The sequence below is a fragment of the Caloenas nicobarica genome, chromosome 3 (genome assembly GCF_036013445.1).
Source record: "Caloenas nicobarica isolate bCalNic1 chromosome 3, bCalNic1.hap1, whole genome shotgun sequence".
NCBI classification, from domain to species: domain Eukaryota; kingdom Metazoa; phylum Chordata; class Aves; order Columbiformes; family Columbidae; genus Caloenas; species Caloenas nicobarica.
The window spans coordinates 66,941,469-67,085,647 of record NC_088247.1 but is presented as its reverse complement, the minus strand read 5'-3'; the positions used below and the strand labels follow the sequence as shown (position 1 = coordinate 67,085,647).

The 144,179-nt window shown below is 39.5% G+C and overlaps 3 protein-coding genes and 1 pseudogene across 6 annotated transcripts; all 4 read right to left on the bottom strand.

Annotated features, from left to right (window-relative positions):
• Positions 1-38,551: 38,551 nt before the first annotated feature.
• On the bottom strand, positions 38,552-42,704 carry FBXO5 (F-box protein 5). Its single transcript, XM_065631177.1, has 4 exons — positions 41,968-42,704; positions 41,560-41,650; positions 40,197-40,358; positions 38,552-38,803 (listed from the first exon to the last, which is right to left on the bottom strand). Exons 1-4 carry the CDS (start codon positions 42,687-42,689, stop codon positions 38,552-38,554), a joined length of 1,227 nt encoding a protein of 408 aa, XP_065487249.1. The 5' UTR covers positions 42,690-42,704.
• Positions 42,705-45,935: 3,231 nt separating this feature from the next.
• Positions 45,936-59,283, bottom strand: MTRF1L (mitochondrial translation release factor 1 like). The gene is made up of 7 exons (XM_065631176.1): positions 58,891-59,283; positions 56,104-56,183; positions 54,688-54,871; positions 50,457-50,620; positions 49,371-49,488; positions 48,102-48,238; positions 45,936-47,648 (listed from the first exon to the last, which is right to left on the bottom strand). The coding sequence occupies exons 1-7, from the start codon at positions 59,186-59,188 to the stop codon at positions 47,433-47,435; spliced, it is 1,197 nt and encodes a 398-aa protein (XP_065487248.1). The 5' UTR covers positions 59,189-59,283; the 3' UTR covers positions 45,936-47,432.
• Positions 59,284-65,829: 6,546 nt separating this feature from the next.
• On the bottom strand, positions 65,830-137,325 carry RGS17 (regulator of G protein signaling 17). 4 transcript variants are annotated; one of them, XM_065632055.1, is made up of 5 exons: positions 137,249-137,325; positions 95,142-95,285; positions 70,865-70,954; positions 68,714-68,948; positions 65,830-66,018 (listed from the first exon to the last, which is right to left on the bottom strand). In XM_065632055.1, exons 2-5 carry the CDS (start codon positions 95,258-95,260, stop codon positions 65,830-65,832), a joined length of 633 nt encoding a protein of 210 aa, XP_065488127.1. In that variant the 5' UTR covers positions 95,261-95,285; positions 137,249-137,325. The 4 variants fall into 4 exon arrangements, with proteins under 4 accessions (XP_065488127.1, XP_065488125.1, XP_065488128.1 ...); XM_065632053.1 differs by lacking the exon at positions 137,249-137,325 and adding an exon at positions 97,830-97,923; XM_065632056.1 differs by lacking the exon at positions 137,249-137,325 and adding an exon at positions 97,786-97,823 and having other exon boundaries at positions 70,865-70,942; positions 95,142-95,291.
• Positions 137,326-139,731: 2,406 nt separating this feature from the next.
• On the bottom strand, positions 139,732-140,763 carry LOC135986448 (histone-lysine N-methyltransferase SETMAR-like; annotated as a pseudogene).
• Positions 140,764-144,179: the final 3,416 nt, after the last annotated feature.

The following is a 144,179-nucleotide window of genomic DNA, read 5'->3' as shown; positions in this document are numbered from 1 at the left end:
GCTTCAGAAAATTTTAAAAAGTTGAATTTAATTCTCTAGCCAGTTCTTCTCTTATTCTCTGAGTTTTTGTCCCCTTACCAGAGGTCTCAGTCTTACTACACAAAACCACATGGAGGTTATTGTCATGATGTAACCACAACTGGCAACTAAGCACCATGACCTCTGGCCCACTCCCCCTCAGAGGGCTGAAGGAGACAATTGGGAGAAAGTCAGGAAACTCGTGGGTTGAGATAAGACAGCTTAATAGGTAAAGCAAAAGCTGTGCACACAAGCAAAGCAAAACAAGGGGTTCATTCACTCCTTGCCATGGGCAGGCGGGTGTTCAGCCATCTCCAGGAAAACCAGGCTCCGCCACACACAATGGTCACTTGGAAAGACAAATGCCATCACTCTGAATGTCCCCTCCTTTCCCCCTTCTTCCCCAGCTTTATATGCTGAGTACGACATCATAGGGTGTAGAATATCCCTGTGGTCAGCTAGGGTCAGCTGTCCTGGTTGTGTCCCCTTCCAGCTCCTTGTGCATCCCCAGCCCACTCGCTGGTGGGGTGGTGTGAGAAACAGAAAAGGCCTTGACTCTGTGCAAGCCCTGCTCAGCAATAACTAAAATATCCTGGTGTTATTAACACTGTTTTCAGCACAAATCCAAAATATCGCCCCATACCAGCCACTATGAAGAAAATTAACTCTATCCCAGGCAAAACCAGCACAGTTATGCAAAGGAAGATTTTCCATTTTATAATGCCTCATAAGGTCATTGGTCATTATAAAGAAATATGTTTGTATTATATATACCATAAGATTGATTTTAGTTCATCCTGGGAAGATGGCATAAACTCAGTGAAAATTCACACCAAAGTCACTCTATAGTGAGATGTATAAGGTCCACAAAGACTCTTTCTCAACTAAAATACATTTAACTCAGTACATTCTTTTTATAAAAGAACGAGTTTTATCATTGAGGGTAATTATAACATAATACAGTTATGTCTTTACTATTCATGGAATGGTGGTATCTTAACAACCGCAATTAAAAAAATTCTACTCTGATCTCTGACAAATTCTCTATAGCACAGGGTATTGTTTGTAATAATTCTGTGTGTAATAAATATTTGTAAAGTACTCAAATGCAATCTGAAATAGCTGTTTATAGAACATTTTCAAAAAGTTTTCCAGAGGCATCAGACACCATGAGGATATGGGAGTGGTCAGGCACAGGTCTAGGTTGCTGTGTGGGTTCTCTGTCCTTGGAAAAGCTTGGACTGGACTTGGAGATGTTCAGACTGGAGTCAGCTGAATAGAGCCCTGAGCAACCTGCTCTCACTGGACCTGCTTTGAGCTAATCAAAGTCAAATGAGAAATAAAGAACATATTTTAAACAGTGAGATTGATTAGCCAACTTAGATTTGTTTCCATCTCCTGACGTCTGAATACTATTGCGAAGGTGTGATTTTGTAAACAAATGACTGATCTGAACAAACAAAATGGAATAGTATTCAAGGGATTGTGTTGCACTTAAAATCAAGATGAGTTCTTGGTTTATTTTGCAGATTATTTTTTCATTAATCTCAATTTTTTCTCAAAGCAAACTTAGCACTGTATTTTGAAAGAATTGCCCTATACTTTTGATTTCTTATTTTGTCTAATCAGTTGCAAAGATTTTCCTTTTACATTTGTGTTTACTTTTCCATGTGAATTGTTACTTACATAGATTAATATTGAACATTATAATTTCTAGAAATATACAGTTACTTCCCTTTACAAGAAACATTACAGAAATGTTGAATCATATTTCCTGAACATAATGAAAAAAACAAGCTATCATTTAAGTCATATTACATTTGAACAAGACAAGAAATAATACAGGAATAACAGGATATGCTACACTGCTGTTTTTAAATATCTAAGTAATTTCCCGTACCACTTGGAAACTATCTTGTAACAAATGAAGTAACTTTTTATTATTCATTCCTAAAAATTCTAGAGGGCTACTTTTGCTTCTTTTCATGACAGTCTACCTTTTTTTTTTCTTTGCTATCACTATTTGTACTCCTGGGAAAAATAATTTGACACTCCTGTCAAACAATGGATACGAAACAATTTGACAGATGTCTTTGGGAAGATCAGAGAAACTCCATTACATGAAGAAAACAGAGACAGGTGCTAATTACTCTGCAATTTCTTAGACTACACTTCATTTTGTATCTGAAAAGTAAAGCTATGTACTGATCCACATAATTTGTTAAGTGGAGTTTTTTCAAGATTTGATTACTTTAATGAGCATGTAATTTCATTCACAGCTCTATCTACCTAATAAAGGGCAAGAGGATGATTAATTATCTACTCTCTAGAGGAAAAATCATGTTTAGTAACAAAATTCTCTGATTTTTTACCTTTCATGTAGGAGGTACATGTGAGGGATGATTTGCCTGTTCAGGTCACCTCATAGGATTCTCCTTAACTAATTGCTGTTTCAACCTTGTTGCCTGACTAATTTCATTCTTTTATGTGCTTGTGCCCATTAAATTTTGAAAGCAGCTCTTGCCTCACCTTGCACAAGCAGTGTCTTGATTACAGAAAGTTATTCCAAAAAGTCTGGGGAAATCAGTTGGTACCTGTAGTGAGTCACGAAGTTGTCTAGGAAGCAAATGGATTCTTCTTGTGTTAATTTGTCTACATGGTGGAGTTTATAGTGCTTTATGACATCCTGCTCAGCCTACAGGATATAGTGAAGATACTGATCTGAAGGCAGGGTGTGGAGAAACCATCAAAAATAAGTGTCAGAATAGGCACTGCAGACACTCAGTCGCTGGAAAACCTGACTGAAATGAACTATTCAAAAAGGTCATTTTTTCACCTGGCCTCTAAGAGACAGACAGACCCCACACAGGAGAGTTTCCAAGAGAACGGCATGGAGTTATATGAGTAGCAGATGTGACGCAACGTGTCTGTTGCCAGAAAGGTGCTATTTAGCTCTGACTATGAAATCAATTCCTTCTATTAGCAGCCTTACCAGAAAACTGGCTGCCCTATTTTGAAGATCAATGGTCTCACCAGTTCAGCAGTTCCTGCAGGCAGCGTGAAAAAGCCATGTACATGGGAGCTTCAAAGAAAACATCAGCAGAAACGTACTGGCCTGTTTCAGTGTGACCAGTGTTGTCTTGGTTATGGCCAAATAAACACAAGGAAAGAGACAGCTGAGTGTAACAGAGTACAATTTATTTGTGTGTCTTGCCAGAAGTAGCTCTCAAATGCCTATTTGCAAGCAAAGATTCACATAACTTTTACCAATTCTTTCCGAAACACTTCTAACCAAGATGTGTCTCTGTAATGCCAAAAAAAAAAAATCCACCACTTTTCAGTTTTTCTTCTTTCTTCTTCTGTAACTTCTTTAACTTCATAGAAGTTAGAAGGGAAAAAGGACCTTCACTACCATTCCTATTTTTCATCAAATCTCACTTTAAAGATACTCTGCATGTTTATGAACAGAAATTCATCAAAATAAAGAATTCCATATTTTTTTAACAAACAAAGCACAGAACGTAAGTATATGATGTGTATGTCTTACCACATATAGCTAAGAGAATAAATATTTCTATGAACTAAAATATATCAGTGTTATTAATCACAGCATAGTAAAGCCATTCATTTTCAAATGAAACATTACTCAGGTGATATAATATATGATAGATTTTAATGTACAGAACTCAGTTACTTCTTTATAGCTAGAGGTTCACTTTTAGCAGTTAAAGAAATCAACAGATGCTTACTTCACAACTGGCAGTATGAGCAAAACATACCCTCTGAGAGAAGTTTATATAAAACAGTGGACATTTATAACCAGTCAGAAGGTTGGTTCTTTAACTCCTGGAAAGCCAGGTTGTGCTACTGAACATATTCAGGAGATCTTTCAATTTCAGAAAACAGCTCAACTTAGATTTTGAGAAATAAATTATTATTTGAGTTAGTTATTGGATTTAAAAACAAACAAACAAAACCCTAATACTAAAAATCTGTAGTCTTGTCCTTTAGTTGCATGAAAAATAGAAGGGAGATTAACAAGATGGAGGCCTCGAAATCAGGAAACAGGAAAAGGACAATTGTCCATCACTGCTGTACATAGTGTCACAGAAATGAGAGAGAGGGGGGAAAAAAATAAATCGGAAAATAGTCAGGGATATCCTTTGGGCATCTCAGATGACAGGCAGAATATTAGAGTGGGTGTCTTCCCCATGATTTTAGTCACATAAAAGTGAAGTGTTAAGGCAAGTCATTCAGACTAACTATTGTCAATGAAGAGACATAGGCATATTGAAAAGCTTTATCCTACTTAACTTCGATTCCATTATGGGATGAATTTGCTCTGTAAGGAAGCTGACTTTCTTTTTTGTTAAAGGAGGTTGGCTAGATGGATAGCTTAAACTTCAACTAAACAAACAGCTCAAATAAGATGCCAAACTTCTATATAAAGTCAGATTAAATATGCCCCACTCACAACTGAAACAACAGAACAAAATAAATTGAGACGGTTTTCCTAAACAAAAAATTTAAAAATAATCAAAATAAGCAAATAATTAAAAAGTCAAACATAGAGTAGTTATGATATTTTTGTTCTGATCAGTAATATCTGGTTTAAGAGGCAAATATTCCTTTTAGAATATATAAAGAAAAGGAATGCAAATATCTGTTTTTTTAAAATTTAATACTATCTTTCAAAATCAGTCATTAACGGAAGTATTAACTGAATAATCTGGCTCACTAACATATTTAGAGGTTTGTTTAATCTAGATCCATTTCTAGTAAAAAGATTAAAATATAATTGAATTAATACAACTAAATTAGATTTGCAGATTTGGCTCAGAGAATGTGTTCTGTAAAAACATAATAGGCATTTAGTGTTTAGTTACTTTAGACAGACTGTGGCTATACACAGAGGAATCATTTCTATAATACTACACTGGAATTCACTGCTTGCTGAATATTCATCCTCTGTCCAAGACTGACCCAGAACAGACAATTGATAGAGCTGACCGATTTCTCCATTCAAATTAAGTGCTGCAGATTCATGACAGGGCCACTTGGGATCTGTGCATAGAAAGGAAAATCAATTCAAAAAAATTTGCACAAGGATACCACTCTGTTTTATTCCTTTTTGAAATAGAAGCCATTTTAGAGTCCCATGATGCTGAGCAGTTTCAGAGAGAACTGGGTGTCTGTCTGTCTCCAGGAAAAAAAAATATAATCTCAAGGACCTCATATACACAATGGAAGTAAATCTGAAGAGGAAAAAGAAAAATATATAATGCTAGACTTAACTCCGGACCAAAAAAAGAATAGAGTAGTAAGAATTTATCCCATAATAATATCTGCCATCCTTGAAAATACTATGCAGGAAATTTAGAGAGAATTCAGAGGAAGTGATTGGTTGGTCATGTTTACATACTTGGTGAATAAAAGTGTTTTTCTTTTGTGCAAAATACATAACCACTGTCTACCACAATTCTTTTTTCTGCAGGTAGCTATTGGCTTATGCAAAAATTACAGTCCAACAGCTGTGGTTATAGAAAACTTTCCCTTCACATTTACCTTCTAATCAGAAAAGTTTTGTTACTCCAAATCACCCCTGAACTCTGCAGAATGCATCCTCCATTGCTTCAATGGACAGCTCGTGAATTGAAGCTTCCCTAGTCCCCATGACTGCCAGTTGCTTTGTTAGCTGTTAAACCAGCAAATTCCTTGCAAACAATCCATGAAACCTGGTGTGCAACTGGGTTTTTAACTACCTGACAGGTGTGATAACAGAATTGTGGGTTTATTATTTTAGGACATTGGGGTATTTTGGACAGGCATACTGAGATAAGAATGTGTGATAACATGTATATGTATCAGATCTCATAATTATGCAGAAGTAGCCAAAATCCAGTCTGATTTAATCCAATGTTAAGCATATTCATTACATTTCTTTTTACTCAGTAATTAAAATTTCCCAAAAGCCTGAAGAAAACTGGTACCATGGCAAGAACAAATTAAATCAGAACATTTGTAAGTTCTGATCCTTTTATCATTAGAGGGATCACCTTTAATCTGCCTACATTTTAATCTGTTTTTCTTCACAGTTGGACCAGTTAAAACAGTTGGAAAAACTGTAATTTTTGCGAGTAAATGGAATACAGGTGTGTTTTTCGTCTGTCTCTCTGATAGACCACAGTCACACTGCCATAATTTGCTCAATTTTTTTCTAGGAAACCTTGTCCTAGTGTCAGAGATAAGTGTTATCATTTCAGTCTTTCTCCATGCAGATACAAAAAGCATCTACAAAATATTTTTGAACGAGGAGTTAGCAGAGGCTGCTGCTGGCCTTTTCTCTTTCTCTCCCTTTGCAAATCCCTGTTCTCCAGCCAAACCAACATAATCCACTGAAAGGATCCTGGCTCCATCTTCTTTGCACCTTCCCTTCAGGTATTTATCCCCTTCAGACTTCTCCAGGCTGAACACTCCCAGCTCTCTCAGCCTTTCTTTATAAGAGATGCTTCAGTCCCTCTGTTATCTTTGTGGTCCTTCAATGGACTCTCTCCATTATGTCCATGTCTCTCTTACACTGGGAGCCCAGCACTAGACCCAGTACTCCAGGTGTGACTTCTCCAGGACTAAGCAGAGAGAAGCAATCACCTCCCTTGACCTGCTGGAAGCACTGCTAATGCAGCTCAGGAGGCTGTTGGCTTCCTTTACTGCAAGGAAGCAAAGAGGATGGAGCCAAGATCCTTTCAGTGGTGCCCAGTGACAGAACAGGAGGCAATGGGCACAAACTGGAATACAGGATATTCTGTATAAACATGTAAAAAAAAAAAAAATCTACTATGATGGTGGTCAAACAGGTTGCCCAGAGAGGTTGTGGAGTCTCCATCCTTGAAAATATTCAAACCCTGACTGGACACAAGCCTGAGCAACCTGGTGTAGTTGGCCTTGCTTGAGCAGGGGGTTGGACTGGATGACCTCCAGAGGTCCCTTCCCACTTCGGCCGTTCTGTGATTCTATGCAAAAGAAGACAATTAATAAGCATAGCCCATTCAGAAGAAAATGGTTACGGAAACTATTATGATCTCTGGTGATTTAAGCATTTACTTTAATGAGACAACAACATTTGATGAATTTGTGCCAAATTGTCAGAGGAAAGATGAAAGGTTAGTGTGTAGAAGACACAAGGCTCAGTTAATAGCTAAAATCCCTGGTTGCAGCCAGGCTGTAATACCCTAGAGGGCAAACTCAGACGTGTATAAAAAGCATATCACTGCAAACCATACCCAGTGTTTAACACTTTGGTGGGGCAGAATCTGAGCCTACCAGGCTCCTCAGAGACTGGGAGAAAAGAAAAAGGACAATTACCTGATCTCTGCTACAAAGTAGCTTAAAAAGCCATTCATATGCAACCTGCCTGAATATGGAAGACTAAGCTTTTTTCCATTAGCTATTGGTTTAAAATCCATTTTATAGATGATATAAACCATTATGTCTGACACCTCATGTGTTCAAAAACCAGGTCCAAACAGTGGGCATATGCTTCATGTGTTTGTGTTACTAAGACTCTACCTCATGCTTTTGTCTCTGGTATGTCATGGTGACTTTCCGGCATTTTCTTCCAGAGAAGGCAACACCACCACACAGAAGAATCTCAAGTTCAAAAAAGGATCCATTAAGAGGCATTCCCTGCAACATCACCTGGCACCACTATCCTTCCTTCCTCACCTAATGCTCATTCTGCAAATACCCTGTCCTGAGGCATCTAATGCACTGAGGCGTTGAAAAGCAGCAATTACCTGATAGCAATCAAGACTCAGAACAAACCTAGCTCTGCAGTCACCAATCCACCATATTCTCCATTTAACAAACCCAGATCTCCTAACCTGTTCCTTGTCTGAAGAACTATTATACCATTTGCTGATGGCAGTAACTGATGTGCCTGTGTGGGCTGAGAAAATTTCTTCCTGCTAAGAAGTTAATAGTGGGTGGAAGACAAAAGTAAAAACAAGCTACAGCTATTCATAATTCTCAGCACAGGAATTTCAAAAATAGGATTCTATATTCACCAACCTGGTCTTTTACATATGAAATGTATTTTTTTTTAGAAAAAAAATAGACTTGCTTTAATACTTTAATCTTTGCCTGAGACATTGAAATCTTCCATCATCTTCTCTCCTCCCTGCTGTCACTAGTAAAATAGTCACTACCACTGGACATGTGCTAACAGCTCTGCAGTCCAGGAGTAACATTTCCATTAGTTGTGTTGTGTCACAAATATACCTGTTGATTACTCCATTTTCTTTGCTTGGTTAGATAACTTGTCATTTAATTACATCGAAATTCAAACAAAACACAGCTCTGGAGCTGACTCTGGTGCATCCTCAGTTTGGTGTGCTGCCTCTGAAGAACAAACAGGTGTGAAGAGCAGTTAAAGTGATTTCATTCTGTGAAGATGGTAGGTATGACATAACTATGTTACCAAGATGGTGACTCAAAAAACTGGTACAACAGCATTTTGTATTTATACAGCTGTTCTTCCCAGCAGATTTCAAGCAGTTTGAAATTACTGATTTACAGAGACTAAACCAAAACATGTAGAAAGATAGCAGCTTGCTTAAGGACAGTGCAAGGCTGGTGGCAGAGGAAGGATAAGAATCCAGATATAAAGCATCCCATACTTCTATTGGCTCCAAAAATAAACTTTATATTTTTTAGTTCAGAGGTATAAACATAACTATACAACTCCAGAGGAGTAAGTAACAGATCTGTTCCTTAGTAGATTCACATTCAGCTTGATAAAAAGTATGTTTTTGTCTCTCCACAATGAATATATGCCTTTCCTGATTAAAATATCATGTGTCTTCTTAACAAAAAGTTCTGTCTTTCTGCGTCTGGAATAGAACTTATCAACAGACAAGAGCTGATTAAACCCTATGCATGTACAACATAAGCAATGCACAGTAAATCACTGTAAATCCGAATGCTTTGATGGATTGATTTCATGTAGAATGACTGAATGTAGAAAAAGGATGAAATTTAGAGAATAGGATTTGATTGTTATATTACAAAGAGGATTAGGGTCACAGGCCAAACAGAAAAGAGCACTCTTGTCTAGTTAATAAGGTGGGATTTGAGGAGAGACAGAGAGTGGTCTGTAAACCACCAGTTACACATAACAGAGGCTGACTGAGAAAAAAACCTGAAGAAATTCAAAATTTCCTGGAATTTCAGCAATGTAGAGATCATGAACAAATGCTGATGTCTGAAGGTCCTGAGGCAGGATTCCCATGACACAAATGGGCATAAAGTCAGTGAAAAGGGCTGTGCACAGTGAGGACAAATAGGTATCTAGCAAACACATTGAGGCCAAGTATGTCAAGCTGGACTTGGAGGAGTTTTGTACAACTCCCATTGCCTTTCTCCCAACTACAATGGCATCCAACTCAGACTCGAGGGCAGCACAATATCGACGGGTGCATTTTACAGAACCACAGAGGCTGATGAGGAGTGCAGGTCTGATGAGTTCTGGTACCATAAAGAAAGAAAAGTACAAAGGATAGATACTAGGCAAAGCTGTAAGTGAGTGGTGACTGAAAATTTATGCAGATCGTTGCAGTTTATCAGCCCTTTGGAGTTGGAGCCTTAGCGCTAAGAAGAAACAGAGGGGATGGGACAAAGTCTAAGTGTATTTGAATTACTTTAACATAAATGGAAGATTAAAACAGGAGAAGAATTGAACAAATGAGAAAAAAAATCATTTTAATTTAACTAGTTCTTCATATGAAACAGGAGATAAAACAAATATCCATTATTCATAGGGAGCCACATCCATTGGCTTAGATTTTTTTTTTTCAAAAATATTAATGAATATGGCTTTTACACATTTTAAATATTTATTTCATGAAAATGAACCATGTGATGCATTAAGAAATGATTATTTAAAAATAGCAGCACTTTATGATGCAGAAAAAAGGCGGAATCTTAATAGCTGCTTTCATTTATATTTTATGTGCAAAAAAGCTGGCATGAAAAAATTATAACAACCTGACTTTAACTAAATCAAAGTTATAAAAAAAAGGTTGCTTTCTCATTTTTTAAAAACTTACTCTCTTATGCTAAGAAAGTTTATCTACAAGTGAGAGCATGAGATGCAAATTAGAACACATGGCTACTCTGACACATTGTCACAGATTCACTCTTTAGTATAGGGAGAGATTTTCTGACAACTTTACCTCAGCTTCTGTTGACTATTAGCAGAACTGTGTGAGCTGACCCCCTGTGAAAAACCCAACTCGTAACCCGGTATTTGCCTAAATACAGAGTTTCTGCTCCCAGTGTGACTCACAGATGGGCACAGCCCCAGAGCTTTACAGTTCAATCTTTCACAGTGCCCTACATAGAGCACAGCCGGGTGAGTTGAAGCGCGCCATGTCTGCACCTTGCCTTGACAAGGACCTTTAAAAAACCAAACAAGTTATGAAAAAGGTTAGCCCATAACTTCTCCAACCAGATCTGACAGCACTACTGAAACTCTTTCCACTCTTTATGCCACATCCTAGAGAAAGGTGCTCTACCCCATGAAAAATTTTCTATCTTGACTCCAAATGAAACAATAAATAAAAATGAAGGTCAATAAAAGAGGGCCCTTACCTGGTTTTGCCCACCTCTAATGCAATTATTTATTCTATTTTTTTAGTGTAATAAATATACTGGTAATTAAGTATCAGTGAAATACATGTACAAGGCAAGTCCGCTATATGTGCCTGCTCATGGATTTAGACTGCTACGTCCTGATGATACAGGGATTATATTCATTGTAGGTCACATTGTAAATTACTTTGGACACTTGCAGGGTTTAGAACAGAATCACAAACTATGTTACTTTCACTAGTTTATTATTAGGTGACAACATTTTTTTCTACATTAACTAATATTCGCATAAAATATTTCCTCCCTATTTTGTGTGAAGCACATTTAAATGAAGAGATAAAATATAGCACAAAATCAGGGTCAGACATATGCCGTCTAAACTGAAAAGTGACAGGTGTCACCCCTCTACACACACTATATGTAACACAACAGTCACAAGCTCTTTTATTTGTTGGTGCTCATGACAAAGAAGCAGAACTGAACCTATTTCCTGTGCACTCACTGGGCTGCATTATCCATGGATCACATTTAAAGTGGAACTAATAATTTTAAAGTAACTGTCATAGCTGTGTACACATTGAATTCAGTGACATGCACCCAGGGATGTGATTTGCAAGAAGCATCAGACACCGATAGTTCATGGTTCAAAAATAGCTGGTCTTAGACCTCAGTGGCTAAAAAACCTGACGTCACCAAGTGAAAAGAAACAAGGTAAGAATACTGCTACATATAGAATTAACATTTATGCTTGACTAGAGGCAGTAGGGATGTAATAAAACTGGTTTGCTGACGAGAGACCCTACAGGAATTTGTCACAAAACCAGGAAAACAGCATTAAACTGACATTTACTCAGCAAGCCACCAACCAGAAGTGCTTGGGGCACCCCCTATACTGAAGCAAAATGCCAGAGTTGTATAATGATTAGACTTTGATGGATCCCACTGATGTCCCAAAGGCTGTTCTGTTTCTATTTTTTAATTCTTTCATCTGATCTTCATCCATAATTTGACAAACTATTTTTAAGTGTCTGTTTTCCATGTGATTTATATTTTCCAGGCTCACCAAATTAATTCAATACTTCTGCCAATCACATTTATCTGCTGTTTAACTGTTAAATTGACACCACAATCTGAAACCCGGTCCGTTTAGAAGTAGCGACAAAGTCTGGTAATTTAAAAAGCAGTGACAAATATACCCCTGCAGCCAGGATCCCCCCAATTTTTGTGCTCTTAAAGTCACGTTCTACCACTATTTTCTTCTACTCTCTGCATTAAACTCCAGAGACTGAAATAGGAAGAGACATTTAAAAAAAAGTAAATGCGTAAGGTTTGTGTGGAATTCTTCAAAATGGTTTTCTGGGCATCAAGAGACAGGCAGCTGGCTGGTGTGTATGTCCCCCTCAGTCAGGGAAGCTCCTCCTGTTAGTGAGTGTGTGGCCCGTTCTTTGTCTGGATGAAGCTACAGTATGTTGCTGAGACTCATCCATGCCAAAGCTCCTGTGCCTCCAGCAAAGCACAAGTAGAATAATTTTATGTGGGACCTGATAAAATGTGGCAGTCTGACTCCTGAGCTTTGTCGCTGCCTCACATTTCTGTGGATGGTGCATTGGTAGTTGGCCGGCATATTTCTTAATTTGATCAGGTCTTTATTTAATTGAAAGAGTATTTTTACCAAATTCATAACTCATTTGTTGCCTAACAACCATGTGGGCAAGTCAACAACAGTACAGACAAGTCATCTTTTACGTACACTGCAGAAAGTCAGGTTAAACCTAGTAAATTTTTTGTCACCTACTTCGCATTTAGACAGGTCTTGTGTTTCAGTCTCCTGCTCTCTCACTGCATTGTGACTTAGAGCATCTCCAGAACCAACAGTTTGAAATAAAATATCACCCAAACCTACTTAAATCATAGGCAAGGCACAAGCTTAAAAACTCTGACTGCACCATTACTACCTGAGGAAAAGTTGGTCTCTCAGAAAACCCAGGCCCAGCACAGTAGAAATTATTGCTATGAGAAGTTTGAAAGGGACTCAGAAATTAATCTCAGTGAATATTTCTCAAAAGCAAAGGCAGACAAAGAGCTTGTACCTCAAATGTAGATGATCTCTGATTCAATGCTCACCATCACTGTCATAAAGGTCTTTCTTTGGTGAGATAGAGGACTGGAAGAGAAAAGCTTTTGTGCAGTGAATGTTTTTGCTGTATTGAAAGATGTCACCAGCTGAAGAGAATAAAACATGTGGAAGACGTCATTTATGAGGAAAGATTTTCAAATATTTAGACTGTTTAAAAAAGAAAGGAATAAATTGTTGGGGTTTTTTGTTTTTGGTTTTGTTTTTTTGGTTTTTTGGGTTTTTTAAAAATTTGGTCTGAATAGCATAAGTAATGTGTTTAAATACTAGAAAGAGAGATTTAATTTTCTAATAGGATAGTCTGTTGGAACTGCAGCATCTCCACCATTTAAAGGATTACAAGAACATATGTCTATCAGGAGCAGCTTAGGTGCAGGTGAGTCTGCTTTGGGGACATGGAAATAAAGCAGGTGAATTTCTGACAATGTTATTTTTTAATTCCATACTGCAAAAAGCCATTGTCAAAAAACCTCTGAATTCTCAGAAACAAAATTAGTTTATAGGAATCCTAAGCTAACATAGAGGTTTAATTAGTGAGTTACACAAGTTTTTCAACATTAAAGAGCAGACTGAATTAATGAGTAGGTTTTGCCTATCTGCACGTGCACTTAGGCCAAGATCCAGCTGTTCAGACATAACAATTTAGTGCCTTTTCAGCTACTTCGTGATACCCCACTTGCTGCCTAGTCACTGTTACAGAACAGCACATCTCTCCTGTGGATGTGCCAGCCCCACGCACATCTGGAACACTGACAGCGTCCCAGAGGGAACCCGCTGTGCAGGATAAGTTCAAAGCCAGCCCAGGTCCATGCAGGTACCCCCAGAGAGGCAGCTGGTACCCTTTGGGATGGTCTGGCACATCCTCCCATCACTCCAGGTGCCACATGAAAAGGACATGGGTCTCCTCAAGGCCCCGAGTGAGATGTCCACCAGAGGTGGTACTAACACTTAAAGAGTCCAGGCAAATGGATTGAGCTCCTAGTGTTAATGCAAGACTGGAGTTATAAAATCCGGCCAATACCTCTTGCTGTAGATACAGCATATTTTGAAAGCATGCTATTGCAACCTCCTCTGAAACTGTGCAATAAATTATACTTCAAGCAATGACCAGCTCTGTTTTAACAAAATTTGGATATGATTTTCCCAACTCCTGTGCCACTCCCATCATAACTTTTTAGTGGCTTTGGTTTCCTTTCTCATAAACTTCTGTTTGCACTCTATGATCTTAAAGGTCTTTTCCAACCTAAATAATTCTATGAAATACTTGGTTGAAAAACAGTTTTTAAAACAATAAAACCAGTAGTAAATTATTAAAGCTTAATGGGGATATGCTGAACCAAACACATAATGTGTGAAGAAAATAAGAAAAAAATTTAACTGCAATTTCTGTAGGAAACCATATACTTCATGGGCTGCTGTACCTATCAGCATTCAGAATCGTGTCTGCCAGTCAGGGAGAGATGAGGAAAGATGAGAGGGGCATACTCTGAGACAAATATGTGAAAACTTTCTTCTGTTTTTGTTATAATAACATTTGAACTTACAGGTTGCTACCTGCTAAGGTTAACATAGATTTAACCCACTAACATTAAATATTAATGTTTTATCTTTCTCTTGTTCCCAGAAGCTAGCCACAAAGACTTTTTTAATAAAGCCATTTTTATTAATTAACAGGAGAATATTCAACATAATAGCTTTTGGATTCATGTAACTTCCAGCATAATAGCAGAATTAATTCACACTGAGCTCCCATTGGCTTCTTTTGGAACTGTTTATTATGATACTACTGATTAACAATGGGATGAAGAAAACTTTATCAGTGGGATTTTTTCATAATTACCTGATCCTGGCTGACAAAAAAAAAAAATTACTTAAATTGTAGACAAGAGAACAAATCCGAAGGTCTGTATCTGTACATATTTTCCTCTTTTGTCAGTCAGAAGAAGAAAGTTCTACATATTAAGTGGCAGTTTAAAAATAATTCAAAAAATAAATTGCAGTTTCTAGATTTAATTTTTCTTATCTCCTTTTTCAAATGTTTTCCAGTATTATCTGAAACTCTCCTGAAGACTTCAGGAATTTAAAATTTAACAGTGACATGACATATAATAATATATATATAAAATAATAATCCTGAGATTACATAACCAAATTATTCCCCTACTATTCCAGAGATTTATCAGATCTCTGGAAGCTGAACACACAACAAAATCTCCTACAAATGCAGGAGAAAGTTGAGATTATTGGAAACTAGGACATGTGGGTTAGCCATGGAATCATGCAGGTTAGAAGGAACCTTCAGAGCTCATCTACTCCAATTTCTTTCTCAAAGCAGCTCCAATGAAAGCAGGTTTAATCCAACATGTCTGTATAAAGGGCGTCCATTTGAAAATGCTCAAGCCTTGCAGTCATTCTACAAAAATATACCTCTTTATAATAAAGTGTTTATGAATAGCAAGCAAGAACACATTTGAACTAGAAAGTAAAAAGTGATTTATCTTCTTCAAGAGATTAATTTCGTGCTGGAATGATCCAATGTACTCTGTAGAAGGAACATGAAGGCAACAAGCACAGGAAGTAATAATTGAAGATTAAAGCTTTCGTTAACTTGAGCGGGTTAGAATGCACTTGTGCAGGTTCCAGTAATATGATTATAATTACACTGCATAAAGGAGTGAAAGATGAAGTACCATTGTACAGTTCTCACTGTTGTTTGAGATGATGGGTAACAGGCAGTTAGCCTGTTTTAGCATCCTGTTTGAAGATTAAAGCTTGGACAATAAGAACTAACTCTTGTTTTCTTCCTATCAAACACTGGTGAAACACAATAAAATTTTAATAATCAGAGAAATGTTTAGAAACCATGGTGATGAGCTTGGTACAAAAAGATTAATAAACTAGACTATTTGGTAAATTTCAGCTTCCAAACTTCAGCAAAACTTTAGGCATGGAGGGACACAGAGGAATTTTCTATTGGAAGTTCACATTATCATAACATATTTGCTAGTTTGTGAGTAACTTCAAACTGCTGTTAAGGAAGCCATGCATCCATCAGAAAATTGAAGTTACACCTCAGTAAAGCATTATAGGCTTGCATTGCGTTTTGGAGCCAATGATGACTTCTACAACAGAAGGAAAGATGTTCATGTAACTTTGTCCTGCCGTTTTTGCAAGATCCCATTTCTTAGCTGTGCCTGTAAATAACACTCAGATCTGGGGTATGCGTATTCCAATGTAATAGTCTGTTACCCAGGAAGTGTTAGCATAATGGTTTTAAATCAATCACAAAAAGAGAAAATTCTCTCCATTGTGAGCTGTACTTTTAACCATTTTTATTTTTGAATACTTTGACTGTCCTGTAATATTTTTTCTGAGGAAGATAACAGAAAGAGAGAGATTTGTTCTACTAATTGAAGGATACATGTCCAGCTCCCTGAAGCTGTATGCCTGTTTCTCTGAACACTACAATAGGCTTTTGCTCCTTAGAGAGAATAATAATAATAACAATAACAAAAAGGCATAACCCTTACTTGGGAAGTCTTTGGAAAAAATCAGTTCTACCAAGGCTCTGTAGTCTGGAGGAGGTGGAGGTTGTGCTTCCTGAGTCACACAGGTGTGTTTCATAAACACCTTTGAAATTACCACAGACCGAAGACCTTTTGATGCAACAGGGCAAGTGCAAGGTCCTGCACTTGGGAAGAGCTCCCTGCAGTGGTGCTGGTTGGGCTTGACTGGGGGGAGCAGCTTTGCTGAAAAGACACTGGGGTGTCGGCAGACAGGGAGCGAGTATGAGCCAGCAATGTGCCCTGGCAGCAAAGACGGCCAACAACATTCTGGGCTGTGTGACCAGAAGAATAGCCAGAGACAGAGCAGAGTAATCACCTCGCTTTACTCAGCACTCCTTAGTCTGCTTCCGTAGTATCATGTTCTATTTGGGGCTCCCAATACGGTAAAGACATCTGTAAACCAGAGTGAGTTTAGTGGAGGGACACCAAGGTGGTCAGGGACTGGAGCACTCACCCTGTGAGGAGAAACTGATACACCAGGGCTGGTTCAGCCTGGGGTAGAGATCGCTTTTGGGGTACCTATCAGCAGCTCCCCAGCACCTCTGGGAAGATCAGTAAGAAGATGGAGCCAGGCTCTTCACAGCAGGGCACACCAGGAAGATGAGATATAATGGGCAGAGATAAGCCTGAGCAACCTAGTTTGAGCACACAGCTGACCCTGCCCTGAGCAGAAGGTTGGACTAGATACCCACATCTCAATGTCCCCTTCCAGTAGTATTGATCTTGTGATCGTATACATTCCCAGAAAAAAAAAACAAAACCAAAAAGCCACAAACAAACAAACAAAACCCCCACCCCAACAACCAACAACAAACCACAAAAAAACAACAGCAAACCACAAAAAACCAACAACAAAACAAACAAACAAACCCCCCAAAACCCCCCAAAAACCCCAAACCACCACCACAAACCTAAAGAGTAGAAAGGATCACAGCCGACTTGAGTTAACAGTGTTTTGTTGTTGCCAAAGCAGAAAAATAATCCTGGAATGTATAAAGAGCACACTTACAAGACTCTTGCAGAAAATAAGTGAATAGTCTGCCCTTTGCTTCAGGCATGAGTAGGAATAGCCTTAAATTGTAGCAATAGTTTCAACTTTCCTCCTTTTGAATTATATTGATTAGCCATTCCCTGTTCTGGAGTATATATAAAGCCTCATGTATAGCTTTCTGTCTCTTTATTTGTGTTGTCTGTTGGATATTTTCTTTTCTGTTTGTTTCTCCAGACATTTGAGCTAATAATGATAATAGCAAAAGCTTTTATCTTATCTTAAAACACTGGAGGTGTGATAAGGGGTGGGTGAAGAGAAAAGGGAGTCTGAAACAGAAGAGAATTCAAGATTTGATTTTGCTTGGCAAAAAAATTGTGGTGCTGTCATTGGCACTGACAGAATATGCTTTAAACAATTTCAAAAATGTCTATAAAATGAGTTACATCAAGATGGGCACTTCTGTTATATTTAACAAAATATCAAAAAATTAGAAGGAAGAAAATTAGTTGTGAATCATCAGAAGAACTGTTCTTTCTTGCAAAATCAAGTGTAAGTATTGCAGCTCCTAGGCTCAGGATTGCAGTCACTGAATAAAGTCATGCGCTTCAACAGGTATAATCTCAGAAATGTCGATTTTATCACTTACATCTGATATGAAGTCAATCTTTATTGGATTCCACAAGAGCAGAGACATTTAGAAGGTGCTTTTACGGGTCTAATTAACTTTCAAGATCATTCTAAAAACAGTTTTGTATTTCTAGATAACAGAAGAGCTTGCCAGAATGCCTGCAGAGAAAAACCTACTCTTGCTAAATGGGCATTCTATGGCAATAAGGAACATTTGTGTTTATTATTTACTCCTACTTAGCCTTTATTTCATGTAAAAACTTGGTGGACATCACTCTAAGATTTACTTATGTGTTCTTGACAAAATTCTTAAAAATTTTATCAGCTGATTTGCAACCTTTAGTTAAAACTAAAAGGTGAGTGAAGTTCAAGACTATAATTGACCAATGTCTTTTTTCAGTCATCTGAAAGTAAAAAGGCAAAGAGTTGAAGCACTTCTTCAGTAATATAATTTGCTCGATGACATACAAGGAAGTATCTTTACAGAGACCTCTTCAAATCAAGAAGCAATATTTCTTATAATCTTGATTAGTAACAATAGGGAACAGTGTAAATAATCCTATGAATTTCTGATTTTTCTAGGGTTAGATTCTAGAAAGGTTCAGATCTGAATTCAGCAAAAATATACATCAAAACTTGAACATCTAACACAGTGTGCAGAGCTAATGCAATCTTAGTTGTATACAGCCTTATGGTGAAAAAAAAAGAAACAAAATAAACCCACAAACACAAAACAGCAACAAAACCCCACAGAGCCTCTGGAAATATTTATACAGTTGCGTATGAAACTGGGACCAAGAAAGAAAAATTATGAATGCATTTCATAAGATGGAAGGGATACAAAACCAAAAATCCTTTTCAACAATTACTCCTTTTAACCTATCATTATAACATCTTAAAACCAGTTTCTACATGGAGTCCCTATTCTACAAACATCAATGTGTATTTTTATATAAGTTGTGTCTACATACACTGTATATAAATCCAATGACACAGAAAAATAATTATTCATTGAAGGACATACTGTCTAAAACCAGGACTAAACCCTAGATTTTTGTACATCCCAAGTGAGCCTATCCTCTTCTGCATCAGGTCTGCCCAGGATGGAAATCAGGGTTAGGTGGAAACAGATTCATTTCTTTCAGATAGACCCCACCTGAGTGCTACCTAAAGGGAAATTATACACCTGTGCCTTATAAGGCTTTTTTTCTTCATCCAGATCTTCCAATGCCCACCATGCTGCCCACATCAGGAAGGGATTGGGACTCTGCTCAGGACTGAGGAAAACTACTCCCAGATACTTTCTGACTCCTTTGAACTTTCTGAGCTTTACCAGGCAATACCACAGCCCATTACAGCAATTCCCCTGGAAGGGACACTGCCTGCTCTCCTGAGGAAAATCTGAAGGCAGAGGAAAATCATCTCTCAGGTCCCAGCTGGGTGTAAAGTGATAAGCCAAGACTACCACTGAGATATTGAAGAAAAGTAACTTTGTCCTGCAAGCAGGTAGATGCTGTGCTGCAGAGGAATCTCTCCCGACATGGTGAGAGTCTCTTCGCTGTTCATCTGTATTTTCTGCTAGATAGTTAAGCAACCGTTAATCATCATCCAACAAATGCTCACATAGGCAGCTTTAACAGTTAAACTGTGTGTATTTCTGACTTCAGAACTCGCTTTGTAATCACTTGTACATGTAAGATGCCATTGTTTGTGTATTTGCTGGTGTCAACATGAAGAAAGCAAAGATCCTTACCAGGTTTATCTACCTATACTACTACGGCTAAATCTGAGACCCAAAAAAAGTTTGGGTTTTGTTGCTTACCACTGAGCTTTTCTTGAGTTTCTGTCTAGTCTTCTGCCTTGCAAATCAGAATATGTATATTTTTGAAGGACCAAGGAAGAATGTCACCATATATACCATGAACTGTTATTTGAAAAATACCAGTTCAGGTGAAAAAAAAAAAAAACAACCAACAAAACAAACAAAACAAAACCATACTGGTACCTTATAAGTCTTAAATTCCCATTCACTTCTTCATTTGTCTCATAAGGAATGACAGAGGAATATAATTTCTTATTTTTTTCTAATTGATCTAAGTTGTGGTGAATAAAAATTGCACAACTGCATCTGAATGTTTTCTTTAATTCTAATTTGTAATGAATCCATTTATGCTTCCTACATTGTCATCTGTCTCAACAACATTAAATTCCAATTTGTTGACATCTGGTCCAGTCAAAATCAAATCAAAGATGTTTGACATTGTAGATCTGTATTCAACAAGCTTTCAGACAAACAGCAGAGGTTGGACAGAATTTTTCAAACACTGCAACAGAACTCCCTCATCCTCAGTATACACTGAAAAATAGTGTGAGAATCAAGTATCAGAAAAACAATCAAGAACTAGAAAGAGACATCTGGTTCTTTCCACTTTTAGGTAACTGTAAACTAGAATAATTCCACTGCACTCAGCAGAATTATGCTGGGAAAAAAAAATAAACAGAGAAATTACCTTTTCTCACTTTGGTTGATTTAAAATATTTGCATGAGTGTTCTTTATTATTCACAAATACATCATTCACGTTCTCCTGTAAATAGATATAAATAAACTTTCCCTAAACTTGATCTCCCTCCACACAAAACCTATCTACCTGAAATTTCAGCTTATGTAATGAACAAAAGTTTCTCAGGAAATCTGAAGCAGAGTCAGTAAACTCGGAAACAGGAGGTTTCAAAGCAGGAAAGTATCTAATTTCTTGCAGATTGTCTTAGTTTCTATTTTCTTACTAAAAATATGAAATAGATTGGCTGAGTAATTTTAAGCCTTTTAAGTCACCAAAATGACCGAAAGCTTTTCTAGATTTAGTGGGCATGGAGAAGAACTCTTTTCCATAATCAAAAGTTATTTCATTCATTGTGTCTTGATTCAAGCTTTGTACATAAATCTCCTGAGCCTTTATGAAACAGTGATTTAGTCTCTAGAAAGGAGAGTTGAAAATAAAGGGAACTGAGCTGTATCATGAGCATAGGTGAGGGTAGGAGTCAAGCATTCCTGTATTGTAATCCTGGCGCTGAAAACAGTTTGAAGTGAGTTGTCAGCTAGTTATAACTTCCTGCTTCTGATTCATCATTTGTGAAATGTAAATAGATTATTAATTTGTGAGAGTTATAATTATACAGTGCTTTAAAAAACCCTAAAGTTAATATAAACTCAGGATGTATCAATCAAAGAATGTAACACAACAGGTAATTGCACAGGCAAGGTCTAGGAAGTACAGGATTTAGGTAGCATCAGCGATTTCATTCCAGCCAGTGCAGAGCTCCTGAGGAAAAATGTCTATTGTGATTTCAGTAATGTAACTGTCCCCTCCTGATTCTGCAGCCCCTTTTAGGCTATCCATGTCCATATCAACAAGAGCACCACTCAGAATGACTTTTAGTCCCTGCTGTATCCCCTGGCTTAGGTCTTGCAAGAGAATCAAGCACCATAACCTTTCTCCAGACCATTATGGTCTGGAGGCTTAACAGGCAGCATCCAAGGGCTGCAGTGAGAGCCATTTTCGCTGATTGTCTTTATACAATATAATTTCACATGTAGTTTGAGCTCAATTGTCATCATCCCAAACTAGTAACTTCACCACTTCACTCTGAAAGACCCTTTTCAGCATGTGAGTTTACAGTAGTCCACAATACACAAAATATTTGGCTTGGGGTGTTTTGGAGATTTTTTAATTGAAGATTTCTGTACCAAATAATTAGCTCAGTAAAATTAAAGATCTCCCTGAGATGAAACAATGATAATGAAAACATCAGCCTCGTGCTAAATACCATCAACAGAAAGACTTGTGTCCTCACAAACGCCGATGCCATTTATGAACACATTGTAAAAAGTATGCAGATGCACCATCCTCGAGCAGACACGGCTGGGTGATTGAAACCGAACCATCACTCCTTTTAGCAATACAACTGTTTCACCATCAAAAAATAACTCACAAGAGGATGTTTCTCCCAGCACACCAAAATATGCTGAGTACTTTGTAAACAGAAAGTGAACAACACCCGCAGCAGCAGCAAAGCTCAGGGTCAGGCTGGGGAGAGAGGATGAGAACAGAAACAAGATGGCGGGTACCTTACAACCACAAGTTAGCGATGTTAAGTGTAATGTTGAGTTTACACATAACTATTTCTACAAAAAATAAATACAAAGGTTTGAAAACGTGACCAAATAAAAAAGCTTAGGGAAGAAGAGTAGAGAAGAGCGCTGCTCTAGAGCCACTGCCGTTAGGGAGTACCGCACAGGGAAGCCGTGCAGCAGCCCTGTTTAGATCAGGCCTATGAAAGTGCAGCTGCCATCCACGGGCCTCGGTTTCTAAACCAGAAATAAATAAATTAAAAAAACATAACACAGAAAAAACATAACACAGACATACCTAGCAAGAAGAGCTTCATGTGAGGGCCCTAATGGCAGCAAGCCATGTGAGCTGGCTTCGTGGTCTCTGAGCTGCCGCAGACACCCGCTGGCAGAAGGCCTGTGTCAGGACTAGAGCCTCTCCTCACTCTATTTTTCACTATAAAGAAGTGTAGATATGATTCAATGTCACGCACCTCCCCACTCCCTGTTTCTACCTGTTGAAGAAAGGAGCTCATCCTGCACTCCCTCGCCTTCCTCTCCACCTCCAGGTGTTTTGAAAGAGCTGCCTGTCATATTTTAAAGCAGATTCCAGCTTATGGTGAATAACAGCATCCAATGAAATTGTAGGGCACCAAATCTTACTGCTGGCCATGGAGCCCTGAAACTACAGAGACCTCTGTGGTTAGCCTGTGGCAGACGGGTGAGCGACTTGGTCAAGAAATCAGCTGCTGGGTCGTGGGTAAGGGAAGGGCAACCATTTCCTACACGTGCTCCAGGTGACACCCTGGTACTGGAGGTGGCCTCCTATAGAAACCTCCCCAGTGCCTTTGCTCCTTCATCACCGGAGGGAGTTACTGCCATGAAGGGAAAAGAGGAGTGAAATAAGAAGGCAGTCCTGACAGCTTGCTTTTCTTCCCCAGCCTCCAGGCTTCTATTTTGGGCAGAATGGGCAAATCCGATTGCTTCTCCAGCTGCACAGCTTCCCAGAGCAGCGGGGAAGGGGACGGCTGGAAGCACAGCAGCCAGCTGCAGCCTTCTGAGAAGAGTCAGCTCTGAGTCACCACACCATCACACCGCATCATTATGACCACTTAGCACGTGTGATGACCAACACTTTCTACAAACGGCTAATAAATGGCTATTACTTCTATTTTAGCCTTTCCATCTTCTTTTTATTGAAGCAGATTTCTCATTGCGGCACTTCACAAACATCTTAAAAGGCAACATTCAAAGTGTCTTCTCCTAGGCTCTCAGTTATACACATGAAAGGGAATTAATTTTCAGAGAGTAGCCTGAAATTCATCAGCACCAGGGCCACAAGCCAGCTGAGGGATGTCCCTCGGGGCTGGCTTGCTCCAGAAACAAGTATACATAGTGGTGCACATTGGAGGAACAGAACAACATCTGCCCCGCTTCCTACCTGCTCTTCCACAGTGACACAGTGACAGAGGCTTTGCCCTCTTGCCTTGCTGTGCTGGGGCACTGCTGTGTGGATTGCTAGGACTACCTGCATTGCTTGAAGACTCACTCCTTTGAGGAAAGGCTGAAGAGTCAGGCAGGAGTATCCTGTAGCCTAAATTGATTTTACAGGTCACCAGCTGGACTGTGCTGCTCCAGAAAATTTTTTCTTCTTGTAGAGGCAGACACACCAGCTGTTCGTACAATAGTTGCAAAAAACAGGGGAACACCAGTTCTAAATACACTGTTATTAAGAGACTATCTCTAAAAATCTTCAGCAGATCTGATGGCAATTGCTTGCTGAATTATTCAAAGCAGTAACATAGCATATTTTAGGAGTATAAAATATGTTCACCTGCTTTTCTGCTTGAAAAAGGCCTGTTGCTTTCAACAGTATTCTCAATATTTAGCATCATCAATTAAATCAAATAATCAGTGTTTCTCTCTGGAAGACCATTGAAAAGACATAATCAACATAATTTATTGTGATTTAGCCACAAATCTATTGTATGATTAACACTATGATAGACTCAATTTAACATGAATATAGTGGACCTAAATGTATGCCTGCTGAGTTTTAAACTTGACAACAATAGCAAGAAACACAACGTGACCTGGCATTTATATCTTTGCAATGCACTGGTTGGAGCTAATTCACCCTTCACTCAATGATTAAATACTATTATGTTCACTGCAGTTATTCCAAAATAATGCTGGTATAAATCACAAGAAAAACAGATTCTAAAATCCTTCTCATGTAATAGAAATTATCTATACATAATGTGAACTGGATCCTCATATGCTGTGAATCATGTAGATGTTTTGATTTACAACAGCTGAAAAATCTGTCCTACCAAACATAAATTACAGGCTTCATCTGAGAGGTAAATTCCTGGGAAGTTTCAGCTGATGTGGAATCTATCTTCTGTTTTCACATGCAGAGACTGTGTGTTATCAGTCAAAATATTTAGTTGCTGAATATTGCAGGTTATATGGAGGCATAGGTAAAGCATGGAGTTCAGTAAGTAGAGCCATACTTCCAAGCTCTTAGCCCTCTCCTTTCCTTTCCTTTCCAACCCACAACAGGAATTTCAGAAAAGAGGATTTTTTTCTTCTTTGTTGACATTGCTCAGGACTGGAAGCCTTTTCTCCCTGCTTTCCCTCCATGGTACATAACTCTTTTTACATCTCTATTTCCTCCTTCCAAGACAGGACAAAACTCTTTCTTTCTGTGTTCGTGGGACAAAGCAGAACAGAGTCACTTCCACTCAGCTCAGTTATCTGAGGATGTGTATCATTCCATAATAGTAACTAGGAGTGTGGGCCAAACCCTAACCACTTTTAAAATGTTGTAGTTTCAATAAAGGTTATTCTCAACTCTGAAGGCTGAACTGATGGCCTTGTAGCAGCTTAGCTGGTCCACTGTGGCTGCCTCTATACAAGCAAATTACAAGTTACCTGAGAAGGGTTCTGGGCACTAGAACAGTTTGGCTTGTAGTGTTAGAGTTGTGCCTTTAGCCTGTACCAACTAACTTTTTCCCAAATAATTCCTCAGTACTGCTCAAAAGCTATCACATGATGGAGATATCACCAAGGGGTCACGTGCACATAGCCAACCTCTTTTGGAGGCTCAGGCAGTTTATCAGCATAGACGTAGGCTGTTCTGTAATAATCAGCCTCAATTGCTATGAACTTTTCTGAACACTTCTATTTTACCAGCTTAAACATGGTTTATAACTGTGTGTATGCTCTTAGCCTGCTCATTTTTCAAAGCACAAGAATTTATTCTAAACACCACTGGATGGACTTTAAGCTAAGGTGCATTGTTCACATGAAAACCAGGACTAAGACTGATTCTCAGGACTGTTACCATGCTCAGCAGATGTCCAATACTTTCTTAAACATTTGTAACATGCTCATACACTTCATGCCTAAAAATACAGCCTATGTTATGAATATGTTGTAATATAATATATATTGCTGTTATGGTGACCATTATTTCATGACAAATTAAGAACACGCTCTCATTAGAAAGCCTAAGCTAAGAGCAAGCTTTTCTTACATAAAGCTTGAAAAGTGTCTGTTTTCTAAGTAAAAGAATGAGTCTGCACTTGTAATCTGTGTCTGTAATTAATAATATAACAATGGCATCATGGACAACTGCATCAATAGATTAATCGACTCCCAGCCTCATTGTAATTCAACACTGTAGGAGGAGAGGGTCATGGCTATATTCAGGGGTTAAAATTAAGAGGAAGATTCATTAACTTTGAATCCAGCTCATCATGCCTACAAGACTATATACTGGGCTATGGCTTTACATTCTTATTAAGACAGGAAGCACTAGAAACTGAAAGACTGTTGAAAATGACTTTGCTGCAGTAATATTGAAAACTAAACATTATTGGCTATAAAGCAAGGTAGTAATTCAAGACAGATATATTTTTTTTAAAGCACTCATGGATACATCAATAAACAGATAAATTCAATTACATTTTCTCATGTTGAATCTCACGAATCTTTCTCAAATGACTTTTGAAACCAATGATAATCAACAGCATAGGAGCCCTGTGCTGGAATTCAGTGCAAATTAGGAGTTGAAATCTTTACGCATGACAAATATCTAGTGAAAGATAAAAGTCTTTGGTACTTACTCTATTTCAAGACCTTTTATTTGCCTTCCTCCTCTTTAGCAGAGGACCCCTACTTTAGATGCATGCGTGGGTACTGATACAGTTGGCATCACGGAAACTGTCAGAGTTGCTGAGATTAGACTGATTTTATATGCACTTATAGTAGCGCAAAGAAAAGAGCATACATATAAAGCCAAAAGCTGGATTGCTAATTAGTATGACAGCAAATTTGAAATCAAGTTTAGTACCAAGGATATTGGATGGCACCAATGACATGAACTCTAATTCTTTTTACAGCAAACCTTGCACCAGGAAATAAAAAGCTCCAGTATCACTAGAGTTAGTGTAATGGTTTCTGTAAAGTTGTACTAGTGAGAGTTTCCACACGGAAAGCCCACGCAGGCACCAGCTGAAATCACCAAGTTCAAACTCTGCCCTGGCCAAAGTTCAGGAACTGTACATAGGTGTGCTTTCATCCACTTGTTTTAAACCTCTTCGGTCAGCAGGTAAGAAGTTGGCTCTGTCTTCTCTGCTCTGATGGTAAAGTGCTAACTGGGATTTGTGAAGAAAAAGGGGAAAGACTGTATGTATACCAGGTATTTTGAAATAACAAGCCTTTCAAAAGAGTAGTCTCCCACTGCTTCAGAAGGTGAGGTGGACACCATGGTTCCAGAAGTGTGAAGCTGGGTGGCTGTACTTCATTTGCTGGCTGGGAGAAAGTGGCTGGAGTGGGGGAGTGATGCTGCCTGTGGATCTGTCACTACCACACTGCCCATCACAGTGGTGGAAAGCAGCACTGTCCCTGCCAGCCTGCTCCCATCTGCCTCAGGGTGGCCAGAAATGGGGGAGTACAAAGGTACTTAACATTTTATTTTCAAGCTCGGCTCTTGTTTGCTCTGAACATGATCCAATCCAAGAGGGGATCCAAATCTTTTATCACCCTTGCTCTTTGATAAGACTAACAATAAGGGATGTTTGGTGTTTCTGCTGTGAACTTCGTGTGGTAGGGTGCTGTAAGGTGAGAGCAGGAGACTTGTGTATCCAGTGCCTGTATGTGTGAATTACGGGATAGGAGTAAAACAGGGCATGCACATGATATACATGTTCACCTATGTCACTGCAGTCTCACTAGTGTAAAGAGTGACACCAAGGGGCAATCCTGAACTCACCAGCGTGCACTCAGGACTGTGCTAACTCAGTTACATGCTTGATTTTGGATTGGACCTGTCATGCTTCCTCCTAATTCAGGGCATGGGCAGAGAAATCTTGAGTCTGGAAAAAATAAAAAGAGAAAGGCTCTACAAACGTGCCATCATCACATGTTCACACTGAAGGCAGAAGAGCTGCCTGACAACTAGTTTTATAAGCAAAAACAATCTCTTGGACAGTCACTCGCTAATTAAGGAGGGTTCAGACCTTGACTTGAGCCTCTTTCAAGCCATATCATGTTTAACATCACAAGCGTGTGTGACGTGGAAATTGCACTGACAGACGCATGGCAGCAAGTACAAGGCTTCTTGATTGCAACTTTTGTTCTATTTCACCATCTTTTCTACACTCTCTGGGGTGCAGAAAGGTTTCCCAAAACCTTTTTGCGCTGTTGCAAACTAGTCTTTTTCCTTTGTAGCTGTTTCCCTGTGGTCATTGAGTAAGAGGACTTTGTGAGAGATCAAGCTGCTGACTCGGAAAGTCTTAGCTTGAAAGATAGTGAAATATTCTTGGAAGTATTTAAATCTGTCATTAGTATTGCAGGAATAGGGTGACAGAAATCAAGAATTATTAAGCAGAAAACTTTATTAAAATTACACAATGTTTTAAATGAACAAATTTAAAATTACACAGAGCACATAAAGGAGACAAGGAAGTCTCATTAAAAGCATGTTCTCCACTCCCTGAATTAAATTCTGTGATCTCTTAGATGTACCAAATGATATAATCCATGTTCCTTTCATGTTGTTTCAATTTTAGTATAAATAATAAAGCTACATCCTGCTACTACTCTGAATTCAAAATGTACTGATGCTGAGGTTTAACATGAAAATGACGGTTCTGTTTTTTCATCATCCTCAGAATTAACATTTATTATCTGCAAAACACATCCAGACTAGAAGGACATTGAAAATATAATGAGACAAGTGTATTTCTTTATAGCAATTTTGCAGCAGCTGCTACGGCAATACAGCAGCATCTCTAAACCATATTCATACAGAGGATATATAGTGCCATTGAGTGTTCTGAGTTCACCAGCAGATGAAATCCATTTTTCAGTAACACAAATACTGGCTTAATATACAAAGATTTATGGATCAATTTCTTGTCCACAGGCTGTGTATCACAGTCATGTGTTGAGCTTCTTTCATGCCCTTAAGGGCAAGCTTAAAGAGAAGCCTTTTGGATTTAGTTTCCTGCCCTGTTAATTTTTAAAATGATGGACTCTCTTGCTGGCTCAGAACAAGTCTTAAAAGTTGCAACAGAAACAGATGCTGACTTCTTTAAATTTCTAATCCTTCAAACTTTTACCACCACGTATACCAGTTGCTACCAGCAAACTGGTATTTGTGGTGGCCTAAAAAGGAACTCTCTGCTTTCACTCACACAACAGTTTTAAATATGATTTTTTTTAAGCAGCTGCCTTTTATCATGCTTCATTAAACATTTCCCCAGCTATTGTAAGCTGCATATTAAATAATAACTACATATTTCCCCTGTAACAGTAGGAGCTCGACTGCAACCTGAAAGCCAAATCGTGTTTGTATGTTCTTTAGTAGAAACAGACGTGTTTTATCTTTCATTCTTTTACCATTTTCTGGCCACAAGTTTATACAACAGATGTGCTTTCAGCATAGTTCCCACAGAAATTTCTGTTAATTCTAATAAAAGTGGAAGACAGAGCTGTCATAATGTTTCTCCTCTCTCTTTCTCTGAAGGGGTCTGAGATAAGGGGAAAAGCAAAAAAAAAAAACCCTAAAATCAACTTCAAAAGTTAAATTTCTGAAATAAAAATGTATACCTGTAGTTATCACTCATGGTTTTATTATATTTTTAAAGCTAGCAAGACAAATATTTGAAAATAATATTTTAATAAGGTTATATGTTAAAAAGATGTTTTAATAAAATACACTGTAAATTATGGAAAAGGGAGCAAAAATATGAGTTTTAAACTCTGCAAATTAAAAATAAACTCACAGCTAAAAAAAAAAAAAAAAAATCTCCCTGCTTTCAACTAGCTTGTATCACAATGGTTTACAGAGAATAAAAAATTAAAACAAAAAATATTATGTCTAACATACTTTGTTTTAAATTTGACTAAATTATCTGTGGATAAACACTGTAATTTTGTATACAGATAACCGTGGAATAGGAAAATTCTTTAACCTTATTCCTTGAATAAAAATTTAGCTGGTTTATAATAAAGAATTCTAGTGCATATGGTAATGAAAACATTCAGAAATATTTTTGTACTTTATGATTTTATTTAATGATTTCTCCGAAAACAAAATCTACTAATTTAAAACCAAACGGACATAAATAAATAGTAAAATAGATTATTTTTTTTTCTTTTTAGTTTATAATCCTTGTAAATCCATATCAAATTATATACTTAATTTATTCCGGACATATAGAAAAATAAAAGGCATAGTTACCCTTGACCATCCTGTCCATAAGTAACATTTTTTCTTCTTTGGAAGCTTAACCACAAGTCAAGTCACAGGTGTTTCTTCTGTTGATTTTCTTTTTTTCACTTTGAGTGACAACCATTTCAGTTTAATTAGCACTGCTAAAAGTTTATCCTGGTTTTATATAGGAGCATAAACTTCTGTTTTCATCAGCTGCATAAGCAACAAATATGTGATGTACACTTAGAAGGGATACACAAGTATACATAGCTTACCTATAGTAAGAAGTTGCTTCAAAGGGTAAATTATTTTCTCAGAAAGAAAAATAAGGACATTTGTTACTTCTGGTCTTCACTTGGTCTTAACAGTGTTTGAGGCATAAGCTGAGCCTGGTTTTATAATTTCAGGCCGCCTCTTTGGATTTATATATATATTTTTTTTCATCAGTATAAGTTACTCAGTTTCAGATATTACCAAATTAAATCAGTAATCTTTCTTAAGTAGAAAAACCCCCACATTCCTAAAAGTATCATTGCTTGTTTGAACAACAAGTATCATAAAATGCAAAGTGTTTCTTGATTTATTACTTTAATTACTATGAAAAGCAGTATGGGTAGGAGACAACATAGTACCAGAATTTGGAGTCAGAAAGTACAGGCTGTATTGGTAATTGAACCACTGCATGGCCACGGACCAAGTATTTCATATCTCTTTTGCTTTACATTTAAAATAGAATAACATTCATCTCACTTGTGATGTTCTTTGCTACTTACAGACAAGAGAATGACACATGATTTAGGTATTGTTATGTCCTATTCTATGCCTGGTTTATGTTCCAACAAGCCAAGAATATTCTAAAAACTGTTTCTGAAAAATGTTGTGTTGATCATGGATTTGTTTTGCTTAGAGTGAATGCTCAAAAAGAAAATGTTTCATGAAGATCCAGCTATCACCCTCAAGAAAAGATCATAGAGTCCCTGAATACTATTTTTATCACATCATACCTTGGCAAAAAAGTGAGCCTTCAGGTCAAAGAGCTATATATCCTGGAAATCAAGTTGTTCTTAGTGCAAGTTACCATTAGCTGCCCCACAAGTCAGTGTTTTTCAAGAATATGATTATTACTTAGTACCTTGTAACAGTTTCTTTTTCTTTGATTATTTCCAGATGAAGGAGCACATATGCTCTAACTTCTTAAAACATGCGCAACCAGTACCGATGATGTTGGTCATCAGAATTTAAGAAATTGATGTGGAAAATAATAATTACAGGCATTTAATTTGCTTCAGTGTCAATATGCATAGATAGGAAATCTGAAAACATTTTAATCATATTCGAGACTTGCATGTAAACACAAAGCAACACACTGCATTACTCTCCGCTCCAGAAATTTTGTGAAAACCTTGCTGCGGTGAGAATAAAGCTGTTCTGTATTTACAATGAAAGTCTTGCTCTTGATTTAAACTCCAGAGGAAGAGAACCTTTCTTCTGTTGTTATATGCAAAACGCAGCAAAAGAGTTGTCTTCACCTTGTTAAACAAGTGACCCTTCAGGTACAAGAGTGTTGAGAACACTGCAGAATATTATGACTACTGACTAGGAAATAAGTATTGGTTTAACATGTTGAGTGTATAAATATAAATATTAAAAAGTGTGCTTCTTACTCCATGGTTAATTCATAGCAAATTGCTGGGATTGTGGTAGTGATGTAGGACACTAAGACATCTTTATTTATATATTTTACATTCATATATCACATAAAAATACAGAGGATATAACTACTGTTTATTAGAGGTGAAGAGACTAGAAACAAGATGAACTGCATGCTTTTGCAAAACACTTTCAAAAATGCACACAGTGAAACTGGAAGTCCTGTGGTATTCTTAATGATTTACTTTAACATATGACACCTTACATGGCTTTTTACCCTGCTTCAGTGGGCTTTTGCTACTACAGTGTAACTTCATGACTTATTGCACAACTGCGACGTGCCATAGAGGATGACAGGGACATGTGAGTAATTCACAAACTTTGTGGATTTCATACTCAGATTTTTTAATCTAGGGGTACATAGGTAAATGCATTGCAGAGAGTAAATGTGTCATTGTGCTGCCTGTTGTGAGCATCTTTACGGCAACACAGAGGTTTTTAGTTTAAAAACATTATGTGCTTTTTTACAAGCAGCTGGTGTTTAAAGTATGTTTGTAAGCAAATTGCAATTGATGTCTTCTCTACTAATTTGGTATCCAGGGACAATCTCGAAAATTAGATCTACATATGACTAAGGAAAATCTGTTGTGCAACTTAATTTACTGAAGTGAGGTAGACCCTCATAAAATGACAGTAAACATAAGAGGTAAGTCTCAGATGTCTGGTATCATTGTGTTTGCATTATGATTCATGCCTGAGCCAGCTACCAGTGAAGCCCAGGAAGGAGCCTCTCTGCTGAGCAAAGGCGCAGCCCACTCTCTGGTGGCCCTGTAGAAGACATGGGCAGGACACAGGAGTTTCAGGAGCTGGCAACCAGTGGAACGTCACCATAGTTAGCCTCATCCTAAGTCTCTCATGTGAAGCTGTAGCCGCCATGCATTAGCCCTGGAAGAGCTATATCTCCTCCTGAAACACGCAGGAGCATCTTCTAAGCCCAGCCCTGCTGCTCAGCAGCTGAGGATCACCTGAAGTTTACATGCCTACAGAAATACTTTTGGTTAGAGCCAGCTCCAACCTTCACAGTGGTCTTGGTGCGAGTCCTACATGGGCTGAAGAAGCCAGGGTAACTAGGCCACTTAAACCAACACTGATTTTCACCATCACTACCCTAGTTTGGCTACAAGGTAGCATCAAATGTCCAGAGGCCTTTGCTTTTCAGCAAACACACACACACATGCAACATGCTGTGTTAGCTACTGCAAGGCCATATCCTACACAAGGACTTTTCACCACCACAGGCCCTGCGGCCACCCCAGTTGACCTCCCCAACCCTTCCTCCATCTCCCATCATGCCCCAAAGCAGCCACTGGTGCAGCATCAGGCTCCTCACCCCCAATTGCCAGGCAGAGCTGCACCAGCCAAGGGCAGCAGCACTTCTCGTACCTCCCAAAAGCTGGCCCACCACTTAGGAGATGGGAAACAAGGCAGAGGAAGGACAGGGTTCCTTCCTTCTCCCCAGCCAGGCTCCTGCTTGGCCAGAGGACATCCTCAGGGCCTGGGGACACGGACTGGCCCTGACACTGAAGCTAGCTGGGGGCTGTGGAGGGCTCATTGTATCGCCCCAGCACCAAAATGAAACCTACAGAGCAATCAGCAAACACAGGAGATCGCATTTTTTTGCATCTTGATTTCTCAAAATACCTCCCAAGGTCTGGGCTTGTTTGAGCACTGGATTGAAGTACTGTGAGGGCAGGTCTGAACACAAAGAGCAGAGCAACACCAATCCTTAAAGGCCAAAGCCTCAGCTGCTGAACCATCTCAATGGCATTTACAAGAACATCTGTCCTTTTATTTGAACTTCACAGCTATTTCTGTATGTGCCAGCAAGCTGCTTTTATTTTATCCTAGGAATAACAGTACTGTGTTTTTCTTTCTCCTCTTGTGTTCTCCTGGACTCCTTCAGAGAAGAAACCTGTCCAATAGGGCAACATTAAAACTGAGTGGACCTGACACGACAATTTTTTCATCCTCAGGTTAAGACTCGCGTTACAGCGGTTTTCCATCTCTGTAACTTCTCATCCTCCACTCCAAAGTATAAATATATTAGAGGGGGAATCTTTGCTACTATGGCAAGTATATTCCAAAATCAAGCACATACCATGGAAATTGCCCAGTCCATCCTTTTATTCAGATAGTGGCATTTCAGCTCAAGACACCAGCTCCTCCTAGCCACAATAGAGGCACTAAATGAGAAGTTGCCTTACATATTCACACTATGTCTTTTAGATATCTTACAAGTAATCACCATTAGCTTCTGCCAGAAGACACATCCAGGTCATGCCACAGCAGTCGCACAGCTGAGGTGTTCACCAAACCTCAGCCTATTGGGAGCACGATGTCTGATCCCAGACTAAGCTCTGTTCACTACTTGCTCCAGACCTGTGCTGAGGGCTTGACGGGATGGCTTATACCCACTGCTTCTTTGGAGAGGTGGCTTTGCTCTCCACTTGTCACTACAAAGGCATAAGGCAGGCAAAATAAATGTTATGTTTTTAGGGCACCTTATCACTACCTGAAGAAGGCAAATGTAACTATGAGCAGGATAAAGCTTTTATGGAACGCACCTGTTGTTGTGGTTTTTGTTTTTTGGTTTGGTTGGTTTGGTTTGGTTTGTTTGGTTTGGTTTGGTTTGGTTGGTAGTTTTTTCGCTTTGTTTTGTATTTTTTTTTAATTTAGCAAACACAGACATATGCTACACAAATATTTTTGAAACAAACGTTAAAATCAGTAATTGAACTGAAGGTTTGCATTTCGTTCTTTTCATCGCAGATTTAATGCAATTTATCTGTGACAGTGGTAACCAGATAGATAGCTGCAGTCAGCAGAAGGGGAGGAAATAGACTGTCAGGGAACGCAGCGAGGCAGCAGTCAACGGATCCAGCTTCATGCAGTGTTCCAAGAGCACCATCTTGTGGCTTTTTCCTTACAGAACATATTTTATTTTTAAAAATCTTACTCCAGCACAATTTCATCAAAGGGGTCCTTGACTTTAGGAGTAAATGTTTTGGAAGCTGGGAAGGGAATTCTTATCACAATCTTAATCTAGATTCCTTTTCTGTGAGTTAGGGCAAACTTTATATTTTCACTATTAAATATTCTGAGGTTTTTTGAGAGTGCTGCCAGAACTTTGGGTTCTAAATATTTTTGCAAAAAAACTTTCGACACACTAAAATACAGCTAATGCACCTTCTTTGCAGTGGGGCCTTTGGCTAATGACAGCATATCTGACACATGCTGCAGTTTTGCCACATGTTAGAAATCAGCCTCTGAGGTGAACAGCTAGGCTGTGTCCTATGCTAAGGTGCCAACAGCTGCAGAGTTGAAGTAAGGTGGGTTTTTTTTGTTTTGGTTCTTCCATGTCTCACAGTCCTCATAGCACAAAGGCTGCTGCTCAAGTGTAAATTACACTCATAAGTGCACACAGTCTTGCCCCTGTTTTTACAAGTGATTATATCATCAGACTAATCATCATTATCTACACTTCTCTCCAGCTTCTCTGGTTGTTGTAGTGGGACAGCTGAGATCGCTTTCAATGTTTTTCAAAAAGACGTATGTACTTCTTCAAACATCTCAAGTAGGAACTGAGCGCTCCTTGTGTTTTTCAGGACAGCATTATAGGAGCAAGAGATAAGAGCTGCAAAATGTGGATATTCAATATCGATATTCAATATCAATTTCAGAAAGTCTTAAATCCCTGCCTCTGCCTGTCTCCTAGCTAGAGTAGGGATGAAGTTGTGGAAAATTCTGGCTCCAGATCCGTTCAGGCCAAGGGGAATGGCTACCAGCTACAGCAATTTACAGAGCAATGTCGCCCTTCCCCACCATGCAGAGCCATGCCTGGAGATAAGCAAGTAACAGGGAGAAATGCGTACTCTGTGGCACCAGCGAGGCAGGGAACTCTTGTCAGTCTGCAGGTTGTTATCACCCTCAGGAGATCTGAAAGGCCTGTGTAATGTGGGTAAGAAGCTTAACGCTTTCCTGCAATGTCTCTGGGGCTGCCGTTCCTAGGGTCTGAAAGTGGTTTTGACAACATAGCTGTAGTAGCTGAAGACGACTCACCTCCATAAGGTAACTGCTATGCCTTGCTCTCATGCTTGGTCCTCTGGCATTGACTACATATCAAATGCGGGTTCAAGATAGGCTCAGCACAGACATTAACAACAATCTGCATCTACTACTTTGTTTCCACCTGTGGTGTATAAATCACTCCCCTGGGGCACCAGCTAGTGCTAAAGTGCAATTCCCTCACTCTCTGAGGACCTGTCTTCTCACCCAGCAGGAGATGCCAGCAGGCCTGGGTGGGGACTGACTGTCTACTTGGCTTTTTTCTGCCATGCACTGAAGCCCTTTGCAAGGAGATCAACAATCACACAGCTTTCAGGAAGATGCATAGTTTTTAACACAAATCCAATGCTTGGCATTGTCAGGCAAGGTTTCAACGGTTGAGCAAAATTACCATAAAGGAAGAAATAGCTGTGTGTCCACCACAGCTCCCTATGCTTCTCTTTAGAAGTTTTGCATAAGAAAATTGCAAACATTGTTAAGAGGTCAAGGTCCTCAAGGAACTGCCATCCACCTGTTGAAGGCTGCAATCTTGAATGTCTCTTCTGAGACATTCTAAAGCTGATAGGTAAAAATCTGAGGATCAGGATAAAACAAAAATGGCTGGGCAAGAGCAAAGAAACAGCCACGATGGTTTGCAGCAGACCCGTTACAGTTTGTCCAAAGCTTTATTATAATTCAAGTAACCTGATGTTTCCAACAAGGTTTCAGATAGAAGGTAGTTGCCTCCTATCAGTCAGAAATTAATTAGAAATATCCATTTCTTCATATTGTTCATCTCTAGCTGTGACCACTGAAGTAATGTAATTCAATTCTTCCCCCTTAGCTGCAGATAACAAGGAAATTTCCTCAAAATTCTGTGTAAACAGCTCAATTACTACAGGGAAAGAAAAAAAAAATAAACAAACAGCTGTTATTTACTCCATGTACAAATTGTCTGGCCCACTAGAGCAGATAGTTCCTCTTAGTAAACCCAAAACTTGAAAACTTCTCCACATTCAGCTCCAAAACAGACACAACTTTTAATTCAAGATGTATCATATATTGCAACACCAGTCTGGAGTGTGGATGCCTGTGCTACATTTCTCAAAATCAATGTGCAAAAAGAGCAGTTTTGTCCATATCATATTAAGATATCCATGCTCTTCAGGACACAGGAATTTCAGTAGGCAGAGATGAAAATTTTATAACAAACTTTGGCTTATAATATTTCTTAGCCATCTGTGCTCAGCCTACAACTTGCTAACAAACTCATTGTGGCTGTGTATAGATCAAGCCCCTGACTATCTCCTTTTTCACATCTCCCCAGTTCTGGAGACACCAATATCCAGAGGTTTAGGGCTGTTACTTCCTACACAAACACCATCTTCTGGCCTGCACTACAGGACTGGCTGGTAAAGGCAGTATGGTCTAATCACCAGCGTAAGTTTTAATAGGATGGAAGACTTTGAACTTTCCTTCTTAGATATTAGGTATATCAGTAAGCAGACTTAGACAAAAGATTTATGGAATGAAAGTTCTTGATAGAACTCAGCCAGCCTCTTAAGTCTCAGGTTTAGGTTAAGAGATTAAGTTCACCACACAAAAGCATAACATTAGAAGTTCTGCTCAGCTGTTCACAAATGCAGATTTAACAAGTGCAGGAAAAGTTGCCATGCAGTCTATAACAGCTATCCCAGCTCACAGAGCAGGACCTGCAACACTGCCTACCCAGTCTGTTAACTACTTTCTAACTGGGAAAACAAAACAAAAGAAAACCAACACCCAAATGCCAGACATTTCTAAAAAAATGATCAGTCCTTTCTTGAAAGCTTCCTTTTCTTTGCTGTGGAGTCACAAGGACTTGAGTGACAGTGAGCAAGTTCTGCAACAGCAGTATACATTCAGCCAATAAAAATATTTTCCACTGAATGTGTTAGTTCAGAAACTATCAGCAATTACTGCAAAGAGCCTTTAAGTAAGCAGTAGGAACACAGCGTGAGGATGGATTTAGTACATTTTACACAAAACCAGGATATTTGCTCCTTGTTAAATCAACATTTTTAAGAAGAAAATACTAGAAAACATGAGAAATGAGCACAGAAGATAATATTTTAAAATGATAAAAAGGAAGTCCAGATTTGCCAACCAAGTTTTTGAGAACAGTAATTTATTTTCACATTTATAAGACGAACATGAATAATATTTAAAGTAGTATTTACAAATATATACAAATATTAAAAAATTATCTTACGATTTAGAAAAAAATGGCAAAGTATTTTTAGCAGTATAGCCAAGATACAGTACTTTTTTTTTTAAGTTCAAAAGAGTATCACCTCAGTTCAAGGAAAACCTGAAGTTTCTGAATGAAGAAATGAAAGAGCAAAAATGTAAGATTCATGTAAGGTAAATCAGAAAATAGTATTATAAATGTCCACATTTTAAAATTATGGCAAAACCTTGAAACAAAAAAAAAGGCAACAAAACCCATAAAATCTAGACCCCCTCTCAATTTTATGTTAAAAGGGACTTATCTCACTTGACAGTCTCACTATAAATGTTTTTAAAATACTTTTGAATTAGAGTAAACATTTAAATAAAACAGATTACACTTCTCACTTGCATTCAATAATTGCTAGGGTTACATGTAGAAGGCTACTTGCCAAAACTTTGTCTTGTTCAATATCATTGTGAGGTATTTTGAAGACTGGGACACAACAGCCAAATTGTCAGCACAATATTTTAAGTGTTATTAGAATCCATACCCAGAATTTTCTTTTACATTTATAGATCAGGAAGATTTTTTTAAATGGGTATTTGTGATGATTCCTAGGAATCAAATAGACCAAATAGTACAGAGGATTAATAAAATTAACCTTTTTAATATAGAGTAGCACAAAGCATTTTCTTTATGGATAACTTCACATCCTAAAAAAAACTTTCATGGGACATCGGACAGTCTGTATTGGGATGGACAGATCACAGTCGCCGCAGATTCTGTTTGCTTTTCTTAGTCCCAGGAAGTGGCCCCAGCTTGGAGCTGGGTTTCACTGGTTTGCCACTCATACAGTCACTGGAGCTGTGGTAGCTGCACATACACTTTGTGCAAAAGTCAAAGCCGCAACTTTCACGATTGCACGTTGCTCTTTGTAGGTAGGAGTCATACTTTGCAGGTGAGCCACAGCGGTGACAGACTTTAAGGCTTTCAGTGTTTTTCAAGGTCTTGGCAGTCTGTTGGGAAAAGCACATAAATAACATCATGAGTGGAGGATAAATACACACCCCAAACATTCCCTGCCACAAAACATATTCTAACTTCTTCTATTCTAGAGAGATAAATTACAAATTTAGCCTAACTTTGGTTGTATCAAATTCTGCTGAAGATCGAACAGGAATAGTCAGTCTATAACAGCAGCTACTTTAGACTGCAATGGAGGTAGTCAATTTAAAATTCTTTAAATTTTAAATTTAAAGGACAGACACTAAATGCAAAGCAGGAAGAAAAACAGCCCTTCTGAATCCTCCGAAGCTCATCCAAAGATGATGATTTAGTTAACTTTAAGAAAAAAAAAAAAAGAAAATAAATCTGAATTCCATTTAAATCATTAACATTTTTGAAAGGCGAATAATGTGTCCAGAAATCTCAGCTATGGGGTACTTGGCTTGAGATAACAAACGGCAGCGATTTCTACTTCTTTCCAATTAATTATTTTTTTGCACAAAAACAGATTGACCATTCAAATCCATTCAGCATTAGAAAATTATAGACCTCTATAACACCTCATATCGCTCAATTGTTAAAAGTAAAATGTTTTTGTAATCCAAGTGCGTATGTGTAGACATCGCATGTTTGTTTATCAAGGAAAAAACTGTACACTGCTACTTAAGTGTACAGTTGAACTTTCAGATTCCTAAAGCTACTACAAAGTGTTATATAGTAGTGTTAGAGTAGCTTGAACATGCTTTCCAGTGCAATTATATCTTCTTGTCTTATTGCACCAACTTGCAGAATAAGACTTATGACCTTGAGTATAAAAACTTTTTCTTGTTAGGAAAATCCGTTGCTTATTAACAATCACTTTCAGTACACATTTTAAAAAATACTGTAAGAATTTGCAACATAGACTTGCACCTATACATGGAAAAAAAAAAAGCTTAAGAAAAATAACATGGTGAAGGAAAATTCAGGCTGTTGGCAGTTGCTGACACTCCAAATGTGAGAGACACTACAAATACGTAATTAAAAAAGCCATTTTAATGTCAGATAAATAGCTGGGGGAAGAAAAAAAATCATAGAATGAACAGGAGAAATACTCATTTGTTTAATTTTTTTAAAAATAGGAGCTACTTAGTCTTTGGTCTTAAATCACTAAGCCTTTTTGAGGGTACCTAGATACCCAGTGTGGAGAAAAAAAAAATGTAGAACATCCCTGTGTATCAATGCCCCCCACTTAGTTTCTGACATTGTCTTAAAATAGGTTCGATGAGCAAAATCTGGCAGCCATACTAATAAGAGTTATAAGCATTTCAAACTGGAGATACTACTTTCAGAAATACACTTACAAGCTGATCATGTGGCAAACAATAAGTGAGAAATTAAAGATGAACAGAAGTCACCAGTTACCTCAGAAAACATCATGAGCTTGCTGTGATTCTTGGATGCTTTGGATCTGGTGCCTTTTTTATTCAAGTTGCTTGGTGGGGTTACTTTCTGAATGGAAGCTAAAGCTGTTCGGTAGAGAACATACTCCCTTGTTGCAGCATGCTCTGGTGCCTTAGTACCATTCTAATGAAAAGAAAATAACAGAATATAATTTGAGAAGAGACTTATTTGAGTGACTTTTTGTTTAATAGAAGTAATCAACTTATTTTTGATCCTTCCTCCCAGCTAGAATGTTTCCAATAATAAATCATCATACCAAGTAGTATGCTACTAATTTCACCCTGTCTTTCTCAGTCATTACTGTTATAAATGCATAGAACAGACTCTTAGTTTGGACCATCAAGACCAACCATCTCGTATTATGTAATGCAACTTCCATATTAATACATCATAGCTATTTAGGTGCAGCAGGTAACCTAGTCACCACAATGTTTTAAAGCACAAAGCAATATTTCTAATTTTTTTATGGTGAACAGGGATGCTTGAAGTTTTCTTTCCAAGAAGTAAACTCCTCTCAGCAACTTTCTAAGTTTGCTGTTCCCGTTAAAAAAATGCATACAATGGCAGGGAGGAAATCAGACTTTATGGGATAAATGTTCAGTGGTGTCCAGCTGTTCAGCCCAACAGGCTAGCACTGTAAAATACTACATAAAATTCAGACTAGTTGACTACCTTACTCTGTGGCTTATCCTAAGCCTTGTTTCATTGTCTCTTCGTCTCTCAAGGAAGAAACCCCCCCCTGTGTTTAAAGAGAGTACTGCCTTGATAAACTGCAATGCCAGTGTGGCTGGATCTTGTACTTTTCATTTTATTTCTTAGGGCAAATAGGCATTAGGAATAGTTCACAGTGCAAAAAGTTTTTCAGAGACTTCAGAGACTGTTGCTAGAAAGTACAAGCAGAGAACCTGTGTGGCAGAGTCAGCTGAGTGGTTTCTCTCAGTCTCTCTCCCACTGGAACAGCAGGATGCTGAGATAAGAAAACCTCTGCTGAGGAACTCTAGGGCTTGCTCAGCAGGCAGGGCTGGAACCAACCCTCTCCTTCCTGCCTTCCTCGGTAACACAGGACATCTGGAAGCTCTTAAGAACATCTGCATCTCTCCTTGGGTAACCTTCTCAGTCAGCCTTCCTTGGGCTGCAAAGACAGTGCAGTGACTAGCCACACTTGAGACAGGGCATCCTAACAGGACAAAGTCAGACATTCCAGTGACAATGCTTTTAATCTGAGAAATTCTTCTGCCATCTCTTAAGACTGAGGGGAGTCCTGAAATAACAGACAGACACTGCTGGTTTAGGCTTGAAACATCTGAGAAGTGCGGAAACTTACAGCAAGTTTTTTCACAGCTTTACTATACATTTGGAAAATCCATTTATCTTCTTGTAGAATCTTCTGCCATGTTGTGCTGACTTTGGCAAAACTGCAACGACAAAAAAAAATATCTGTTACATCCTAGGAAAGGGAAAAACTTTTTATTTAATAGTGAGAATAACTATGTATTTTATTCTTTCATGTAGAAGATAGGATATGTTCACAGTTGTAGACTTAATTTGCCTGGGAAAAGACCTGTTCTCCATATATATCATAGCTCGCATTGACAGTTCATGTTTTAATATATTGATACAAAATACCAACCATTGAGTAAATGTCACAATCCCCTTATCTAAAAACATTCTTAAGCCATCTTATTAGGCTATTTACTTTCCCAATGAAATACAATAAGATCAATATACTTACTTTATTAAATCCATCTCGCCAAGATGCCTTAAAATGTTTGCTAATATATGCTTCAGGTTCTTTTGGAAGAGTTCGGCAAGAATGTCTAGTTTATCTACTCCCATTTTCTTTCCAATTAGGTTACAAAGTTCAAGCTTTCCCCTAAAAACAATTCTGTCTACCATAGCCCAAGACTTGAGGTTTCTTTTACCACTTTTTTTCAAAGTTGAACAAATCATTTCTTCATAATGGATTACTGGCAACAAAGTCTTTTTTGAAAACTGTGCTTCGATTTGGTTCTTCATGAGACAATGCTTAGGTGTGCCACAGAGATTCCCGGCCAAAGGTATACTATCCTCATGTTCTATTGCATCAGCGTAGTGACTACTTAACATAGAGGAATAACCACTGTCCTCATTAAGTTTACTATTTTCTAGTCCCTCCATTTCATAGATACCTTCATCAAGTTTCTGGGTTACTTGTTTGTTTTCTTTGTTATGTACAGGTCTTCCTTCATCTTCAAGATCTAGATTTCTAGTGGCCGCATGGTATGAGTCACTAAGGAGAATTTTCTGATGCTCTTCAGCACAGCTTTTACAAAAGCCTTCCTCATAATTCAGGGGGCAGGATTCTTTCAGTCTTGTTTTCTCCACAGCAGACTTCAATGGTGCAAACCCAGCACGGGGAGACATGTAAGCAAAATCACACTTCATTTTGAAAGAGCGGTTAAGATTTGATTTCATTATTTTGTTTGTATCCTAGAAGGAACAAAAAGGAAAGTATAATATTACAATACGGCATAAACTGCATCACAAATTCTTTTTCTTATAAAGAACCAATCGGGTCTTTCTTCTGCATTATGAACTTTAAGCTTTTATCTAACTCACCCTCTAGTGTCTGAAACACAACTAGTGGAACTAAGGATTTGATCAGTCATCTGATATATCTACTTGAAATCTTCTCAATATTAGAACTTTATGCTGCATATAGTTGGGGTGAGAAAACTGACAGAATAATTTACTTTATCACCATTCCACCAGTATAGATTAGTTTTAGACACACCAGTGCCCCCATTTGCCTCCCTCAATGCAGTGATGCACTCAAGACACTTGCAGTCCCTGCGGGGACACCAGTGGCAGAGGGTCCTTGAGTGACAGCAGCCCCATGCAGGGGCAGAGGCAATGCTGCAGATGCAGCCATGTATCTGGCATTTTTAAAAAGGGAGGAGGCCAGGTGGCACAGGAAAATTCTGAGTGCTCGCATGCATGTGTAAATTACAACGGAAAGCAGCAACTCCTAAACAATGGTCAAAGTGAAATAAGGTTATTTACAGGCTTGATTTTAAAAGGATGGGAAGTCTAGAGATATTACAGGGAAATAGAGCTTTTCTTGCCCTGTTTCTTTCCCCTCCCCCCAAAGTGTGGTGCTATCTATATTAACAATTGCGGGGGGATGGGCAAGGGTTGAAGTGAAGAAGGAAGCCATCTCTGTCGTGTTAAGTCTAAGGGGAAATATAATTTTCAACATACTTTGAAATCCATATGAAAAATATGCTCCCCTATCAGAGCAGGTATTTTAAGGGATTAAAGCACTTCCAGCAGTTTTGGGAAAAAAACATTAGAGAAATGTGTTTCATGAATGTTTCGGATAAAGAGTTAGTTCTTCTTATCTACATTGGGTGGAAAAAAAGGAGCAAATATGCTTACGGCTTTGTACAGTGAGAGTTGCGGGAGTGATGCAAGCCCTCCCAAAGCCCCCTCCTCCCCTTCCCCCCTCGTTTGCGCGCCATGAGTGAGCAGAGGAGCTTTTCGCCTGAAATTCTGCAGAATCGGGAAATGCCCTCTTGCTCCCGTGTTTCTGGGCCCCACAGCGGGCCCCGACCCCCCAGCAGAGCGGGCTCAGCCGCGGGCCCCTGCGGCGCTGTCATGCTGCTCCCGCCCAGAGCTCAAGATGGCCCGAGTGGGCGGCAGGTAGACCGGGTCCCGACCCTTCCGTGCCCCGCGGCCCCGGGAACCGCACGCTGCGCCTTTGGGGGTCTCTGCTTTCCCCCGCGTTGGACGATTCCCTCTAAACCAGTGGCGGCGGGGCGAGCAGGAGCCAGCCGGGAGGATGCCCAGCTCCGGCGGCGTGGCCCGTCCGGCGGGAGGCAGCGCGGCGCGGCGCCTCCCCGCCCACCACCGCCCGCCGGCGGGAGCTGCGCTCCCCACCCCGGCTGGGACCCGCACTGGAGCGGGGTGCGCCGCACACGATCCTCGGTGGCGGGACCGGGACGCTCCACGGCCGCCCATGCGTTGCCGCCCCGTCCCATCCCATTCCACCCCGCGCCGTCCCGCCGGCGGGAGAGCTGCGGGGCAAGTCTGGGGAGCGCGGCGGAGCCGGGCGGCCGCCGGGGAGCCCCATTCCCAGCCCGCCTGCCGCTCCTCGCAGCGCAGCCAGCATCGCCAGTGACCCCAGTCCCCCGGTTCTGCCACCACGTACGCCGGCAGCCTCCGCCGTACCGGCCACGGAGCCCTCACCGCGGAGCACCGCTGCCACAAACCTCAGCTGCCACGGAGCCCTCACCGCACAGCCCCGTTGCCCCAAACCGGCCCTGCCATAGGGCCCCCGCTGCCCGCCCGCGCTCACCTGCAGGGCTGCTCGGCCGCGGCCAGTGAGTGCGCCGCCTCCCTCCCCGGGTACTTTTAAAAACTTTGAATTTGGTATCCAAAACCGGCCCGACCAATCGAACGCCGACGGCGGGGGCAGTGCGGCCAATGGGCGGCAGGCAGAAGGCGGGGACCAATCCGAGGCGCCGCGGGCGGTGCCGGCCCCGTTCACATTTTCCCTCCTCGGCCGGCAAGGAGAGAGGCGAGTGGTGGGGAGGTGGCGCGCGCGCGCTCCGAGCGGGGAGGGGGCGGGGCAGGGGGAGGAGCGTAGGAGACCGGGCTCGGGGCGGGGCCGCCAGCGCCTCCCACCCGGCGGCGTCTCCCGCCCGGGCGCCCCTTCCTCCGTCCGGCACCCGAGCGGCCCCGGGGCGCGCTCCCAGACCAACCAGCGGCTCCAGCGGAACGGGGGTGACCGCGCCTGAGCGCTGCGTGGCGCCCACGTGCGTCTGCGTTTGCTTCTGTAAATGGATGCGCCTGGGACCCTCCCGTCACCCCTGCGCCCTCCGAGCGTGCAAAGCTCCGGCACCCGGGACGGGTTTGTTAGGCCTGGCGGTGATCTTACACCTGGGTTCCTCCCGTGGAAGAAGTGTATTTCTTTCGAAGTCTAATCAACGTTATCAGTAGTTGGCAGAGGGAGGGAGTGCTACTGGGAGCTGAGCGGGCTGGGCATCAGCGCAGGGATCCCACCGCCCTGAGAACGTGAACCTTCCTGCAGCTCGGGGAGGCTGCAGCCACGCGGAGACAACAGACCTGGCACTAAATGAACATGGAGCAAGAAAGGGACTTCAGGTCTTTACGCAGTAAAGCTTGCCATGACGGGCCAAGGAGGCACCGCTCAAAGACAGTGAAGTCCACCTTGCGTGACACTGTCAGATGCCAGTTTTGGGATACCTCTGTCAGCCTCCTGCTAGAACCACATGATATCTGGCTTTTCTCACGCTGATCAGAGACTGGCCCCTTGCAAGGCAACAACGCATCTAGTATCTGTTCAGAGACACACAAGAACAGGGAGGCTGCAATCCAGGGCAAGATCTGGCCAGGCAGGCCACCAGCTGGAACATCAGGGAAGGTCTAGGGTGACAAAGACCTGAATGCTTTTCTAATTTTCACGCAGTAGTCCAGGGCTTAGACTTGGCTGAAGGCCTCTGTTTGGTGTATGAAGCTGAAGTTAAGAGAGAAGGAACCACACACTCCATCCATCACTTGGTAGAAGAGACACTGGCTTTAAGTCAAGACAACTGTCACAAGTGCTCTGTTATCTTCTGCTTCCGGTACTGATCTGGTAGGAATAAAGACTTCAGTCCTAGTTTCTGTTCTGATCAATATCTGATTATTTTACACACAAAATGCATCCATGTTTATTTTTACTTTCTTACATGCGAGTTATAAATCTGGTAGTAAATCTAGGCCTAGGTCTTGCACGTACCCAAAGGGAGTAGGGCTGCCTCACCTTATGCATACAGGCACTCCTACGCCTGAAGTTAAGGTACACATCTTTCATTAAAAGATTTGGAGCTTAATAATAGTTACAGTTTTTCACAGAAAATAAAGCTGATAAAGGTGTTAAATGATACTATGCAATTTTGACATGCATTGGTTCCAACCGCAGTCTCAAACATAATAAAAGAAGATAAACTGATAATAATCAGTTCATTTTTTATATAAACAATGCATTTCTATAAGCTATTGTAGCAAACTTACTTTGTTCCTATTCTAATTTCTTACACTGATTTTCATTAGATGTCTGAAAGTAAACACTCCTATTTCATGGTAACAGTTTTTCTTAGGTTCCAATTTCTTATTTACTGGTATTTATATTTAAAATAAGTTCTGTGTGTGCACGCGAATAGGTATAATGCGTGATGGGATAATGTGGCATGGAAGCTGCAGGTTTTGTATTGCTATATGTATTTGGCATTGTAGTCTAAAATAAGTCTTCATTACTCAGGGATATAAGAGTGCACATATATCAGTAGATTAGAAAGGCAAAAGTTTTATTTTGCTTTCACGGATCAATTAAGATGCTGGTAGATAAATAGACAAAAAAAAAAAAGATGCTGTTCATACTACATAACCTTTAGAAAGTCAACATACTGGAGAGCCTATTCAAAACATAAAGGAGAAACTGAATTGAAGCCAAATGGAGACTGAAATATCAGGCAAACAATATTGTAATGATTATTTTCACTTTTGACTCAAGAATAGAAACATTCTTTTACAAAACAACTCACATAACTTGTCACCTGGCTTCCACAGCTTTTTTTTTTTTTTGAAAAAGGGATATTCCTGAACATTTTTTGTGTTTAGTAATAAGGGCCAGAAGGACAAAAAACATGAAGGACATAAACCTTGACTCCTCCTCTGACACATGTAATTAACAAATATGCAGATTACTAGTAAGGTCATTTATTTATTACTTTTTTCCAATCACTCAAACAAACTAGGATTTTTTTTTAATTCTCTCAAGTAACCCACTTGACACTGTACTGACATTTAAACTATTGTTTAAATGGAAACTGGAACTAGAAATAGCCCATTTTTTTAATGCATACCTTTCAAAATTGGTGTATTGGTGACTTCTCAGAGGAAAAAGTTAAAAACTGCAGTTATTTCTTGCCCAGTCAAATTCACTTTTTAAGTAGGGTGCTGCAGCAATGGTGTCTCACATAAAGGTAATAAAGTCTTCTACTCAACAAGTGAGAAAACTCTTTATCAGTCATGAGGAAACAAAAGTGTCTTTCATTATCTGAAAAGCAGTTGCATTTTCTGGGTGGTGCTCCAAGAAGCTCCTTTGCAGACAACTGTGTAAATCTGTTGTAATGGTCTGACAAAGAGCAATGTTCAGGATAGATTATTTTTTTCATTTTCTGAAATAATTTCTATTAAAGATTCATAATCGGCATATTCTCTCAGAGTTTGTATCATTTCATCTAGCATTTCTTGTCCTAGCATGAAACACTCAATATGATGCACTGATCTGCTTATCCTGTGGTCAGTAATCCGGTCCTGTGGGAAGTTGTATGTTCTGATCTTCTCTGATCTTCCTTTAGTCCCAATCTATCAAACAAGAAGAATGAGTTTATCAACATCATCTTCGACTTTTTACAAAAAGGATGAAATATTGATTAAGCATCTAAAGCAAAAGCTTTCTCTCCCGTGATTATGCAAAATTTGTTATATAGTGCTCAGACTAGTTCAGTAGTTGCAGGACTTGTTATCAAACGTAAAAGAACAATTTTACTGCATCTTTTTCTAATACTGTTCTGGTTCTTCATGCTTTAATGCAGTTTCTTTCACTAGATCTCTAGAATTTACATACTACTGAAATTTTAAGTGTGGCTAATATACCACCTTTATTGCTCAAATATAATGTATTTTTTTTTTCTCTGTATAAATCCTTCCTGGACTTCTGTTCTTCTATATTTCCATTTACTATTTGCAGTTCAACACAGGAGTCACCCCAAGAACATACGCTCATCCAGAATTGTATCTTTACTAAGTGACACCTACTTGAATCTTTCGAACACTGTTTCTCTTTTTGGTTTCTTCTTCCAGTTTGGCGTCGTACAGTTTAGCAGACAGCATTTGCATAGCCTTCTCTTTGTTTCTAATTTGAGATCTTTCTTGCTGACATTCAGACACAATCCCTGCCAAAAACATGACATTCAACACTGCAGTAACACATAGCAAAAGGGCTTTGCACTTTCTAGAAGATTTTTATTATATTACAATAAGCTGTTTCTTTCTTCAAAACACACTTTGGACTAGGAATGTAAAGTCCAGGCTTATTAATGTGTAATGATACATTTTGGAAGAGACATGCAGGCTGTGTTGTACAGGTGCTTTAAGCCATAAGCCAAGACCGTCTGCTGGTTTTAGTTTGTGGTTTTTTTTTTTTTCCAAACATGCAGGCAATCCAAAACTTTTTGAATCTAGAACACCTTTCTCTCACCATATCTTGAACAGAATTCTATCCTCTCCACTATTTACATTCTGCTTTGCTGAAGTGATGTAACAAGTGCAGAATGGATTAATGTCTTCAATAAACATGAAGAAACGTGTGGCAAAAATCTGGATACGTGAAGATAAAAGAGCCCTTGGGATTACCCTGAGGCTGTAAAGCCTGACTAATGTTTGTGGTAGAGAAGAGGAAAAGTTAAAAAGCAATGAAAGTCAAGGCAGCTGTTGTGGATTGCTCAAAAGGAAGTAAAAAGCTTAGGAATGTCAGTAAAAAACAATACAATAGCTAAAATGAGGTAGCGTTTGAGGGTGTATCTTATCCCTCCTATGTTTCCTAACCTGAGCCCTGGGTATGTGCCTCCTAATTACGTGTGTAATCTATGGGAAAGGAGCCAGCAGATAAATGGAAGCTGGCATCCTGAGTAGACTCTGCAATTAAGACAAACATTTTAATATGGAAGAGGAGTAATCTCTCTGTCTTTCAGAGACTGGTCAAGAGAAGGTAAATAATCAGATTTTAACCCACTCTGTTTTTCAGTTTCTTTTCCATTATTTGAAAGCTTAAATATAAAACTTTTCCATAGAAACTGATGAGGATGCTTTTAGAGTATTGTGCTTAACGGCACAATGGACAGCTTACCTACTGAAATTGGAATGGGCACAAGATGGTGCATTTACAATACTATGAACGCACATGAAAACTACATGAAAACTCTGCTCTACTGTTGTCCACGTTTGAAACGGTGGTTTTATCTTCAAAAGAAATTCTGATAGCAGTTTTGCAATGTAGACCTTGTACTAAGGAAAAAAATGAAGCACCTGTTGGAATATGAACTATCCGTACAGCGCTGTCTGTGGTATTGACATGCTGGCCTCCAGCTCCACTAGCTCGCTTTGTTTCTATCCGCAGATCTTTTGGATTAATTTGCAGCCTCATCTGTCACAGGAGACAGGAGAAAAAAGAAAACAAACCAAAACCAACACATTTATATTGTTTCTTTCTAGACAGATATCAAATATGCATAGTTGGTTTATTTTATACAGCACATTCAGGCAAGATCAAAATTTGTAATGTTTATGAATGGTAGCTCGCATCCACTTACAAACATATTAACAACTCCTTGTAGCCAGATTGGAATACAACATGGTGGAAGCCAGGAAATCAGACAAATAGTAGTTCAAAGCATAACCATCCCTTAGCACTAATCTTTCCCCTCTTCTGAAAGCTCTGCACCCTCTTCCAGCAGAGTTAACCAATATTTGAACTTGACCACATGTTTTTTAGATAAAATGGAACATATTCCCTTGGCTGGCTCTGGAAAGGGGTGATGGTCTCTGGGAGGAAGGAGTGAGACAACTTCAGGAGATAATAGGAAAGAGTAACATCTTTGACAATTTGCTAGGTCAACAAGCAACAAAGATCAAAACAAAGCTTTAACTCTTAGCCAGTTGTTTTTAACCAAGCAAATACTGCAAGAATGAATTATCACCTGTACGCTTTGGAAGGAGAAAGTGAGTACACTACAAAAATGGGGAAGAGGAGGTGTTAAAAGAAATCTCTATGAGCTCTGTAAACTAATTCAGTCTTTTTTCACTTTTAAAAAATTGTGAAGTTTTCTGCAAAACATGCAAGACACAGTGAATTTTCAAGTTATAGTGAAGTAAACTGCCAGTGATTTTCTTGAGATCAGGATTATGAGGAAATCCAGAAATTCTTCATTTCACCCTCCTAGACAAAAATAAAACATAAACAAACAAATACGACTAAGTTTAAAACTAAGATTAAAAAAAAAGTCATTAAGAGAGAATAACAAGAGAGACAGAAAACACTTACATATCCGCAATATGGTATGTAAAAAAACATTGCTCATGTTTAAGTCTGTTACACTAAAAGACAAATATTACCTCTGTGGGTTGGGGTAATATTGCAACAGTCATTGTGCTGGTATGAATGCGTCCTTGTTTTTCTGTCTTTGGCACCCGCTGAACGCGATGCACTCCTCCTTCAAATTTCATGTACTTGTAAGCCTCAAGACCTGCTATACTGGCAACTGCATGTCTTAGGCCACCTTAAACACAGAAGAAAAACAATTTTAAAGCTGTAAGAAAAACTGTTGGTACTGTGCTGTTCTATTTCAAACAGTGTATTTATGCATCATTGCCATTTGTTTCTTAAAATTATGAATTTACCATTTAAAGACTTCATCAGAATTACACCAAAAATGCAAGAAAACTCTTAAAAAAACAAAACCAGACATACATACACACTATCTCAAGTAAAGAATTGTGAAATTCTTTTTTTAAAGTCAATTTTTTTTTATATACATAAAGAGGTTGTCTACAAACCATGTACATACATGTACACATACACTCATAAACCATGGTAGAACTCTAAAACCAGTAGTAAGTCTACACAATGATCAAATTTTGAAAGCTCCCTTCAGAAACTGTATCACTTTTTCATTGTTAGTTCAGAGCCTTATCACTCAATGGGAAAAAACCAACTCTACCTAAAGGATGAATGTTATTCACACAATGATTTCCATTAGTTCTCTACATATCCTACCCATGTTTCATCTTTGCTCTTTCATTTAATTTTCATCTTTTGCTTCCTTGGAGAAAACAGAACTCCAACTCCTGCCCATCTTACCAAGACATCCAGCAAAACACTTGACAGCAATGTACTCAAAACCAGTATTGAACAGCTTGGAACTTGGAAGTAAAGCCCAATGCAATCATGGTTTTGTGACAGAAAGAGTTTGTTGCAATAGTAGTTTATGGCATTCTTGCTCTTCCTTCTTTGCTCATGTGCAAACCCTTCAGTCATGCCAGTACAACTGTTTGAAGGATCAGAGAACTGATGGCACTATAAATGCAGGTAATTTTTCACCCATTTTGGTTTTTAGTCCAGCTCAGCTCCCAGACCCAGTACAGTGGATGGTGTGCCGAGGGAATAATTAGAAAGCACATAGGTGGCCTTGAAATAGTATTGCTATTGAAGTCTTGCAACATGAAACCACAGCTGAGGAAAAGAACTGTCACATACTTATCAAAAATACTGTTTTAGGCTATCTCTAGACAAAGGAAATCAACCATAGGGACAAGATATCAGCTTTTTAGAAGAGGAAAATGAAGACAACATAGAATCAGAAAATGCCCTGCAGACCAGGAAAAAAATCATCATCCAGAACGTAGGCCTGGTTTTTCACCTCCATGGAGAAGGTTTACAAAATGTTTTTATTCTACAGAAATTTAACATTCCCTTATAACTTTACTAAAACATATTTCCTTTTACAGCCATGTTTGTGGTAAATAGCCTAAAGTACTTTTTTTTCTCTTTCATCTCATTTTTGTCCTTCTGCCTTTAAATTTTTTCTCCTACATGTACAAATCTGTACCACTTTGATTCAAATCCACTGTTCAACATACCTAGTGCTTCACTGGTATAACTGATAGCCATTATCGACTCTCAGTTCTGCAAGACAAATTCCTCATGTTTAAAATAAATCTGACCATAAAGCATGTAATTTAACAAATAAGAGTATCTCTCAAAATCTTCAGAACAGTAAGTTTCATTCAAACAGGTACTGTGAAATCTTTCTACAGCTATGCAAACACTATTCCAATGAACAAGAGAGTTCTTCTTTACTCTTAAAGAATGTTATGTAACCTAAAATAATCAATGTAGTTGAGTAATAAAACTTACTCCTTTACATTAAAAGCAAGTAATAAAAAATCTTAAGCAACTTCTGCACATGAAGAAGCAGCCAGGCGATGTCAGGAGTAAAAATAATGTGAATGTCCAGAAGGCTACAGCACTACTGACAAGTATTAATTACGTGATAAGCAGTTCATTGCAAAAGCTAATGTTCTGTCTTTTCTCCTTCACTTCTCCTGGCTTTAATACATATACCATGGGTACAGTCTGTCTACTTGAGCTGCAGCCACATCTGTGACATGTTCAGGAGAGTTTAAGTTTGTAGTGATAACAATACACCTAGACTTTCAAGTTCCCAGTTTGTGATGTCCAACTGTTTTCCTCGATGGAGTCCAATTTTTGAACCATCTTTCAATTCCTCAATATATAACAGTGAATCAAAAACTGTACTTATGCAAAAAGGGTCTTAAAGCACAGAAAGACCTTCATTATTCTAATGAGGGTAAAGTAGCTCAATGACATGAGAAGCTCAATTAGGAGAGTTGTGGATTTTTTTTGTGAATTTCTACATGATTGAAATTGAAAATGTTCAAGACATCTGAAAATATTACTGAGTGCAAAATATGGCGTCAGTAAACTGAAGCAGCATTAGAAGATGTGTCGCATTTCTCAAAGCTTGCTAAAAATCTCTCTGCAATTTTATTGTTGACTGAAAAGAGATCAGAGTTCTTCTGACAGATTTCATATCCTAACATCCTAGCTTTTCCCATTTCCACTTCAAATTTTCACTAAGAAAAACATACTGAAAAAAGTATCAATACGGGTAACGTTTCACAAGCAATCTGAGCTAGGAGCAGTAAACTGCACAAGTGCCAATCTACTGATCTGTAACCACCATAATATATAAATTACCTCTACAGCAAAACATAGGTCAGCAAAATATGCTAGCTTTACTCACAACAGCATGGATAACAGTAAGCCTGCAGACCTGTTGACATCGACAGACTTAGCAAATATAGCCTACAAAGAACCATGGCTAGCGATCTGTCGCTCAAAAACCAAAATCCCTGCCAGTGGTTGGGCATGTCTCCATGTTTTGGATTGCAGTTTCACAGGTGGCTTAAGCAAACTGAACCTCTTGCTCCTGGAAAGAGGTTCTGGTTTTCTCACTGCCACCACTAGTAGCCACACGGTTCTGCCTCCACCCCACCATGAGCATTTCTCTGCTGTTGTGCTGCATTACCTCAAAACTAATCTGAGGGGTTTTCTGTGCTGTTTTTCAGTTGGATTAACTGATGTGACTCTGCAGACACACAATCACGATTGCCAATGCAAAAAATCATCAGCAACAAAGACAGCAGCCTGATCTTTTTGAAACAACTTTACACAGTAATTGGATTAAGCTAAAATTAACTAACACGTTCCACAGCCTCAGTTTGTTGTGTAAACCTACCACTCCCCATCTTTGCAAAGACACTGTTCCCTGAGATGCAGGGAAACAACTTCACAGCTCATCATCACCAGAAGATCCAGTTTATCCACCTCCTTGCATTCAGCCCCCTGTTGCTGCTTATTTTATGCTAGCTCTAAGGCTCAGGAGAATTGACTGAACACACTATCTAGGTAAAAAACTATCCTAGTTGTAAAAAGCAAAGTCTTTGCCAGTTTAAGTGAAAGGTCATCGAAACAGACAAGGAAAAGGGAAAAAAAAAAAAGAAGGACTGCTCAGACAGGCAGAAAGGAAGAGGGGAAAAAGGAAGTAAAAACATCTCCTTTTACTGGCATCAAGCTGTTAAACTGATAATCTGTGATATTTTAGTTGAAGTCCTTAATAAATAATTAGATCTCTTATCTCTCCTCCCAAAGTCTTAAAATTCCTCCACTATGCTCATCCATTAGTTGTTATAGCTATATGCAAACATCCCATTTTCTTATACGAATCCTCAGGTGACAATATTTCAGATAAATTCAAGACATTTTAGATTAAACCTCAAGAATAATCTTAATTATACTGATCCCTCTCTATACCAAGGGTTCCATAATAAACAGACTTTCAAGCTACCACCTAACTGATGGATAAACACTAGAAACATTAAGTAACTAAGTAGAACAGCATATCCAAATAAAATGTATGTGTAATCTGTATTTGTTAAAAAAATAAAGCTAAACCAACATATCTGCATAGCTTTCTGAGTTTTCTTTTGCTAAGCACTTAGTTTCATTTCTACTTTTTGAAACTACTGAAAGACAAATTTATTTTTTATCACTTCAGTATTTTAATAGTACTTCTGAAATGTAATTTCATTCTCAAATACAGAGGCTGAAGAAAATTGTACTCAGACATTCAAACAATCTTCCTCTTCTAAAATTAAGTTAGTGCAAATTAGCTTCCTGTAGTCAGGAAATTCAAGTGTCATATGAATGAGTGTTTCAACTTAAATTAAAAAGTTACAAAGATTAATTATTGTCATTACTGACCTATTTCACTGGGAAAGTATTCTAATACTTCAAATTTCCACTTTTTATAGGCAGCATATCGTTGATACATATCAAATATCTCTGAGGTGAACAGCATGGCTTCCTGCCCTCCAACTCCAGCGGTTACTTCCATGACAAGATCACTCTCGTCTGTTTCTTCTGAAGGAACCAAAAGCAACACTATCTGTGAATACAAAAACACCCAGCTAAGACTTCCCTCTGACACCGCTGTCTGCAACCGAGACAGTAGTAAAATACCAGACCAGTCTGTAATCGATCAAAACTGCATTCTTCTGCACTAAGTCCTTGGTTGCCCAGAGGACAGGCTCCTCGTGCCTCTTGCAGCGAAGGGGCAGCACTGAGGATGAGGTGGGGGGATGCTGCACTGCCAGAAGGCTCCCTGTGTCTGTCCACAGTCACAGGAACTACATCAGTCTCTGTCAAGACCTACGGCCCTTCATGGAAATTTTCACCCATCAGGAGCACCGAGACATTTGCACACCACAGGATACATGCCAGTTCTTGCAAGACAGCTGAGTGTCTCCCTTCCCATCAGATTCCCTTTTAATGTGGTCTCAACTGCAGAGCTAGGAAGGTATGGATGTTCACGAGGACAGTACTTCAACAACAACTCAGCAGTATTATTCAGTTATTTATTTAAAAAGGGAAAGCGAGCCTTACATTGATGTGTAGAAGAAAGATACACTACGACCAAAAAACTATCACAATTTTGCAGGGTGGATCAAAACTCTTGATGATTTGCAGGTGCTTTTCAATCATCTTCCTTTACCAGTGTTAAGTGATGTTTCTTTCCACAGAGGAAAACTTCTTTTGGCAAAATCACAAGTATTTACAAACATATTTATAAAGTGACTATTGTATTGTTGTTGAAGGAATAAAGAATTTGACAACTCCAGCATCTACTTCACCAGTAACATTATGAGTATGTAACAGTTTGTTTACGTAAAGATCATTATTTTGATGTTAAATAAGATGGATACTATGTAGAACCTATATGAGGTAGCAGTCTAGAGTAGTTACAGGGTATTAACCTATTTTTTAAAAAAACACTAGTGTGTGTGATACTATATAAATTCAATGTTTTCAATAGGTAAAAAGCTAGACATCCATAAAGGAACACCCAGACAAGACAAACTATAGCACTGATACTATAGTACTGATTAATATTTATTGATTCAAAGAATTTCAGACACAAGTAGGCACGCACTTACAGGCTGTCTCTACACCATCTGCATTTTTCATTTTCCTTAGATAACAGACACTAGTTGAGTATAATTGGCAGTGCAGGGCAGAGGAGAAGAGTTTATCATATAGATCTTATTTTGATGAGAAGACAACGTAGATTTGTTAATTTAGGAATGGCAAGGAAATAGAGGGTTTCAAAGGGGATCTAACCTGGTGTTTCAGTTCAAGTATCTCTTCTTCACAGGAGGCGATTTCCTTCTCTGCAAGCTTCCGGAAATCTTCGCTCTCATCTAGAATATTTGAGAATGGTTAATCCTCAGGTTTATATCAGTGCCACTCTCAGAAAACCTTCTGAAAAATAACTACATGAAGAACTTACTCTACAAACAAACAAAAACACACAAAAAAAACCCCCAACCATGACCCACCATGCAAAAATCCCCCAACACACTAAACCCAGCAGAAAATTTGATTAATAATATGAACTGTAACAAAGATGAACAGTGTTCAAAGATGAACGTCAAGAGTGTTTTATTATATTATTCAGATACGAGATATGGGAATATCTGAAATACAAGAAGTTCCACTTACATGTTAAAAACAAATACACACCACCAAAAAAACCCCAACCAACCAACCAGAAAAACTCCCTCAAAAACCAACAAAAAAAATCAACACGCCAACCCAACTAAAAAACCCAGCAGTTGCTGTGCTTGTGGTCAAACAGTGGCATAGGTTGCCCAGAGAGGCTGCAGAGTCTGCAAGTCTCTATCCTTGGAGATATTCAAACCCTGACTGGACACAAGCCTTAGGGACCTGGTGACGGTGACCTTGTTTGAAGAGAGGGTTGGATTGGATGATCTCCAGAGGTTCCTTCACACCTCAGCCATTCTGTGATTTTAAGAAATTACCTTCTGTATTTCACTGTGACAGGAACATCAAGGATTTTAAGAGCACAGCAGCCCCACAATTGACGCTCTCCATTAGAGGGACTATTACTCCTATCATTCTATGCAAAAATTTTGAAGACAGTAATAGTAATTTCAAGAATTTTATCTCTGTTAATTTATTCAAGAACAGCTGCAAGACTTCTAACACATCAGTAATGCTTTACAATTAAGACTTGTTTTTCTGTACTACAGTTTCAATATATTAAAATGTTGCCGATTTTTTTTTTAATGGTCAATATCAAACTATACCCACCCCCCAAAAAAACCCTAAATTTAAAATAAATAAATAACTAAACCTCAACATCTTAAGCAGCCTCTGATTTGCACTGATTCAGCTCACTCACCCAGGAAAAAAAAAAAAAAAACAAACATTACCCCCAAAAGGGAAAATGGTACACACAGTAAAAAAGGAGGAACTGGGCTGGGCACAGGGACACATAACAGCAGCAATAGGAGGAAAATAAAGATGCCAGACTTCTTCTTGCTGTGGAAAGCAAGTTTTAAAATTCATTCACCTGAGATGGGAGGTTCACTCTTACAATAAAGCCACATCGTTTCAGCACTGTTAACTGTGTAAGTACCACAATTTTAAATGAAACTTTTGTACTTTACAATTCAGGTTTAATATAGGTAATTTAACCCCCTTCCCTAATCACTTCTGTAAAAAGGAAATTAAAAAGACAATCATGCATAAATTGGTTTAAACAACAAGCATGCTTCACCTACAGCTGGCTAAAAGCATGCACGGTTGACTAGCTGACTAACTCTAAGTCTTTAAACATGTAAACTTCATCATCTCCAACTATCTACTTTTCTTTACAATAACTACTGACTGATCAAGGGCTGATCATTAAGGCCAACAGAAGGAAGGATAAGAATTAATGAATTATAAACAGACTACGATCAAACCACCTATTAATAATTCAATTATTAAACAATTAAGAAATAATCTATTTAATAGTTGAATATGCTAAGGTACAAATGTAACATAAACCCTAAAATCAGTTAAAAATAATATATATAAATATTTTAAAATATGAACTATAGAGGTGTTCAAAGTTACTGACTAAGCCCTTGTAATCACTTCACTTTGCTGAAGTTCTAAGCTTGGTTTTGATGACATTGGCTTCTTCAGCAGGTTCTGAAAGGAAGAGGAAAAAACTCCATTCTACTTCATTCAGTTAGTTTGGATCGCTGATTAATTTGTCCTAAAGGTATCAGATCTCCTTTTTCAATCCAAGGTGTGAGAGAATGAATAGAAGAGGAAGGAAAAAAAAAAATCCTGCTTTCAGACAGTGTTTGTCATCTCCATCAGCTGAAGTAACTGACTACAGTTAACACTTATTTAAGCAGTATTTAGAGAAACAATAACTATAAAACGATCTAGGGAACACTTATTTAATGATCTAGTGAATGTTAACTGATTTTAAAGTACTGCTTTTCTGCATTTTGGTTTCCAACTGCTATGAAAACAAAGTTGGATTCAGAGTAAAAAGTATTTCCTACTTGGCAACACTAGAAGCGTGCGGCTACTAACACCATGCAGAGTTAAATCACAGTGAGGGGGCAGCACAAACAGGCACCAAGGTCTAGGACTGCTGGAACGGATGCACGAAGGCTGGCGCGCTGGTCTGTCTTGACAGCAAGAAAAAAACCCCACAAAAACCCCGAGAGTTTTCTATCCCTGATTAATTATCTTTGATTTATATTAGACAGACGCCATTACGCTGCTCTTCCTTCAGCTGCCAGCGGCTCCCAGACCGGCGAACGGGCCTTTCCCGCTCCCTCCTCCCCTCTGGAGGTTTCTCCGTTTCTGGTGACGGAAGCCATGAGGAAACCGCCCCCAGCTGACGGGTTTGGGTTTGGTTTGTAACCCTCCCGCCTTCCACCGGCACGTGCCGCGCCGCCCGCACGCGCAGCCTCCTCCGCCCGCCCCCTGGGGACGTTGCCCCAATCGCGCCGGCCTATGCGACCGCCGCCCTCGTCCCCGCCCGCCCGCGGCCAGGGGGCATCGCCCCCGCCCCCGCCCTGCCCTGGCGGCCCGCACCTTGCCGCGCCAGCTCCCGCGTGTCGCGCAGCTCCTGCTCCTTGTCGCGCAGCCGCTGGATCCGCGCCGCCAGCTCCGGCCCCGCCTCGCCCCGCGCCCGCGCCTCCAGCAGGCGGCGTAAGGAGGGGGCGGCGAACAGCTCGTCCAGGCAGGGCCGGGCGCTCCGCCCGCGGCGCGGCTGTCGCGGGCACGTCTCCGCCGCGCCGCCCCCGACCGGCGCTGCTCGGGGGCTCCGAGCGGGCAGCGCGGCGGCCCGGCAGCCTTGCGCCGCGCGGAGGGCTCGCGAGAGCAGCCGCATGCCCGGCCGGGCCCGGCGCTCGGGCGCGCTTCCTTCGCCCGCCCTGCCGGGGCCGGAGACACCCGATCGTGCTCGGCCGCCTCCCTTCCTGGTTTCCGGAAGCTGCCGAAGAGGCTCGGCCCTGAGTTCAGAAGCAGTCGGGAATTACCGGGGCTCTTCTGGCGGAAATGGGCGAAGCGGTTCGGCTCCTTTCGTTTCACGGGGCTGCCCCTTTAGGTCGGCGCGCTCTGATTGGCCAGCGCTGGCAGGGCAGGGCAAAGGGGCGGGGCTCGGAGGCAGCCGGGCTCCCCCATGGTGCCGCAGGGAGCGGGGGGCGGATTGCGCGCCGTGGTTGGAGCCCTGCGCCCCCTGGCGGGCCCCAGAGGCGCTGCTGCTGCAGCACGTGGCATGGTATTTGGGTGTGGTTTTTATTTTCACAAAACAAACAAAAAAAAGACCCAAAGCCTCCAAATCTCGCCAGATACCCCACAGCACAAGTTTACGGCGGGGCTGCTGGGGTGGGAGCCCGCGGGGTGCTGAGGTTGTCACCGGGGCGGCTCCGTGTCCTCCGGCCCTGCGGCCAACCTCCGGGGCTGCCGATGCGGGAGGGGACGTGGGAGGTGTCAGTCGGGGATTTGGGTATCCCAGTTACTCTTACGGGTCTTTTCCTCTCACTCCAGAAGAAGATTTCAGAATAAAAATACCCTGAGGAGAAGGAGGAAGCTGCAAACACTTGTGGAAGGTTACCTCCACGGAAACACAGGTGCAAAATTAACCATTTGGAGGAAAAGAAATGCATTGTCAGAAGAAGAAAAAAAGGGCAACTGAAAGAGACTTTAAATCAGAGGCTAGTGGTGAGAGTGAAAGACTACCTGTTTACAAAATACAGATCTGAGTACAGTGTCTTACGTCCAAGTTCTAAACTGGGATGCAGTGAAGATGCAGTCATTTAGGAAATGTGATGTGATGGATGTTGTGGGATGATCTTGACAAATCCCCTCTGACAGGCAGACAGGGTGGCATAGTAACCTTGTTTTAGATAACAACATTAATGAGATTCTTGGCTAAACTCAGAACAGTTTGAAGAAGATACTTTATTATAAAAATGTGCAACTATCCATAAAACTTTATTAGGCAGTATCTTATATTACAGTAATTGGAAGAGTCAAAGTCAGGTCTGCTGTTTTTCTGTCTTTGTTCATGTCTAAACAGAACTAGGTAATCATACTTTGCAACTAAATTACACCGATGGAATAACTGTAACTTCCATATGATACATTAATAAACCATCATTTTCATGCATGTAGTATCAAAAGCAAGAGTAGTGCTTGCAACCTAAGTAGTTTTGCTAATCACAAATGAAAACTTGGAAGTTTCGTTCCATTGTGGAAATCCAAAGGCAATACACTCAATGTGAGAATTTGTTATTCACAATGTTAAACATTAAAATGAATGACTGGATAAAAATGTTTTCCTATGATTGTAAATGCACCACTTTGAATAAGGTTTATTGGCAAAATACAACGTAAAAATAACTTACAAGTGAAATCACACTTGAAGAGTGTTCTGGAGAATGTGCAGTCTGTGTGGCTAGTCTGGCACTGACAAACGGCCCAGGCCATTGGCTTATGAAATCTCACCCACTGCTGCCTGCCCATGAAGCTCGCTGAAGCCTTCCTTCAGAAGGGTAAAGAAAAATGATCAAATGTATGCATTTAATAGACCAAGTATTTTTGGTGTTCCGTAACAATGAAAGAAATTATGAAAGTCTTAACAGCTGTGTAAACTCTGCTTGTGAGAGAAGTATGCAGAACTCAGGAAATTTAGAGTAAGGAGGATTTAATGTAAAGCTTTTGAGAAGAAAAAAATGTAGTGTGAATCAATGAATGATGGGCAGCCTTTGAATCACCTGAATTGTAGCCCTGTTTTAAATCGGAAGGATAAATTTCCACAGAGTGAGTTTAGATAAAGGAAGTGGCAAAATCTGGCTTTTGGTATAAAATTGAAGTAATATCTGGTTTTGCTTGTTTGTTTTTTGTTTGCTTGTTTGTTTTCCCCAGCTGATTTTGGCACCATTATTGCTTTTTTCTTTCATCCCACAAATGTCACTTCTACTGCTGACAGAAGTATTCAGGACCTACATGAATGAGGCTGATGTTTTGTCACTGCAAATGTACTCAGGCTATAGGTGAATAGGACTGGACCTTTGTCACTGAAGCCATGTCCCAGGATGTGCTACAGTGCTGCTCTTGGGTCTCCCCAAAAATAACAGCATTAAGGGCTGAGGAAAATCTTAGTTTGAAGTTGGTAGTTAGACATCGTTCAAATCAACTTGGAGCAAACATTGCAGCTGTCTGTCTACATGGAACCCTGATTTTTTGCTTTGTTGGATTTGATAAGAACTGGGGCTGTTGGCTGGGTTAATACTGCTAGGGTCAGCCTCACAGACATTGCAGAGGTGTGAACTTTACTCCTTGTGGTGTAGAGTCTCGCTGAAGTTAAGACTTTCTTGCATCAGCTTTGATTGCTTTTGAATTGGCTTTGCAGAGTGCTTATGCTAAATGTCTTTCACAAGCACTTACTGCATGCAGAAGCTGCCCATTCTTTCGCAGGCTCAAGCGTGGTCAGTCCAGCAAGCTGCTCTCACTGAAAGAGCCTCCCACCTGTTTTAGATACTGGTTCCACAAGCAGATGCTCCTTGTGATTGAATTTGCTGCTTGGGAGAGCAAGTCTGGCATCAGGTGACAGCCTAAAACCTGGCTGTTTAAAGCAGAATGTAGGTCTTCTCTATTTGCTTGGTTTAGACCACAACCTAGCAGACACTTCAGCATACTTTTAGTTTAAAACAGAGCTATTTCTAGCTTAAGTCTGGTTTGTGTCCACTCTGTGTTGTCCTGTGAATGGATCCCATGGACTCCACAGGTGCTCCAGCAAGCAGTGGGGTGGCTGTGGAGCTGGCTGTGCTACGGCCACACTGCCACAGCTGCCTGGATGTGGCTGGGTAACCTGCAGCACAGCCACCCCTGTCACCGACCTGGCTTTTCTCCACTGTACCTTCAGTCTCCTTCATACCGTACATGCCTTCAGTCTAATTGAAATACTGTTGATTTGTTTTGTCCTGGGTGTCCCAAATTACTTTCAGCTTTCAGTTGACTGTAAACAGTTAAGTTGAGCACATGCGTAATACAATATATATTGGATTTCTTTGAAACCTAGAGGTCTTAGGAGTGTACCCAAGTGCTGTGCTTATTTGTGGCTATTCGGATTTAGGCTCTGTTTGACAGAAAAGATTAAACACTGGGCAAAAGTGACAAAAACATAACTCACTTTCTGTAGTGCACTTACTATATACATTCTCATGAAAAACTGAAATACAAGTTAAATACATACTTATTTTATTCCAGGCTATTGAATAAGTGTATTTAGGCAGTTTTTCAAAGTGTATTGTACACTGCATGCACAATAAATCAGTTTAATAGCTTGACTGTTTTACAGTTTGTGTTCAAAGAATAGTATGATAGGCAATGAGATCATGTTATGGTGTGATTTATTGTCCATTTGGACCGTACCCATTTTTTAATTAAAAAGATTTGGGAAACCCAAATTGATAGATGAAATGTACATTAATCATTTTAATATGAGCATTTGCTCCAAGAAAGAAACTCCATATGTTATGTTCAATTTTTAAATCCCTCCAAATAGAGGATTTAAGAGAAGAAATTTTGAACGTGATTTCATTGCAGTATTACACTGAAGATTTGTGTAATATTTTTCAAAATGACGTAACAGTTTCCAAATACAGATTTTGGAATCTTATGCTAGAAATCAAGATAATATTTTAGGGCCTGTACATTTAGCTTTAAAAGTGTCCTTGAAAGGATGACTTGTCTATGTTGACAAGAACTTCTACCTGTGTGAAATATCTTATAAAGATAGCTTATGACTATCAGGTCACCATCAAATAGTAACATTAAGAATATTCAAGTCTACATTTGTAAAGACTTATGCATGCAGTTTTGTCTCTTACACATTGTTTAGATGTGTGGACTAAATGTATTGTGCCTCAAACACCAACAAACTTGAAATTACGCTATGTAAATATATACATACATGATGCTGTATATGCCTAGTACCTCAGTAAATATAACTGTAATCGAATGATACTAGACGTATGTAGGACCATAGTTAAATTCCAATTAAGAAAAAAAGCCAGAAAAATGCATTTTTCTAACAGTATTTCACAGTAGAAGGAGGCGGTCCTTTCCCACTGAATCTCCCCCCCTCAGGATTTGTAAACATCATAGTTATTTTTCTATCAGTATAACAATTGAATATTTTATTCATAATGGTAAGTAGCTAACCAACATGAATAAAGTTATCATAACACAATAACACTTTCAGACAAAACAGGTATTTATTAAAAGAAACATTTATAAATATTTTGTCTTGCATTTTAAACTACATTTTCATAAATAACAATATTTAAAAGTGCTGAATATGGTAGGATAGTCAGCAACGCCACTGTAAACAGATTTCTTTTCCACTTTGCAGATTTTTTTTTTAGATCCCATTTTGTCAAACACTACAACAGTTAAAATATTTGCATAGGGAATAGAGAATAGCCCTTTTAATCATCTCCTGAATTCTATATAAATTACAAAACCAAATGAGTTTAAGAAACAGTTCATTAAATTGTTCATATATATATCCAAAAAAAGCACACAGGTTTCAAGTAAAAAGAATGATTAAAAAATTCCCCAGACTTGCTATTTGAAGCATGTTCAATAAATTAAAAAAAATGAGAGGTAGTAAAACAAAGGAAAAAAACAAGCCCCAGAAAATGAACCAAGACCTGTGTCCTACCAGTTGCTGTATAGCAGCAGACCCACCTCTGCAGCGGCAGCTCCAGCGGGAGCCGGCACTGGAGTAACTGGGTGGTTGGAGCCAAGTGTGTTGGGGCTGGATTCTGCTCCAGGACATGACTGCCAGACCTTCCAGTCCCATCGAAAGCAACAGCCTTATGCCGTGGTTCGTCCTGTGTGAGAAGAACCTTGCCTCTCAACTCTAAGTATAAGACCAGGGTGGTCAGTATTAAATATATATATATACACATACATACATATATATATATTTAACAAGTATTCAAAGCCGTTTCTTGGTATGTTTTTAGCAGTTTGTGAGGGATGCTAATGCTAATTTTGCTTGTCTATGATAGCTATGAAGATGGGTCTTTTAAAGTTCTGAGTCACTGTCTCTTTACACATCAAAATGCATCCTAAAATTGGACAATTTTTGATAAAAAGGCCAAGCAAACACTTATTAAAAACACCATGGCAGCTAAGTGACGGGAGTACCATGCTGCCTTAGGTCTGATTAAGGGCTCAGTACAGGATTCTTTACCCAGGCAAGACACTCTTGTTTCCGTAGGCATTTTCCTTGGGTAAGGACTGTAGGTTTAGGAGCCCTTGAAGTTTGGTTTAATATTACTCTCCAAACTCCTTGTTTTCAAGGAGTTACTCAAAATCAATGAGGCTAGAAGCTAAGACTTCTTTAACCCGCCACCTTATAAAACATTACTTTGTTTAAAAAACATTTTTTACTGGATTTAGCTTTCAAAAAAAAATCTTACAGGACAGATGCAGTTCATCAAAATGTTCTAAAATGCTCTAAAATGCTACATGTAGGCAATCTTTTATTAAATTTCTTTATTCAAAAAACTAAATTATCAAGCTTTTTGTGTTTTGTTTTTGTTTCTGTTTTTTGTTTTAGTGTTGTTTTTTTTTCTGAAGTACATAACATTATACGACAGTGTTAGAACTGGATAGCCAGTCTTTAATAAATCAATTACATTATCTGACATCTGAAATGTACATTGAAAATCTTTGTTCTTTTAACAATTAAACAATATCAGCGCATAGATTGTGTCACCCAGATATGGATCCCTTTAAGTGATTTGTGCTTTTTATTCTTTTTTTCTTTTTTTTGACATTGCAAACTCTGTAATGAAAATGCCACAGTTTTGGCAGTGAACAACCAGAGGAATCCTCCACTTGATTTATTTTAAATAAACAGTGATAAATAGCTCTTTTTTCTGTACAGAAATATTGGCTTCAAAAAGTCAGTGTATTGTACTCAGTAGAGCATGTCGAGTAATGCTACACCTTAAAAATTGGCTTTTTTCAGTTAGTGATGTTAAAAAATGCAAGCCTCTTTCTGGTTTGCTGCAATTGTTTCTATGTACCATAAGACTGTATTGCACAAAAAAAGTTCTTAAATACAGATATAATTTATGTTATTGGATTAAATATTGCAACAACTAAGTGGTAAGTGAAGCAGTTTTACCTTGCACATGCACTGTGAGGATACACAAGGAGACTGTTCATAAAACTACAAATACATCAATCTTGACTGCAGTAGGGTGAAAGGAGTGTGAAACAAATGTATTTTGGCAAATCCATTGTTCCCCTCCCATGCCACCTCGAGCAAGGAGGACCTCGATAAAAATGGAGACAGAGACCATAATATGTATTTGTTTTCTTCACAGTAGCCTGAGTAATGCTAAACTGTAGTTCTCCAGGAACCCAGCTCCAGATGTTATTAAACTACTTTTCTTCCATCCCACCACCCCCAAAAAATCAAGTTATTTTATTTGAAAATTAAAACTAAGTTTCAGAAGTAGAGCCTGTAATACTTTCAACAAAAGACTTATAAATCTGAGAGTTCAAAAACCTTGGAAAAGAGTCTCTGTGCATTAGGGTGTATATCTGGAGTTGGGCATCTTCGTACATGTGAGGGCTCGGATCCAACAAGTTTCTGTTGATCACTTCTCTCACCCGGGAATCAAGACTAACCTGAAGAAGATGAGAACATACTAATATTAAACAGTAATATCTACAATCTGTTATATGTATCTTTATTTCACGGGGCTCCACAGAACATGCTGAGTTTATCAGTTTATTCAAGAAATGCTCTGTGCTTCTTTTGGAGCCACCAGACAATTACAGACTGAGACCATGCACTATTTCAGTTTTGACTTGATCTTTGCAACCATCTTAAGATCTGTCAGATGAAGCACAGCTGTATAATAGAATAAATAAAATGCAACTAAATAAAGTTCTTCAGTAACCTGGATTTTCCCAAATATGTTGTCTTACCTTAATAATTTTTACTTATTTAAAATTATTTCATCAAATGAATGTTGAACTACTCTCATTCAGAGAGCTGATTTTTTTGTTTGTTTGGTTTTTTGTTTTTCTGGCCATTTGTGGTTAAATCTTTGGGAGATTTCCATTCAGCATTCTCATCTGGCTGCCCTACAGATATTTTCTCAATTTTTTTCAGACACTACACTTGTTACTTGCAAATTACCCAGAGTTTTTTATCAGTTTTATCGTGTTATTCTCCCCATTAATACTAACTATTTCAGATTTGTTCTTCTTTTCAAGACCCTTTAACAGCTAGCAATTTTCAGGATATCATATGTCCATATTGAAGTTGTTAGCAAGTTTCCACTTTTGGCTTCTCATTTACTTTCCATTTGTAATAAAATCCTGTGCCTAGACAGAAAAGGGCATATTATGCTTGGGATGAATTCACAGATTATTTTAGAATATCTTTTAGAAGTCTGAGTGAATGTACAGCTTATCCACAACATGCTCTAAAACCAGGAAAATTAATGCCTTCTGGATTAAATGAAATGGCAATAGCAGGGAAGCCCACTGGGGCCAGCAAGGGTTTACTCAGCTAAGAAGAAAAAGGTCAAAACACTGAATAGAGAAATACCAAGTATAGATCAGTTAAGCTACTGTGATTTACACCAGGTTGCAGCCTGACTCCACAACTCTGCAACCATATAAATAGACAATTGTATTGTCTGAAGGATTGAGTTCAACCCTGGAAAGCTCCACGCACCAAGATAGTTTGCTATGTGGAGCATGCTCACAGATGTGACAACTCAGAACACGTGCAGATGGATGTGTGAGCTTGTGTATTTGTATATGTGGTGAAACAAAGTCTTTGAAATACAGTGGTATAGCATGGCATAGTATGCTGTGGTGTGGTAGTGAGGAGTAAATATACATTTTTATTACATCTTCAGTACCAATTCTAGAATCCGGCATTTTTCGTTCGTTGGCACATTGGAGCGTGTTACTGCCACAGCAGGCAAGCTCTTTCTCCTCCAAGATTCACTGTTACTTGGTTATTTGTCACAAGGCACAGCTATGACGCAGCCCAGCTGTGAGTAAACTGCTGCCTGCTCATGCTAGCAAACTGTACCTACCGTTCAGGTACCCTCTCTGTGCAGAACACCCATAGCGCCTGCTTGATGCACACTCTCCATCTCTGTGCTGATGGTCAGGCCTGCGCCCAGCACCCAGGGTGCAGTGTGCATCCCTCCTGTCCACCTCCCATACGGATGGGCAGCTGTCCTGCTTTGCCTGCCATCAACAGCCTCCCCTGCTCCCCACCCCCGTGCTTCCCCCTCCCGTGGGCTGACAGGGCTGTCGGGGCAGCCCCACGCTAGCCAAGTTAAGGAATCCATCCATCTGAAAGCGGCATCCCTTTTCTGGGCTGTTTTTCAACTCAGGCACTGTTTCTGATTGAATTTGTTGTCCAATGTAGCGGTGTGAGCAGGCCAGACTGCACAGCAGGAACGAACATGCCGGAGAGGCTGCTCGACCAGTGGCCACCAGCTTTTAGATAAAAGAGCGTGCAGGAGTGTAGTGTTGTGGTAGTTTTGAGAAGCAGTGTTGCAGCCATGTGTCTTCAGAATTTATTTGCATAGATTTCAATCTTAGACCATTGCATTTCTGTAGCACAGAAATGATGTGCTAATGATTTAGGCAATTCTCCCCTGACACACATGCACATGCGTAGACACAGGCATGCATCTCTGCAAAACCATTTTATGCAGCTAGCTAATTGTTTCTTCATTATGAAATATAACAGCTGGGTTAAAATATCAAATTTGGTAGGATGGTGAGGTTTTTTTTGGCCGCTGAATATAGTAAAAGTTATTTGCATTTACAGAGTGAAAAAAAAAGGTTCTATTAATTCACATTGTACCTTTCATTAGAGAAAACACGTGATCTCTATTCCTAGACTAGTTGACCTCACAGAGGAATAATCAGTGCAAATTTAGATTCTTCTCCCAGCCAGATCTCGCAGCAGACAAATCTATAATGATTCTGATTTAAATTCTTTAATTTTGGTGCCTTTTCTCCAGACGTACACTTGCATTACTTACTTCCTCTCTGGCAGGCATGTGGTGTTACTAAAGAAGCACACATATTTCTGACCCTTCTGTTTCTGGAGTTTCTCTTTTATTCCCTTTTTATAGAGAACTTTGAGGTGTTGTGGCCAGTGATGCCAAGTGGCTTGGCAGGTGTCTACTTTTTCTGTCCCTACCTTTCCTGATTTAACATCCATACTAAGACTTTCATCTGACAGATCAGGCAGACTTTCAGACCCCCATCTGGCAACCCAGGGTATAACATTTCTGCTTTGGAATAACAGAAAATGCAAATGTGACATTTACAGCTTTACCTCTTTTGGTGATAGTATAGAAATGTAATCTTCATATATAAGTCTTGCTTTTTCTTCAATAACTTTCTTGTTCTGTTCCTTCTTTAGATCTTCACATGCGAGCCAGAAAAGCAGGTTCTCCTCACTATACTCTGTTCGAAGAAACTCTCTGAAAAGGTTCCTCCCAGCTGGTGTTTTCATCATCTTGTCAAAATTCTGAGCCCAAGACAAAATTTCATCTGCAGTAGGGTTTTGGCTGCAAAAGCAAAGTATCATTACAAATATGCTTCTATTTTTGTACCAGTGTTTTCATACATTTATTCAAAAATTATCCTTTCAACTGCACTTTAGTCTAGAGTTAAAACTGGAAGCAAAAAGGCTTCAGCCATGACAGGGGAATATTGTTCACTCTTCACTTGTGCATTCATTATCTCAATAGCCCATCAAACATGTTTGTTATGAGACATGCATTTGGCTTTCTACAAGTTTTCTACCACTGTTTTTAGTCATCAGACTCAAAGACAAAATCCCACAGCAGCATTGAATTCCTGCCTCTGCATTTAACAGAGATGTGATTTCAGGGAGCTGACAATAGACTCTCTTTCACGAGGGGTTTGGATGACACCTCATGTCCCTGCCTGCTTCTTATGGTGTTTGGCCAATCACTGGCCAATCAATTTGGCCACACGATTTGGTTCAGGAAGGACAAGAAAAACAAAAGGCTCTTGGCAGCCAAGAGCATACTAATGAGGCCCAACAAAATAGTAATTCAGAGAGCTTTTAAATTAGCGTATTTCTCTGTGCTTGTACCTAAGGGTTGCTAAGATTCCCTCTGTTTAGTGCTATTGACCTGAATGATGATCTATTGGCATGAGATGTAATGGATGTTGCTGGCAAAACTGGACAGAGAAGGAATGGGAAAATGTCCTTATTCCCATTTTCTAAAGGAAATTATTCGTGGCTTTTAACAGTGGACGCACTGGATAAATGATCAGAAAACTAACTTGCGTCACTAATCCATTAATGTATGAATGAATAGCTTGAGGAGGTAATACTCCAAGCCACTTAACAACAATTAAATATGGTTTCCAACTTAATTGTGAGTGCTCACTCTCCCCCTCCTGATAGTATCCAACACAAGAACTTTACTATCTGTTGTTAATAGCTTCTGTGTAATCATGTGGCACAATAAGTGACATTTATCCACATGATTCCTCTTCAAGTCCGTTTATCAACTCTGTGTGCAAGGCAGACTGGATGATGGGAAGCTATCTGTGATAACTTTTTGGCAGTCCAAAAGGTCTAACAAATGAGGAAGTGTTTGAGATTTAAACCATCCAGCAAAATCATTGTAATCTGAACCAAAAAGCGAGAACACACAGATTTGAAAGAGAAAACTCTTTCTGAGGAGAGTGAAAGGACCCTGCTAAGGGAGATGGAGCTGACAGGCAGCCTGTGCACCCTTACTGTCTTTTGGGAAGCTCTCTTCACTATAGTATTTTGTGGAAATTTCCAGCATTGTCCTCTCATAAATGACCATGAGTAGCAATGAAGACAATGAGTTGTTTGGGTTCTTTTACCATCAATCACATCCTCTAGAGTTAAATTTCAATTTAGTTTTTATGGGATTAGATAATTCAAGGCCACAGATAGGTTAGCATTTTCCCCAACACAGTAAATATGGACCCAAGCTTTAGACAGAAATAGAAGCTCAGACGTTCAGTGTGTGTCAGCCTTCTTCCAAGGTATGTGTTTCCTTGGTTAATTCAGGTAAAACCATAGTCCAAGCTGTTTTATGAAAGGTAACCACATTAAGAATCTGACTGTGAAGTACACTTTTGCCCGTTAGTTTTTCTTCTTGTCTGGGTAAAGATGAAAAAATGATCCCTCAGGTAGAAGAGGCTTCTTATAGAGACCATAGATCTATGGAACAATGCACACACCTCCCATTCCTCCTCACCATTCCGCAAATAAGAAACCAGAGTAAACCTAACTTATGAAAATCTCTGTTGGCTTTTCATTGTCAGGACAGATTTTGCTTCATTTTGCATAGAAATTTTTGGAGGTAATTAAGAAGACATTCCCAAAGAATAAAAGCCAAGGCAAATCAATCTTGATATTAGTTATAAGCAAATTGTAAACATTTACTGGACAACAGTTTGACCAACTTACCATTCTTCTATGACTTGGATACTCTCCATTTTGGTCGTATGTGTTGGCCTTCCCGTATTGTCTCCTCTATCTTCATTCCTAACAGTGAGGCTGCAATGTAGTACAACACTTTATTTTGTCTAGAGGAAGTTAATTTAAAACAATGGCTATAGTAATGCAAACTTTTAAAAGATATAAACCTATGTGTAGTGTCATTTTTTACCCAGACTTTGGAGATAAATGTTTGATGACTTTTACCCTTAATTCTGATGAATGTTAATTAACAGTTGCTATTAGCATGTGTAATTTTTTTACGAGCTCCTAGTTAATCTGCGGAAAGATGGACATAAACTTAGAGGTCACTTTTTGACTTACTTAGTAAATTGAGAATATTAGTAACAATAATGGTAGGCGGGATAAGAATATCTGAAATGGACATTGATGAGGCTTTGGTGCCCCATCAGTTCTGGATGGTTGTTCATTCTTTATGAATGTTCCCTCTTTTCTTTCCAGGATAAGGTGGTAGTAGATAGCTCAGGTACAGAACTTAGCATGTTGCAGCTCCTTATGATTACCTTCTCTGACCCAAATTGGTTTTTCATTCCAAAAAGTAAAGCTTACTGGCCTGTCAACAGAAAGACATCCATTACCCTCATATTACCAGAAGCAAGGAAAAGAAAGACTTACTTTATGTAAGGATGTGTGTTTGGTTGGTTGGTTTGTTTGTTTGTTTTTTCTCTTTTGAGCTGCTAACTAGCATCACATATTTTTTCTGTAAATATCTTTTTAATTGGATTTGCTTTAGTGGTAGCAATTTCCTCTGTGTGTTCTCTCTGTGAATGTTCTAGAACATGGTATAGACACTGACAACACAATTCCTGATAACTACTGAAATAAAACACATTTTGAATGATATAAGTACTCATATAGGAAACCTAGTTCCAATAATTAAGCTTATGAAGTGGAACGTAGTAAGAATATGGAGATTTCCCTTCATCAGGTGTTCCCTGCATGTCCAGTTGAGAGAAAACAAGCAACCAAGCAAAAAAACCCTCCTCCCAATCTCAACAGAGCTCATATTTTGAATATTGAGTATTCACCAATTCACCATTTGAGTATTCACTTCTGCTCAGCTCTAAGAAGAAATCCCAGCTTTGAGACATTTTTAGCACCAATAACCTTTCTTTCCAGACTCTCTGCATTTATGAGTTTCATCAACTCTTTTGCAAGTGTTTGGCAAAGTTAATAGGTGATCTCAAATACTCTTCTGGAAAGTGGAAGTTTAAGCTCCCAGCTAAAGCAGAGCACATATTAAGACTTAAACATTACAAAGACATACACTTTCAAACAAAGCTGTTTGATACTGGTTTCTCCTTCACTTACCTGCCAAGACCTTAGTTCAGGCCCTTGGTCCTGCTTCCCCTGTTACAGCGTAGGAATGCAGCTCCAGTGCTGCTAAGGTGTTAGGCTGTCATCAGCTGCTGCAGGAGAAACAACACATCCTGAACTCTGGGGTTGGCAGGTAAAAAGCTTTTCCATCTCCTCTGACATGCTGCTTATCAGTCTATAGAGGGAGCACCCAGGAAAGTCAATGGGAGCTCCGTATACAGGAGGAGAAAAAAAAAGAGACCATCCACTTTCTGTCTTGTAATCTTTAAGTCTACACATGTAACTGCTTAGGGTCACCTTGCATCTGGCTGGAGCACAAAGTTGGGGTGAAGGAGAAGCAGAGAAGGCACAAAGGTTGCCTCTCTTCCTCCCTCCTTCCTTTGCAGTCCGTAGGTAGAGCAGCATTTGTCTTCTCTGCTGGGTGCAGAGGAGTGTTCCTTGGTTCTGTGGAAGAGTAGCACCATGGAAGGAGGAAACAGCTTGTGCAGGTTGGGAATGTAACAGGGTGTTCACCCGAGTCCATCCAAAAGAGAACGAACCTGCTCATTTTCTTTCCTCCATCACATGGGCAGCAGCTAAGCTGTACTGAGATAATTTATTCATCAGCCAATAGGCTTCTTCCAAGTTTTGGATGCGGTGTCTTACTGGCAGTAGAAGGTGACTCATCTGAGAGCGGTTAATCAACACTGCTAATTTAATTTCATGTCTGGGATCAAATACTGTTGTTTTGCTCACACAAAATCTCTGCTAAACTTAGGAAAACCAACATGGACAGATGAAGGTGGCATACAGGTAATGAGTGGGGAGTTAGAAAGAGAAATAGGAAAACAGACAAGAAAACCATGGGAACTTCATTGCACTTTTTTATCAAAGGAGTAATAGATAGGCCCTATGCATTTTGATTTTCTACATGGCTGTATCTCGGTAAAAAGTTTACATGATGGGCCCAGAATGTAGTTTGCAGTTTTCTGGTATCTGTACCAGACTGACTACGTAAAGTACATACTTTTCCCTAATTCCTTCATCTCACCATTCTTAGCTGGAGTTCACTGGCTGAAATTACTCACCAATGCAGAACAGGGAAGACTCTAAAGAAAGAAGTGTAACACTTGGTTGCAACAATTTCTCCAGTTTGGGTATTGTATTTAAAGCTGTACTAAATCTGTAATACATCTTGGCCTAAATTCTGTGTTATGTTTCCAGTGACAAACACTAGCACTACATTTTAACTTTTATTTATCTATATCTGTCAAGGCTCGAGTTCCATCGGATACATTACTTCTGATATGTTTTTCCTGTGAAAGAAACCATCATTTTTATACAGAAGTACATTCAATTCAAATGTGTTCTGTTTTCACTCAAGGAACTGGTTCATGTTTTCTTAGAAAAAAAATTAAATATTTACACATTTGTGACTGCAAAGCTAGTTTGAAAGCAGCCTCTAAATAACTCTGATCACAATGACGGATTGCTACCTTTTACCTCAAAACGACAACACTGCACTGCTATTTGCTATGTTGCTATCTTCAGTTGAAAATACCCTATCTGTTCATGTTTCTCTGCGGAATTCAAGCAGTCTTTAGCAGCAAGGGCACCCTGCATACCTTGAGCTGGTGTCCTTGATACATTATTCCATCATGGAAGCTAGCTGCTTATGTCAAAAGAATCATGCGGTGTAGTGCAAAACTAAACAGAGTAAAAGCAACAGGATAAAGAGTAGCAAAATTACCTTAATTAAGGGTTTAAGAGGAGGAAATTGCTGACCTGCCTTTTTAAAACATAGTTAAAGAAAAGGGAGGTGTTCTAGCGAGACATCTGATGTTAATTAACATATATGGTGCCATTATTATTTATTAGTTAGAGTACATCTAGCAGATATCTTAAAAATACAGATGTAAATTAGACACAATAAAAGGACAACAAAACTACTAACACCTTAAAAAGAGAGAGTTTGGGGTGTCTAAAGGCAGAACTTAAGTAGAAAGCACAAGCGCTGATTTGTTTTCTGTTCCTATGGAAGGTTTTTTCTGCCCATTTTTATGCTGATTTTTTTGCTCTGGAGAGTATGGTAAAAAGTAAGCCCAAGTGGCCTGACCTCAATTTACCTTTCAAATGTATCTTGGGTTCCTGACTTCTACAAAAACAGCAGTTTCTTTAACTACTGCAACAGTATTATTATGAGTGATTTCTGTTTCGAGTGAGTGCATTTCTATTTTGCAACTTCACAAACTTTATAACTAAAAATGTTAATGACCAGGGACTACTTAAAGAAGTATACAAATTGAACAAATTACCACATATAAGGTTAAACTGCTTCAGGTTTCTAGCTGAAGTGTTTTTGGAGGAACTACTGGGATTCAGAAGACCAATGTTTATTTATTTAGCTACTATTATTCAGCTGTTAATATTCATGTTCAGCAATTAAATAGTAGTTCTGTTGAGTAATTACTTTGCTACATCAGTATTGCAGGCCACTGGTGCATTGTAAGGTAAAAAAGCCAAACTAATTGGATAAAATCATCAAGAGAGTTGGACTAATTTAAGAGCAAAAATCTCACTGACTCTTCCTCCAGGTGTTTCCAGCTGGTGGTTTTAGCCTTTTTAAAAAGTTGCTTAGCATTCCTACTGCTGCTCTTAGCTTCTACTGCCATTAAGAAACTGAAAATAATTTAGAGCTTGGACCTGATCTTTCATTCTCTTTAAATCCAGTACACAAATAGTCTTTAATTGCTTCTCAGGGTCAGATTTTGATGTACCAGTAGTCTAAATCTGGTGAATCAGTGAATTACAGTTACCGTTATGGCAAGAAAACTATGCCATTGTGACAGGTGCCAAGATTAATATTCTGCCTATGCAAAGCTAACACAAGTTACTATTCAGTCAGGTATTTTCTTAGTTATGTGCATCATATGTAGTATACCACCACAGTATTTGTCAATTATGTCTGGCATTGAAGACAACATGACAATTAAAACCTCTTGCCCTAGTGGTGTTTTTTGTGCTGCCGTGAAGATATCAAGCTGGGTTACTGTGAACTAGCTGGTAGGGTGTTGGGTTGCTATTCAGGAGATCTGTCCTCAATTCCTATTTCTTGGCTGAAGTCTATAAATGCTAGGCTCTTTAGAGTAGTTACATTTTATGCTGAGACTGTGTAAGGGACACAGTAGGGCCACGAGCCTTCTAGCCACCACTGTAACACAAAAACTTTCCTTATTCCAGCCCAAAGGCCACATGAAGTCAGTTGCAGAATTTGGTTTTCAGATGAAAATCAATATTCAGTTAAGAGTCTCTGGATAACTGATATTCTGACATGTTTCTTTCACTGATATACCTTTTGAAAGAGTATATATCTCACTGGCACTACTCTTCACCCTATCCTACTCCTAGGAGTTTTTACTATCATCAGATTGAGAGACAAAATATTTTTAGGCCATAGGTCCAAAAGCCAAGAAGGATTGTTTTGATGCTTGAGTCCAGTGAGCTACAGGCAGGACTGCCCGAGCTTAAATAATGGTGATTTAGTAGATGTAGATTAAGTGGAGGCTTTCTTTAAAAACCCCACAACTCCCTCTTCTGAAAAAAAAAAAAAAAAAAAAAAAGCACAAGAGATCAAGATTTAACCATGATTTTAAAATTCCACTGGTAGATGATATAAAATGGCCATTCACCTAAAATGTTGACAAACACAAATTGAATTTACTAAACATATTCATTTAGGAAATATATTTTCAGGGTTGTTTGGAGGAGGAAAAGCTCTCCTTTAAACAAGCAGGTTAGTGCACTCATTCAGGATTTGAAACAACCTTCCTCTGAGACTGCAGTAGGGTAGATGTCTTTCAAGCTGTTCTGCTGAAGCTGTTCCACTTTGGTAAAAATAACAGAGTACTCATTACACAAGACAGAAACAAGAGACTCTGAACTCAATAGCAAGCCATTCTGTAGTGAATCCTTAAGTATATTATTGTCATGGTTTAACCCCAGCTGTCAACTAAGCACCATGAAGCTGGTCACTCATTCCCCCACCAAGTGGGATAGGAGAGAGAATCCAAAGAGTAAAAGTGAGAAAAGTCTTGGGTTGAAATAAAATCAATTTAACTTTTTTGCTTTGCACATGCAAGCAAAGCAAAACAAGGGATTCATTCACTCCTTCCCATGGGCAGGCAGGTGTTCAGCCATGTCCGGGAAAGCCGGGCTCCATCATGCATAATAGTTACTCAGGAAGACAAAATGCCATCACTCGAACATCCCCTCACTTCCTTCTTCTTCCCTCAGCTTTATATTCTGAGTGTGATGCCATATGGTGTGGAATATCCTTTTGGTCAGTTGGGATCAGCTGTCCTGGCTGTGTCCCCTTCCAGCTCCTTGTGCGCCCCCAGTCCACTCACTGGTGGGGTGGTGTGAGAAGCAGAAAAGGCCTTGACTCAGTGCAAGCCCTGCTCAGCAATAACAAAAACATCCCTATGTTATCAACACTGTTTTCAGCACAAATCCAAAACATAGCCCCATGCTAGCTACTATGAAGAAAATTAACTCTAACCCAGCAAAAAGCAGTACATTCATATAAAGTACAATATTGTATACACCACTGAGGGAAGAGCTTGAAAACAAGACCATATGATCAGTTCATTTTCCTGAAGTGAGGGCAAAGAGGTTTTGGAAACTCTGAGATAAAGATGGGCACCAACCCTAGATCATTCACCAGCTGGGTAAATATAACATCTTCCCTCTTCAACACAAAGTGGTGTGCCTCTGCCTGTCTCCAAGCTCTTTGATTCCTTGAGTTATAAGTGTCTGGTATAAAGCATGTATGGAGAACTGGGCGATCACCAACCACATGAAGTTGAACAAGGACCAGATTTTGCACCTGGGACACAGCAACTCTGGCTGTACATACAGGCTGGAGGACGAGATGCTGGAAAGCAGCTCTGCAGAGAGGGATCTCGGGGTTCTGGTTGATGGCAAGTTGAACATGAGCCAACAGCGTGGCCCAGCAGGCAAGAGGGCCACCCATGTTCCGGGTGCATCCAGCACAGCATTGCCAGCCGGGCAGGGAGGTGATTGTCCCGCTCTGCTCTGCACTGGTGCAGCCTCACCTGGAGCACTGCGTGCAGTTCTGGGCACCACAAGATAAAAAAGATATTAAGCTACTGGAAAGTGTCCAGAAGAGGCTATGAAGTTGGTGAAGGGTTTGGAGGGGAAGCCGTATGAGGAGCAGCTAAAGTCACTTGGTTTGCTCAGCCTGGAGGAGACTGAGGGTAGACGTCATCGTGGCTACAGCTTCCTCACAAGGGGAGGAGGAAGGGTAGGAGCCAATCTCTTCTCTTTGGTGACCAATGACAGAACCTGAGGGAATGGCAGGAAGATGTACCAGGGGAGGTTTAGGTTGGACATTAGGAAAAGGCTCTTAACCCAGAGGGTGATGGAGCACTGGAACAGGCTCCCCAGGGACGTGTCATGGCCCCAAGCCTGACAGTGTTCAAGAAGAGACTGGAGAATGCCCTCAGACACATGGTGTGAACTGTGGGGTTGTCATATGCAGGGATGGGAGTTGGAGTCGATGATCCTTGTGAGTCCCTTCCAACTCAGGACATTCCATGACAAGTTTGTGTAAATTAGCACAGAATAAATTTAGGTGAGAAATAAGACGAAGTTTCTAGCTATCACAGAACTGGTAGAAGCCAGACGTGGATGTGGTCTCCCTATGCTGTATGGCAATGCAATGTGCAACAATACTGGCACTCTTGAATTTCTTTTATGAAAATGAAGATAAAAGTTACTTTCTGACATCTTGTTTTTCTGACAGCTGGAAGGCTTAAGCCTGACAGCAGTGAAAACCAGTCAGGGCTGTATTTGTTTATGAACAGAGGAGCATGATGATTTTGCTATCTTGTGTGATAATGTATAGTAATGAAAAATGACTGCAATATTATAATGATCCATTCATAGAGAGCAATACAGCTATGTTAATCTCAAAATCACTTAGAGTCTAGTCAGTAATGCTATATTCTACCCCTCTTTTAATGTCACAAAAATAGGCATCCAAGAGATAGAAATTTTACATGAAAAATATTGTCTTTTTTTTTTTTTAGTAAATGATAAAAAATGCTTCTATCAAAGTAAGGAAAAGAGTTCACTTTTTGTTACAATAAATGAGCAACATCCAGAATAATTATTCTGAGAAAACCTAGAGTAATGATTTTTATGAAGGAGTGATGCCTTGCACTGGATATTTTCGTAGGCTTAGGTAAATATGAATTATGTCCATCATGCCCCCGGCTGTATTAGAAAGAAAGAGGATGTATCAGCCATCAAAGCCATGCATTGTGGTCTCTTATCTCTGACCTCTTAGAAATTATCTCCTTGTAAGAACAGCCAGACAGACTAAAGCACTTAGACTGTTGTAATAATACCAGGATATGCAAAGCATAAAAGTGCAGAGCAAACTTCAGCCAAATTAGTGGCACTAAGTGAATTCTGGAGTGGAGGTTTGCACGGATCCCCGAGGTTTGCAAGGCCACCATAAGTGACATGCAGTTCATCCACAGAAGGATGTATAAAAATTACAAGCTTGGTGTTTCCATAAGTCTGCATTGGTTGTCTGTGAGAAACTTTGGAGGGCAACAGTGGTCAGGAGCCTGTGGCGGCATTTACTTAAATTCATCAGAATCTGGTCTTAACTGAGTCAGCAGAACATGATAAATTTTGTTCCAAAGAAGAAACAGATCAAAAAAATGTGAAGGATTTATTTTTTAATTGGTGTTCATCCTAGTTATTTAAATGAAGTAAGATTTACAGATCTTCACTGAATTCAGTAAAGAGATGTAGGATGTAAAATTTTATACTGAATCCAATTTAGAAGTCTAGTGAAAAATAGCTACATCCTTCTCTGAGGAAATTAACTGTCTTGTGCTTAAAACTAAATGGTGGAGATTGTGTTGAGCAGACTGACACAGGAAAGGAAACTGTTGGGGAAAAGCCAACAAGTACCATAAGGCTATTATCAGCTACTTGGCAGTGTCCACTGAAACTATAAACTCCTTTCAAAAAGTCCAGGTACCTGTGGTGCTAAGCTTCCTGAGTGCCAGAGTTACATTTGCCTCAGGTGAAAAGATGGTGCAAGAGACATTATTATTCAAATTGTATTTAAAACAAACAAACAAACACACACAAACATAGACTCTAACTTGGACTCAGCTGGTTTAGAGTGAAAAAAATGTGTTTGCAAGGAGAATTTATAAACTTGACATCTGATTCTGCAAGCTTTACCTCATGTAAGAAAAAAAAAACCAAACAAATATCTTGTTTTCTTGTTTTTCATTTGTTTCTTTATATATATATATATATTTTTTTTAAATAATGTAAGTACATGAGAGGGTAGCATCCTGGAGATTTTTTATTACAGCTAAAATCTCTCCAATAGTTCAAACTTCAGAGGGTGGAAAGGATGCATAGTCACAAAGCTCTCAGCTCTTTGTTGAGCTTACACTGTGGTCCCATCATTTTGACCTGTAACCATAAAAGCCACAGTGATAACTGGCTTTTTTTTTTTCCCTTGTCGTGGGTCACAAAAGGTAAAATAAAAATGAAACAAATGATAAAAACAGATGTTTCATCTCTTCTAATGGCTAGAAAACATTAGTTTCTTCCTTTCTAATTTTCCTGGGTGGTATTTTTTCCCCTTGGTTCAGTTTGCTGTGTTGTAGTGTGGTGTACTTCAGATTTTTTCTCTTTTTTCCATCTCTTTGTTTGAGGACCACACAACTGAGAAACAGTCTGTAACAGACGGCTGGCCACTTGTGTGTGCCGTGAATGTGCTTTCAACTGAAAAGCTTAGTGTCTGCTCAGGATCCAGTAACAGTAAATACAGGCAGGCTTCTGGCTCCCGTACGCACCTTGCTGCGTAGCATAAATCCTGTGGGCCAAAGGGGAGCTCAAGGTGGAAATTTTCTGGTCTGATTTTTGCTGCCCAGGATGGGTGCAGAAGCTGTGTCACCAGGCCACTGGGGTTTTACAGAGATTGCAGCTGACTGGAACTGAGTTTGTGTTCTACACATATTTGACAGTTAAAGATAATTAACTTTTGAATTGGATTTTCCACAAAATAGTGTTCGTGGAAAAGTTTAATATTAATGAAATGTCATAATTTGTTTTGATGGTTTTAAAAATCATTATAATTACATTTTAAAATTAAATAATCCATTGTCTTGCTTTCATTCATTGTTAGTAACTGTTATTCTAACTAGGCTTTTGTAAGTAATTCTAGTTAATGTAATCAATAATGGATTTAAAGGAAATATTATGCTTAACTTTAAAAACCTCTTTAGAAAAATTATATTCTGGCATAGTACATGTTTTTGCCAGTAAGCTTTCTGATTACAATAAAAGAGATTTTCTAACGAGAAAACAGTTCATCAGAATAACCAGCAGCCATAACTCTTAGCTTCATTATACCTGGAGTTTATTAGAACCTCATCGCTTAAGAGTCCAGCAAACAGTAGCCCCACCTTTCGCTCAGAATCATGTTTATACTAAGAACTGTGGAGAAAAGCTTGAAGAGCAATGCCTTACAGTGTCAAAATCCTAAAGCACAGCAAAACTTGCATTTCTGTTTTGGGTTATTTTGAAGTATCCTCACTTCTCTAAACCAGCTTTGAGATTTATAGAAGAGTGGCATTGACAGTATGGCTGTGGAGTGTGCGGACATAGGAATAAAAAGATGTGGTCAAACCCATCTGTGCCTACGCACAAGCATCTTGGCTTGTTCTCTGCTCTATTTCTGACACTTAATCTGTACCAGCAATCCAGGGGTGACTGAAGAAATTGCTGCCAGTTCTCCTTTGTTCCATAGTGCTGTTCTTGCAGTGCTGTGCAGACTTTTCTGTGTGAAGCTTTTAGCCCTGTGAGATATTTAAGAGTTTAGAAGGAAATACACTTAAAAACACTATGGATGAAGAGGATTCTACTTTTCTTCCTTGTGAAAACCTGGAACCAAGGTCCATGAATGCTTTCGTTCAAAGGCTAATAGTAAAGCCAGCCCATCATTGTTCAGAATTGTGAACTTCCCTGTGAGAAATAAGAAACTTCTCAGTTTATCTGAGTTTGTATTTTTTTTGCCAAATTTTGAAGGTGGAGGGAGAGCAGGCTGAATTTCTTACCGCTTTTCAATAGCAGTGCTTTTTTAATACTGTGCTGGCTTCAGCCTAAGTGGTCTAAATCATTACAGATTAAACTATTAACCATAAAAGAAAAAGGAGGTTGGTGGAAATTAAGGTTTAAGATATCTGGAGCATCTCAAGCTATTAAGGTCTAGTCAGTTAAGACATTTAGCTCTGTCCTGATAGTCTTACTTATGTTGTGCTATGCCTCAGCTTGAGTAAAAGCAGAATTGAACCCAAGTGATCTAGTGCTTAAGAGTATAATCATCTCTTTGTTAATAGGAAGTCTTGGCCAAGATTTTAGAGTTTATATAAGATCATTATATAAGGTTATTAAATTGCATCCCACATGCCACTGTGAAGGTAGATCATCCTTACTGAAATATGAATGCTAAGCTAAAGTAAGTCATAGGGGGATGTGCTCAGTCAAGTAAGTACCTAAAAAGGTTTTAGCAAATCTGCAATGTTCCACTCTATTCCCTTTCCTGTATATTTAACAATTTTAAATAGAATAGATCTAAAATCTGGTAACCTTTTCTGTTCATGAGGGACAGTCAGACTAACAGTCTCTTTTTAAAGCCACGAGTTATATTCTCCTACAGAATTACAGAATGGTTGAGGTTGGAAAAGACAGAACTCTGGAGGTCATCTTGTCCACCCTCCCCACTCGAGCAGTGCCACCTAGAGCAGGCTGCCTAGGATCATGTCGAGATGGGTGTTGAATATCTCCAAGGATGGAGACCCCACAGCCTCTCTGGGCAACTTGTGTCAGTGCTTGGTCACTCTCATAGTAAGAAAGTCTTTCCTAATGTTCAGAGGGAGCCTCCAGTGTTTCAGTTTGTGCCCGTTGCATCTAGTCCTGTCAATGGGCACCACTAAGAGGAGCCTGGCTCTATCTTCTTTGTACCCTCCCTTCAGGTATTTATATGCATTGATAAGATCACCCTGAGCCTTTTCTTCTCCAGGTGGAACAGTCTGAGCCTTTCCTTATAGCAGAGGTGCTCCAGGCTCTTCATCATCTTTGTGGTTCTTTGCTGGTCTCTCCTCAGTATGTCCGTGTCTCTTGCAATGAAGAGTCCAGAACTGGACTCAGTGCTCCAGGTGTGGCCACCAGTGCCACAGTTGACTCATTTACTAGAATCATATTTAAAGAAAGACTATGATTTGAAAAATATTTTTGGAGGCTGCTTAAAAAGATGTAATGACATTCACACTTCAGGATGACTTCAGGGTGAAGAAGGGAAATGGTCTCAAAGTCAATGCAGGCTAAAAGATACATGAAAAGAGACCAGTCCTTTTCATGTACAGCCTTACTGGACTTGCTTTTCTCCTCTGTTGTTGTGTGACTGATTTAAGCTACCTAGCTACAGATACTGCAGCTCAGCAGGTATCCAAAGGCAGATGGAAACTACCAGTGTGCACTGTACTTGAGCTTCTAAGATACAGTATCTCTCTCAAAATTAGACTAGCAGTAAGTAAAAGTTGTAATTGTGCAAGAGAGGAAATAACTAGTGATTTAAAGTAATCTCACTTTCCTAAACCCTCCTTTCTCAGATGTATTTTGTTCTTCTGAAAATCTGTAAGAAAATATGCTTTCTGCTGGATTCTACTTTAAAGAGATTGTATTACTTTTACACAATGAGAGCCACACTAGATGCTATTACAATTTCGGAAACTTTTAGTCACTTCTAGGATAAATTTTTGAGGTTTTAGTTCTAGGATGTGTAATGTACTTTCTGTATAGGTAAAAATCCATGGCTTGCCAAAATTCACTTGCCAATGATTCCTAATGGAGTTACTCTAGCTTTGTTTCATTACTGTGCAGCTAGTTTCCGCTTTAGGCAAGATTCAACCCAAGGGTGTATTTCTCTTGTCAGGTCACAGAACAGATCACTACTCTGGCTGTCGGCTTCATTCCTTCCTTCAGAATAATTTTACCATTCGTATTCCATCTTGTACAATGGGTACATCTAATTACCCAGTGTCTTTACTCCTGGGTACAGCTATTTTGCAAGAAATTCCTTCATATATTTGAGACAATTAAAAGTGGCAGTTGTCTAGTGTTCAAAGAAATAGAAATGGTATTCTTCGAAAAAGTAACTGGATGAATAGAAGCCCTCTAATTCACTAGCTAGCAAACCTAATGGTCTCAACTAATTCTGATAAATGGGACCAGCCTCATTTTCTATAATGCTTTTTAAATTTTTCTTGGTTTGCAAAGATGAAAATCAGTAAAGAATCAAGCCTGATTAGGGTCACTGCTATGCTTCCATGGATCTAGTTGCACTTTCCAAATGGGAAGAGCTGCCTGGTAACACTCATGCTAAATTCACATTTTTTTCTTTTCATAAAGTGTTGTAAAGTTCTTCAGTTAAAGAGGGCTATATGTGTTTGTAAAGTATGATTCCTACCATGGTGTTTATGAACACCGTGTTTTATAAAATTAGCACTGACTAAACTAGTTTACGTTTATTCACATTGCAATCAAATAAGATGGGGCATCTTACACTTAACATCTGTCAAACTGACAAACAGGATTGAGAACTGCCATGCCAGTCTGTCTCTATCACAGGCAGGCTTCTGTTTAGATGGGTGTTAACTGCTGGTTTCCAGATTTTCTGTTAGACAAGGTCCTGAGCTGGGAAGCTCTTTCAACGTGGATGTCAACAGGAACAGAAGATACCTATTGCTGCATAATGGATGCTCAGCATCTGCTGGTATCGGACCCTCATCAGCTACTTCAGAAGAGCCAGCGTTGCCATCTAGACAAATATATGTGCTATGGAATTATTAAGGGTGACCAGACAAGATTCGCATTTCCTTTGCTTTCTGCCTCACATAATGAATGCCTGACCCACTTTTCTAGTGAGAGGATCTCCATCTTATAAGTGTTATCTGCTAGGGGCACAGACTCATTTCCATGATACATTCTCTCATTTTTTCTTTTAAAAGCACTAGACATTTATTCCTGTTTTAATTGACATTTTAAACTGATTTGGAATGATACATGGTTACAAAATAAACCTTTGTAAGATGGAAATTTTGCTGCTAAGAGATTTAAGTAGCCTTTTTTTTTTTTCCTTTTCAGTTTGGAACTACAGGCTGCATTTATTCTTGCAGATAAAACAGACTGGGAGAGTTCTCTGGCCCTGAGGCTGACTGGCACCACATGGCCCCAGTGCATAAAGCCCGTGCCCTAAACAGGGTTTCTGTACCTGTGACAGGTCATTGCCTTAGGCTGTGCACTTCGACACTGGCCAAAACTTTGCCAGGGAGTTAATACTTGTGTACAATTTAACTGTATGGGCTGATTGCTTGAGCCCATGTTAGACCCTGGCTCTGGTTCGTTTACTAGTATAGACACAGTTAGTGTGTTTGATTTGGATAAGATTTTGTTGTTGGTTTGGTTCATGCTTGTTAAATATTTAAGTGTTTATTATAATCCACAATGAATAAAGTTTGGAGGATCTGCAAGGCCACTTTGGCACCTTTAAAATGACACCATTATCAACACACCTTTCTTCAGCTTATATTTTGATCTCAGACCCATTTTAACCTTTCACACGCTTCTCCGTTTCTGTGGTTTTCCTCAGACTTCTGAGTTAATGCATCTTTGTGTAAATACATAATCGTCGAATTTATAATAAGGAAACAAAAAAGCAGCCCAAGCCCTATCAGGGGAGATTTAAAAGACTGCAAACTCCTAACAGCCAAAAATCACAGTGTAAACTGGACTCAGGCATCCTCTGCACTCTTGCTGTTGTTGTTGTTTTGTTTGTTTGTTTGTTGTTGGTTTTGGTTGTTTGTTTTGTTGGTTTGTGAGTTTTTTGTATCTCCTTTTTGTCCACAGCAACAGTCAAGCTGTGTGCCGGTGACAGAAAATCTGTCATGACATTATGAATCTTCCTTCAGCCACTATTCTGCAGACATCAAGCTGAATAGCATTTTGGCACAGGCAGGTGGGAAACAGGCATGAGTGGCAAGGGAGAGCCAAGCTGCTGATGCTCTGAAGCAATCCATCTCTTAAACAGCCCCTGAGGAGACATCAAGCTTCTTCACCACAGTGGAGGTGATTCTGCCATTGCTTTCTCTCCCTCTAGTCTCCTCAAGAGCAGCTGTCCCTGAATACACTCTGTGTGTTGCGCCAGAGCAGAATCAAGATAATTTTCTAAAGTTAACTAGATTTAGTCTGCTATCTCCTTCTAAGGAGCTACTGTCAGCATCTTATGCACAGCTGAATTAGAAATGAGCCTTGTGTAATCCCAAATCCGCTCTGAGCACGTATTTATTCTTCAATTTAGGAGGATTGTGGGTTTTTTGGTTTAGTTTGTTTGGTTTTTGTTGTTTTGTTTTGAGGGTTTTTTGTATGCATTACAATTTTCTTCACAGAATTGTTTGCTTGAAATAGGAGTGTTTTCTGCAGTTACACTAATGAAGGTTTCTTAGTAATATTATACACATTGGAATCTACGCATTTGGTTTGTGAAGCTTCAGTAACATTTATTAAAAAATTGTTAATATATTATGTTTATGTTCTACCCATTCTCTAACCTGCTTGTGTTATCACATATGGGTAAAAATATCAGTAAATACATGAGCCTCCATCTGTTCCTCAAAATGAAGTAAACTTTCAAAGTTTAAAGTATTAAGGATAAAATCCTGATACTAGGAAAGCCTGGCCCAGAGGGCCCAGGGCTGGTTATGATGTTAATGAAGAGACTACCACTGGCTTGTGATCAAAGTTAAAAGACAAGCTACGTAAGAAGCTATTGCTCCACTCTTGCACATTAGACTTCTGTTTTATTGTGGGAAGGAACAAATTTACCTCATACCTTTGAAAATAGATTTATCAGTTTACATGGAGCCAGACTCAGTTTATAATGTTAAAGGTTTTCTTCAAAGTTCTTTGTTGAAAATAAATTTAAAATTATTTACATACACTGAATGTCTGTGTAGTGTCTTGTATATCTTTGTGCTTCCACCATGATTCCATGGTAGGCCAGCAGCACCTTAGCGACTACCCCTTTGTAGACACTTGCCAAAATCAATGCAGTGCGCATCTTACACCTTTCTGCTAGAGAAGTGCATGATTTTGATTTACTTTGCATGTGCCATAAAGCAATTACCTGCACCAAAGCCACTTCTGTATGGCAAATGACCCGTTGCTGCTGTGGGAGCCAGTGGCTCACAGTTTCCACCCGTGTCCAAGGCTGTGCAAGACCTTGTGCTTCCACAGGGATTTGGAGGTAGGGGGCAGGGGGCTGAGAAGAAAGGAGGAAGATAAAAGTGGTAATGTGCTTGGAAATAGGGATTTCTGGGCTGCTTTTTGATGAGGGGAGATAAGTGTTGCTTGATTATTAATATTTTGGCTTCACAGTGACCAAGGCAGGCTCTCATGAGATTTAATAGGTTAATTTAAACTTCCTTTAGCTGATTTTACATTAAATTCTGCTTTTTGTAGACCTTATTTCTGTAGTCCTTTTGGTTTGCTGGTAACATTCTGATTTCTTGCATTCACATGTTACTCTTTAGAAGTACATGCAGGAAAAAATATGGAGGAGGTTTGCTGCAGTTAGTATACTTGAGATCTCATCTATCATATCTTCGCACCTTGTGCAGAAGAAATGTTGTTCTTTCCTCTTTTGAACAGTAGCGTTTCACATCTGCTTCACAGAGAGGTGCAGGAAGTGGTCAAAGCTGCCTTTAGTCAACACTTCTAGAGCTCTGGGATAAGTCCTGTATGTAATCACACCTGAGGTATATTTCTGTTCTGGCTCAAGGAGAGAGCAGACTTCCAGGAATTATTAGGCTAACACGGACAATCTGGCTCAGTGTCACACAAGGGCATAAGCCCAGAGGTTCGTGAGTCAGGCTGTGATACCCTGGGAGAGTTGTATAAACAAGCATGCACAGAGCCACCTGTCCCCATCCTGCCCCAAGGACCTAAACATCCATAAAGCTCCAGCAAAATCACTCGCTCTGTCTGAACTATAAAGCAGAGTTAGCCTATGAAAGATCAAATCTATCAGGAAGATATGCTGCTCCTCTCTGATTTTTTTTTAACTTCAGAGCTCATCCCTTTCTTTTGGTTTAAAGGGAAAATAAATGCTTTACTTGGGTATTATTTAATAAGTACTGTTAATATAACTTACGAAAGTATGAAAAAAAATACTTGACAAGATATTTATTTTTAGAGAGTCATCTGCCTGTTTTTCCAAATCATGAGAATTTAAATTTTTTATTTTAAGTAGCTCAGGGAATCTTGAGAGTCCCATTTCTGAGTACTAAGTATTTAAATCCTTATCCCACACTCGCCCCATGGTGTATTCCAGTGACAACAGGAATGTCAGCTAGGCAGCTTTCTCTCATGGCCTCAGCACTGAGGTTATGTGGCCTTAAAGACAAGGTGATTTAAGACTGATTTTATTGAATATCACATTTGGTAGCATGTGTGACAGGTCATATATTGGATTTTATCCAGCTATAAATTCTACCTGTCCTGGTTTTGTTAAAAACAAGTTTCTCTTTTAGTGAATTTCCCTGTCAGCTAAAGTATTCTTACTAACTGCAGTTTTCTGAAAAAGCTAGATACATGTTTTGGTAGATATAGCAATGGAATGCAAGGTCATTTGATAATGATGCATCTCACGATATGTGCAAGCAGGAGGTGAACTGAAACTGACCAACTAAGTATTCCATCCCATTCACGTGATACTTCATATAAAAGTGGGGGATCACGAGGATCTCGTCCCTTTTCCTTATGGCCGACATTGGGAGAGGACCTTGCGAGTTGTCCCTGTGAACTGAGGCCTAGTGACAGATTGAATCCAGTTCCGGTTGGCTGCAGAGTCCAGTCCAGGACTTCGGGTGCCGGCCCTACACCTGCCGGAGCAGTTGTTGGGACTTGAAGATTGGTTTTGTATATTTTGTATTATTTTCTCTATTTTTATTAGTAGCATTAGTAAAACATTTTTAATTTTTCCAACTCTCTTCTCTTGGTCCTTCTTTCCCTCTCAATCGCCTGTCCTTAGTGGGAAGGGGAGAGAGGAAGGGGCTAAAGGGGGAAGAGGGGAGAAGAAGGGGTTAACAATACATCTGCCACAGTTTTATTGTCACCATGCAATCAAACCTCGACATACTTGTCAGAAGAACTGGTGGTCCTTTCCCAAGAAAGCACCAGTGCTGCCCATTGAACTGTGATGACACAGGGCAAAGCAGATGATACTGTCTCACAGATGCATAAAGCACAAGTCACCATGCCAGCTACACCTGCTATCCCTCAGAATAAATTATTCTCCAGGAGAGAGAACGTTCTCATCTTTGACCTCTGCAATAGCAAATGTTAAAAATGCAAGGAAGTCCTGTGTTGTTTTAAAGTATAAAAAGGCTCAGAATGGAACATCTTTTCCCATTAAATATTTTTTTAAATGTCACTGTCTATTTCAGTAAAATGGTAAAATAGTAGCCTGCACTTCTGTATTCTGCACTGGAGTAAAATCACTCCTGATGCACTTTTCCATAATTTCTTTTCTCAGGTGTGATGTTTTGAAAAAGTAAAATGCAGAGAGTTGAGTACATCTGTTTCAGATGTGTTGTCCTATGCGTTCAGGGAGGAAAAGAAGAATTACAAAAACAGGCTTGTATAAAAAAACCAAAATTGAAAACAAAAAATATTTTTCAAAATGGGTGCTTTTGTTTCAAAGACAAAGCTTTCTTACTGAAAGCTTTAACAAAATCCTGGATCCTGGGTGACTCTTTTTGTACCAGCCCACCTCTAGTCCACTCCTAGTATAAAAGTTCTGCTGCAGACAGCATGGGAAGCAGAATATGGATTTTGGTTTCCACGTGTTTCAGAACATGCGGCTATAATTTATTGCATTAAATTAGTTTTTGTTTCCATCCTTTCTTTGCTTCCCTCTCCTCCAAACTTTCTACCATAGTTAAATAAGATAAAGCAGCCATGACTATGACCTCCAGGGATTATCTTGTCTAGAGTCGTGCAAAGCTTAGAAACAGTTTTTCAATGGCAAACTCACACAGAATATGCTAGAAAATACTATTCATCTCAAAGTACTAGACAGGTGGGAAGTGCCAAAAAAAAGTTGTGGGGTTTTTTGTGTTTTTTTTTTTTTCATTCAGAGTACCATGCACACCATCTGTTTCTTAGGAGGAGGAAAGCATTGAACCCTATAGAGAAAAAATACTAATATAATTTAATATACTAATATATACTAATATATATACTAATATAATATATATAATATAGATATATACTAATATATATACTAATATAATATATATAATATATACTAATATAATTTAAAATTGTATCTGTCTTCTCATATTCATGGCAAAAGTGACGGAAATATCTTCTTGTAGATCCAGGTCAGCTGCTCAACCCATGCAAGGAGAATTTTCCCTTTAATAAAGAAAAATATTTGTGGAACAAGGTCATCAAGAAGAAGTTTCAGACCTAAGTCATAGCAGTCATAGGTAAGTTATAAGAACTGGACGAGAGAGATTTCTTCCCAAGAGCAACTCTTGTTTACTGCCAAGCTGGCAAATACCCTATCTTCCTTGGCATCTCTTGGGTGTGGGAAACTAGTCATGGAAGGGTCACAAGAAATCAAATGGCAGGCATAGCTTTTGTACAGGGCACAGCTTGGAGCTGCTGGACATGTGAGTCCCTTTCTTTCTTCCACAAGAGTCTTCAGCAGTTGTTTTAATGGTTCCCTTTAAGGTAAAGGCCTTCCAGCTCGCACATTTGAACTGAGCTATAGAACCAAGTGAAGTTGTATGATCATCTTCACTTATGCACAGGAAGCCTTTTCACGTCCCCCAGACTCCTGTACTGCTAAGATCTCTTGCAGGGCAGATGTTAGATGCCTTCTGAGCCTTCTATGTGTTAAAAGGAGAGGAATCACCAGGCATCAGTGTCACACAGCTTTAACATTCACTGAGCACCTTATGAAAGGAAGAAAGGATAAAAAGATATCACTCCTGCTCTGGGCGGGAGACAAAAGAGGAAGCAAATAAAATTGGCAGAATAGCCAACCTTCTTGTGCTAGCGTCTTGAGAGGTTTTTTTTAAGAATGTGATTTACAGGTGTTTTCAAGAGAATGACTGGCTCAGGAAGCTGGAGTAACAGATTACTAAATAAGGTTGGAGAGGTGAAATACCAGGCTTCTATCTTTGCCTCACCAGGTGGAGCTCAAAACTGTAAAGCCATAGCACTAAATACTAAATGTGCAGCTCTCTGGAGAAAGTGTAATTGAGGAGATTATAGACTGTCATGTTAGGAGTCTTACTGCAAATTTTGCAACTCTCAGGCTACCCGAGCCATTGAAATTACACCTAGGAAGGAAGCCTTTTCTTCTGTCCTCTGTGGGAATGATGTTTTGTGGAGGCTGAAGACACAGGGTGAGATTCGGTCCAGCACCTTCAGTATCTGACTGTTACTTATCTGTTAGATGGTTTAGTGAGGCAGTCTTCCTGAAGTAAATGCCTAAGGTCTATATCTGGTCAGTGTAGAGAGGAAGGTCCTATAGAAGATGTTCAGAGGGATATATCATCTGCTTCTGTGGCAGGTGGACAAGCTTTTCCTGTTGGGGACTTCAGAAGTACTTTATTTTCTCCACTAAGGGGGACAACTTCCTTTGTTACTGATCCTCAGGCACCCACTCAGGGTTTAAACTACTTGGTCAACATCCTGACCATACCTATAACATTAAAATGGCCAATTTAAGGAGTCTGTTTATCTCCGCCTTTTCCAATCTGAGCAAACTTTGGTAATCAGCCCTGCTTTGTTCTTGTAAACTGAGCAATTTACTGTCCTGACAATTATCAGCACCAATAGATGTACCAGGTCTGTCTAGGATAGAGTTAATTTTCTTTGTTGCAGTCCATATGGTGCTGTGTTTTGGATTTGTGACCAAAACAGTGTTGGTAACACATCAATGTTCTAGCTGTTGCTGAGCAGTGCTTGCACAGCATCAAGGCTTTCTCTGTTTCTTATACTGCCCTGACAGTGAGGAGGCTGGGGGTGGGCAAAAAGCTGGGAGGGGACACAGCTGGGACAACTGACCCCATCTGATGAAAGGGATATTCCACACCACATGACATGGTGCCCAGCAATAAAAGCTGGGGAAGAAGGAGGAAGAGGGAAGGTTCAGAGATGTAGCATTTGTCTTCCCAAGTAACTGTTACGTGTGATGGAGCCCGGCTTTCTTGGAAATGGCTGAACACCTGCCTGACCGTGGGAAGCAGTGAATGAATTCCTTATTTTGTTTTGCTTGTGCATAAATCTTTGCTTTGTCTATTAGACTGTCTTTATCTCAACCCATGATTTTTCTCACTTTCACCCACTTCTCTTTCCTCATCCCACTGGGCAGGAGTGAGCAAGTGCCTGGGTGGGGCTGAGCTGCCTGTTGGAGTGAACCCACAGCAATGGAGAAGTGCTCCAAATATTTGTTACCTTTAAGAGGGGATTATTAGAGAAAAAAAATATAAGATGTACTGAATAATTTTTGGATCTTTTTGCTGTTAACAAGTCTCTATTAGGCAAGGTACTGTTTCCCCAAACAAAAGTGTGACTATTTACCTATCCTGTTATGCATACAGAAGACTTAATGCCTATTCTGATTCTAACACAGGGCGAAATAGAAGTAAATAAACATCACATGATTCACAACAGATATTTTTAGAATTCTAATGATTTGTTTGGCTATATGAACTATTGAATTGACTCTTCAAACAGATACAAGTGAAAGCTTTTTACTAAAAGCTGCACAGACACCTATCCCCTCTTTCTATAATGATGAGAAAGTTGAGGCACTAAGAGGTCAGTGATGTAAGAGCTGTCCTCCGTCACACAGGCTGGTGGTGGAAAAACAGAAGAAAAGTCTCCTAATCTTGATATTGACAGTTAAAGCATTGTCATCACCATTAATGAACACAGGAACATTTCCAGACAGGTATCTCTTGAGAAACTTGTATTACTCAAATACAAAGATCTGTGGAATTAGAGAAAGCACACAATTTCATTAGGTCCAGAGAACCTGTTATGATTATCAGTTAGGCTTTCCTATTACAGAGAACTACCCTAGAGAATTACCTACCTAGAATGACTAGTAAAGCTTTTTACATATATATTTTAAAATTATTTTTGTAGTGGCAAGAATGGTAATCTGTGTTCTACCTGGACAGTTCAAAAATTTACCAAACAAATTTGGTGCGAGAACCAATTACTTCATTTTAACTCAGATTATGAAACATTCATATTGCCTTTTTCAAAGTTTTGTCTCATCTCTCTTGTAATGGAGTCTTCACTATGGAAGATAAAGCTGGAAAAGTCATTCTATCACCTGTTCTACCTTTTTGATTTTAGAAAACACAAGTGATGTCACTATCACCTTTGGCCCATTCTTTGACTTAATTCTGAAAACTAGCTTAAATTGACAGGATTTCTCCATGCTCAATCTAATCTACTTTACCAAAAAAACCCTCCAACACCCGAAATACAGGGTATTAACAACAAAAACAATTATTAAAGCAGCTGAAGAGACATCCTACATTTCAAAGCAATAATGACTCTAATTTACATTTAATATGCATAAACTGTTGAAATACATAATGGTATTGCATCCTAAGGAGTGGAGGCACTCCAAGGCTCACAAAGCCCATGAAAGCTTCAAAGTAGAGTATAGTTGTCAAATCAGACTTCTTGAGTTACAGCATGCTTGAAAAATAAAATAAATTGTCTTTGAGTTTTAGAAATTAGACTGATACTTTTATGGCCATTCATATTCCAGTATGCAAGGCAAAAGCCAACCCTAGCTGTACATGCACAATGATGGGCTTTATTTCCATCCAGTAAAGAGATGTTGTAGTCATGCTGGATAATTATATGAAAACGTCATCTCAGGGATTGTTAAAAAGCAAGCAGAGTGCTAGGAATTAATAAAAAAGAGCAAACACAAAACATGGTGCACTTTTCGTGACTATTGCAGCAGATCTAGTCAGACATCTCAGACAGGAGACAGTAAAATGGGAAAGGCACATAGTAAGACACAAGATAGGTGGATAGATAGAAGAGAATTAAGGATCAACTATGGTCTGGCTAAGTTGCTGTATGACAGAGATTAAAACAGAGAACACTATGGAAGAAAAGGCATCAGAAGTTGGATATGAAAGAGCTCTAGAAAAACTTGATCATCCTGGGAACAATCATTCACTGTTCTTCACAGTCATAAGAACAAGGAGGCATCAAATGAAATTAACATCTTGTAGGTTAAAACAAATAAAAGGGAGTAATAGTTCACAGAGTGCACAGGTCTGTTGTAGAATTTATTGCTATGGGAAACTCTGGATGCCTAAAGTTTACATGAGTTCAGGAAGTTACTGTAGAAAATGGTTTGACAAATTAATGAAAGAAAGTTCCATCAAGGGCTATAAAACACACAGAAATAACCTCTGGGCCAGGAAGTCCCTAAGTTGCAGACTGTCAAAAGTTGTGAGGAGTTTTGCTGTGGATAGGTTGAGGAGGTGCATGTCCACTTGTTTTATCCTTTCTTTGTGGCATCCGCTACACTTCCTCAAATAGGATACTGAGCTAAATGAACCTTTGGTCTGTAACAGTATAGGTAGTCTTACATTGTGCCCTTGTCACAATGCAGAGATGACAGTGTCAAAACATCCTCCCTTTTCTTCCCATTTAATACACTTTCACCTCTTTGCTGTATGGATTGAACACATTGCAAAGTATTTCTGAAAAAGCATGAGCTCTTGCTCACCCTTGCTCCAAATATCCTCTGCCTCCAGGTGAAACTAGAAGTAACAGCCAAGGCAGGTCCATCCTAGTACTGCCTCCAGGATGTGGCATCTTGGAAAAAGCTGTCTCATTTGATGCCTGGTGCATACATGCGGGTATGTATTCTTAAATATATTTGGGACAAATCGCCTCAGATTTTAGAGTGGGGCTTGAAGGCCAATTCATATGAAAATAACACAGATATACAGAGGAATGGTCACTGCAAAAAGACTGAACTGTGTATGTAACAGGGTGCACAGGCTCCAAACAGTACTTTTTGTTTCAACACTGTGTTCATGAAATTAAGAAATAAAGACCTGATGCATCTCAAGACACCAAGAATTTAAAGCTGTTTCTGCTGTTTCTTTGACTTTCCAAGTGAAGTCTTTGTTTAGGAAGAGACAATCAACCACAATTTTTGAGCCTCTTTTCCACTAAAATTATGCCACACCACTTAAAAGATAAAGTGGAATTTAAGGCTTCTGTTCTCATATTTACAGAATATACATTATTCAACAACTAAGTAGTAAAAGATGTCACCCTATATTCACATTTATGACCTTCTCTCTTTTTCCTTCCTGAATGCAGAGAACTACAGTATCAAAAGTACAAGCGAAAAAAAAAAAAAGTTTTGAATTTAAAATAGAAAATGTTCAGTACCAAGTCTCTCATTCACATATACTAGTTTTACAAATGAAATTTCCTCTTTTAGTTATAGTTTGAGTAGTGTAAATATAGCTTGAATTTACTATTCTCTCCTCTTCCCCCTCACAAGATGTCCAATCAAATCAGGGAATTGTTTAACCAAATTTTTAAGCTAAATGTTAAGTTGTGCCTCTTGGCAGCAATGCTCTCCCAGAAGTTTGCATGTTCCCCATGCTTGGCACTTTCCATTCTCATCATTTACCTGTGGCAGATATGAAACCAAATATACTACAGGACATACCATGAACAGCTGCAGCAACAGCACCAACAAAAGCAACATGTGTTGTTGGGCCTTTGGTTTCCAGGTGCTTGAGACACAGCTGATGTTCCTTCATTTTGTGACTGCTGCCTCTTTCTCATCTCAGCTACTTCAGTGCCCAAGTGGCTATAAGAACACAGACATAAGAGATGTACAGAATTACTATAGGCTGTAATAAAGTACATTGACATTTCTACAATAATCTCTGATTCTGCTGATTATCAGAGCTTGTGGCAACAAAAGCACATGGCCATCAACTGTACCGGCCAAGTAATAGTTCTATTGTGTCAAAAGCGGTTTCCAGAAGACCACATTTTAGTGACACACTTACGCTACCGTGCCTTTGAATCACATCTATTCTTATTGCTTTGGCCAGACTAAAAGGTCTGTTTATTACCGTTCTGAACAGCAAGCTACACAGCTTGTGTAGCACTTGGTAGAGCCTGAGTTGTTCCTTACCATATGACTATCACAGCTCTTTCCATTGTACTAAAAATACAGTGGGATGGTTATTCACTTTAAACATGAGCTGGAAACATCTTTTTTGCTTCTTGACTTCTCTGGTCAATGCTGGACCAATAAAATTGATATAATGGATGTTATATCATGGGCACTAATAGCCATCTGTTAAAAGCCAGGATTATTATAAATATCATAACTGGGAAGTTTGCTACTGGAGAGTTATTTTCTTTAAATAAAAGGAATATTAAATATGTATTTCCAAAATACTTTTCCAAAAGCTTTGAGACTATTTTCTGGTCACAGAAAATTTTCTCCTTCTTATGTTTCATTGGGCCAAAATATTTTTCTTTCCAGCAACTTGCAATATGCAGCTGGAAGTAACATTCTACGCATTACTTAGTTTTCAAGAGAAGTTAAAACATTTACTGCTAACTTATGTTATTTAGGAAGGTTTAGATGTCAGGATCCTTCTAATGTTTCACATCTTCTTAGTACAACTATAAGTTTCCCAGAGTGATGGCTATTAAAAGCATATGTAAATTAGAATAAATTTAGTACTTTTGCCTTTGAAAAAGTACAAACAGATTACTGTGGTGAGGAGCCCAGTTTAAAAAAGAAGTGGGTAGAAGGTGGCCTGGTGTGAACAGCATGTTCTGTGCTCCACACACCCAGGGCATCCTGCTGCAGCCAGGAGTGCTGAGGAAAGGCAGCTCTGGTTGATTTACCACCTAAATACATCACGTGCAGACAACCGAGAGATGCGCTACTCCATCCACATGCATTCAAGCAGCAGCTGGGAGTTTGCATTTACAGGGCTGCTAAAACTCCTGAAATTCTTCTTCTGTAGCAGTGTTTGTATAGACAATTTGCACACAACAACATGCACCAAGGATACGAAGCATCAGAACCCAAATTCATGTTGCAAAACTCAGTTTCAGCTTCTTGCATAGCTAACTTCTATGTATGCTGTCACTGAATAGAATCAAGTCACTTCTGAAGTGTTTGGTCAAATTAAACAATGAAGAAACATTTAGCTACCTGTGGTGAGGGCACCTGCTTATGCTATTGATATAATTTATTACGGTTTATAGTTGCTGCACTCTTGAAGATCAAAACGCCATAATAAAAAACAAACTTTTAAAAAATAAAATGTAAATATCTGTTGTTAACAAAGGATGCTTTGACGTAATAGAGAAAATGCCCACATTTTTACAACAGAAGATTTTGTAGCATAATATGTAGCTCAGATGGTGAGTGACAGTATGAAATCACTTTCTTCAAATTGCAGTGCTGAACCTCTGCTGACTGCGCATGATAGCTGTGTCATGCTGTGAATGGTACTTGCTTCAGCAAGTGCAATGACTGTGGTTAAAGAAATTAAAGCCAGATATTTTCACTGGGAATGTTTCTTTCTTGTAAGTAAGATAGAGATTCTAGAAACGTTTGTACAAAATCACAAAATTTATTCATTTCAGAAACTGGTGAAATTACCCACACTTAGGTATTTGGAATGGAAACATCCCATGCATTCCACCTGTGTTCCTAAAGTTATACATATATTAAAAATGTACTATAGCTAGAACCTCTTGCATTATAAATATAAGGGGGCAGGAGGAAGGTTACCTATTCAGACATGATGATGACAGTTGGTGACTTCGCTGTAGTTTTACAATAACTTCAACATAGCACAAGCTGACATGTCACTGAAATAAATGTCTCTCTCCCTTTTCTCCTGCACAGCTCACAGTTACTCATTCTCTCACCTGAGCTGTCCCCTTCTCTGTGCTGGAAGCAGCATTTGTGCAGGTACTTGGTGAAGTGGATAAAAGAGCAGGCATGATTTAAAATTAATCCAGAGGGGAAAGAAAAAATCCAAAATTAATTTTAACCTGGTTCAAGTCCCAGTCTCATTCACCTTGGACAGATGTGAGCACTTAGGCCAGAGCAAGGGAGGAAACGGGACAGTGCAGCACAGACATCAGGCACTGGGGACTACTCCCTACCGTCCCTGCTTACACTTGCAGGAGCTGATGCTGAAACAGGTGGGAGTTGCTGAGCTGCAGAAAGGGAAAATCCGTGACTGTAGTTCCCAGCACACAGCATGTGGCATGTCTGAGGGGCAGAGTCAGGAGTGTGGTTTCACGGGAATGGTCCATGTCCTCAGTCCTGCCCAGCAACATCTATCACTGAAAATTCCCCAGCATTCACCTTTCGGTATGGAGTGCCACGGCCAGCTGTTTTGCAGGTTTGCAATCTGACAGTACATGGTATCAACAGGAGTTGTGAGGAAACAGGTCTTCATTGTAGAGCATTTCAGGCGGCATGGTTTTCTCTAAGGCTGCTCAGAGCTCACAGGCCAGCCAGTCTTTAGAGTGAGACTGCTTGTTTGCTATGCTATTGCCCCCCCCGCCCCGCAAGTCGTGTGTATTTACATCCAGGGATAGTTTGCATTCTAGTCGTAATACAGTATGTTTGGCTACTTGAGGCTAAATCATTAATTATGACGCTAGGAGAGTGCCGCAAGGGGTTGTATTTTGAGATCAGTTGGTACCATGGATACTGTGTAGTGGGACTACCCTCAGCTTCCAGTTATAATGGGCAAAGATCTTACTGGCACAGTGGGACAGAGTTGTATTTAATTCATTTCAGATTCTGTCCTTTCCACAGCTGATGTTGGTGTTCAATCTGAACCTTGCTGTATCTGAAAACGCAAACTGTTATTTAGCTTGGTGTGACTGGCATGCTGATCAATAAAAGCACAAGGCTGAAAATCGAAGCAATGAGACAGTGTTCGCAGTGAACACATGAATGATGTTCACTCCTTTGGCTTAACCAATGGCTGAAGTCAAAGCTATCAGCCCTTTTCTTTTGCAAGTGTTGCATTCTCTTGGAGAGCTTCTAAGCGGAAGTCTATAAGAAATAGGAAAAATCCACCCTGTGATGCAAACCAATAATGTTTACTGAATATGAAATAGGATGGGTGGAAACTTTAGTTTCATGCTTATTTTTGTTGGATTTCATGTTTTGTGTTGTATTTGCAAATACCAGATGTCGTCTACGCAAAACTGTAATAGATTTCATTAGATTATTTAGGATGCAGAAGCAGGAATATCTTAATTCTTGGCTATATTTAGAGACTGACTGTAGACAAAGGGTTTATATTTGGTGCCCTGGTCCAAGGCATGAAAAAGAAATTTAGAATCTTTAATTCAGCAAGACAGACTGATGAGATAAATTATTTTTTCAGTAATTAAGTGTGAAAGTTAGTACATAACTGTGAAGGAGTAGACTATTGTGAACTGATCTTGAGCAAATCTTCTAAGTTAGTGGTAAAAATGCACACACTGCCTCCAAGATTTCAGTTTGCCTTTTAGCTTTTTCAACATTTTCATTCTTCTTAAAATGCTCTAACTTGGCAAAAATACTGGGTGGTGAAGGTGGGCCTTTGTCCAACAGAAATAATATTTCTCCTTGTTACTCTAGATGATCGCTCAGGCTGTCACAACATAGGTATAAGCTGCTTCTGCCAGTTTTGCATCTGTTTCTTCATCTCCATTTGGTGGCATGGTTTACTAACAGTGCTATGCTTTCCATTTGCTCTGATAGGAAATAGGAATAGTATTCTGTTTTGCTTGACTGACTCATTCTCTTGGGGATGGTTAGATATTACGGCTCTCTGAGCAACCCCATAATCACGAAGGATTTCATTTTGCAGAACATCTGCTGTCCCTACTGTGCAGCTGACGAAAGGAACCCAAGGGTACAGCAACTGTTTATTAGACAAGTTACGAGACAGGTAGCTCATATAAGCTGCAAAGTAAAGAAGTCTGTACAACCCTGTGTGTATCTTCAGTCTTGCATTGCTAGAGGAATATGAGAACTAAGAAACCCTTAGAAATTTGGATTAAGGCTTCCTGTCAGTTGTGGAACCGATGGCACAAGGATCTATTTCTATGTTTAGACAGTGTAATTACCACTTATACCACTGGGTACTCAGGGGTAATTATTGCAGAAATTCCCTTGTGCACAGAGCACTGCCTTGGGAAGAGAGCTCAAAAGCGAATAACTGATGGAAGAATCATTTGGTTTATTACACATATACCTGGGCAGCCCTATTGAACACTGACTCCAGTCTGTTCAAATTCCACAGAGTGCCTCCAGAAGATGAAAAGAAGGCAATTTCTGAACAGTTACACCTCCCTGACTCTCCACCTCCTGCAGGACTTGTGCTAAGGTTTTAGAGTGTTTTCCCCAGAAATTCCCAAGGTGTTGGACATGGCACAAAACAACACAGGCTGTATCATTTCAGTTATTTCAGTGGCTCTATTGATGTCTACACTCAGATGGAGTAACTTTTTTTTTTTTTTTTTTTTTTCCTGGTATCCAAAGTGTATCATTACTGCCCTAGAAATTATCTGAACTTTCGGCACTGTCCCATCCAGTCCCCTCTGCTCATTTGGGAGCTTCCCCCTGCACTTGACCTTCCTGTAAGCATTTCTGCTCCCTCTCAGGACTGAGAGGGCGTTCCCTGGAGAAGTTCATGCACTAGGGGGTCGTAGAAACATCTTGAAATTCCATTAGGGATTGTGAAATTTTTATGGTACCTTCTAGAGCGATTCCCTAGTGGCTGTTTTGAAAGAGAGATATCATATAAGGGTGTGGATAAACACACACCATAATTTTCTCCAGCAGGCAAGTGACATTATGTCTTCTGTTACAGGTAGGACACATTGGGGCTTAGCTTTTAGGACAGAATTGGAGCAGAATTGGCTAGAGCAATCTGTCTTTTTTTCAAACTTCTGCAATAGGCAAGAAAGATCACCTTGCATCAGAAAGGCGCAGTCAATGACCTAAGGATATCAAGGGTTGTTTACTCTTCAGCCAAGAAACTTAGCCCTTACAATACTTCTTTTTTGGGGGGAGGGCGGTTGGAGGAAGACGTGTGATCTATCACATCAGCTCTTCTGCATTGCTTTGCTTCCTTTAACTTTGCCAATAAAGGACCAAAACCTCAACTGTGTGGCTTACATAAATTCAGAAGTTATACCAGTTTATAACAGCCCCAGATGTGACTCTGTTGATCTCTTAAGCATACTTCATGTTTTCACTGTCTCAACTGGTGTTCACTTGGTACATGGATTCCTGACAAGAATTGTTTTTAGATGTAGGGATGTTGAAAGCTTTCAAGGTCTAAGCATTGAGGTTAACATTGCCCATTTAAGACAACCAGAATTCATTGTAAGAAATAAATGTACACTGAGGAAGGCTTTGTATATGGTGGATTCAAGACTTCTAACTGTCATTTCAGATTGTCCACATATTTGGAAAGTCTCAACATTTATGACAACGGAGTTATATTAACACTTCCTTGATTTTTTTAACTGGTTGTTGAGGACAATCAGAGTGATCTTTACAGGACTGACTGGTTGATGGATTTTAGTTTCCTAAAACAATCAGTGGGAGAAGTGACAGAGATATCCCTGAAACACTACTTTTTTTTTTTAGAGGAGTTAGGTGCCTTATTGAATTTTTAATATATAAAACATCTTCTTAACTCCAAATACTAAGCAAAAACCCTCAGAGAATGTCATAGTATGGTACTTCTAATGGTCTATCATCTATTATCTGTTTTAAAGTGATAAGTTTTTTAAGAACAGATTTACTAGTGTACCAGAATAATGCAACACAGCTTGGATTCACCTGCCAGTTAACTAATCTCACAGATGCAAGCACTGCTCTTGCAATTCAAAGACAGTCCTAACACAACATTGATCTTTTATTTGTGCTGTCTCCATTCATCTAGAAGAGTGTCTTAAGGGTACCACAAGCTAAATGGAGACAGACCAAGAGATTTTATTAGATGTATGTGAGCTATAAAGATTTCCCTACACGCCTTGCAATGGTGAGTGAGTAGTGAAATCAAGGCAGCAGAGCCGTGGGCACCCTTTTAAGTGCTGCTGACCACTTCTACAGTCTTCATAGAGCAAAGGCATTCATACTAGTCACTGCCCAAGAGAAAACTTGACATGGATGCATTCTCTCTTTTACCACGGAATCCTGGAAGGCATTCAGTATTTCACAAATAAATTCATGTAAAGTAAATAGAGAAGAATAACTCTACCAGAAGAAGAAGTGTAATTGAGTTACCTTGGGCTCCATTTACTTATTTCAATGTATCTGTAGTCTATTACAGAACAATTAGAAGTTATTGGCAACAATAGAACCTTAATTGCACCGTAATTGATTTAAATATAAACTACATGGAAAAATTCAATTAATTGCAGCAGTATGGAAAGTTTGAAATGTTGGCACTTTTAAGAATTTCTAAAAACTATTCTGGTTAACAGTAGTCATGACAGAATTTGAATTATAACTCAAAATTTTAAAATATTTGCTTTTCAGGTTCTTCAAAAACTGTATTTTGCAGCACATCTAAGTTCTTAAAACTTGTGAAGAGTAAGAAGGTCTGAATCAAAATGGAATTTGACCCACGTATTTATAACTAGACCTTCATATTGCATCCATGCTCCACGTTGATGTGCCATACAGGCAAATGCACAGATTCTGTGTTCTACATGTTGAGTTCAGCCAATAAAGGGCATACACATATTGTAGCTTTCAATTTTAAAAGCCTGGCTGCCTACAGCAAGCTGTATGAACCATTGCTTCTAACTCTGATGGTCCCATAGTGATTACCAAGGTGGCAGAACCATGAAGGGAATTTATTTCTTGAAGTATCTTGAAGTGCCCAAGACACCCTATGGCCTCCATTCTGTCATTCTTCTTGTATAAATGGCAGACAACCTTTTGGTAGCAACTTTTGAAATCGTAGGTTTCAAATACTTTTTGGCTTAGAGAACAGGTTATTGCACCTACTGAATTTTTCCTTTGAGAAACTGGAGCCTTGAGAATCTACAGCAAAACATCTTGCTCTTCTACTAGTAACTGCATCTCAGCAAAGAATTTCAAGACATGTACACCTCTACCACACAGATGGCTTTCTCCTCTCAGGTCTTCCACTCTGGAGATGTTTGACTCGTTTTAAAGCCTTTAAGAGCAAGCCCTAAGAAGGTCATAAAGCGGACATTCTGTCCATTGGCGGAATAGGAAGAAAAAGAAATTGTGTGCACACTTGGCAGAAAGTGTTCAGACATTAAGTGTTTTATTAGGATAGAACACTGCTACATGAATATTCCTTCCAATTGAAAGTGTGCAGTTTGGCTGAACATTACAAAATCCTTGTCTTGTATACAGTAATATTCTTTTTATGACTTTGCCAGACAGCTTTTGTGCTCATAAAGGATGTCTGAGATTTCTTCTTTATTATTTTATGGTGAACTTAGTATCCTGAGGAAGCCCTGCTTAAATCTCTGCATCATCAAGTAGATATGCACTTGTAGCTCTGAATCAGACATTACTGCTCAGTAGCAAAACATTAAGCCTGATAGCAATGCATTATTGAAAAGTCTGAGATGCCCACATGTGGTTTTTAAGGAGCTGTACTAAAATTATGATCAAGAGCACTCTACAGTCTTCAGAAACATTTTATAAAAATCAAAATGTAAAACTCATCAGGAAATCTTCTATCTTTTCACTGTATTGTTTTTATTTGCATGTATTTGAGAAACGTCTGAGAATTCCATTTTACACTACATCTATCTACCTGTTTGTTGTGGATAGCGTGGCTGCAGCTGACTTAGACACATGAAGCCCCTACACTTTAGGAAGCTGAAAAGATACTTTCCTCACAGGAAGGGAGATACAGATCTTGACAAGTTGCTGGAAAATTAAGGAAGTGTTTGTTACAGTCCATGACATTCCTCATGAAGAAAACACAAAGACAATTCTTGAGATTACAGAGAGCTGCTTTGCTGCATGCATTAGCATTGTGACTTCTAAATAAGCTTCCCTGTGCTCAAAGGTATTTCTCTGGGCAGAAAGACAGATGTCATTTGTGGGTTATGTGAACTGCACAAATTCTGTAAAAATTTCAGCAGAAATTTAAGAAAAAATCCTAGGACCAGCACAAGAATTTGTAGGATAAAAAGATTTGCAAATTCAATTCAAGTATCAAATAAGTTTTATGCTGGTGAACAACTTTTCTTCTGCACAGAAGACCATTCTGGCAATTTTCCATTTGCAGAAATGGCAGCATTTAATCAAATAAATGCACACAACTTTCATTTAAGGTGCATGTGCTACTACAGGCTGAAAAACAAAGGAAGGCACTAGGAAAATGGTTTTAGTGTAAGAATAGCTTTTCTGAAACTGCTCTGGACATTGTTCTAATCTTTGAAGTGAAAGAATCTACATTCTTCACTGTAAAATGAAGACTTGCAACCTCTGCTTCCAAGGCACTTTATTTTTTCAAATACTTTCTGGAAACAGAAGTCACAAATTTGGACAGAACTAGACTCACAAAGACTTCCTTAATACAAGGGTTTTGAAATAACTAGATAATTGGTCAACATGCTGGTTTTAGTTTCACTGACTGACTTTTCAGTTATCCTCTGACAGGATTTCTGTGTGTTCCTGCCCTCCGTTCCTCAGCCACCCTCAAAAGTAAAACAAAAAACCAGCCAAACAAACAAATAGTACAATAAATAAATAAATAAATAAATAAATAAAATCAAGATATTAGAGTAGCAGGGAGAAGGTATTCGATTAACATGATAAAGCTGAGAAGGAGAGGAGCAGAAGGTGGCCTTAGGGTCTTTTTGGATGGCAATAGTGGGAGAAGCTTAGTGCAAGCGCTACATGTGGATAGGCTTGATCTAAAACCAAGCTGCTTCCAATAAGAAAGGCAGGGGCAGGGATTGTCCAGGTACAATGCTCTGCTCACATTACAATACCTATGAACATCATGACCGTAGAACTAAAGGAATATTTACTCTTGACAGATAATGGTCAGACCAGGCACATTCCCATTGGTGACGAATATCCACTTCCCTGCCACAAGCTATGCTACTTCTGTTAAACTCATAGCAAGCTCCTGATGTTTCTGCTCCTCTAGTTAGTGCTAATGCTTGCTGATCTGAGGAGGGGAGAGGAGACGTCTGTCAGCTCTGCTGTGAAACCGATAACCTGCAGAGCAATACAGCAGGCAGATGTGTGTCTAATGCTGCTGCAGCAAGACTCGCTACAACTCATCCGTCAAAGCCACTAGGCAGCACAGGAAATAAAAAGAGATTTGTGGAGAAAAAGAAAAATCAGACTTCCAGGTTAAATCTCCTTGCCACTACAAGACCTTTCTAGAACTTACTCACTGTCTTTTCAGTGAGAGAAAGCAGGCTTTCTTTCCTTTCCCTTGTCCTTATTTTATTCCTTCACCTGCTGGAAGGATTGCCATGTAGAAAGCTGAAGCATCCTTTGTGTACCTCATCACCTGAGCATCTACCTCAGCTGCCCAAATGCTCATTAGCGTCTTGTTTGTTCAACTTGTCTGGAGGAGCGGGTTTCTCCAGAGCTACTCACAGGTCACTTTCCAACTACCACAAATTTATGTGGCTGTTGGTACTTTATAACGTCAGGTAGCGGACGCTTACAGCACAGTCTCTCTCCTCTAAACATAGAGGTATAATGCAAGTGTGCAGCAAAAGAAAGCCATAAATGTCTGAATTATACAGAAAATGCCTAACAGTCAAAGTAGTACCTCTTGAATTCACAGAGATTTCCAAAACATCGCACTGAGGCAGAGGGCTTGAGATGTTTCGAAACTAGTGTGAGGAGTCCCTAAAGCTAGTTAGCCTGTTGTGTGTTGGAAAGGATGCACTGAGGTTCAGACAAAAGAAAACAAAACCAATTATCATTTCTTATCTCTCCTTGCTCCTCCCATGGTCATTTTTTAATGTGTCAGTTTTAAAAATAGATTTCCAACTATCCTAGTGAACACATTTCTGTAGCGAGCTGTGCATGTATTCCTTCATATTCACCAACAGAAAAGAATAAATTATGTCTTCCTGCAGAATTCAACAGCTATCGCACTATGGAAAACTTACATATTAAAACCACAATATAGTAGGCTTTCTTCCTTTTTTTTTTCTTTCTTTTTTCTTTTTAACCCTATCAAGCATGTGAATTAAGTATTTTTTAGCATTTCTACAAATGCTAAATACAAATTTGTGGAGAAACAACCCACCATTTTTCCTCCTGGGAAAGGATATTTTACTTTGGAAGACAGGCACCAATAGTAAGTACTATTCCAGATGTTAATTTGTTCCCCATTTTCTTTGTATGAGGATATATTTGAAGTAGTATGTGCTTAGGACGGGCTGTGGTGGTGTTGAATTTTTTTCAAAGCTTAAGAAGAGAAAAAGAATTGCAAATCATTTGCTGCCCAGAAAACAGCAAAATACACCCAAACATGGAAAAACCTTTTGAAGATCACTTATAAGTGAATTACAAAAAAGTCTTACATAAAAGGTCTATTTTTAACACCCCATTTTTATAAAGTTTAAAGGATGGAACTTGAAACTACTCTCCCATAATATAAACTTCACCATTTTTCATAATCCAAGTCTACTTATTCTATCAATATTAAATAATCTACTGCTAAGATACAAGGGACTGAAAACATGCTGTGAAAACTTGAAAACTTTGAAATCTCTGAAAACATGAAAACTTTGGTATGAAGTGTCACATCTAGTCAGCTCTGTACATTTACGAGCTCTCTACTTTTATCTGAGCATCAGCACAGATTTACAATCACCAGCTATGTTACTGTATAGCAAAGCATTAAAGTAGCTCTTCCACTTGAGTATGCAATGGGGTAGAGTGAACCAATTTAATTTAGATAAATAGATCCCTGAAGATGAGCAGATGAGACCTCTTGGAACACTGTCTTCACAGATGACTCAGTGAAGCTTGATGTGAATGTCTGGTCTATCACCTCTCTTCCTATAAAAGCTCTGCTCACTGGCAGTGCAGCCTGTCTGATGTTCTTGTTTACTACCACAGACAATAGGCTTCCTGAGGGAAGTTCATCAGCATCCTTTTATCCAGTATTTCATAATGTTAAAAAAATTAGAGAGCTTTGCATAAAGGGTTATATTTCCTCTAGCCAATGAGATAAACTTAGGAAGTTCTCTTGCTGAATTTTAGAAAAAAATATGTCTCTAATCATAAGAAGACAAGGTAATGTTTTAATTTAAAAGAACTGCACAAGAGCTCTGGGCAGCCTGTTGACCGCGTGTTAAAGGACACCATTAAGTGTATTTAAAAGAACTATGGGCAATGTCACAGCTGGACTAGCCAGCTCTCCGCAGCTCCACCTTCCCCACAATTTGTCATCTCCCACAACTATATTGTGACTTTGGCACTGACTTCTGTTGCAAACTCTTTTTGAAAGTAGGACCTTGCTGTGAGATCTGTAAGAGGATGGGGAGCAAGGGAAGCTAGGGAACAAGCTTGAGTACAAGGCCAAATTTTACTGAGACCTCACACACCGATTGTCTCAGAGGACGTTCTCAGTGGGCTGTCACAGCAACACTTCCAGCAGCAGGGGTTTATACAAAGTCCATATTGGCCAGTAACAGTTAAGCTGGCAGAGCAAATCTCTCCGCAAGAGCTTTAGTAGGACTTCTCTCCTTCACCTGGCTGCTGTTCTGTGTTTTGTTTTGTTTTCATTTCATTTGGCTTTTTTTGTGTACTTGGGTTAATTTTCTGTTTTCAGAATATCTTTGAAAGTTTGACCTGTTGTTTGGTTGAAATTGGATGACACACATGAAGTTAGTGGAAAGGGACTGACAGGCAGATACGGCAAGGTCTCACAAGCATCATTGGCTTAGGAAACTGAAACAAAAAGTCAGAAACCAGATGAATGTGAAGAGCTTTGAGCAGTATGGCTTGGAATAGCCCACCACTAAATAATAAATTCCCATTCATCCAGCCACAGCTGTGACCCAGGTGCTATCTTCAGTCATTGAGGAAAAAGGTGAAGGGCATTATTGGGGAAGGGTGTGGAAGGCAGAGAGAAGAATAGTGCTCACTTTCTAGCCCAGCTATATTGAGTAAAGCAGAGCCAGACCCCACCATGGTTTTATTTTGTGTATCGGGAGTATTTAGACTAGATCCAGTCCTGCCAATTGTACAGCTTCATCACGTGCTTTGGGGAGGGGAAAAATGTTATGCAATAAAACTAAAAAATATGATTGAAGCTACTAAGCTTCACCTCAGGCTAAGGAGGAGGTTTAATATTAGAAACGACTTTAGTCTCTTTTTTAAAATGGCAACAATTAGAAAGAATGTTTATTAGACTTTTTTCTTTTAGCCCCATAAGACATAAAAATTAAAAATATTCCAGCTGAAATGTCCTGTTTTTATTTGCCTCGGTTGATTCTATTGAGGCAAAGGGTAGAGTATGTCATCTTATAATACTCACATGTTATTAGCAATAAATATTGAATCAGTTGCTTTAAAATATCTACACTAGTTATTCATAGTATCTTTTCTTCCAAACCCCTTCACAATAAAAGAATAATGAAACCTTTTTGAGTAAGTGAACTGGAGATTAGGGCATAGTGCTAGTAAAGCAGAGCTTGTTACGGACCAAGACATATCTTTCCTCTTATGAAAAATACAACATTTTCTGTATGACAGAACTCTCAAAAACATCCAGTGGTTGTAATATGCCTCATCCACTGAACCAACTCTTAAAAACTTCTCTAATTTGAAGCAAAGTGAAGATGGAACTCTTACCCTGAAGAAGGTGAGCATCTCTGAAACATTTTTACTCCTAAGACCTTCTTAGGTACAAAAGATTTTGGGGACAAAATCTTTTAAAAAATGCATAAATCACAGAAAACTGCCTGGAAATAATTTTATTTACTGCAAACCTATGTGTGTTTTAAGTATTAATATTAGACATAACATTGCTTCATACGGGTGGTTTCTAAGGTTGCATGATGTCAATCAGAGATTCCTCTGACATTCTAGCTTTCTCATGAAGAAAAAAAAAGTTACACTTGCTACAGTTAGATTCTTACCCTTTGAGGCAAAAGATTAATATTTGACACAGCTGTACAGCCTCAGAGACCTACTATATGTACTTCCTTTTTGATATCTGAATGATGTGGAACCAAATGCAATGATAAATAAGAACAGAGGCTTCACAGAAGACATTAAATACAATATTTCTCAATAAAGGAGACCACTGCTTGGTTTCAAGAGTGCTCAAACTAAATGATGCTTTCATGTTATGTTTTGTATTTGAGTCATGCCTCTTGCAAAGTTCTGGCACATTCAGTGACTGCAGAACTGGAAAAGCAAACCTCAGCATTTCTTCCCAGCACACTTGACACAAGTCAGCACGCCTCATGCCACTCTGTCAGTCCTTGCTAGTTCTAATAAACATCTCCTGAAGTGGCTACATTCCATATTATACAGAAGAAGAATAAAAAAACCCAGCAGAGTTACTCAGTTATGCTTGAAGACAACTGATGAAGAAGAACTGTCCTGTGCTGCACAGAGGAGCTGACAGATATGGAACAAATGCAGCTGATGTGGCAGGCATCCACAGCACCCACAGAGCACATGGGGATGGAGGTCTCCAGACTATGATTCTGCTGAAGGCCACCTGAAGCTGCTTCTGAAGGAAGGGCAGCTTACAAAGAAGAAGAAAAAATATAACAGATATTCGCCCTAACATTAATACTTTTCTCCAGCAGCACTGCAGCTGTTATATTTTGGTTGTTATTTAGCTATCCTCTCATGGGGGAAAAGTCACCTTGAAAACCCTATTCCTGGTTATGTATTTGTTGTTTTTCTTTCTGAGATACTGTCAGCACTTCCAGCGCTATGCTAACTTGTGCATCAGCATTCAACATTGGATAACTGAGCATTCAATATATTTGCAGTTAATAATCCAGTCATCTTTTATTCCAGGGCTGTCTTGGACAGTTAGGAAGCATTCTTCTGTTGATTAGTTTTCCTGAAGTTTGCAGAATCTTTCTAATGGCATATTCCAATGCAGTTCCTTTATTTTTTTCCACATTAGGCAGCCATACTTGTGTTGTTTGCAGGATGCTGACTATGGTGGACTTTGAGTTCTGAATGCCGTTCTACTTCAGGTCTAATTTTATGTTTGTCCTTATTTTCCACGGTATCAAAGCCCTGTTTATCATTTAAAACTTCACACAGGGGCACTTCCTTTGCCCATCAATAAACATATTAGTAAGAGTTAATCTTGGATCTTTCAGTAGGCCAAGAGCTCAAATTGCAGTCCTAGTCTGGTTTTGTGTCTAAACTCACCTTCCCAAAATTACCTTTGAATGCTACACCAGTCAGTAACTTCATTTTTACTTGCATGTAATACCTTGTTAAAAACCATGTTGTTTCTGGGGCTGATTTTTGTGCATTGCTCATATTTTGGACATAGCCTGGTGGTTAGCCATCTCTACTCAATTTAGGAAAATAATGAAAAAACCCAGATTCTTCAGTACCATCTACTTTCAGAAACATGAATGCTTCTGCCCTTCTTCTTTTTCAGAAACATCAACTCCTGCCAAATTGAAGGAATATCTGAAACTTCTCTATTAGCTTTCCCCATTTCCAGCTCTCGGTGGAGAATGATCTTTCCCTAAAGCTGGGGTAACAGTTTCCATTACTACTTTGGCGGCTCAGAACTGCTGCCCAGCTGTGGTCGGCGTCCCTTGCGAGGCCCTTGTATGACTTCCCCCCCCGAAGAGAAACGCGAGGCTCCATTCCTGGGCCCAGCCCTCCTAAGGATGCCATTCTGCAGAGGGAACTGCAGGAATCAGGTCCCCCAATACAGGCTGACATAACTCCATAAGCAATTCTTACTGCAGAAGGAACATCGCAACACGAGGGAGATTTGTTTTTTCTGTTTGGACGTAAATTCATCTGCCAGCCTTCCCTTCCACGTAAAGGCAGTGCTTTTAAGGACACACAAGCAGGAAATGGGTAAATGCATGTTCCCTGGAAGTTTTTTCAAGTTGAGTAATCATTACAGATAATCTGAACGTAGTTAACAAAAGTGATGAGAACCTAGAAGTTGTGTACTCCATCGATACCGCATGCTCTGACAGAAAAGCTAATGTAGCTGAACCAAAAAATGGCTTATAAAAATTTGTGCAGGTGATGTAGCTGGCCACTCCTGTTCAGGCTCTCATGAAGTCAACAGCTATCCTACTTGTGATGTATTTATCCATAAACAAAACTTTCAAATAATTTACTCTATTCTATAACTCAATAATATCCACAACTATTATTGCACTTTTTTCCCAGAAAAACAGACTCAAGTTAAATGCTGCTGATGATAGCAGATAGTAGACAAACCTTTTCAGAGGTATCTTCAAGTTATGTACTTTTAAAATGCAAAGGTTTCTGCAGAAACAAAAATAATTGTTTCTTGCTGCAAATTGCTGAACAACATTTAATCTGGTTCTGCCAAAGACTAATCAGAGCTTCCCTGTGACTGCTGGAAAATGGCATTTTTGTAACATTACAGGTTTCAATGAGTGTGGTAGTGGTGGAAAGATTTAGTCCGAATGCCCTATGTTTCTGATTGGGGGAATTCGCTCCCTTTACAGATTTGTTCAGTTCAACATTAGATGGTTTCTGCCACTGGTGCCACGATTCATTAATTTCCCAAATGCTGAGAGCATTCGCTAGATTTATCTCCTATGATGCACTGTTTTCCCTTCACTCCCTAAATCCCATAATGTATCACTGAAGTCCCATTACTAGAAGTGCATCATGGGAAATGGTGGGTAAAGGAGATCTTGATGCAATGGAAAGGTGCTATTCTGCAATTAATGCCTGAAATACTTTGACCGGAGTTGTTCAAATGATGCTTTGTTATTTCTAAACCAAAGTTCAGAAGTTTTGCAGTTATTTCAGTCATTTGAGATGAACACAAATATTTAAATATGACAGATTTCCATTGGATTGATATTCTCATTTTTGCCCAAGTTAATTTCTGGTTAAGAGCCAGAAGAGGGGCTGAAAAACTCCATTGTCACTTCTATCAGCTTTGTGGTCTTTTGCAATTCAAATTAATTCAAAAGAAGAATTTTGCTGGAGTGGGTCCTTTCCTATTCACATCACTTATTATTTTGATTGCCTATATTGAAACTATTATTTGTATTGGTGAATTGCCACTTTAGTGACAAAAGGCCAAATTCTGATGTCCCTGTTTAGTGGTAAATGTGACTACTCCTTTGCAGGTGTTCTTCCTTTGCAGAGGTGTCAGTGAGGCTGGGTTTTCTTGCACAAATCAGGAATTCCAATTACTCTGGCACTTGTGAAGGCTCCTTCTCTGCACATATCTAGTCCTCATTCAGCAGTTCATGACCACAGTCGCCATTTCAGTCAGCCTCTTGGTCGGCTGAAGTAAATCAAGCTGGAGCTGGGTCAAGTAATTTATAGCCACTACACTCCCTGTTTTCTTCCTTCCCATTCCCACTCCTACTGGCACATGTACACACAAGATGAAGTGAAGAAGAATTTTCATCAATTTATGGGTGTTACAAGGGATTCCTGTAACAGTAACATTCATGTCTTCCTGTCCTTAAGTCCTCAGGAAAGAAGGGTAGTCAAACAATGTAGCTGTTGATACTGAGACAGTGATCTGTTGTCTTCTTGGTGCATCTAAGGCTTTAATGTCAGTGAGGCCTATGCAAAGGATACTACTTTTATTGTCAAAGTTGAAAGAAGAATTTCTGCCACTACACCTGAGTATCTTCTATTTTTTTTTCATTACCTAAAATTTGCACTGAAGACTGGCTGCTTTATTTAATTAGGTATCTAGGGGGTCTCTGGCCATTTTGTCAGTTCTGCTCCAGAATTACACACAGTGCATTGCCTCTCAAGGAAAGTTGGTTTTCTTCTAAATGAAGAATTATTCACCACTGCTTCCAAATATCATTTATTCAAACTCTCTTGTAACATATTGATTAGGATGTTTAAAGTGAGTGATTTGTAGCAGTGAATAATTCCCAGCCTGGGGAACAAAGGTGTCTGACGAAGATGAGACTTGGAGAGTATCCCAAGGCATTCCCAAGTGCATGAGGAGAAGATTAATTATATCTGCTCCCTAAATAGCTGTGGCTAGGAAGCTGGAATTGCACAGAGAGACCGTAATCCCTATTGTCCTGTTGTGCTCTAGCAGAAAAAAAAAAAAGAAAGAAAAAAAAAAAAGAAGAATTTGATTTGGGGGAATAAAAAGGTTTTGAAATCTCTTCAGCATCTCATTTCCTCTCCCTAGGAGTGCAGAAATTCTCACTCATTTACATGCACCAGACTCTTTTGATACTGCTCTTATCATTGCACTTTTTCCACCTTCACGGGTACGGCTCCTGCTGCAACTACCACTGCTGTCTCAGTGCACCTTCCCACCTCTGCTTGTGAGGCAGTTGTGGTAGTAGCAGCAATGACGAAGGTAGTAGGAGGTGCAGGAGGAGCAAAGAACATCCTCACTTACTTTTTCCTGAAAATTTAGCCAAAATATGTGGAGATGCTTTATAAGCAGGGCTGATTTGTAATTGGCAAAGTAATTATTCTGTTAAGGTATTTTAACAAGAACGTGAAGTTCTGCAGCTGTGTGCATGTACATAGTTTTCTGTACCCCTGCAATTAGCAGAACATAAGCTGTTCGGTGGGCATCACTGTCACAAAGGCTATTCCAAGGAGTAAATGGAAATCTAGATTTTTTTTTTCATCAAAATGAGATACTGATGACTCCTATTTCCCATTAAATTTCAACTTTTTAAATACTGGCACTGTGCATGTTGATATACTCCTGCTATGTCCTGCAGAGGACATACTAATAAGTGCAGATGCTTTCCACAGCCAGATCATGAAGCAATCCCAATTTGGCCATGTTAGTACCCCTTGCTGTCACAGCAAACAAAATCACTAATGATTTCTGCTCACTATGAGATTTTTCTGGGAAAGAAGCTGCCTTATATAATAACACCTTAATTTTATGCCCTCACTTCCCAGCTTGCTTTTCTTCCTTGGCCTGTGCAAATACATTTCTTTTGCACAGTATCTAACTACTAGCCAGTTCCCACGTCAATCTAGAACAGGCCTAGTCAAGAATTTTTCAATTAAACGTTAATTAGAAAAGTCTATATTTGTCAAAACAGAAACTGACTGCTGAAGCAATAATTTTTGACAAATGTCCTCTTAAAAAAAAGTTTTCTCTGAAGGAAAGTTTGGAAGATGCCAAAGTATCTCACTGAAGTGGTTTTGTTTTGTTTTGTTCTGTTTTGTTTTGTTTTGTTTTGTCTTGTTTTGTATTAATGGAGACCAGTTTTTCATTTAAAGAAACCTTTGGTTTGAAATTAATCAGTTTATAGTGGGAGTTTAAATAAAGGAATTCCAAAAACCCGGTGTTTTAATTAATCCAACCAATATTCCACATTTTCTATTTAGGAAGGGTTATTATGTCTGAGAGACTTTTTTTCACTATTCATGGCAGGAACATTTTTGAAAATGTTAGAGATGCTCATGGGACAGGACAAATCTTTCTCTCTCTGCCTCTAGACTGGAACTCTTCAGGACCCTGTGTCAACTCATTCCTAGAGACAAGTTAAAAACAGAATACAATCTTTTTATTGTAATATCAATTTTCCACTTGCCTATAAACCACTGATTTTCTACATTTAAATGTTGTATTCTCCCCTGGAATCCAATTTATCTTGTTTTCAAACATTTGTGCTGAAAAAAATGAGTGTTTTCACATGTATAGGGAAATATGCTGTGGTATCACTAAAAATGGGAAAAAAATTCAGAGGAGAAATCAGAGCTCAAGTTACAGAATTTGTATATAGGTGGTTGGGAAAAAACAACAACAACAACAGCAAAAACCCCAACCAAACAAAAAAAAAACCCAAACCAATATTTAGAGAACATATTGAGAGTTCTTCTTGTATCCAGACCATGTTCACTTGGTTTTTATGATGTGAACAAATAGCTTAAATTTGGCTCTAATTAACTGATTGCTACTGATTCAGTAGGGTATACCTGGTTATTTCACAATAGAAAACAGTGTTCCCTCATAGCTAGTTATGTATTTAGCTTAAAATAAATACTAACAAAGGCTTTTTAGGTTGCCAAAACAATAATAAAACACATAACATATGTGTATAACATATAACATATACACACTGTCCTGGTTTTGTTAAAAACAAGTTTCTCTTTTAGTGAATTTCCCTGTCAGCTAAAGCTTCTAAATAACTGCAGTTTTCCTGAAAGCTAGATACATGTTTTGGCAGACATAGCAATGGAATGCGAGGTCATTGATAAGGGTGGATGCACATCCCGCGAGAGCAGTGAACTGAAACAGGTGACCAAAAAACTGACCAACTAAAGTATTCCATCCCATTCACATCATACTTCATATAAAAGTAGGAGATCACGAGGATCTCGTCCCTTTTCCTTATGGCCGACATTGGGAGAGGACCTCGCGAGTTGTCCCTGTGAACTGAGGCCCAGTGACAGACTGAATCCAGTTCCGGTTGGCTGCAGAGTCCAGTCCAGGACTTCGGGTGCCGGCCCTACACCTGCCAGAGCAGTTGCCGGGACTTTCAAGATTGGTTTTGTATATTTGGTATTATTTTCTCTATTTTTATTAGTAGCATTAGTAAAACATTTTTAATTTTTCCAACTCTCTTCTCTCTGTCCTTTCCCTCCCAATTGGCTGTCCTTAGTGGGAAGCGGGGAGAGGGAGGTGCAAACGGGGGAGGGGGAAGGGAAGGGGTTAACAATACATCTGCCGCGGTTATATTGTCACCCCGCAATTAAACCTTGACACACACAAATAATAAAACAATTATACTAGAATGGCGAATAGTACATACAAGGGCACTGGGTTGTATTCTCTGAAGGAAATACATAGTAGCTAGAAGCAACTTGATTGTTCTAAGTATATGACAATGAGAAGAAAAAAAGAATATTTAGAAGTTTAGTCAATTTAACCTCTTCTGTTACAGCCATCTGGGCTACCTTTCCTAGTTAGCTCATCCCCTTTTGATTACACCAGTAGACAAGTAGATGATTGAACTGAATGAATGGGATCCTCTGGGCATAATGGGGAAGAAAAGCTAGAGCTTCACTCAGTCAATTAGTATCAAATAGTCAAAGAGTATGCAGAGAATTACAATAGTATAAGATTATAATATCTGATATATTATAGTAATTACAATATCTGAGGTTTAAGGTAAACCTGTGCAAATGAAATATTATATGTGAGAACAATAAATTGTCATATAATTACTCCTGCCTATGCCTACAGAGATTAAGTGACCCCAATCAAGTTTACTGAATATTATAATAAGGTATTTAGTCCTGATTGCACCTCAGCACATGAACTGTCTGGAAGGTTTCCTGTCTGGACAACTGAATGGGTCATGGGTGCAAAACTGAGTGATACTGCCTGAAAAGCTCTACTTCACAGATCAAGAAATTTCCCTGGTATTTCTTTCACAAGACAGGTATCTATTATTTGCATAGCTGCTTTCTAGGTATGTTGAATCATAAATACATCTAGGAATTATTAGTCACCATTTACCAATCCTTTACTTTTATATTGGAAAAGATATGTAAACTGGTATTTTAAATGAGAAAGTGAACAGGAAACTTTACATGAGTTGTTGGAGAAGAGGCATACTTTAAAGAGTAGCTGGAGTGTACATCAAAGAGTAATTGTTTTAACCAGTGACCCAATAAAGCTGCCTAGATGTATTTCTGGTTTAACTCTGTTTTACCTATCATAAAGCCACAGTTTGCTTGGTAAGAAAGCAGCTTTATGCACTTGCATAGAATTTCCATCAACCTCTAAGTGCCTCAGATATGAATCAGGTTCCCAAATAACCCTGAAAGGAAGAAGAGTTTTGGTTTCCTAAGGTTTTGGTCATATAAACATAAAAGTAAGTGCATAAGTGTCTGGTGGGAATTTTTGCAGCTATACAGGAAACCACCAAGTGAAGATTTAGAGCACAGTGTTTTCTTGCATCCCCAAGATGTCCCCAGTTAGAACTGTATACATTTCATATTGCATACAGTTAAAGGGCTACTTTTTTCTCCTTGTTTTTTTCCTCTTTCGTTTTTATGATGAAAGAATGAGGGACTAAGTTATTATCACAGAATGGATAGCCCTTGGATTTTTTTACTCCTATAAATGAGGGAATGGTATAGGACTCAGATTTTGGTCTTATTTACTTCATAGTCAAGAAACTTCATACTGAGAACTGAGATGTTGAATTGCTATAGAACAAGCAGAAGCCAAGTGACTGTTTCTATCAAAAGACAAGCAATAGCTTGGATACACTGTATTTCCTAAATGAGTCAGGATTACTCTTGGGCAAATGCAGAGGACAGTTTACTCTCTACTGCTTGCTCAAGAAGATGACATATGCCATGATGTAGGAGTTTGTAGGTGCTCACCTTGTCTTCCTTTACAAAAGCAGTTCTGTCAGCTGTCTTAGCTTTTCCCGCTCCCTTTGTGCTCCATCCTCCCTTATACTGCTTCATCGTTATTCAGTGAGTGCTCGCGCTTCAGCTGCAGAGATGTCTACTGTAGGGCTCTAGTGGCAGTTCGTAGCCACTTGGCAAAAAGAAAGACGGTTTATGCTCTGTTGTCATGTGAGGAAGCTGCGATTTGAGTCAGTGAAGTTCAGAAGCCATGTAGTTTTAACAGACTGACCTCAGATTTCAGGAATAATCTCAGTCTGGTTTCCTGCTCTAGCTATGCCTTTCTAGTAGCTTAGCTTTGAAAGTCCATTAGCTCGAGTGAGTTTACGGAGGCTAAGCTGCAGTCAAGAGAATAACATTTTGGTCTGCAGCACCAAGTCAGATTCTGTCACCAAAATGATACGAAAGAGATCCAAAAGTTTTCAATGTCATTCTAAATGGTGTATGCTGTTGCTTGCTTGAACATTTTCTACAGTGACAGCTGACATTAATCACTGCATGGGCACACTTGCAGTTTACATGAGTTACTTCGGTATGTTTGCTTTGGGAAAGGTAGAGGGGCAACGTTTTTTGGTTTTGGTTTTGTTTTTTTTTAAAAAAACCCACCCAACACCCAACTCCAAATTCAGCAACTAACCTCACACACCATAGCTTCTTGAAAGGCTGAATTTCTCTAAATCTGGAGAAACTAATCCGTAATCTGCCCACTACCATTATACTGACCTAGATGCAAACCAAACATGAGCCTCCCTCAGATATAGAGGCTATTTTTATCAAATGGGGGTAATAAATGACTTTTTAATGTGATACTCAAAACATAAACCAAAGAAAATCAGAAACTGCAACAGATGGAGAAACTGAAGTAATATATAGACAGTTAATCACTCTTTAGACATACTTGGCAATTTTTCCTGGTAAGAATGCTATCACTTTGGAAGATAACTTAATAGACAGGACCGGAAAGCCGTTTTGCTTCTAACAGTATTGTTATGGTGTAATGGGGATGATATGGCTATATTGAAGACAGATGATATTATTTGTTCCAGTTTTACCATAAGTGACACTATGATATTTCCAAAATCAAGCCTGAAAGCCCATTAAAAACATCTTGCTGGCTTGACTCATAACGAAGTGTAGGAATTGGGTTTTTTTCAGTCGTGCTGAATGGAGAAGCTTTCAGAACACTCAGCCTGATGATCCCTAGCTTTTATGGCAAAGTACAAGGCAAACTTAGCCACCTAGTGTTATGCTTTTATCACCCTTTCTCTTAATGGTGTGTCCTTTTCCATCTAAGTTATTGCAGCAATGGATTGAAATGTTGCTTCCCCATTTATTCATTTATTACTGTTTCTGTGCATTTGTGTCACTTTTATGGGAGGCTTAAAAAAGTTGGTCAGCCTATTAGTCTCACAGAAAGATACTTGCATGCATTTTAACTGAAAAAATGAGTTATGTGCTCCAGGTGCAATCCTGATAATTAAATTTTAATTTAGCATAAAAATGTCTCTCTTGTTGCACTTTGGTTTTAACAGTGTTCCCTTACAGTAACTAATTGTATTCCCCGAACAGATCACACCGATTCTTTATTTGATTTGTCTTTCAGTGTTCATCTTCACTGCTCTCTCCTGTCCTAAAATCTGACAGTGTATAAGCAAGACGTTCTTTTCAGGAGAAAAACAGCAATGCAAAGGTAATGTTTACATTAACTAATTAGAAAATCTGGTGATGGAGATGAGGGCACTTTTTCAGTGTGTCTAATTCTACATGGAAGGCAGCAGGCAATCCTGCTACAATTCACATCTGGCAGAGTGTCAGTAGATGAGCCACAGGCATTTTAAGAGTAAGTGTTCAGATTTCACTAAAGAACATAAGGTTTAAACAGCTGTCCACCATGACTTTAATAAACAGTTACTAAAAGAAGTTCCACTTTTGCCCAAGTCAGGCACCATCCCAACTGATCAGAGATAGACAACAACCGGAGAGGAAAGATGATCCAGCGGCTGATGGCTATTCTAAAATTTAAGAAGTCTGACTAAATTGTTGCTTATTGTCTTTTTGTAAGTTCCTTCTTTCAATGGGAGTTGGAGACTACAGGTTGTGAATTGATGTATTTCAAGTTATTCATGTACAAAGTGATTTTTCCATTTCATGAAACATATCTATGATTTTTAAACTTTCCAGTTTTGAATCTAGTGTCTCCAGACTTCTCACTTGTGCATAGGCTGAATCAAAGAGGATGTAACTGTTAGCAGATACAAAGCTAGAGGATGCAAGAGATGCAGGTGTAAGTCCCTTTTCTGCCCATGGTGAGCCATCATAATTTAGAAACCTTGCTTTCTACATCCAGGTGGAAGAACAAGCAATTGGCTATTAGACGAGTGGAAGAGTCTTTTCTTTTTGACTAGACAGTCAAAAAGTTGATCTCGGACTTGAGACATACGTTTTTAAGATTCTGAGGCATTTGGATGAGATGATAATGAGAGATAGATAAGAAATTTAGATAACCAGAGAAAAACTTCACCTTGTAAAAGTTTGCTATTTGCATTTCTCATTCATGCATGTGCATGGGGCCACAACAGTGGACCTGTCTGCATTAAGAGAGCCCTGTCCAGAATTACCACAGGTGTTGTACACTATTTGTTTCAGTCCTACAATCACTTTTAAACAACAGCTTTCATCTCCCATATATGATTCCTGTCATGCTAGTAAGTTCATGGACTAGGGGAACATATAGCCTCTTTTCTCTCTCCCAGGTCTCTGGAGCAGGGACTGATAGATCACCCAGAAACATTAAGTGGAGTTTCCTATTCTGCCTCCATCAGCATAGGTCTTGACCTGAGGAAGTAATTTCCTTACAGTCTTGTTTGATGTCCCCATGACATTTGAAAGATTAAAACCAAATGGTCTCTTTTCATAAAGCAACAGTTTCAAAATTGTCTGACACAAGTCCCAGAAGAGCTCATCTCCGCCCAGACTAAATGCTGTATCAGAAGAAATAGTTAGAAAGGTCTGCTTTTAGTGCACTCTCCTTCCAGGTTTGCTGAATATCTTCACCCAGATGAAGTTTCGGGAAACTTGATTATAGTACAAATAGAAAAAAAGAAAAGAGAGGGAAACTATGGAGTAGAGGAGACATGAATTTGCTAATTATGGGTTTAGGATAGCCACATAGTTGCAGAACTTCTATGCAATGATATATGCCTTTTAGGAAGTCCAGTCAAGCTGAACATCCACTTAATAATAATTACAGATCTTTGAAGAGAACTTGTCAGGCTATTTGTTGCATGTACTGTAGGTTTCGTCTTTGTCTGAGGTAGGCGCCCGGATTTTGTTGGTTTTAATGTGCCCCAAATTACATTTTTCTATTTGTTTGAACAACAGTTCATAGGTTGAAGCACCTTTTTTAGCTTTTGATACAGTTATTTGTGATATGTTAGTCCTACTGCATATGATCATATGTTAGTAAGATAACAAAAAATATTAAACATAAGCATAACATACTCTACGTGTACCTGCTTTAGCAGGTGCGTTGGACTAGATGATCTCCAGAGGTCCCTTCCAACCTCAACCATTCTGTGATTCTGCGGTAATCCTAAAAGTTAAAACTGGAGCCCAATAAAACTAGAACACCAGAAGAAAAAAATCACAGTTCACACAGGCACTGTTACCAAGATGAGGAAATGAGAAAGTCAGCCTGATGCTCTTCTGCTTTTAGTGCATTGTGGGGAAGCTCTGGATTCCCCAGAGCTAGCTCTGCTCAGCTGGCTTGCAAATACCACACCAGACAACTCTGGCTGCAAAGCAGCAATGAGCTATTTGCTTTGAGAGGTTGGGGATTTTGTTTATTTGTTTGTTTGTTTTTCTTCCTACAAGGGAAGAGCCTTGTGTAAAGTACCTTGGCATCTGCAATACCTGGACAGGATGAGACACCTCAGAATGAGTTCCCAAAGGCAGCACCCCAAGTATGAGGCTCCTTGGCAGCTTTGGTCAGCTAAAGTCCAAACCATTGATCCTTCGCCTCCTGCTTTCTGGGGAAGTGCTTCTACCATGTGTAAGTCAAGTCAAGGAGGTGTTGTGGCAGAAAACCAACTGTGTAGAAACAAATGTTTAGTTGTCAGATGGATTAACTCTCTGAACTGATTCACTATGGTCGCTTACATGTGGCAAGGAGAGAGGAGCAGCAGTTCTGGCTTAGACTGGCTTAAACTGCTGCACAACCAGGAGAGGAGGACTGGTGACCAAGTGCTTTACCCTGTCCCTTCCCAGGACTGAGAAACCCAATCTGAACTGCAGGATGACTAAGATTTGCAGCCATAGCCCTCTCCTAGATTTAGGACCCTGAGTCATCCCTTTAAAAAACACATTAGGGACTAGGATATGCTTTGAAAAAGGAAATTATGGATGACTTTTCTTGCTTTTATTCAATATTACAAAGGTTAATTAATGTGGCTCCCACACTCTTAAGTACTTAGAACAGGGCAGAAATCAAGGTGTTCCTGCTCCTGGATGAACATTGTAACGGTGGGCACTTTGCTGCCTCTCTGGCTAATTACTCTTTTAATTGTTTGATGGGGTTCAGGGTGGGTTTTTTTTGGAAAGCAGCATAGTGTCAATGGTAATAGTGAAGATCGTTTATCCCTTCTAATATCTTCAGGACACAAAACTGGTGATTAGTGCAGGTTTCTTGTGATGGGGAAGGTCTGAACTCCTTCAGATTCACATGAAATGAACCCAGGTGTCTCACACCTTGGCCAGAGCTGTCCCTCCTGCTTTATTTTCTGAAAGAAAAATGGAGAAAATAGCAACAGTTTCGGTGAGGGCGGAAGGGATGAAACAATCACAAAACTTAACTCCTGACCAGCTTCCTTCTCTGGCTATGTTTTGGAGTGACAGTTCATTTGTCTTGTGTTTTGTGACGAGATCAGTTCTTTTAGGAAATGAGAAGCCCATTCTCAGCATGTCTCCTGGACTGAGCTCCTCCGGGATCTCCAGCAGAAAACATGTCCTGATGAGAGCTGGTGGTGACTTAGTTAGCTGGAAGCAGTTCCAAGCATGAGTAATAGGCACTCAGGTACATGACTGGAGAAATTTGGGTTCTTAAGGGTGTGAGGGGTCTTCTGCTCTTACTTAGCCAGAGATGTCTTAGTTATTTTGAGTGCAGGGTAGCATCAGAAAGAAGGAGAGGGAATAGAAGTGTTGTTAGTTCTGATATTCTGCTATCTCCAGATCAAGGAAATTTAGTTGAATGGAACATAATTTTCAGTGCCTCAGGAGGAAATTCTAGTTGCAGATAGAAAAGGAAAACTGAAACTGTTTTTGTTTGTTTGTTTTAATTGTTGTTGTTCTAGTGTTGTCCATGTGTCATTATTTATTGCACATAAAGAAATTATTTTAATTTTTAACTTTTTTTTTAAAAGCAAGACTTGAATAATGTCTTTCCTAATACTCAAGCTGAACAAACATTTCCTTATAAAGACTGAACTCCTCAGATGACATAAACATCTTCTAATAATCAAAAGCTATTAGAAATCAGCTTTTATTTTAAAAAGTGACTATAAGATACTTCTTCCATTCCCCTCTGTCCTTCTTATAAAATTCCTCAGCATCTCCTCCTTCTTTTTCTAGCTCTTTAATGCTGAACTTCTTTTTCTCACAATATATTCCCCTACTGCCTTAAGTCTACACTAGCTATACCCATGTAGTCAGTTTACTGTTGGTGAGGTCTTGCTCTTCTCAGCTTCCCAGCCTTCTTAGTGAATGGCTTTCTTTTCCTTGATGTTGCACTGGCAATTTAAATTCATTGGATAGAGAGAAAATGTCTTTATCTCCTCTCTAAATTTTCTTCTCTGTTCTGTGCCATAATCTTTCAAATCACTTTGTTCCCAGCCTTTTAAACTTCAGTCACCATTGATACCTCTCTCCTTCATTTACCATCTCATCTGTTGCAAAATGCTGTTGATCATTTTTCTGAGCTCCAAAATCCTTTTCTCCTTCCCATTTCCATAGCAAAAAGCTTCCCTCTGCCCCCTGACCTTTACTTTTCAGTGTCCTACTCTCCTCTTCCATACTTCCAAGATTGTATGACTGTAGCCTTTTAATTGACCTTTTCTTCATTAATTTCATTTTTTCTTCAATAATTAGCATCCAGACTCTCATTCTCACTTCAGTACCCTTCACTGCTATCTACCATTACAATCTCGATGTCTGTCATGCCTGTTTCTTGCCCTTTCACACTTTAAATGTCCTTTTAACATTTCTGTGTTCTCTCACTCTGTACTGCTCTTGCAGATTTGTTTCTTTTCCTGGAAGATCTGGGTGGGTGTACACACTCTCTAAAATTTCCTTAGACCATCCCTTTCAATAATTCAGTGTTCCTGCTCCCCAAGTTCAGCAGTCCTTGCATCATGATGTAAGAAGGGAAACAGCTGGAGAGCCAGGGGCAAAAGACTCACAATGGATTTAAATGTGGCATAAAGATTTCTTTAGATCTTATGGAAGGGCTGTATGGAAGGCAAGGAAACAATATTTAGCATCTCAAATAGAAGATTCATCTCACTTGGTGAATAGGATAAACTTCTGTTCTCTGTGGAGCTGACTCAAGCACTTCCTCCTGCAGGGAATTTTTTTGTAGTTTTGTGGAAAGAACTAGTCAGAATTAAATGGAACTGCCTGCATGTTTGGTCACAAAGTAAGATTTTGCAGAATCTTCTCCTAGGGTGGAAGCCTGTGTTCATGTTCATTGATTCATTGTGTGGAAATGTAGGAAGGAGTTTTACCATGCAATTATTGATTTGGACTAACATGTTTCCTCACTGAGATAGACTTGTAAGTACTATGATACTTTTGTGGAGAGTATTTTTTATTCCATCTATCAGGATGTAGTAGCACCAAGAGCCTTAAGAAAGTATATGTCTGGTCTTACTGTCAGAAACCATCCCAGGTCATTGATCCTCTGTGCCACTGCAGGTCTACTTCTAACCTTCCCATTCTCATTAATATTCTGGAAAAAAAGTTATAGATACTTCTCAAAGTCAATTGAAATGTCTCAAAACTCCTTGAATTTTCTTTCTCTAGCTCCACCCTAACTTACAGCCTTATTGCTGTAATTGTTCTATGACCACTGACTTCTGGAAAAAGACTGACAAAGGTTAGATATTCTTGCCAACAATATTCTGGCCAAATCCACACCTGAAATTTGATTTGGGAGTTGCAGATATATTTAAGAGTCCTAGCAAGAATACACATGTGCTTTGGAAACTTTCCGTCTGCCTTTGAGAAGCTTTGCTTACAAGGGGACAAAAAAAACAGGTCCCTACCAGCTGTAGGCGTAGCAAGTTCCCAAGGTCCATCCACATTGCTGTCTTGTGAGCAAGATGATGAGATTTCTTGTCCTTATGTGTAGCATCATGATGGAAGCAGGGCCGAGGAGGCTCAGTCACTCAGGCCTGGGTGGGATGTGGAGTGCCTGATGGAGTAACCATCCACTGGACACTCAAAAGAAAAGTACTTATCACTTGGGCACCCAGACCAACCCAGTATTGTCCCTACATGTTTGTCTGCAGATGAGCTGCAGACTGGCCTTTAACAAATGGTGGACGCATAGCTACAGCCTTGGAGCAGCTGCTTTTTCTGACATACGTAGGTAATACTTGTGACATGTTGCCTGCTGGTAGAATCATAGAATGTCCTGAGTTGGAAGGGACCCAAAAGAATCGAGTCCAACTCCTGTCCCTGAATATGACAACTCCACAGTTCACACCATGCGTGGAGGGCATTGTCCAGTCTCTTCCTGAACACTGTCAGGCTTGGGGCTGTGACACCTCCCTGGGGAGCCTGTTCCAGTGCTCCACCACCCTCTGGGTGAAGAACCTTTTCCTAATGTCCAACCTAAACCTACCCTGGCACATCTTCCTGCCATTCCCTTGGGTTATGTCACCCATGCAACATTGTAGGAAGGACATGTGGATGGAGATGTTTTCAACATGCTAATAGCATTGACCTTTATATTTCCATTGTACAACACTCAGAAACAGTGACAAAGCATTCAAAATCTGAAAGAGTCTGGAAGCTAAATTTAGATGGTTTCTGAGTGGCTTTATGTTTGTTTGAACAATACCATTTTTAAAAAATATTTAAAAAAAATAAACTGGCTTTATGTTATAATTGCATATTTTTGCAGGGGGCATAGCTGACTGGTGATCACATCAGACATTTGGTCATTGTTCAGCCATCATAAGGTTGGACACAGCCAAATTTTGTTTCCTAGTGGGGTCCCTGTCTTGAGATAGGGCTGAGTATTTTTCTCAGTGCATAGTAACAGGTAGGATGATAGCAAGCAGAATAAAGGATATGGCATGCTTATTGTCAGTTCAAACCTCTTCTTGGATATAAAGACAACTTTTTAGATGTGAGTGCAAAACCCTCACGAAGCAGCATGATCTGCTTCCATTCAAGTCTGCAAGTGGATCAACAATACTGAGTTCATAACAGAACTGAACTTTGAAAATAATAATCAGCCAGTTCATCCCAGTGGCACAGATTCTTCATTCCCTGACAAACGCCTAATTTGCTCTTCTGATTTGACTCTTCTTTTGAAGGTGACTCATGCAGCAGCAAATCAAAGCAATGACATTCTTGTTTGTCCTGTGCAATCTCATGTAGGTGAACCAAAGCCGCATCACAGTTTCTGTTGCTGGAACCCTGCTCTTCTAGACTAATATCTATGTGTCTACATTAATAACTTGTTTATTTATCTAGTCCTACAAGATGCCAAGATTGAGAAGCACTTATAAGTAACTTACAGAAGAGTTTCCTGAAAAAGACATTTTGTCTGAAAAGATAAATTATACTGACACCGAAGCATTCTTATACCCAGATCAGCATGGAAATGTATTGTGGTGACAGAGAAAAAAACAAAAAGGCACTTTTAGGTCCCCCCCAAGTTTATGTAGGTGAGTCTTTTCTTACACACGTGATCTCATGTGTCTTGCTGCCACTACTCACAGCAAGGATCGCACTGCATCACAGCACTGAAACTCAAGCAGCACACTTCTAAGATTTCTTTAGGTGTTAGCTGCACCTTGAATACTCCTTAGCAAGTGATCCCCTTTACGTAAATGGGAGTGAGAGGACGCTCATGGAGTACTCATGCAGCCTACTGCATACCTACTTCATGGAGTTCCACGGATAAAGTTGTGAAGGGAAAGGGCTGGAGGAGGGGTTCTGTAATTGGATGGAGTGCTGCTCACATGGCATTTGAGCCCCCTTTCATCACAAGATACAAAAATTTTGCATTCTGAGGGTTCCTTCCATCTTTTGCAGTCTGATCGAAAAAGCGTTATTGGGAGAAACATTTAAAGGTGTGGGAGACTGTGTGTCAGGTGGACAAATGGAAGGGAGACAGACCAATTTAATATGGATGATTGCAGAACAAATGTGGCTGGAAATGAGAAAAAGGTTTTCAACTAGAGCTGTGGAACAGCCTTTGAGTAACAAGACGTAAAAAAAACCCCAAACCTTTCCACTTTTATTATTAACTGGATTCAGAAAAGGAAGGAAAGGTAAGAACCGGTTGCTGGAAAGAGCCAGACACTGGGACGCAATTAGTCAGTGTTCCCTCCAGTCTATGTTCTTATTTTCCAGTGTTCCTAAAACTACTACTAAGCCACCTGCTGGAATTGCCCATACTAATGAAAAGTAGCCTAACCCAGAGAGCTGCTGAACACACGGTGCCAGCCCAGTTCAACAGCAGCTGATTTGCTTGGCATTCTGCTGGATACACTCGCTATCTTAGAGGATATGGCTGTAGCACAATTTAAAACAGTCTCCCAAGAACATAGCTTGAGGTTTAACATAGAAAGAAAAAAAAAAAAAGTCTGCTCCATGAATAGTACCCAACTTGTTTTTAAAACATAAAATAATGTCTTTAGGTGATTCCAGCTAGTACCTCACAGCATAGAGTGCAGTCAAAGTCACGGTGTCTCTGGCTTTCAGTTCCCATGTTGCATATGTCCAGCAGAATGGTTTCTACTTAACAGAGCTTAAACAGAACCTTGCAATCACATGTCTAAAATATGACTGATGGCTAGCATTGTATGTCATAATAGTTTCTGTCATAGAAGTCCCTTCAAGATAATGGAAAAATGCATTATACTTTAATAGTAATTCAATTATTTGGAGTCTTAAAACCACTATGAACCTTAAACCAACTGAAACCCAGCTACAGCCGGGTCTGCAATAAATTACCCTCTCAGACAAATTTAGTCTACTTACATTTATATTCTTGTAGGCGATATTTATTTGAATTCAAAGAGACCTTTCTCCCATCTTTAAAGGGACACACAGTAACTTACTTTTCACAAAAAAATAAACTACCTTGCATTTACTTGGTCCATCAGCACACTTCAGGCTAAAGTTACTGGAGGAGTCAATTGGTAGTAATTTATGCCACAGCCTGTGGATGTGTTCTGTCACTGTGGTAAACACAATTAATTCAAAATATCCTAGGCTAAATTATAAAGAAATACATATACACATATATAAAGTATATTCTGATATAGACTGATTAAATCATCTCCCTTAGATCAAGTTCTAATCAAACCCAATAATGCAGTGTTGTTAAAATTCAGAGTAGTCTGGGGTTAGAAAAGGTATGCTGCATTCATTACTGGAATTGGGCATGAGTTGACTAGTTAGTCCACTTTGTTATTACCTGCAAAACCATTTTGTGTGCATTATAACTGTGATCTTACAGGATCTTTTATTGTAAAAACTAACAATCAAGCCAAAAGAAATATGCATAGAATTTTTTTATACTTAATTTGGTCATGCTAAGACAGGTGTTATTTGACTGACTTTACTGTATTTGAGTTACAGATCTACAGGTAATGGTTTAATGGATCACTAAAATCCCAGATTGTTTTAAAGAACTGGTAAGCTGAATATCAGGAGATATATGCAGAATGCATCATGCTGTCTGCTATATGTTTCCATTTTGTCTTTCTGATTTTTGAAATGGAAGGCCACATTTGTCAACCATTCAAAGTTTTAATGGTTTTCAAGTCTTTCGCTTATTGAGGATTGTTTTTCTAACATGGCCATAACTAATACTTTTCATATTGATATTCAGGTTACATATTCAAAGGAATAGTATCATTATATTTGATGGGTTTTGCTCTGGTCATTTTCAGAATGTCTAAGAATATCTTATTAGAAAGACTGACTTTTGATTCAACTGCAAATGCCCATTTTTCTCCTGGAGATTTTCTGGATTGTAAGCTCTCTCTGATGTTTTATATAGGAGCATTACTTTGGTAGAAGGGAAGCTGTCAAGTGGAGTGGGAGACAAGGTTCTTAATGTTAAATTCTGACCCTTGAAATCAAGACAAATTATGAATTTTGCCCTTTATATTTAATTTCTGAATCTGCCACTATTTTACTGTGTGACCCTGTAATCACTTACTAAATGTGTATTTCTTTTCTGTGAAATAGCAGTGATAGCAGTGGTGTTTACTATGTCCAAGCATGCAGAGGTGAGGTAGTTTGAAAAGTGAGCTTGTAGCAAAGATGGCATGATGGAACAATTTTTCTTAAAAGACTAAGTCTAAACCACAGAAATCTGGAAACACAGTAATAGCCTTTTCATAATCTGTTCTGTGTTTGTTTTCAGTGCTTATTAAATTGTCTAGATTCTCAAGATAATAATAATAGTATGAAGGACAGTCCCCTCCTCTTTTACCATTTCGAGCTTTCTGGATTCTCTGTTTTCTTAAAAGTTCCTGCAATGTCATCTGCTTTTACATATTGCATGAAACCAGATCACAGTATCTGTCACAGCATTATATGCCTGACCAAGAAAAATGCTCAGTAGAAGTCACACAAGGTATATAGTTTTCCTATCATATTATGCACATATAGATATGAGCCACTCCCCTTCCCTAAACTCTACACTTTCTTGCTGAATATGCTTGAACAATTCTCTCACCTCTTACACATGAAAGAAATTAATATTGAGCATAAATGACACCCACCTCATCCCACGGGTTTGATAGAATATTAATAGTAATAAACACATGAAGGACTTGAATGAACTCAATATAATTTAAGTCATTCAATGAGTTATGCTAAATACAAATTTTAAAACTATATATATTTGAGATTTATATGAGATTCAGTTATATCAATACTTATATAATATTTAAATTTGATGGCTATATTGTCAATATAAATATGTTCACTTCTGACAGTACACACAACATTGTCATTGCAGAATAAACATAGTAAAAAATCAACATGATAAACATTAAATGTATTAAAAACTGATAAATCTTGGTCTGAAGTTAAAAATGGGGAATAATTATTAAGCAGGTGTGTTTCTAATTGGATTCTTCAGGAATATGCTCTTTTATACAACTTGACGACCTTCCCCTCTATTCTGAAGAAAACAGAAGGAACCATAAAAATTGCTAATGATATTGTTGGTTGTAGGTAAATATCAAGGGAACAATACAAGCTAACAGAAGAAGTCACTTACTGAAGGTGATCTGGATCTACTGGTAAGTAAATCACAGCAAATATGGATTTATTTTGGTGGAACGTAATATCATATGCCTAAGAAGAAAGGACACAGGCCGAAGTCAGAGGCTGAAGGCTATATCCTGAAGAGATGTGATGTGTCTCTACCGGAAAGCTAAGCAATTCCAGGGCTTGTTCTCTGGTTCTGAGGCCAAATGGCCAATTTAGTTATATTCATATAATTAGAGTGACCTGCTCTGGATAACAGGACAGCCTTATACAAGGATTTCATTGGGAATGGTCCCTGGACTGTGGTAACTCTACAGCCAGGTCTGGGACCATTCTAATGATTTACTGTGTAGACAATCAGGTTCTGATGCACAAGCTCAGGCTTTTGTTATTTTATGGAGATACAATCTGGGATTCTAACAAGAACTGAGAGTCATGGCAACTAAGCAAAGGGCTCAGTGCAGTCCGGCATCCAAAAGAGCTGTGCTACCTTGGCTACATGAAGCTGAAATCTTAGACAGCCATGTGAAAGCCACGCCACTTCTGTATTTTTCACTGACTGCTATTGAAAGAACAGTTGTGATGCCTTTAGATGAAGAGGGTTATTGATCAATCAAAGCAGGCTTAAGAAGAGCTAAGATAACAGTTGAAGGAGTATGGAATATATTCCATGGTAAATGCCCTCAGGAGCCATTTAGCTTAAAAAGGAGTGGATTTCTCAGTTTCTGAGCAGCCTATACTGCAAGATGCAAGATGATGTACAGATAGTAAAGGCAAAATAAGGTAATTTTCTTGCACAGGGCTCAGTGTTGCTTTAACTAGATTTTTTAAGTGTCCAACTTTTGCCAGATAACTCTACCCTACATTACAATTTGTGGTGCAGACATAGGCTTTGAGATAGATACTTGATACGGGATGGTTCTTCTGCGGAGATTGCTCAGGGCAAATTCAATAAACAGTCAGATTTCTCTATAGTGAATTACTGGATGCTGAGTTACTGACCAATGCCCAGTCCTATGTGAGCTATCAGCTCAAAGCTGCCACTTTCATAACTTCATAATTTATGAATTTGCTGCATTCACTGGGTAGAGGTATTCCTTCTATCCTTTTCAAGATACTCGCTACATGAGCACTTACTTGATTTTTTGTGTTAGCTCTATGACTTGATCTTATGTATCAAATAATTAGACACAGAATTTGAAAACGTCCTTGTCTATTCTAGTCAGCATGATGCTTATCATACAGCTGAGACTCTGATTATTACTATCAGTGGTTTGTTTTTTTACATTGTGAGGTTCAGTAAGTATTTATAATAATCTTTGAACACAAATAATACACATAACAGTGAAAAAAATGCTACAAATTAAACTCTGGTTACCAGATTATCAGGTATATCAAGCTGTATCAGTTAGTTTATCAAACCATTATATGACAACTGCATTCCAACAAACTAGTTTAGACTTAAGCATCAAAATAATTTGCGGATATATTTTTAAACCATTACATCCGAATGATAAAAAATAACTTATTCATCTTACTCCTCTCTTCCCAAGCTCATCTTGAAAGCTATGAAGTATCTGACTAATATTTTAGGACTTTGTAATTTCTGAAGATGATAAGACTTGGAAATAGAAGTACCTTTTGGACACGGAGTAATTGGGACCACACTTCCCACCTACATTAATTAAAACAGGGCTACTTGTGAAGTCCTTGTACAGGAAGCTATTACTCACTGTTCTTGATTTTCCTATGATGCAAATCTTTGAGAAAGCAGCATCTACACCACCCAAAGGTCTGGTGCAATGTGAATATTGGAGAGTGTGTGCTGCCTGCAGTGCCGGCATAATAAGGTGGATTGGACAAGAAATTCCTTACTTCAGAAGGTTGCTCTCATTATATAAATGACAGACAGTAACCATGGTATTAAAAACTTATTGTACGTTTCCCTCTAATTTAGGTGTTTAGGGGATCAGCGTGTATATGGTGATAGCAGCCAGCCAGCGGTGCTGTGAGACGTGAGGACTCTGCAGCTCCTCACCACTGCTGCGACATGCCTGGGACGTGTTGCCTCTCGGGGTGCCCAGGGTCTCGAGCTCTCCCACTTGAAAGCAGTCTGAACTACAGTAGGCATAAAAGTGCTGTGCTAATTATACCATGACAGCCTCCATCCATGATCCCTGTGGTTTCATTGCCGTATCTCATTGGATTATTTTACTGTTACTGACATGAGTTGGTGATAAATGAAGACATTGTTACAGCATAACACAGAGCAGCAAAACACAACACAGCAACACGTAACGCAGCAAAACAGCTCAAACCATATTTGGCCTTCCTAAAACAGAGTAAGACCAAGTCTTGCTTGGACTTGCACATAACTAAAATTATTATAGAGTAAGGTGGCATAAACAATTGACTTTTACAGCAGGGAGCCGTGACAGAGTGACAGTCTCCATTTAAAGGCAGCATCACTCTGCTTTACTCTCTGCCAGTCTGTACGTATCGAGTGAGGGCAATATAGAGTGGTCTAGCTTGTGATCTCTATTGTATTTCAGCAAGCACAATGCTGGCATCACTGGAGAGAGCAACCAAGCTGCTTTAAATGAAGCTGCTTTGGTAGCAGAAGCTGTATAGCCGGGTTAATGCAGCACTCCCTAGTTTACTCTCTTTATCACTGAAGAAACTAGGCTAGAAATATGGTATTTTTGCAGGAAGAAAGATTATGCAGTGCAGATGTAGCGTTTAAGATGTCTGAGTGTCTTTAAGTAATGCTTGGCTTTTTATTAAGCTTTTATTTCTATTCCACCTCCCTACCTGTAATTCCCCACATGCATTCTGTCTAGCAATTTACTGATTTCTAACAACTTACTGCGATTTGATTACGAAGTTAATAATGTATGAAAATTTGGATTGTATGAAAGGTCAGAAGCATTTCATTTGTATTTTATAAACAAGGAACTTAAAGACAAAGCTATCACTCAAAACTTACATGAAGATACGATAGAATCAATCTTAAATTGATTGCATTACTTTTTTTTTTTAATTTAAGACCAGATTCATCAGTATACCATATCAGCAAAAATTATTCAAAGCACACCTATCATTTAAATCGAGCTTACATCTATTTTGCATCAACGGAGCAGTGCAAAGCAGATAAAGCATGCTGGGAAATCAAGCCCCTACATTGGTTTGGAGGACCAGTGTTTAACCAAGTCCCAGGTTACATGGTGACTGGGTAGGAGGAGCAGTGCAGACCCTGAATTCATCTGTTTATGTGCTTAAAGTGTTCTCCCCTAGGTTCCTGTCACGGTCACACTGCATGGATGCTTCATTTCTGCATGTTAGAGACAGCAGCAGCGCCAAGGGAAACCTTCTGAGTGCGGATAACTGACTTTGGGTTGAAACACAGAATTTTTGCAGAAAAAATATCTCTGGATTGGTTAATTTGCCAGGGGATCGGAGTGAGACACGCATGGACCCCCTATCTCAGACTCAGTGTAGCCAAGACCTGCAGGGGTGCTGAGCTGAATGGCTGAGCCTCTTTGGAGGGTGCAGGAGCCCCACAGGATTCAGCAGCAAACCTACTCACACAAGCCTACTAACAGCCTGTATAGTTACAGCCATCAGCTATAACTATGAACAGATAAACTTAATTACAACTTAATCTATTAATTTGTTTTTCTACCCTATGCACAAGCTTTTAATTAATGAACACTATGGAAAGTTCGATTGCATTATTTCATTATTAACACAACTTAGGACAATGAAGAGGTCAACAGAAATGCTAAATTTCGTGAAGGATTTAGTTTTTAATACATTTTAACTCAAGCTAATTAGCACATTAATTTTTCTCAGAAAACTCCTTCTGTAGTCACACAGCAAGCACTGCAAGTATGGTAAGGAAGTATTTTTCATTTAAAAAGTTGAAGTTGAGACCTTTGTACAAGTGCAAAATAAATCCCTACCTGACATCGTGGAGACATGATCAGGAAGGAGCTAATGGAACTGTGATGGACATTTCTGTATAGGCAAATACTATTTCACTTAGTACACATCTAGCATATTCATAAGAATCTCCATATGTTTCATACTTACAGGCCTGCGTGAGGAGCGTACAAGTAGGAAAGTGGTATTTAAAAGATACTAGGATTCTAAAATTTATTCGAGCCAATGTATTTTCTGTGAAGCAAAGTTTATATACATGTATATATGGTTTGCCACATACACACACACACACATATACACAGATATGCCAGTTGTAAGTGGAAAATCATTCTCATATTTAGTTTGAGACTGACACTGTTGACATCTCCCCTATCATGTCTTCATAATGATACCGCTCAGTCTCTTCATCTTTTAGTCTTTTGGGAGATGAGGATTACAACATCTGAGGTTGCTAGTATTTTTACTTTTTGTGAAGGATTTCTTGACTCGTGGTTTATACTGTTCTCCACTTGTCCACATTCAGCTGTGGATTCTGTTGCTCCAAGTTGTGTCTGCTGCTGATTTCAAACTATGCGAACTTCTGGGTCTTTGGATGCATGTTGTGCTTTTGTAGTTCTCTGGTCTCCTATTCCTTTATTATTCTTGTGAGGAAATAAAGTGGGGCTGCTGGTGAGATCAGGGAAGCATTCTGCAATGTTGGTCTGATCAATAATAGTGACCTCAAGCATGATTCAAACTCAGTAGTACTCTTGGGGATAACAGCTTCTGTCATAGCTCCTTCCAAATCAGTTAAGATTTTGTGGGACTTTTAAACTTTACTTTTAGAACTATCCATGTTGTTCAATATGCACATCCCTATCATGAATGTTACACAGAACAATTAGAAGTGATGCTAATTCAAATGTACAGAGTTCACAGATACATGTCCCTTGACATGTAGCTTGTATTTTTTATGTAGCAGACTTCTCAAAAACGAAGAATTGCAGTTTGAGAATAATACATTTAATCTTATTTTCAGGGTAGGTAGAAAACTGGATTAGGATAGGGAATTTTTCGCCAAGCTGTCAGTCAGATTTCAATTCAAATCAGTAGTGCAGGGAGTTAATTTTCAACAGACAGCTTTTCAGTAGCCTTCTTGAAATGAGTTCATGGGTTCAGGGCAATTCTTTGTGCACAAGTGTCCATGTTGCATAACAAGAAAAAGAATGACTATTCTTATCTGTAGATTTCAATATAAAGACCAAGGGCTCAATATGGCTTTACATCCCTACACAGACCTCTCGACTCAGTGACAGATAAAATGAAGGACTTGATCTGCCAGCACTGTACCTGGTCTGGTGCGAGAGGACTCCTAGCACCTCGTACAGACACAGCGCGCACTCCTTGTCACATACAAAAGCTACAGAGCACTAAATGAAATTATCAGGCAGCAGGTTCATAGCAAACAAAAGGAAGTACTTTTTCACGGAAATTATAATTAAATTGTGGGCCTCATTGCCACAGTGGTTGAGACCAAAGTATAAATGGATCTTAAAAGAGGAGTAGAGAAATTCCAGGGCTCATTAAATACAGTGGTCTGGGAGCAAATCCCCGTTTAAGAAATGCCTGTACTACGGTTTGCTGGAACTTGAAAGAACATATACCACAAAAAGATCACCATATACCAGTCCTGTTTCTTACGTTTTTCTCCCTTCAGCATCTGCTAATGACTATAGTCAGAGACAGGATATTGGACTAGATGTCCAACTCACTATAGCAATTTTTTTGATCGTATGCTTTTAATCAAATTACGTTCTTATTTTGGCTACCTAAAAGTATCTAAGGCCCTGATGGAGAAAGGCATTTAAATGTCTAATGTATTTTAGGGAGGTAAGTGCTTTTGTGTATCATAGCCTTCGTGTCTTAGGCCGCAAACTTATTGGGGTGGGGCACGTATCTTTTCTTAGGACTTTGCTTATTCTGAATATTAACCTAAATAAAAAAATATATTTTATAACAGTGTGTAACACTGTTTCCTTTTAAAAGTTAAATAATATGCCTGCCTAAATGGTTTGTGCCACAGAAAAATTCCCTACTGATTTATGTAAGGATGGTGACACTAGCATCTACTGATGTGAAAAAGAATTAATGTCCTCTATAGAAATCCCCACATTTGCCTTACATGCATATTACATTTGCAGAAAGCTATTTATCACCTGTTACCCGTAATAGTATTGCCAGATGATATGTCACTTACATTTACCTGGCAGGATATTTGAGATTTCATCCATTTTGCAAAAGCATCTGCCTGCAAATCTATGACATACCTTGGTGAAAATCCAGATACGGAAATGAAGAAACCAAATACTGAAAATCCTAAATTTTAGCCCTGCCAGTTTTAAGCCTGACGGTGCAGTTAAGGCTTCATTCTAAATCAACAAGGAGAGGTGACTGTAAATTGTGCAACACAGGGTTGACAGCTCAGCAAGATAGGCAACCTCAGCGTTCTTAATTGAGGGCAGTTTCATCGCAAGGAGAGGTGAAGAACCGCAGGAGCCGCACACCGCGGGTTTCGGGCGCCGGGCAGCCTTACAGCATCCCTCGCAGCACCGGGAAGCGGCGGCAGCTGGTGTTTCCCTGGGCGCAGGGAAGCCCCGCGCTGCTCGGGGCCGTGACGGCGCAGCGCTGTCCCGCACTGCTCGGCGCCGGGGCCGGGGCTGGAGCGGGAGCAGCCTCCGTCCCGCCGGCCGCGCCCGGCCGCCTGGTCCTCCCGCCGCCCCCGCCCGCATCCCGCCGACATTTCCAGGGGAGGGGCGGGAAGGAAGCCGGGGCAGAGGTATGGCGGTGCCGCAGGGTACGGCGGGCGGGGGAGGCTGGGTGCCGCCCGGGGACCGCGGCCCCGGGGTGGGGGCAACCCCCGTCGCGTCCCCCCGCCGGCGAGGCGGGGACTCCCCGGGCCCAGCCCGGCCCGGTGGGGGCTGCCGAGAAAGGGGGCCGGGGGAAGGGAGGGATAGAAGAGCAACTCTTGATCTTAGAGCAACGACTCGTTTGTTCACCCTCACCTTCCACCGGCTTCTCGGATTAAAATTATAACAACAACAACAATAATAATAATTACAACACTCACACCCCTCCCACCCGCCCCTGCCAAGCAGATCCGCGTTACAGGGAGGGGAAGGTCAAGAGGAAAACAGGAGCGCTGCCTTATCCGCGAGCTGGTTGCTGTCACATCGCCAGCCCATGTCCTCGGCTTCCCCGGGGGCGACCCGGTCCCTCCTCCTCCCCGGGCTGGGCAGCATCGCCCGGCGCGGCGAACGCCGCGCGGCATCGCCCCGGCGGAGCCGCGGCACGCTAGACACAAACCGGGGGGGTGCGGCGAGAGAGGGCGCGGGCAGAGCCCGGCAGCACCTCTCCCCACCCCTTTGTGCATCGCGGGCAGGGAGACACACACACGCACAAATGCACACACACTCCACCTTGCAGCCTCGGTGCCGCAGCCGCCCGTTGTTACACACGCACACACACATGCACACACGCTGACACACAGTCGGTCCCCTCGGTAAATGCATTTTTTGTTGCTTGCACTCCAACCACCCTCCATCCATCCTCCCTCTCGCCTCCCTCCCTCCTCTTCCTCTTCCTGCCCCCATTTGGTTGGTGTGCCCCCCTCCGTGCATCAGTATAAAGCAGACATTTTGATGCCGTTTAACACGATTTAGTCTTAAATAAAAGCGGAGCGCCTTACCCACCCCCGCCCGGCTGCGTGCAGTTTGGCGCTGAGCGATCCCGGGGAGGGCTGGTGCGGCTCGTCCCTAGCGGAGCGGGTTTGCTGCCATCCGCCCAACTTCAGCACCCAGCCGGCAGGGAGAGGGAGACGGCGGCGGGCAGGCAGCAGGCAGGGAGGGACGGAGGGAGGGAGGGAGGGCAGGCGAGAGGGAGGGAGGGTGCGAGGAGCGGCGCGGAGGCAGGAAGCCTCCGCACATGCGCTGTGCCACGGGCGGCGGAGCCCGGCGGCAGCGGGAGTTTCCCCGCTTGGCCCCGGCGGGTGAGTCACGGCCCGCCCCGGCCTGGCACCGGCGCTCGCTCGCTCGCCCGCCCTCCCCGGGGATGCTCAGCCGGGCTCCGCCGCAATTCCCGGGGAGGTTCCCCGGGCAGCCATGGCTCCCTGCGCGACAGCGCGGCGGGGCGGGCGGGGGGTCCCCGGCGGCTGTGAGAGCGGCAGGAGCTGGGACCGGGGCCGGGGTACCGGTCCGCAACGCCCCGGGCGGCAGAGCTTCAGCATCCGAGCCTGTGGCGGCAGGAGCAATATGCCGCGGTGGTAAAAAGCGAAGCGATATCTGTGCTGGCCTCCCACTTGTTCTTATTCTTGTCCCTACATCAGTGTGTCCAAATAGAACAAAAGTAAAAAGCAGGTGTATAAACCATTTTCCCACTTTTCATTCTCCCCGTGCAGCCGAGAGGCAGGGATTTAGTGGCTGAGTAACTTTTTGATGTCGGGTGCCTGAAACACGTCTAAATAAGGAACCAGCGTGGATCTGTTGGTTGCGACCATGCGAATCAAGATCAGGATGTTCTGAAAACCTGTTTCTGAATACTGAATTCTGCCAGGTCTTGCCAGTTAGTTTGTCCTAGCTTTCCAAACTCCAGTTTCCAAATTTTGGCTCAACAGAGAACATTAGTTAGCTTCCCTACTGCACCTTGAGCATTTTGAGCTTGATATGCCTCAAGGCAACAGCACTGGAAAAATACGTATTTGGCATCTGGATCCTGTCAAATCATGCCACAAATCCAGAAATGTTAATATCTCAAGAGAGAACACATTGCTGTATTTACCACTCCACAAAAACAATCTGGCAAGATGGTACAAAAAGGCACAAGGCTGGATTAAGGCAGTACTGTGCCTTGCCAAACCCTGTATTAATTCTCTTTGCAAAATTGGTCTAGACACCTGTGTATCCCATCTAGATCCCAAAGTAGAGTGCTAGAGAAACTGAAGCCAGACCTGCACGTATGTTAGTAGGGCTGAAATTAAAAGAATTAGAAGCAGTCCAGGAGGGCTAACTTGCATGAGAGCAGTAAGAGCATAGGCACGTCAAAACCATCTCTGCTCCCAGGAATCTATATTCAAAACATAACTAGTTTAACAACATAGCAGCAGCAGTATGGCTTCCTTTTTGATTTATGGGATAGAAGCCTCAGATTCTGAATCATAAGGACCAAAGTCAGTGTTAACCTCCCTGAAAGTCACTCCTCACAAAACCATCACTTCTATTTTATTCCGATCTTCATCTTCATGGAGAAGTCCAAGAACTGCAAGTCATAACTCTGCTTGATACCACAGGTTATTTGCTAACCAAAGACACCTGTATCACTGATTTTATGTCACGTTCTGTCCAAACAAAATTTTTGCAGTCTGTGTCCTCTTTGTCTTATAAGTTGCTCATACCTTATCACCTTTTCCCCAGCAAACACCTCCCTCTGCTCCTTGTGTATGAACAGAAATTGTTCAGTTAATTTAAAATAATTAAACTAAGAGCAACTGATATTTAACTTGATGTTTAAGCTTTTGTTTAAGACTTGAAGAAGGGCCTGAAAAATTGTTATTTCCAGCTATCCCAAGTGTCCTAATAAAAATGCTGCCTACATGGAGAGTTTGCCGTCAGAAAATCAGACCATTTTTAGTTACATACCTAAATAAAGATGTAAGTATAACTCCAAGTTAAACATCTGAGTGTATGGCTATTCGGAAGTCTTTATGGAAATTTAGCTTACATTCCCTTTCTTTAGGAATAGTGCTCAAAAGAGTATTAAAAAGGATAATATGTATTTATGAAGTGTTATGAAGTATTTTTTAATTGCAATGCTTAAAATACAGCTTGAATATCTTCCTACAGCTTTAAAGAGTACCAATTCTATACTAAGGCCTCCGTTCAGAAAAACCTTCATGTTTTGGACATAGTCTTAAGCTTTCTTTAGCTTTAGGCTCATATATTGGAGCTTCTTGACTTCATATAGAAGATAGTAAGACTACAGTACTTGCTTAATATTAGGAACACAGTTCTGCTCCAGCAAAAAACTATGAAATTGATCAAAGCAAGTGTCTTCTCTTAAAGATTTAGTAGGTACATAGAAAGTATATGCAGGTGTTCAGCCTATTAGGTTGGTGCAAAAGTAATTGTGGTTTTGGACTGTGAATTTTAAATCATTATAAGTAGGCTCAAACACATCTTTATTAATCAAAATAGGAACCATTAAAATAAACACATTTTTGCCAATGAGAAAGAAACTTCCTTATTCCTGTAGCATAAAAATCCATGCTTTGAGATTCAATGAACTCTTGGAAAGCATTTTCTGCATCCTGCTGGTTGTGGAAGTGTTTTCCCTGCAAAAAGTTGTTGAGATGCTCGAAGAAGTGGTAGTCAGTTGGCAAGAGGTCAGGTGAATACGACGGATGAGGCAAAACTTTGTAGCTCAATTCATTCAACTTTTCAAGTGTTGGTCGTGTGATGTGTGGTTGGGCGTTGTCATGGAGAAGAACTGGGCCCGTTCTGTTGACCAATGCTGACTGCAGGCGGTGCAGTTTTTGGGGCATCTCATCGATTTGTTGAGCGTACTTCTCAGATGGAATGGTTTTGCCAGGATTCAGAAAGCTGTAGTGGATCAGACCGGTAGCAGACCACGAAACAGTGACCCTGAACTTTTTTTGGTGAAGGTTGGGTTTGGGAAGTGTTTTGGAGGTTCTTCTCCATCCAACCACTGAGCTGGTCATCACCAGTTGTCATATAAAATCCACTTTTCATCACATGTCACAATCCAATTGAGATACGGTTCATTTTTGTTGCATAGAATAAGAGAAAATGGCACTTCAAAACAACGATTTTTTTGATTTTCGGTCAGCTCGTGAGGCACCCACGTGTCAAGTTTTTTCACGGTTCCAATTTGCTTCAAGTGCCAAATTACCATAAAATGGTCAACGTTGAGTTCTTCAGCAACTTCTCATATAGTTGTAAGAGGACCAGCTTTGATGATTGCTCTCACTTGGTCGTTGTCACCTTCCAATGGCTGGCTACTGTGCTCATCATCTTTAAGGCTCTCATCTCCTTTGTGAATCTTCTTGAGCCACCACTATACTGTACATTCATTAGGAGTTCCTGGGCCAAATGCATTGTCGATGTTGCGAGTTGTCTCTGCTGATTTACGACCCATTTTGAACTCGAAGAAGAAAATCACTCAAATTTGAGGTTTTTTCTAACATCAGTTCCATAGTCTAAAATAAATACAGAATAAAGAGAAAGTAATAAGTCAGTAGCAAAAAACCATAAATCGGGAAAAGTGCATTAGAATGATGTGTAACATAACCACATTTATTTAAGAATGTATTCCAATATCAAATAGCAAATTTCAACAATGCAAAACCTGCAATTCCTTTTGCACCAACCAAGGGAGACTGAGTGATGGGTAGGAATGAAAGGAAATAGTTTTATTCATGTACCAGAAAAAAAAAAAGTTTGAAAATGCTATGCTTAAAATGTGTAAATGAATAAAATCCTTCAGCTTTTTATGACTCTGTTAATGTTTCCACAGCTCTGAACTAGCCCAGCCATTCTGATTTACCATAGTTTCCTGCACTGAAGCCATTCTTTGTTGTTACTTGAACTCCTGTTTATAAATCCACTTCCTTTCAGTGGCTATTCAGCCACTCTGTTCTGACCACTGCCTAATCCTTGTGCCTGTTTCAGAGCCCTGCAATTGCATTCAATGACTTTTTCTTCCAGGACTTTCTATCCTCTCCCCTTCATGTATCTTGTTCCGTGCTTCCTTGCATTTCTTAAACCAAACAGTTTCCTTATTGCCGTGTTTGGTGTTTTTTTTTTTTATTAAAACCTGTTGTAATTGTTTTTCCAATTAATTGTCACAGACTTTTGAGAAAAGATATATGGATGGAGCAATGTATTATAAAAGGTCTTGTGAAAATTTAGAACACTATGTATGTGAGAAGTCTTTCTGGTACAAAGAGTCCATATAAATCTAATAAAATAATTTTACTTCAACTTTGTGATCTTTAATGTCTGGATTGCTATTGACTTTAGTGGACACGAAGTTAGGCTCCTTATTTTCCAGTATTCAGTGTACAGAATTATTACTTGACTGCATAATTTCAGTCAACTTCATATTTTACCTGTAGAATACAAGACGTTTAAAATTTGTCATGGTCACAAACTCTTCAAGATTACACTCTAGTCAATAGCATACTTTGCCTATCTTCAACTTAAAAAAAGTCAAAAGCCATCAATAAAACAAACCAATAGCCAAAGACTTCACATTGATCAGAAAGTTATTACCTCCTTTCATGCTCCCAGCATTGCTTCAATGTGATACAAAATGAAATATTTAAAATGTGTTCGAGCCACTGATTGTATATATATTTTTCTCTGTAAGCAGAGGTATTGCAACAGTATAAAGTTGCTTACATTTACAGCATCAAGGAGGCAGTGGGTTAGTTACAGGGATGACTATATTTTTGGTCTGCTTCATGCAAAATACTACTTTGAATCCTTTTTAGCTATGTCTGTTCTTTTACAACCATGGCTTTATAACTATCAGACTGTCTAATGCTATTTGGCACTACTGGTAAGATTTTTAAGAATTAAATAGACCTTTCTATGCTACTATGCAGAAATACATGAAAATTAAAAAACAACAAAACCAACAACAACAAAAACCCCAAACAAGCAAAACAAAACAAAAAAACCCAACCAAAAAACAACCAAATCTCCAACCTAATTCCTCCTCTTTAGCACAAAGCAAATGAGTTGAAGAAGTGAACACCTTCAGTTGACTATTTGGATGGAAGCTGGCTTGCAAAACGTGATTAGAGTTATAGCATCTCAGTGTTACAGAGACTTATTTTTGCAGCAGCAACAAATGAACAAATGCACAGTCTATCTCTGAGAGTCCACTTTCAGATTTCCCCAAGTGACATTTATAATTGGGCTTGTTTGTATGCAGGAAGAAAGGCTTCAGAAGTCCCCTTATTAAAGAACTGCTCTTTGCAGATGGCAGTGTACTTGCAGCTCACTCAAAGCAAGACCCAGAGATAATGACATCTTGTTTTGCAGCTGTTTGTGTTAAGTTTGGCTGAGCAATCAGTATTTCAAAGGGTGGTATTATGTGCCAAAAGCCACCAAAACCCAAAAGCCTCTTGACTCAAATGAGAAGAAAAATGTCACTGGCACTAAACTGATTAAACCAGACTGAACTGCAGCTCTGGTGCTTGAGGCAGCTTCCTATGCACTTGAGCTGCCCTCGTGGTCTCTTGATCCTAGCTCAGTAATAAACTGGTATTACCATTTTACCATTTCGCCAAATATATCCTTCCATCAGAAGCTAGGCGAAGATTCCCAGCACTATTCCTAGTGCTAAATATATTTTATTCTTCCTTAGCAGCTAGAGTGAATAGATTTTAAAAGGTTTTATTGCACAGAAGTGGGAGATGGAGATTCACTTCAGTAACCAGGTGATCTGAACAGTGACACACTTTTGGTCCTTAAGCGGAAGTGGATAGAAAGGGCCAGTAGATGGTAAATAATTTTTTAAGGTGAGTAGTCATAAAAGCCGCTTATCTGTCCCAAGAAACATTTGGATGGCAAGAAGTATGTAGCAATTTGAGCATGTCTGCTTCTAGTGAATGATAATGCCAGGGTGATGAGTCTTGATAAATTATCAATAAATTATCAAGATTAGTGTTCAACAATGAAATACTAATTTTTGCTTGGCTTGCTGATCCACAAACTCTTTAATCTTTCTCTTTAATGATGACATCTCTGATTACTCTTAAAAGTCATAGGACATATCATAATGCCATTTCCCTTAAACTTTGCTTTGTCTCAGTACAAAATGAGTAATAGTTTTAAAATTTGATCCTGAGTCAAGAAAACCTTTAAACACGTACTTGCTCTCAGTAACCGTGACTTGAATATAGATGTAGAGGTAATTCCATACTTATGAAGATGTATGAGAATAACACATACTTGTCCGCTTTCTCAAGTGGGAGCTTGTATTTTCTTTTGTGTTTTACACAGTTTATAGTCTCCTGTAGTTTGCTGATAGTAAAATGAAAGTACAAAAACTTGTGCTTTGTATATTCTGTTTCTACTTCATTTGTCTATGTCATGTTTCCATGGAAATCTTAATTAAGCCAAAGCTAAAAGTCAGAGTGCAAATAGTAGTAGGTAAAAAGACCCAAAGCCCCTCCACCTCATAACACAACAGTGGCCATAAGTGTTAACATTGTGGAAATCCAAAATTGTCTGATTAGACTTAAAACCTCCAAGAATTTGAAACTGGAGCCCACTTCTTAAAACAGGCAAATATTTCAGGTAGAGAATTGTACCTAAACATAGTACAAGATAGATCTGCTGGAATAAAATCGCGTATTTTATTTCATAGAAGATTTTGGGTAGTGTCTATTTTCTATTATAAGTACAGGCAATGTGTTCATTATAATGTGAAGAAATTAATTTTGTGTCTAATAATTAAATTAGCCCATTTATTTTTATTGTTATATTTGAAATATATGTAATTCTTCTGCCAGAGTTGTTAGTAGCAACCAGAATTGGTATTGGAAGCACATGTAAGTGTCCACCTAGAGTTTCTCACCTAAAGGTTCCGAGAGAACCA

Bases quoted from the DNA above. Each gene is read 5' to 3' on its own strand.
- FBXO5 (XM_065631177.1), bottom strand. From the start codon at position 42,689: ATGAAATCAAATCTTAACCGCTCTTTCAAAATGAAGTGTGATTTTGCT. The intron at 40,359-41,559 runs GTAAGTTTCCGC...TCTTTTCATTAG, and splicing joins AAGCTGTGAAAAAACTTGCT to AATGGTACTAAGGCACCAGA. The intron at 38,804-40,196 runs GTAACTGGTGAC...TTTTCCCAACAG, and splicing joins AGCTCATGATGTTTTCTGAG to ACTGCCAAGACCTTGAAAAA.
- RGS17 (XM_065632054.1), bottom strand. From the start codon at position 95,344: ATGTACTTTATTACAGCCTATAGTAATTCTGTACATCTCTTATGTCTG. The intron at 68,949-70,864 runs GTAAGTTGGTCA...TTGCTTTTGCAG, and splicing joins ATCCAAGTCATAGAAGAATG to CCAAAACCCTACTGCAGATG. The intron at 66,019-68,713 runs GTAAAGCTGTAA...CATCTTCTTCAG, and splicing joins CTATACTATCACCAAAAGAG to GTTAGTCTTGATTCCCGGGT.
- MTRF1L (XM_065631176.1), bottom strand. From the start codon at position 59,188: ATGCGGCTGCTCTCGCGAGCCCTCCGCGCGGCGCAAGGCTGCCGGGCC. The intron at 56,184-58,890 runs GTGCGGGCCGCC...CAAATATTCTAG, and splicing joins GCGGGAGCTGGCGCGGCAAG to ATGAGAGCGAAGATTTCCGG. The intron at 48,239-49,370 runs GTGCTTCATTTT...TGTTTTTGGCAG, and splicing joins GATAGTTCATATTCCAACAG to GGATTGTGTCTGAATGTCAG.